A 144,179-nucleotide genomic window follows, 5' to 3' on the forward strand; every position below is an offset into this window, starting at 1 on the left:
CAATTCCGGGAATAACATGTATAGAATGTTTGTACGTTTGGGAAGCTTGCCAGGTGCCCTTGGCCTGGATTGGCAGCTGTCGTGGACAGGATGCTGGGCTCGATGGACCTTTGGTCTTTTCCCAGTGTGGCATTACTTAGGTACTTATGTACTTAAGGCACACTAAGGCCACCTTTGGCCGCAGCTTTGTAAAAGGGTCCCTAGGTGATGTACAAATAAAATATAATTTTATAAACAGTGGCCAACCTCCAACCCCAAATAATTGCAATTTAGCATATGGAGTGTGCAGAATAAAATCAAATAGCTTTAATTAAACAGTACTAATTACAACTCCAGTCTTTTATGAATTACAGAATAACGATAAAGCAGAAAATCAGAATTTAGTTTACTTTGTTCTACTCTCTTTCTTTTTCTTTTTTTTTGTTTAGATTTTAATTGCTGTAGTTATTGTGGACTGTTTTAGAGTTCTCTGTCTTTTGTACTTCTTGAATATATGGTTTGTCTTATTGAAATGTTGGTGTTCTTTTGTATAAGTTTTTTTAGTTTGTACATCGCCTTGGCCTGCTGAAAAGTAAAGGCAGTATAGAAAGTTCCAGTAAACTATAAACCATAATAGAAAAATTGTTCACCATGATAGTTTTTTTCCCCACTTTATTGAAATACAATGAAAACAAATATACTGGAAACTTCCAGAGATATATGACTGACCACATATAAAAAAGGCTGTCCGATCACTAGACAAACTAGGTGTCCACTGTCCACCTAGGGTGGGAGTATATAAGGGGAAGACAATTTAACAGGAGAGCAGCATTTCCTCTTCCTTTCCCCACCCCCTAGTATCTCTCCCTTCTTTCCTGCCCCACTGTCACTGCTCTAATGCTTCCCGGACACAGGCTGATGTTGCAGGCAGACTCAGTGCTGGAACAGGACCTTTAATCGTATACCCATGCAGAAATGCTGCCATATCCCAATCTGCTCCTGATAGGAAATCCTGTGTTGGAATGGGGTAGGTTGTGGCAGTGCTTGAGCATGGGCCTATGCCTGTGTTTAAAGGCTGATGTGGGGCAATGCTGAGGTGGGGTGGGGGTGTGCGCTAATGTGTGTGTGTGGGGGGGGGGGGATACTGATGCAGAAAGAGGGGGGTGCCTAAGCAAAACTTGACTCTGGGTGCCACAGTCCTTTGAGCCTGTGCTGCATCTTGGGTAGCAGAGGGGAGACTGAAACTCAACTTTAGGAGGTGATGTCAGCAAACCCACTATTCTTGGAATCAGATTTTCTTTTGGAGATGGGGGAGGAGGAGGGGGAAGATTTGATTCCTTGTTGTGAATGTGAATATATATTTACAAAAACTACAGTATTGTTACAAATGGTTATGGTAACTCACAATTATCTGGAGAATGGCAGAATTTTGTATCGGATTGGTTGTTATAAATAAAAGTACACAAAAAAATATATACAATACAAAGAATACTTCCTAATAGGATTACAGCTATTTTCAGTACTACAACTCTGTTAATTATCCCGAAACCCTTCTGTCAACAGTGACTTTTATGAGATTACAAAAGCTCTACCGCAATTATAAAAACACACAGATGCTTTTTTTTTTCTACAATGCATGCATATTTTCTCTAAAATCACAAGTCAAACTCTCTCAAAGGTTTGGAATATTCCTCCTTTTCACATCAGGACCTGCATTATTCAGTAAGAAGTAATTTACAAGTTTCAAATACAGATAGGCAAATGCCTGCCTTCTCCTAACTAATGATAGGGTAAGTAACTCTAAATGAAAAAAAAGTTCTGTGACACAGTCTCTAAGGGCCATTTTACTAAGCTGCGGTAAAAGGAGCCCTGTGCTAGTGGTGGTGGCCATTTTTGCCACGTGCCAATTCCCATTTACCACAGCAGGTGAAAGTAACCAAAAATGAAATGGTCGTGCGGTAAATTTGCACTTGCTGTGCGACCATTCCGGGGGGGGGGGGGGCACTTACCGCCACCCATAGAGGTGACGGTAAGGGCTTTCATGCTAACCCAGCCCCCCTGCAGAAATATTTTTTCAATATTTCCACTAGCATCGTAAATGCCACTCACTGGGGGTGGAATTACTGCTGACACCCGCGTTGTGCCTGCGGTAGTTCCAGGTTGCCATATGTCAACCCTTTAGGAAAAAGGCCACTAAACTTGTTTAAAGCTGTCTCATTGGGTAACCAATATTTTAGGACTTTAATCTACATTTTCACCTATGTTTACTAAGCGGTGCATTTTTAACCCGCATAAATAGCTTATGCACGTTAAATGCTAACGTGCCTTAAATTTACAGACACATTAAAAATGCTAATGCCCCATGGAGGGGCATTTTTGAAAGGGATGTCCAACTTTTGATGAGGACGTCCTCGGAAAACATCCCCATCCAGGGGCGAGGAAACCCGTATTTTTGAAACAAGATGGACGTCTATCTTTCGTTTCGATAATACAGTCAGGGACGCCCAAATCCTGAAATTTGGTCGTCCTTAGAGATGGTCGTCCTAGACTTGGTTGTTTCTGATTTTCGGTGATAATGGAAACCAAGGACGTCCATCTCAGAAACGACTAAATGCAAGCCATTTGGTTGTGGGAGGAGCCAGCATTTGTAGTGCAGTGGTCCCCCTCACATGCCAGGACACCAACCGGGCAGCCTAGGGGTCACTGCAATGGACTTCATAAATTGCTCCCAGGTACATAGCTCCCTTACCTTGTGTGCTGAGCCCCCCAAAATCCCCATAAAACCCACTTGTTTCTTTCGATTATGGGTCGAGGACGCCCTAGTGTTAGGCACGCCCAATTCCCGCCTTCGCTACGCCTCCGATACGCCCCCTTGAACTTTGGCCATCTCTGCGACAGAAAGCAGTTGGGGACGACCAAAATCGGGTTTTGATTATACCGATTTGGACGACCTTGTGAGAAGGACGCCCATCTTCTGATTTGTGTAGAAAGACGGGCTTCCTTCTCTTTCGAAAATGAGCCTATTAGTAAACATATCCCTTTGATTGGTAAGTTCTCTAATGTTCCAAGGTTTTATTTTCTGAAAGTTGCATCACCTGACTGAAAGTGAACTTCAGCAGGTTTGTTATTCTGTTTTTTTTTCCAGTTTCTATAGTTTGTACACTTTCTTGTTAGGAATAACAAAAAAAAAATGAGAGCAAAGCCCTTGGGATGAGAGATGAAGGTCTCTTGTTCCTCCTTAACATGCAAAACAGTTCCTATATAAATGGCCAAACACAATTCAAAATGCAAGTGTAACACACATAGACAAGGATATATATATATTTTTAATATGAGCTTTTTAAATATGTTATTCAATCAGGCAAAGAGAGAATACAATTCAACACTTTTGATAAACAATACTGTCACTCCATTTAAACATGTGAAAGATCTGTTCCTTGTATCTAATTTTCATTCAGTAAAAACCTATAAAATTGTATTTATTTATTTATTTATTTATTAGGATTTATTGTTTGTTTCCTGAGCTTGAAGGACTAACATCTCCAAGTTTCACCCTGAGCTGTATTTAGGGATATGCACAGAAAACATTTATGGTTTTTTTCAATATTTCTTCTCATTTGCCCCATTCAGTCATTTCATTTATTTTGTGTTCCAAATTATTTATTTTGGTCCGTTTATTTCATTTGCACTAAATCAACAAAGGAAGCAGTTCTTATTTTTCCCCTATTTTTAGCATTGGGGTTGTCCATCCAAGCTTTATGAAGTTTGCAGATAGGTATCAGAGACACCCAAAGGTTGTGGGGGAAAGTGCCACACAGAGTGGCATGAACACCCATTGGCATAATGAGAGGGAAAAAGTGGCCAACATTGGCATGAGCAGCACAAGACTCTGGAAGAGGATCAAAGCAGCACCAACAGTAGCATAAACACTATAAAGCACCAGGAGAGGGGCAAAGCAGCACTAAGAGTGGCATGAACAGCCCACAGGACCAAAGAGGGGAAAAGTAGAATAAAAAGTGGCATGAATAGACCAAGACAGTAAAGGAGGGGCAAAGTAATGCTTAAAATGGCACGGATACCTCGAGGCACTGTAAGAATAGCAAAGCATCATCAACAGCAGCATGTGTAGTTGCCAACATGACTACAAAATACTGAGTGGAGAGAAATGGATAGAGGTGAATCGCTTGTTTACTCGTTCCAAAAATCTAGGACTAGGGGGCTTGCAATGCAGCTACTATGTAGTAAATTTAAAACAAACCAGAGAAAATATTTCTTTACTCAATGTGTAATTAAACTCTGGAATTCATTGCCAGAGAATTTGGTAAAAACAGTTAGCTTATCAGGGTTTTAAAAAGATTTGACTACTTTCCTAAAAGAAAAGTTTAAAAGCCATTATTAGGATGGACTTGAGAAAATCCACTACTTATTTGTAGCATAAGCACCATAAAATCTGGTTTTCTGTTCTGGGATCTTGCAGGTACTTGTGACCTGGATTGGCCCCTGTTGGAAACAGGATACTGGGCTTGATGGACTTTCAGTCTGTCCCAGTATGCCAACGCTTATGTTCTTATGTTCTTTTAATTATACCGTGACAGACAGACAAATAGAACTCTTTCCTTTAATACTGTTTTAAGCCTTTTTGACTTTCCCTGGACCCTGAGGAGCAAGGTGCTTCAGAAACTATTTCTACCCTGTCTGAAATCTTTCAGACAAGTAACTACAAAATGGTAGTTATTGCAGCTTCTGTTTATGTAACCCTTTAGGACAAGCCTGGATTGGCCGATTGAAAACCTATGTGCAAGGTATTGGATGAGCTTTTTTCCCAATCCCCAGTGGCTACAGGCTGTCTGGGATGAAAAGTAAATTTGCAGCACTTCTGTTTCCCCATAGACTTGAACAAGATGCAAAACAAAACAAATGTTTTATTGCTGCCTTTATTTTGCTTTGTTTGAAAAAAAAAAAAAAGAAATGAAATGAAACTGCTTATTCATTGTGGAGTTCTTATTTCATGCGTAAACCAAACATACACCTAGATTCATTTTTTTTTTTTGCTCAGATAAAAGATTTGGCCTCGAAGGATTTTCTTGATAAATTCTAAAAGTGTACACAAGAATGAAAAGGGAGGAACTGCTGAACATTTCTATGTTTCTAACCAGAGCAGCTTGCAAATGCTGTCTTTATTAGCACAGCAAAGAGGCATTTATGTAAAGCTAATGCTAGAAATCACATAACATGGTTACTCTTCCTATGGCGCATTTGCGTCAGTTCAAAAGAGCTGCCAGATTTCCATCTGTTCCCAATACAGCTTCAGCCACAAAGATGATTGTTGTGACAATCACACTGAGTTAGTCTTTCAAATAAAACTTGTTAAGAACTACTGCCCTCCAGCCTCCACCCACTGGAGTTAACGGCATGAAATAGCACTTTTAACTAGTATTTATTTTCTTAGGCGTTCCTTACTTGTGCAGCTGCAGGAACACTGGCCTTTGATTTTAGATAATTTCATTAGAATGTGAGTTTACAGTTCTTGAAAGTGAAGGTGCATATGAAATGCCTGACAGAAATTTCTCACATTGAGGTTCTGTGTACTTTGCCTTTCCAGTGTTTTGCTCACCTATTTCACAAGCTACTAAGTCTTAGAATTCCAGTTGATCTCCACATGTCCCCTATAGTTTTATGTGCCATGTGTGTTGACATGGCAGGCATAGGGACATTCTCAACATGGCTGCTAGAGGGAGAGAGCCACATTTGGCTTGACCAAAGGAGAGACAGCACAAAAATGTGCAGAATCTGGGAAAAGCTAGCGAGATATTTCAACAAGACAACCTCTTACTTCTGAGAGATAAGTGCTAACAGGGGACAAATAGGAACTAGGCCAGAGGTCCATGGCAAACAGCCAGATGTGTCTAAGAATGTGTCCATGATATAAAAAGATCTACAAGGAAGTGATGGGCAGGTGACCCACAGAAAATCCACTCTCAGTTATGACAAAAGGATCTTATTGGGGTTGGTGAAAGTAAATTGAGTGCAGCGGAGGCTGTAATAGAACAAGTTTCAAAGGTCCCAGGTGCACTCACATTCCCAAACAGATTATTCCCTTCACTCATTACTTATAAATATGTGCTTAGATCTGACAGTACATGTACCTTTTAGTGAAAGGGGAGGCCACGTACCTAAGGAGGTGCACTATGATGTCATCCATATGTCTGGCCCACTAGCCATTACTAGAAAGCTCACTCAATACTATGTTCTTTAAAACAGTGCACTGTCCCTAAGGCTTATAGGAGAGAAAGAGAAGGCTGAAAGAGTGGGAGTGGAAAACAGGTCCTGAATTTGCATGGGCACTCCTAATAAATGCCAATTGCCTGTCCCGAATGGTTGCGTCTTTGAAGATGCAAGAGAGAGTAGGTGAAGGGAGGAGCTGATCCACTCCTAGGAAGGGGACATGTGAAAGAGGCAATTCAGAGGCTCCACAAAAGGCACAGCTGCCAACCTATATCCTGCATTTCAACACCTCCTTCCCTTGCCTCCAAGTAGGACTCATAGTCTGAGACCACATAAGATATCATCAGGTAGAAAGAGATAAGATGTGTTTTTGGCATAGGGGTTAGGGCTGTGTTCTCTGAATGCAGGGTTGTGCGTAGACGCTTATGCGGCTTAGTAAAAGGGCCCCTTAACCCTCCATTTCCCCACATACAAAATAAATTCCTGTATTTAACATGTAAACTACTTTGAATGTAACCACAGAAAGGCGGTATATCAAAAGACATTTCCTTTCCCTTTTAAAAGAGCATTTACCCATGTAAAGCATGTTTCACACATAGAAAATGTTTTATGCAATTAAACATGAGTATACATGCTTAATGCCTGCAGACAAGACTGTGCATTTTTTTTTTCACATGATCTTCCGTTCTGAATTAGTGGCATTTCACTGGAAGTTCCAAACACCCTTCCAGGGACTTTTGTAAAGACTTGATGTGATTAAATTAATTCACCCAAACCAATGGTACTTTACTGCTAGAACTACAAGTATTTCCATTTTTTTCCCCAGAAAAAAAAGAATCTATAGTATTGGGTTCTCAGAGGATTTCATGTTTAAAGCTTGAGAGCACTAAAAGATCCTGTAATCACAGTTTGGAGAACTGTTTATTTAATTTTAAAGATAACTTGCCTCACCATGTTAGCTTTTTCAAGCTCTCACAACACTAGTTGCTATTATCTGTGAATAAAATGTGCTTGGTTCTACTCATGGATAAAAATGATTAGTAGGTATCATATGGATAGTACTTCTCTAATTATTATATCGTGCAAAGCTTAACGATAGCCTTACTTTCTTCAGCTGTAAAATAAACAGAGACTATTTTACAACAGAGTTGTGATATACGAAGAGCACAAAGGTTATTTACTGTGGGACTAATATTTAGCAAGTTAGCAACCAAAAAATCTCTCCAGATCACTTTAGGTACAAAATAAAAGTACCTGTATATAATATGTAAACCACTTTGAATGTAGTTGCAAAAACCACAGAAAGGCAGTATATCAAATCCCATTGGCATAATGAGAGGGAAAAAGCAGGAGACAGGAGTTAACAAATAAGTTAGATTTACTATAGTGCACTATTGCATAGCATGAGCTAATGCTGTTAATTCACATTTTTAGGGAATAGGTTCCAATATATCAAATGGAACATGTGGTAAATAATGTGCTTTAATGCGTGTTAGAATGCACACACAAAACAGCACACTTTTGTAAATCTAGGTGTTTGGCTCAATATAAATTGATAAATTTATCCAGATAAAGTTTTTTTGAATCTGGACTTTCAAAAGGCATTTGACAAAGTACCTCATGAAAGACTCCAGAGGAAATTGGAGAGTCATGGGATACTAGGTAGTGTTCTGTTGTGGATTAAAAACTGGTTAAAAGATAGAAAACAGGAAGTAGGGTATTCTCGAGAAGGATAGATAGTGGGGTATGGACCCCATTCTGGCAGACCATACCCCCAGGGGGTAGAGGTCGTATCTTAAATATGTGATCAGATGAGTGGACAATATACTACAAGAGGTGGATTAAAGCATTTACACTGGGGGGGAAGGGTATGGGGAGGAGATGGTGGGGGAGTTAATGTAAAAGTCGTCACTAGGTTTCGTTTGGGTTTAGAATACATCAGGGTCCCAAGGAACTGAGAATTAACCTTAAAAGGTCCTGCACTGTGGAAAGATATGTGACGTAAAGCAACATAATCAGAACTGAGAATTAAATGTCTGTAGATTACGGATAGTAAAATATCAATGCATGACCTGGGACCAATGTGTATAGTGTTGTAACTTTTGTTAAAACTAATAAACAAATTTGAAAATAAATAAATAAATGATCTAGCAATGGGAGTAACTAGTGAGGTAATTAAATTTGCTGACGACACAAAGTTATTCAAAGTTGTTAAATCGCAAGAAGATTGTGAAAAATTACAAGAGGACCTTATGAGGCTAGGAGACTGGGCATCCAAATGGCAGATGACGTTTAATGTGAGCAAATGCAAAGTGATGCATGTGGGAAAGAGGAACCCAAACTATAGTTACATAATGCAAGGTTCCACATTAGGAGTCACCGACCAGGAAAGGCATCTAGGTGTCATTGTTGATGATACGTTGAAACTCTCTGCTCAGTGTGCGGCGGCGGCGGTGGCTAAGAAAACAAAAAGAATGTTAAGTATTATTAGGAAAGGAATGGAAAACAAAAATGTGGATGTTATAATGCCTTTGTATCACTCCATGGTGCGACCAGACATCAAATATTGTGTGTAATTCTGGTCACCACATCTCAAAAAAGATATATTAGAATTAGAAAAGGTACAGAGAAGGATGTCTAAATCACTATTTTTTAAACCCATTTTATAGATGTTTTTCTATGTTGTTCATCTGCAGTGCATCCAAATCTCAAGAGGGCATATCAGGGGCATGTTAAGAGCAGGATTTGGGCATGCCTAACACTTCAACGTTTTTCTACCTAATGGAACAAAACAAAAATGTCCAGGGCTAAAAGATGGATGTTTTGCCCTAGACCTGTTTTAAAAACAACTAACCCACAAAAAGTGCTCTAAATGACCAGATGACCACTGGAGGAATAAAGGAATGACACCCACTTACTCCCCCAGTGGTCACTGATCCTCTTCCACCTACCCCCCTCCCCAAAGATGTGAATGAAACAGTACATACCAACCTCTATGACAGCTTTAGATGTTATGGCCAGTCCTATTTGAGCAGCAAGCATAGGAACATAAGAATAGCCATACTGGGTCAGACCACTGGTCTATCTAGCCCAGTAGCCTGTTTCCAACAGTGGCCAATCCAGGTCATAAGTACCCGGCAGAAACCCAAATAGTAGCAACATTCGATGCTACCAATCCCAGGGCAAGCAGTGGCTTCCCCCAAGTCCATCTCAGTAACAGACTATAGACTTTTCCTCCAGTAACTTGTCCAAACCTTTTTTAAACCCAGATATGCTAACCACTGTTAGTATATCCTCCGCAAAGAGTTCCAGAACTTAACTATTTGTTGAGTGAAAAGATATTTCTTCCTATTTGTTTTGAAAGTATTTTTCCTCCAATTTGTTTTTGAAAGTATTTCCATGCAACTTCATGAATGCCCCTTAGTGTCAGCCCCCCCAAAAAATCCACCAAAGCCCCGCTGTACCCACATATAGGTGACACCTGCAGCCATAAGGGCTATTGTACTGGTGTATAGTTGGGTAAAGCAAGTTTGTGGTGGGTTTTGGAGGGCTCACACTTTCAATATAAGGGGGCAAGGGTGAGATGTGTACCTAAGACCTTTTATGTGAAGTTCACTGCAGTGTCCCCTAGGATGTCCCACTGCTCTGCTGAGATGTCTATGTGGCCAGTCTGTTAGGAGTGCTGGCTCCTTCTACATCCCAATGGCTTGATTTGTGCATTTTCACTTGAACGGTTGTTTTTTTTTTTTTTTTTAATGGTCCAAAAAGCTAGAGGCACTAAGTACAAAACATCCAGGAAATGGCCATTTTTGAAACAAAGATAGACTTTTTCAGGCCCGAAAATGGCCATGTTCAGCACTTGATTTTTGGACATTTTCAGCATAACATCCAAAGCTGGATTTAGACATCATATCGAAAATGCCCCTCCATGTTATTACAATCAAATTTTTTAAAGGCCAAAATACTGAAGAAAACGTGTTTATTTTCCAGTGTAATCCACTTTGCAGAAAAGAATAATGGGATAGTTATCAAGCTGTGTTAGGATACCAACCCACATTATTTGTCCACTACAGTGTGTTCCCGAGCTGTAATCCTCATTGCAGAGCCCTAACATAGCATTATTTAGATTACTCTGCATTACATACTAATGAGATGCAAAACCTGCAAATGAATGTAAGACAGCCCATTTCTATGCAAAAATTATAACGCTGCTTGTGCTAAACACCAGGTGCATACCAGTAGCTATGTCCTACCCACTTGAATTTGTGTCTGTTTCTACTGCCTTTCCAAATCTGAAAATACAATGTATGGTGCAGATAAATCCCAAATGTCCATTTTCTCCCTTCCTTGGCAAAATCTACTTCCTGAGACCAAAATATATGTTGTTGCAGTAATGCTATAATTCAGAAAAGTAGAACATGCCCATTAACTTATATATGGCTACATATCACTATGCTCAGTCTTCCAACCCTTGCACATAGGAGGAAATTCTATAACTGGTGCCCCTGTTTAGGAACCCTGATGCCTCAGGGTGAAACCTATACTATAAAGGCATCTGGGCACCCAGATGCTGTTACAGAATACTAGTGTAATCTAGCATCGAGACAACTAAAACGGTATGTGCTTAGTGGGGGCAATAGAAGAAAGGATATCAGAGAGAGGTCAGAATGGAACCAGGCTACTTGTTCAGAGTAGGGAGGGGAATCTGAAGGAGGAGTATATTTGGACAGTCTAGTAGCCTCTTTAATGGCTATAGGGGAAAGGGGTGGACTGAACCAGTCTGAGATATAGAGAAATTTGGAATTTAAGAAGAAAGCGGTCAGACCAGGGAAGGGGGTGGGGAGAATTATTGGGGGTAAAAGAACAGAAAGTAGAACAGAAAACCAGGTCAAGAATATTAATACGAATGGGTGTGGAGAATTTGATGTTTGAGAATAACCAATGTTCTCCAATAAGGAAAAGAGGTCAGCAAAGAAGTCTGGCGATGGGAGATTGAAGTCACTGAGGAGTAGTAGGGGGGAATAGGTAATAATGAGTTTGTTAATGAAGGCAGAAAGCTCTTCAAGGGAAAGTTCAGAAGGGGGAGGGGTGATAGATAAGAGCTAGATAGAAAGTGAGAGTGGGGATGGAGAAACAAACTACTCCAGCATCAAAGAGGGAAGGGAGATCTTTTTTTTGTTACATTTGTACCCCGCACTTTCCCCACTCATGGCAGGCTCAATGCAGCTTACATGGGGCAATGGAGGGTTAAGTGAATTGCTCAGAGTCACAAGGAGCTGCCTGTGCCTGAAGTGGGAATCAAACTCAGTTCCTCAGGACCAAAGTCCACCACCCTAACCACTAGGCCACTCCTCCACTCCATTGCACAACTGAAAATCTGAAAGTGATAGAGGAAGAAGAAAGCAATGCCGTCACTCTGATGGGAAGGGAGGGAAAAATGTATGAAGCCATAGTTGGCAGGGGAAGCTTCGAGGTGAAGTCACCTGGCCAAAGCCAGGATTGAGTTATGCAAAAAATGGAAAGTTGATGAGACAAGAGGTCTTTTTGTCTAAGGGAACGGGAGTTTAAAAGGCCAATAGTGGCAAGCGAGGAAGAAGAGGTGTTGGTGGCAGAGCATGCAGGTAGTAGACAAATATAAATTAACTGTCAGGAGTCATTATTAAATGTACCTCTTGAAGAATAAGGTGGTTGTCAGCATCCCCAGACAGATGGAATGTTTTGTAACATGAGGCGGGATGAACATAAAAAAGCCTGGAGAACGAGTAATGCAAATAGAAGCCAAGAGCAGTAGGTGGAAATGCCTCCGGAGATGCCCCAGAAGGCACCCCAAGGAGCACAGTTTTTAACAGCAGGAGGGGAGGTAAAATTGGAAAAGTGTAATATGACTGGCAAAACCAGAGAGAGAGAGAGACATAGAGCAAACAGAGTTAGAGATAGTAGAGACAGCATTAAAAAGTTACAGTCTGGGGTATATGTCTAAACTTGGCATAGATACCCTGTATATGTATTTGTTGAACCCAATATGTTTATAGTAAAATATACATACATTAAAGAATTTTATAATCTACCTGCTTAAGTACGGATTCTGTCCATCCTGCACCCAAAATATGGCTCTTTGCACACCCACTATGGGGCCCTTTTGCTAAAGTTTAATATGCACTAAGCTTTAGTAAAACAGCCCCTATGAAACTTCTGTAGAAATTATTGTCATAGTCAATCTTTTATAAGAAATCATATATGTGCATAAGTGGCCACAAATGTCCATAAATGACTATCACGCTTATTTTCGAAAGAGAAGGACGCCCATCTTTCGACACAAATCGGGAGATGGGTGTCCTTCTCGCAAGGTCATTCAAAGCGGCATAATCGAAAGCCGATTATTTGACACCCTCGACTGCTTTCCGTCGCGGGGACGATCAAAGTTCAAGGGGGCATGTCGGCAAGGCAGTGAAGGCGGGGCTGGGGCGTGATTAGGAGATGGTCGTCCTCGGCCGATAATAGAAAAAAGAAGGGCGTCCCTGACGAGCACTTGGCTGACTTTACTTGGTCCATTTTTTTTTTCACTACCAAGCCTCAAAAAGGTGCCTGAACTGACCAGATGAGCACCGGAGGGAATCGGGGATGACCTCCCTTACTCCCCCAGTGATCACTAACCCCCTCCCACCATAAAAAACAAGTTTAAAAATACTTTGCCAGCCTCTATGCCAGCCTCAAATGCCATGCTCAGGTCCATCGCAGCAATATACAGGCCCCTGGAGCAGTTGTAGTGGGTGCAGTGTACTTCAGGCAGGCGGACTTGGGTGACTTTGGGGGGGCTTAGCACTCAAGGTAAGGGAGCTATGCACCTGGGAGCAATTTGTGAAGTCCACTGCAGTGCCCCCTAGGGTGCCCAGGTGGTGTCCTGGCATGTGAGGGGGACCAGTGCACTACAAATGCTGCCTCCTCCCACGACCAAAGGGCTTGGATTGGACCATTTTTAAGATAGACGTCTTTGGTTTCCATTATCGCCGAAAACCGAGGACGGCCATCTCTAAGGTCGACCTAAATGTCAAGATTTGGGCGTCCCCAACCGTATCATTGAAACGAAAGATGGACGTCCATCTTGTTTCGATAATAAGCGTTGCCCCGCCCCATCACAGCACCTTCCTTAGAGTTGGGCGCCCTTACAGATGGTCATCCCCATTTGAAAATGCCCCTCTAAGGGGGTCCTTTTACTAAGGTGCACTAACAGATGTAACGCATGCTAACAAATTAGTGTGCATTAAGTACCATGCAGCCCATAGGTATAGACTGGGCTGTGTGGCATTTAGCATGCTAATAGTTAGCACATACTAAATCCATTAGCACACCTTAGGAAAAGGACCCCTAAAATACCAGCATTTGCCACATTCCTAGCACCTGAAACTAGGTGACCCCCTTACAAATGTATTCCCTAAATTCAAATAAATATTAATCTATGCATTGCAGAGGTCAGAAAATCTGGTCCCTGATATTGCAAACCCTTTGCCTACTACACATGAATGCAACTCACCTTGAGTTACTAATAAAAGGCATATGCTAAATCTAAATAAAAATCAATTACCTCATGGCAAATAGCTATCCTGAACAAGCTAATAACCAACAGCGTTGCTGCAAGGATAGCTGGAAGAGATGCAAGACTAGTGGAGAGGACAGTCATGCTGCTGCTGACCCATGACTGCCAGCACAGGCCTCATATCTTCAAATGATTTTGAAAAGCATTTCCTTTTCAGTTTTAAAGCCATTTGAGGTGAATCATTTAATAAGGCAGGCATATATTAGAAACATAATTTGGAAATACATTTCAATTTTCAAACTAATTTAAAAGAACATTAAACAAGGGCTGTAGTAAATACAGTCATGGGAATGGTCTATTACTAAATTGATTTCCTATGTACTCATAAACTTTGGTACACTTTGAAGGCCTTAGTGAGCATATAAAAAATAGGAAAGAGCACAAGCAAGTAAGATAAAAAGCATAAGGCAGACCAAAAATGAATTTGAAAGGTATTTTGCCATACAGAGAAAAACTAATTGCATGTTTTTTTTATCAATAGAAATCAAACAAAATAAAACATGGAAAAGAAAATAAGATGATACCTTTTTTATTGGACATAACTTAATACATTTCTTGATTAGCTTTCGAAGGTTGCCCTTCTTCGTCAGATCGGAAATAAGCAAATGTGCTAGCTGACAGTGTATATAAGTGAAACATTCAAGCATTATTATGACAGTCTGACAGGGTGGGAGGATGGGGATGGGTTGGAGGTATGCATGGGGACATCAAAGCATATCATTGATATTCTAACAGGATGGGTGTGGATAGGTGAGGGGTGGGGTGATCAACAGAGACATACAGCTTTATGGTTTATAATGGGCTAGGAACCCCAGGTCCTTGTTAAGTCCTTCTGTTGGGTGTTAAATATTCAATCATTCTGACTTCAAAGGTCTTATGTTCTTGTATGGTTTTAAAGTTACCTTTCAGGATTCTCACTGTGAAGTCACTGGTATAGTGTCCTGGTTCTGTGAAGTGCTGTCCCACCGTGGTGGGGGCCCTACTGGCTGGATTGTTCATGTGATGTCTATGTAAATTGAATCTTGTCTTAAGCATCTGGCCTGTTTCTCCAATATAGCATCCTTCGTTACATTTTTACACTGAATGATATATACCACATTGAAAGATGAGCAAGTGAAAGATCCCTTTATGTTGAATATCTTTCCTTTGTGGGTACTGTGGGGTCCTGTGAAATATTTTGGCATAGTTTGCAACTGGATAAATTACAGGGACGTGTGCCCTTCTGTTCCTTTTCAGTCTGTGATGGAAGTTTACTTCTGATTAGCTTGTGTTTAAGTTGGGTGGTTGTCGGAAGGCCAGTACTGGTGGGGATGGGAATATCTCTTTCAGTAATTCATCCTCCTGGAGTATAGGTTGTAGATCTCTTATGATTTTCCTCAGTTTTTCCAGCTCTGGATTGTATGTCACTACAAGGGGAATTCTGTCTGTGGATTTTTTTCTCCTTGTACTGTAGCAGATTCTCCCTGGGTGTTTTGAGGGAGGAGGCAATATTCTTGGAGATTATTTTGGGGTTGTAGCCTTTCTGTTTGAAGGATGCACTCAGGCTTTTAAGGTGTCTGTCTCTGTCCCCTGGGTCAGAGCAGATACGGTGGTATCTTGTGGCTTGGCTGTAAATGATGGATCTTTTTGTATGTGAAGGATGGAAGCTGGAGTTGTGGAGGTAGCTGCATCTGTCTGTGGGTTTCTTGTATATAGATGTTTGTATACAGCCATCACTGATTGAGACCGTGGTGTCCAAAAATTGACTTTTTCTGGGGAGTAGTCAATTTTGAATCTGATTGTAGGATGGTATGTATTGAAGGCAGAATAAAATTGTTCAGAGTTTCTTTACCCTCCGTCCAAATCATAAAAATGTCATCGATGTACCGTAGTATTTTAGAGGTTGGTCTGGTGTGTATTCAGAAATGTCTCTTCCAGCTCAGCCATAAAAATGTTGGCATATTGGGGTGCTGTCCTTGTGAGGGAGTCAGTTTTTACTTGTCCACATTAAATTTCATCTACCATTTAGATAGTGAATTTCCATGTGGAAAATGAACCTTATTAACTCATGTTGTATAGATACTGTCACCCCTTACTGGTGGGATGGTATTGGAATCCAGCTGAGCTGGTCCAGTAAGAGATGAAGAACCAGGAGGACTTTTCCTGAGACAGGCTCCAGGGATTCTTATACATCCCAAATAGCATCTTAGTATCACCTTCCTGTAATAATCTTGAAAGACAGCAGTCCAAAACATCCACTACAAAAAAAAAAAAAGAAAAAAACCCGCAGGACAAGAAATAATATTCAGCTAATGGTGGCCAATGGTTTTTAAGCTGTTGATAGCCAAGGGTAGAACTGACTGTCAAGAAGCACCTAGCCACCCGCCTGGGGTTACCCTTCGGACGCTTAGAGGGTCTATTCCCAGCACAGCTCAGGGACGCCTGCACCTGCCACTTGTGCTCTGCACTAGCATCCTCCTCCCGCCGACTGGGTCACAACTGCCTCTGGGTGAATCTCCTGTTCTCAAATTATCCCCAGGGATTTCTAGGTTATTAGAGGCCACACTGCCAGTGATCCCACAGTTCCCAGAAAGTACTCACAGACCCAACACATATAAACCACCAGGATTCTTGATCAATCCAGAGCCAATAAACTGAAAATCACCTGTAAGTTAACTGGGCACCGGCCGATATTCAGACTGGTGCCCAGTTAACTATGCAGATAAGTTAGGACAACGTTTTGTTGTCCTAACTTATCTGCTTAATTAGTTGGGACTGAATATTGCTGCTAACCAGTTAAGTTCAGGCTCTGTCCGAACTCTGCCCCTCCATTTCTAGACAGTGAAGAGGCGATTAATGCTGATATTCAGTCCAAACTGCAGTGCCACCCCTTGCTCATCGCTGGGCTGCAGTAAAAGTCACAAACTGTTCCCTTCTACTTGCCTTTTCCTTGCAATACAAAAAAAAAATGTTCAGGAGGAAAACATTTTAAATTCTGGCAAAAGCTTGTTCATCAGTACAGAAAACTACTCAAAACAACTCCTCTTATAAATCGTCTGCCTTTCCCAGGCTTAGGCAAGGGCAAACGAGAAAGGCCACTACTCTATTATCAGGTCTGACTTGTTTCCTCTCCAACGGCCTTCCGAGTCAAAATAACTGACCATCAAAACAATCAAAATAACAGCAGAAATAGTTTGCAACCAGCTCATCCCTCTATTGGAGCGACTCTGACCATTTCTTCCTAGGAGGCATGCTCAGTACTCTCACAGGTTACTTCCATATTTTCTGTTTTTTTGAGGGAAGCTCTTGTCTCTCTTTCTACTCTGAGAAAATGTTTTTCTCCTTCCCTCATATGCTTACCCTTGAGCCTGCCCCTTACCTGCTATGGTACCTTCCTGCTCTTCAATTAGGTGCTCATGTCAGAGACTACACCTCCCATGATTCTGAGGGCCTCCCAGAGAGACCTAGCAGTCCCCAAGGCACTTGACTCGTTCTCCCTTCAGTCTCAGCTCAAGAATCCTCCTGCCTCTTCTCTCAGGTGTTTTAATGTATTATTTTTCTGCATTATGATCCCTGCTTCTCCCTGAGCCATGGTGTATTGGTAGTGTTCTTCATTTTTGGCTCCCATTCCAAACAAAGCTTCTAGGATTTGGGGGGGTAGCACAGTTCTCCTGCTCCTCTTCCCCCCCCCCCCCGACTGGGACTGCCCCATTTCTGAAGTTTCCCTGCAGCTGCCTCCTCCCTCCCCCCTAAAGATTCCGGCATTCCTTTCCTCTGGCTCCTTCCTTCCCCATGTCTGGCTGCTTCTTCTTTGGGTAGGTAGGCTTTCCCTAATTCTCTGACTCTCTTCTGCGACTAAGAAGTTGACAATATTTCACAGGTACCTTGAGAGGAAATAAGCTGCCCTCACCCATTCACCATGCTGTGACCAGTTCTGTTGGTCACAATTATGCTCACTGATAATATGGCATAAGCATACCAAGAATAGTATGTCCTGAAGACATAGTTTAGGGGGAGCAGAGATAGAATCGTAATGTACAGGTATATACAAATTTTATAAAACACGCAAGTACAGGACTTGAAGTGGTTCAGAGAGAAGCGATAAAAATGGTATAGGGTTTGTGTCCCCAGACGTATGAGGAAAGACTCGAGGACCTGAACATGTATACCCTGGAGGAAAGGAGAGACAGGGGTGATATGATACAGTCATTCAAATATTGGAAAGGATCCTTTAGGTTACAGGGGGGGGCAGACTCAGGAATAGTGTCAGGAAGTACTTTTTCACAGAGAGGGTGGTAGATACCTGGAATGCCCTCTTACGGAATGTGGTGAAGATGAAAATGGCAACGGAATTCAAAAATGTGTGGGATAAACACAAAGGAATCCTGAATAGAAGGCATGAACCAAGCAAGTGTAGTGGTGATTAGATGGATCCCAGTGCAGATCTTTGAGACCAGGGGCGTAGCCAGACCTCAAAGTGGGGGGGGGGGGGGGGCCAGAGGCCAAAGTGGGGGGCACAGTTTGTCCTGCCTCCCCACTGCTCCCCCCCTCTGCAAGGCCACACATCAGAGTTCCAGACCCCATCACTCCCTCCTTTCTCAGAGTTCCAGACCCAATCCCTCCCTCCCACCCTCCTTCCTCAGAGTTCCAGACCCCCTTCCCTCCCTCCGAGTACCAGACCCCCCCTCCAAGTTCCAGACCCCCTCCTTCCTCCCTCCTTCCGTCCCTCCGAGTACCAGACTCCTTTCCGAGTTCCAGGCCCCCTCCCTCCCTCCAACTCGAGTTCCAGCCAGACCTCTTCTCCCACTCCCACAACAGTCCTTCGCCTGCCCCTCACCTTCCTGCAAGCCGCCCATAACTTAAAAGTCATCTTACCGTGGGCCCGGCGGCAGCAGTAGTGAAAGGCGAGTACGAGCAGGCTCGGCGACTTGGCACTAAGTTACGCCTGCCTTCCCTTCTCGTTGCTCTCAGCTTTGCCTCTGGTCCCGCCTCATTCCTGTTTCCACAAGGGCGGGACCAGAGGCAGAGCTGAAAGCAATGAGAAGGGAAGGCAAACTGAAGTGCCAAGCCTGCTCGTGCTCTCCTTTCACTACTACTGCTGCTGCCGGGATCCCGGTAAGATGACTTTTAAGTTATGGGCGCATGCAGGAAGGCGAGGGGCAGGCGAAGGACTGTTGTGGGAGTGGGAGAAGAGGTTGGGTCAGTGGACTGGCTCCTGGGGAACTTCCGTTTCCGGCAGGGAAATATTGGGGGTGCTCGAGCACCCACAGCACCCACGGAGTCAGCACCAATGACGCCATATACCTTGGCTGGTGGGGGCACCAAATCCCTGCCAGCTGAAGTGTTTCTCCAGTGCTGCTTTCCTTCCATTGCCTGCCCTTCTTCCTCTCATGTTGCGCATACTCAATTTTAATGCGCATGCTCGATTTTAAGTGTCGCACATGCTCAGTTTCATTATAACCGAACATGCAAGTGATTGAGAGGAAGGCAAGGCAGGCAATGTAAGGAGAGCAGCGATGGAGAAATGCTCAGCTGCCGTGGGTTAAGGACCTTTGCCAGCCAAACCAGGGGCTCTGGATCCATTTGGGGGAGGCCCAGGCCCCTGTGCCCCCTTAGCTACGCCATTGTTGGGACACTCAATTATTTATCTCTCTATTTTGAGAAAAGTGACGTTTAACACTATCCTTTGTTTCTTATCTTTTAACCAGTTACCAATCTACCATAGAGCAGTGATTCTCGTAGCCATACAATTTTAGAGCAATTCTATAAGAATGCATTTGTCTGGAGTCTGTTCTGTAAAGGAAAATAGACACCTACCTTCCTTTATAGAATGCTAACATAGCAGCACAAATACATATTTTAATGTAGTCATGACCATTTAAGCCAGCCATAGAGCTGGAGTAAATGCTTGTGCCTAGATTGTTAAACAACATGAAAATTCTAGTATTCCACAAGTTACAAAGCATAACAATGTGCCCCGGCCATGCTCCATCAACACTCTGCCCAAGTATATAACCCATCTTCAAACTATGCACCATAGCATTTAAGTGCCATCTTTAGGTTAGTGTGTAGTTGGAATATTGTCAATTAAACATATTTTTATTTATTTATTATTACATTTATATCCCACATTTTCCCACTGATCGCAGGCTCAAAGTGGCTTACAAAGTCTGTAGTGCAAGCTGCATATATGCTGGTATTCCAGTCATTTACATCAGTTCTTGGTGTCTAAATCATGGCTTTTCTCTTTATAGAATTACCTCCAATGTTTGTGTGGGGACTGGATGGGCTTGCTTTATGGGTCAGCAATTCTAAATTCTTTTTAGATCAATAGAATTTGAAAAGAGTGGTCACAATAACCACTCCCAATTTTTGGTCGACAACCACCCACATCACTAAAATACCCACATCACTAAAACACCCACATCACTAAAACACCACTTCTTGGTACAATTGTTAGCAATCTGACCGGAGATTGGAGAAGTATAGAGAATCATTTGTGCTTTCACAAATTAATTTAACTTGTTGGGCAGACTTGATGAACCGTACAGGTCTTTTTCCGCTGGCATTGACTATGTTACTATGTTCACCCACAGAAGTAATCCATCCAGAGCAAAGATAGGGTAAACTAGCATAGAGAACCCTCTACTGCTACTGAAAGAAAGTACCTGTATGTAATATGTAAACTGCTTTGGTGGTACCCATGGAAAGGCGGGAGATCAAATCCATGACCTCCATAACCTCCCATGACCCTTTACCACATAAAGGTAATGCATCAATAATAATAATAATAATAATACTAGATCTATAGATAAAGGGAAGTTGTTGGCTTTTAGTGTTATCTATCTGGCTGCTTTTACGGGTTTCATGAGTAACAAATTCACTAAAAGCCATTAAAGAAATATACTGTGATGTCATCTGGGAAGACCATGTTTTGGTTCATGGTTTTTATTGTTACTATTAATTATTCTAAAATGTATGTTTTGCCAGCTAAACTAGTGTTTGTAAATTAGATGTTTACAGTTGTTAACCCCTCAGATATACCAGGGAAAGAACAGTATATCGAGTAATAAATTCAAATGGAAATCTAAATTTTAAAATGACAGTTTAGTACTATCAACTTACTATTGATTTGTTGCAAGCTCACATTATATTATTTTAGTGAATCGATTAATTTTCTTCAAGTGAAAAGTTTCATTTAGCTGTGTATCATAGCTTATACTTCTAGATTTAATTTTTGCAAGCAAGGTGTAGGCAAAATTGTTTTCTGAAGAGAGAGCAGCACAAACACTGAGGTTAGAGATTTCTTAGTAAATCTGATATAGTTCACAAAGCTGGTCTTAACTCTACAGATATAATTAATAAATAGGCTGGCCTTTGTGTAAGTTAACACTAATGCATTTCTTTTGTATGCTAGGAAGGGGAACGTTTTGCCCCAGCCTGCTTGACATTGATTTATAAACAACTCATTTTAAATTGAGACAGGGCAGTATTTGATCTCAGCAGGGGATAAGGGTGGTTATTATTAGCCACTACAGAAAATGATTTCTCAACTTGTACATCAAACAGGTTGTTTTTTGTTTTGCTGGAAAGATCCTGTCTGGTGTCATTGTGACTCTAGACATATGGTGGTAATAAGGATCATTATACCTAATATGTCATGTATTGGTTCCAAAAACATAACATTAACCAATGGTAGCAATCTTTCCACAGGCAAATGATCAGCTATTCATCCAGGCAAACAATTCAGTTTATCAACCTGTCACAAATTATAGCTGATATGAAACAAAGCTTTTTGTTCTTTCAGATATATGTCTTGCTTGTGGGCCTAACTATCAACCTTAATCATATACCACTCCTCTTAAGTCTCTGCTCAGGAACTGAAAATAAATGTATATAAAGTTAAGCAGTTATCATGGCTCTTCCAGGACCTGCACATATCATAACATTAAGCCTACCTTTGGGAAATAGCTTTGTTGAGTCAGTCAAAATGAGAAGATTCAAATTGTGTGATCTATAGATCCTTGGCTAGTGCACTTTAATTCTGTTAGTAGAAGAAACCAGACTGTGTGCTGGAATGTCCCTTGTACCCCAGAAAACTCTTCACTAGGAAAGAGTATATCCCCAGATTCTATAAAGTGCGACTTGAGTTGTGTGCAGAAATCAGGTTGAATTCTGATTATTTTAACAAGCCAATGAGCGCCAATAATTGCCACTTAACAAGCAATTATTAACACTAATTGGTATTAATTAGAATTTATGTGCACAACTTTCTAAGGGCCCTGTTTACTAAGGCGCATTAGCGTTTTTAATGTGCCTACAACTAGCACGTGTGCTAACCATGTAGGCACCTATACAGTTAAGGCGTACATTTCGTTAATGCACATTAAAAACACTAACGCGCCTATAACACGGCTTAGTAAACAGGGCCCTAAGTGTATTCTGTAAAGTGATGCATGTAAATCTAAGATGCAGATTGAAAATGGGGCGTGGCCATGGGTGTGTTGTGGGCATGTCTAAAAACTATGTGTGCTGTCACAGAATACACCTGCTCCATGCCTAACTTAAGTGTAAGTATTTACACCAAATTTTACTTGGCGTAAATGCCCGTGACTACATTTAGTTGTGCGGATGGGCGCTAGGTGTATTCTATAAACCTCGCCTAAGTTTAGGCATTCTTTATAAAATATGCCTAGGCATATTTTTTTCAGCACTGATTTTTAAGGTGCTATATAGAGAATCTAGTCCATAGTGTAATAATCCCAAAGAATGCCTTCCTTTTTCTGCTATGGGAAAGTAATGTCTAGAGGACACCTTCCAGGTATGTAATACTGCTCTTGGGAAAGAATGAGGGTTTATTCTGGATTCCATGAGGCAGAGAACAAGCCAGCTGGAAGGAGGAAAGAAGGTCCAGTTCAGATGGGATCCTCTCTGCTCTACTGATCTCAGAATGAGAGGGGAAGGAAGGGTAAAGAAGGTGGGTAAGTGCTTTTGAAGGTAGAGAACTGTATTGCCTACTCCTCCTTCCAAGACAATGCAGTAGATTATCCTGAACTAAGATAATATCTCTCTTGTACCACTATTATTATCTCTACTGAGGATAAGAAATCGATATTCTGTAAGATTAGCTATAGTACGCTCCTTTAAAACACTAGAAACCATATCTAATACCAGTTAAGGGTAGATTCAAGAAGCATTCATCACATTTTCTGTGAAGTGCTTCCTTTGGATAGCTTCTAGTTGATAAAGGTTCATGAAGACAGACATTCAGAGTTTTAAAGCAAATCACACCCCTTTCTATTATATATAATTTTTTTAAAACAAATGCTTATACTGCATTACAACCAACAATTAACTATAATATTCAGGTCTTAACTTATTCTGCCTGCTCTCATAAAGAAAGTATAGCTTTTGAAAGCTTATAACACATATATAAATTTACCAGTAAAAGCTATCACTTGCAGCTTATCAGGTTTACGATGGCTGATTCCTTAGCAGAATATGTGCATATGATTCAGGAGGAGATGCTTTTGAAAACAGTAGATATATATATATATTTTTTTTTTAATTTCTGCATTTGTACCCCACATTTTCCAACTTGTACTTTCCAATCAAGTTGTCGGTTTAGTGTGGCTTAGAGTTTACTTCTGTTACACATGTTCAGTTTACACATGTTGCATTGCATTTGGGTTAAAAAGGTAGTAGTGACCTTTCACAGTACAGAGAAATTCTTTCATTTAAAAAAATGCTTGTAATGCAACTCCCTTCCCTGCTGCTGCCAGTTTGTTTCCTTGATGACCATGCCAGGATGATGATGGGAATAGGATGGTTAGTGGGGAACTATTTATTGTTATGAAAGCAATTTCCCGGATTTTGGGATAAGACACTAAATAATTTTACTGTGCTGCCTGATTTTTTTTAAACATGCTACCAAGTTAAAATGTTGATCAAAGACTTAGCCACTGAGCTAATTATATGCAGACGATACAGGAATACAAGTACAAGGACTTGTTAGCATGGAAAGACCCCCATGGCTCTTTACAATATCTCCCACCTCTGAACCAGATTTCAGATGAAGACTTTTCTCTCTCTCTCTCACTCCTCCTCCCCTGCTTTAAATGACTTTGGTTGTTTATTTTTTAACTTTCTGCAATTGTTTATTTTGACAGTCACTTAGCAGCCCTGTTATAATGTGTCAGTGTCTGCCTTGTGCCTGCAGGCACATGCTATCCTAATCCACAAATTCTAAGATGTACAGTAGGTTCCTATTGTTTCTATGGAATTCAAGACCAGGGAAAAGGAAATTGATATGAAATATGAATAAGAGGAGAAAAAAATCCAGTTACAAGTGATTGTCTTGTGAATATCTGTGTTATTTTCACTGTGACACACACTGTGCGTATACTAGATTGCATTACTATGAGCTCTCTTCTCTGTTACTGACAGTCAAATTGCACAGTGTTAGGAATGGTCACTATTCCCAAAACATAATTAAAATCAAAATAACACAATGTAAGGGAGTGAGTGGAACAGTAGCAGGTTTCCCTAAGAATACTCCCTTACTGGTGTTGAAATTAAACCACCTAACAGCAGGTGGCGCTAACCTGCTGAGTCAGAGGGGCAGGGTTCAGGCAGGAAAGTGGTTAAATGGCCTGGGGAAGAATAGATAAGGGAGACCCCGAGGGAAGAGGTCTCCAGGACAGAGACCCCGAAGAGGTCTCCTAGAGGGAGGTCCTGAATGAAGGAATCCTCCCAAGGTGTTTGGGCTACAGTCCCAGGGAAGTGAGGAGTGATCCTGGCTCGGAGGGTTGCTCCCGGTTTTACGAAGTAAGGGCCCTGCTCTGGCATCAGTATGCGTTCTTGATGCGCCGAGGCCCCCTTTTACCATAGGGGAAGCCCTTACCACCACCCATTGAGGTGGTGGTAAGGGCTCCAATGCTAACCTGGTGGTAACCGGGCAGTAAGCAGCACTGTCCGATTACCGCAGGGTACACACCAGAAATGACGACGTGCTGGGGTTGGGAAGTACTGCCGGGACGCTACGGTAGCCCGGCATTACTCCTTTTTAGCGAGCAGTAAGCACACATTGGGCTTACTACCGCTATGTAAAAGTGGCCCTAGGTGCTCAGGAATTGTATGAAAAGAAACAGAAGACTGCAAAGGCAGGGCCGTGCCTAGGGTCCCTGGTGCCCCCCTGCAGACTATCGGTTGGCGCCCCCCCCCCCCCCCCGTCCAGCAGAGCAGGAACAGAAGGGAGCAGGCAAGTAAGCTGACCTCAGGAAAAATTGCACTGTATGTATCCCTCATTGATAAGTCTCTGACTCTAAAGTTTAGCAATTTCATTAAAGCAAAATGTATTTTCACATATCACATCCTATCCAAGGAGAATGTTTTATATATGTCACCCGTCTGTGGTAAAACTTCACACAGTATCAAAATACCTCTAATATGTAGTCGTGCCAGCCGAGGAAACTAACTGTGCTCAGCTCACAAGAGACAGAGTGAACATAAAATAAACTTCATCCTTAAAAGATAATATCGGATGAATGCATGAAGGTGAATATGAATTCCTGTGAATGGAATCAATTTGATTTACAATAAATCCAGATACTACTCCCTCATATATATAACAAAAAATTATTTAAGTGGAATGGAATTATTTGACTGTACTGGTAAACAGAAAGAAATACTCTATTGCATTCTAATCTCCTTTGCACCAAAGGATATAATTCAGATCAAACATTTATCTCTGATCAACTATCTCAGATCAAATATTTATTTCAGATCAAATATTAAGGTTTCCTTGCTTACATTCACTTAAATCTACCTAGCCTTTATATAGCTTATAGGATTTAAACACTCTTAAACTGAAATTCACCCTTTTCTATTCTTCATAAACTTCAAGTAATCCTGAAATATTCAGATCCTTTTCTCACTAGAGAAACTTCAATCGCCACCAATCTCTTTTCACTTATATCTTCTCATTTACCACAATCAGGCACTCTTTTATAACTTCAGTCAACAAACACAGGAAGTCACAGCTGGATGTCTCTCTTGGCAAAGGACAGCTCTCACTCTGTTCACTTCCCGGGCAGATTTCTTAACAGAAGCTGATCATCCAATCAGAGAGCTCTATTTGAATGCAGATTAACATACAGACACTCATGGGAATGTTTAGTGAAAAACACCGGACTAATTTGCATATGATTTAAACAAATCTGAGCATATGACAACCAAGTACAGACTCCCAGCACCTGAATTCTGCAATTAGATTTAAGGCAAATACTTTTAAAACTTATTTTTAGCACTTTTAAAATTTCAGGTTCTCTTTAATTTGAATGCTGTTTCAAGCTCTGAAACTCACCCTGACTGAGGAGCTAGCCCCAAACTGAACCATAAATAGCAATCTGGTTGTATTCTCATGTAACTTGAAGAGCGTGCCTGCCTCAATTAATACTGTTCCTATGCATTAAAAGGGGAGGGCAGCGGAGATAGGAGAATTACAAGTTCAGGTGAAAGATTTTGCAAGTGAGCAGACGCAGGGCAGTGGCGCCCCTCGAAGGCAAGCGCTTACCTAGCTTACTGCATCAGCACGGCCCTGTGCAAAGGTAAAAGAGTGCCTTTATTTATCTGTGAAGACTCAGGTCCTTAGTGTCCTTGCTGGAGACAGGCCTGGATTTATGTGTGAGTAACTTGAACTGTGCTGAGGAAGCCTGACAAGATAGAACTATTGAGAGAGGAGGAAATAATAGTCAATGTGTTTGTTGCACAAAGACCAAAGAGTAGGGTGGGTTGGCTCTTCCAAAAGACCCGAGGGGAGACACAGTGATTCTTGTATGTTGTTTATTAAAAAACCTATCTAAATATACCCTTGTTATCAATGTGAACAATATACTTTTCTTGTACAATTGCAGGAACCAAGTCTGATTTCCAAGGAACTATTTCTCAGTCACAACTGATACCATTGGTATATTTAGATAGGTTCTACTCAATTGATGGTATACTGATCCTAAATGTTGTAGTTGTGAAACAATTTTTGGATCTATCAAACATGACTGAGAAATAGTTTCATGTCCTTGAATGGCTTGCAATCTAATACCTAAGGGAACAGAGGCCACAAGAAACTGCAGTGGGATTTGAAGTGGGTGACTCCTGTTCTCAGCCAACTATTCTAACCATTAGACTACTCCTTCACTTCTCATATTGCTTATTATAAGTAAGAGAAATATAGAATAAACAGAACCTAGTTTTAATTTGGACACAGTTATATTTTATCATAAAGCCATGATATTCACATCATATTTTTTTGTATATATATACAAATGCATAATCTGGAAAATGCTTTAATTCATTGAGGGGTCCTTTTAATAAGCTGCAGTAAAAGGGGGCCTGCACTAGCTCAGTACATGTTTTTGATATGCGCTGAGGCTCCCTTTAACCGCACCGGGTAAAAGGCTGACCTTTTCTGGAAAAAATGGCTGTGCGGTAAATGAACCACTTGCTGTGCAGCCATTTTGGTGGAAGCATTACCACCACCCATTGAGGTGGCAGTAAAGGCTCCTGCGCTAACCCGCTGGTAACCGGGCAGCACACAGCACTGCCCGATTACTATGGGGAAATGGCACACACTGGGGGTGGGAACTACCGCCAGGCTCCTGCGGTAGCCTGGCAATAGTTCCAGGTTGCCACGTGCCAACCCTTTAGTAAAAGGACCCCTTACATAGTAACATAGTAAGTGATGGCAGATAAAGACCTGAACGGTCCATCCATTCTGCCCAGTCACATTCATTATCAATTGAAGATTAAATCAACAATGAATGTGAGGAGTCCTTTTACTAAGCTGCAGTGAGAAAAGACTTTAGTGAACTCTTACATTGGTCTTTCTCATGTGCTTAGGCCATTTTTTCTCTGGTCATGAGAAAGGGCTATTTTTCAATGTATGGCTATGCGCGAATGTTAACATTAGCCTGTGGCCATTTACAAAATTACTGCTGGAGCATTTGCTGCTTGACAACGGGTTTGCCATACAGCAATCCAGAACTACCTCTGGTCCAGCGCAGGACCCGGCAGTAGTTCCACCCTCAGTGAGCAGCATTTCCAGTACTAGTGAAAATATTTGAAAAATATTTCTGCAGGGGGTTACTGCCAGGTTAGCGCAAGAGGCCTTACCTCCACCTCAGTGGGTGGCGGCAAGTGCTTTCTCCGAAATGGCTGCACAGGAAGTGTGAACTTGCCATACAGTCATTTCCTGTTTTGGACTTTTTACCCGCTGCAGTAAAAGGGGCCCTGGTGTGTGGCAAAAATGGCCGTCGCAGGGCCCCTTTCACCGCAGCTTAGTAAAAGGGCCCTTTAATGCAGAATTCATGGTTTCCTTTACTGTGAAAACAATATTCTGCTTGAATGTTGGTTTTGGAACAACTAGGCAAATGTGTTATTAACACTAAGTAAAGAAAAATTATGTACCAGTAGTGTTGACTTCACAAGAAAAATCATGCTGTGCTGACATGCTACTGCCATCATTAATGTGCATAACATTGTTTAAAAGGGTGACTTGACAACCAAAGATACTAACTGCAGAGCAAGGATGGCAACAGTGATGTATCCAGAGCTACAAAAGTGCATGGATTATTTTCTATTTATTCCCTCATTTCTTGTGTGTTTCAAGGTTTCATATCACTTTGAATAATCAACAGTAGCAATTACTCATCAAAAGGCAATACAGAAGCAATTAGGTAAATCAGCAGGTATCAGAAAAAGGTATGTGATATTGTGTAATCAGTATGAAGGTTTTAAGACTCAACAACTCTTTAAATAGAATTACTTTGAAATCTGTAATGTTTCTTTTCCAATTATGTTACGTTACAGTATGGTAGAAATTTTAAATGTTAGAGGACTATGCTAAGGAAAGACAAATCTAATCAACTTGCTGGCACTGTGGCCCAACCAGGCACACTAGTTGTGTTGCTTTAGATTACATTGGATATGATAGTCCAAAGCCAAATAAAAAGCAGGAACCTGGATTGTGCTGTTATTATAGGTTTTTGAAGCATCTTGCGGTCAACCTTTATCACCAACACCTACTATTAAAGTTATACTTTCTGTTCCATGCTAATCCACCCCTTCCCCCCCCCCCCCCCCCCCCACACACACCCTCCTGTGGAAGAGCTTTTCTGACATCCATTTCCTGATGTGTTCATTTTCCTTCTCTTCAGCTTCATTTCATGTCCTCTAATTCTATAGCCTCTCCCTTTTTGGGAAAGGTCTGTATATTCATTAATATCTTTCAAATATTTAGATATCTGTATCACATCTTCCCTGTGGCCTCCTGTCCTCCTTTGCAGACCTCATTTTGATTGCTTTCCTTTGAATGGCTTTATGGGGCCCTTTTACAAAGACGTACCAAAAAGCGGCCTGCAGTAGTGTGGGCAAGTGTATTGGATGCGTGCTGGATCATTTCTCCACCATAATGGACGTAAGGCAAAATGAAAACCAGCACATGTCTATTTATGGCCTGAGCCCTTAACGCCACCCATTGACTTAGCGGTAAGGGCTCACGCGTTACCCGTGCAGTAATCATCCAGCGCATGCCAACTGCCAATTACCACCAGGCAGGGGCGTAGCCAGACTTTGATGGGAGGGGGGTCCAGAGCTCTAGGTGAGGAGGCACATTTTAGCCCCCCCCCCCGGTACCGCCAACCCCCCCACCGCCATTTTGACCCCCACCCACCACCACTACCATCTTTGAGCCCCCTCGGCTCCAACCCTTTTGACCCCCCCTTCCCACCACCACCAACCCTCCCCCACTGCCGCCATTGCCGTCGGGTACCTTTGCTGGTGGGGGTTCCCAACACCCCTCCAGCCGAAGCCCTCTTCTCCGGCGCGGCCACGTTGCTGATCTGCAAGGCTTCTGTTTCTGTGAGTCTGACGTCCTGCACGTACAGAAACAGAAGCCTTGCGTGGGGGGGGGGGCAGGGCCAAATCTACGGGGCCCATGCCCCCGTGGCCCCACTTAGCTACGCCCCTGCCACCAGGAAAGCCCACACGGTAGAAAATATAAAATTATTTTCTACTGTGTGTTTTCGACGTGCACCAAATTCAGAATTGCTGCCCGGGACACGCATTAGCCTGACAGTAATGCTGATTTGGCATGCACTGGACATGCTTAGGCCCTTATGCGCCTTTGTAAAAGGGCCTCTGAGTATTTTATAACAAATATAGAACCAACTCCTTAAATGTAAACAAGACTCTAATCCTAGAAAAGTGTTTAAGAGGGAAAAGTTTTGTGGGAGTAGAGGAGATTTCAGTATAGGCTGCACCTGCAGCAGAGCTTTTAGTCTCAATGAAACAAGCCAGCTGTTGCCTCACATGACCGCTCTGTACATCACGAGTCTCCTATATTAACTCCAGTGTTTTAAAACACATCTATATATATAAAAGGCAAGACCAACGTTCTATGAAGCCTCCAGCCGGAAGTGTGAAGCGCCAGAGATATCCGTTTTCCCCATGAGTGAAGGAAAACAGCACAGCACAAAATCCCTCTCTCTGTAACAGTGAAGGACTCAGAGGGGGAGGGGAGAGAGATGCCCTCACTCTCTCTGTAACACAGAACAGCAGGAAACTTAACACTGAAGGACTGGACTCCAAGGGGGGAGGGGGAGGGAGAGAGGGCAGAGGGCAGAGACACCCACCCACATGCACACTCTGAAGAAAACCTTGCTAGCCCCCGTTTCATTTGCATCAGAAACGGGGCTTTTTTACTAGTTTTTAATAAATTTTATAGTTTCTGATATTAGGGTATCCCTCAATAACTATCCAATGTAACTCTCTTCAAGAGTCTCTAATAAACAAAATAAGAAGACTTTTGTGAAATGAATTCTTTGCAAGAGAAATAGTGCAATTCTTAAGCAGTCCAGGCCCAAGCACCTCCAAAGTACACCATAATAACAGCCAATACTTATCTTGATTCTAAGGCTGTATAAAGATGTCCAACAGAGATCTTTGTTTTAGAAACTCCTTCGTCAGGGATGTAGGGTGCTAATCTTAGAAAACTGCAAAACAGTCATCTCTTGGTCTTCTGCATTTCTACTATTCCGTACATGTGGCAGCGCTTCTGAAATAAACTTCTGTTAACGTGATGACGTAAGTGAAAATCAAACAACTTTATTATTTCCCCTTAAATTGTAGCATTCCATTCGATAAAGTCTTTCAAGCCCTGGGGTGTCACTGTGTTCTATCTATATATATTTGAAATTGTTCTATTAAGGCCCAAAATGCTGGCCTATCAACCTGATAACCTGAAGATACTTGCTCAATAATGAGCCATTTCATTTGAGTAAAATTATATCCGTGTTCCAAACAATGAAATGGAGCTGTAAGTATCCGAGTGTTGAGTCTGTTGCGATACTCATTAAAAAGCTGCCTGTCTTGTGGTACGTCTCACATAAAGTTTTAAACATGAGCAAATAATTACATAAATCACAAATGCAGAACCATAATTGGTACTAGCCCGTAATTTATATTGTTTCAAAGTAAGAGTATATTGCCACACAGAACATTGTAATGACATAGGACAGGCTTTACAACCTCCACATGGATTATGTCCAAAAGCTTTGGTAACAGTAGAAGATTGCACAGTGATGGCAGATGATGCTACATGATTAGCCAAATTTTTCCCACGACAGTAGGCTATGCAAGGTCTTGATGACGAGTAAGAATATGCCAGTGGGAATAAATGCTCTGGACAATAGCAGCAGCTTTATTTGAATGAGATAACACGCATATGTGTTTGTTCATAGGATCCTTTTCAGTATGAGGTAATAAAAGATTGGGGTTGGCATAACATGCCTGGTGATACACCTGCTTAATAACTCGTTGAGGATCTCTCTGCAGGAAACGTTGTTCCAAAATCCAAGCTTGATGATTGAAGTCTTCCAGAGTACTGCATATTTATCTAATGCGCAAGACTTGACCGTACTCCTTAAACGTCATGGATGACAACTTGTGTAGGCTAGATAATTATTTGTTTCCATAGGTTTCCTAAAAATAGTAGTCTGTAGTTTAGCATCCACTCTATATACAGTCGTATCCAAAAATGAAATTTTTGTTTGGTCATAAGACATGGTAAACTGTAAATAATCATTTAAAGAATTAATCCAAGTCAAAAAATATTGTAGATGTTGCTCAGTGGATGTCCACATGAAAAAAATGTCATCAATAAAGCACATCCAGTATTTAACTGGAGCAAATCTGTCTGCTGAAAAAAGATGTCTCTGTTCGAAGTCAGCTACATATACGTTCGCTATGCTAGGAGCTGCCGCAGTGCCCATAGCAACTCCTTGTTTTTGGATATAATATAGCTGATTAAATATAAAATAATTGTGATCCAAAATTAACTCAGTCAGGGCTACCAAAAACTGAGAAGTAATTCTTTCCTGATATACTGCAGATCCCAAAGTTTGATGTACAATATCGATTGCAGCCTGCTGGGGAATACTTCTATATAAAGTTTTTATGTCAAGAGTGACTAAGGGATCTGTAGCTTGTAAATCTTGGATTCCTCTAATGTTTTTGAAGAACTGAGTAGTATCACAAATGTAAGATCTAGTTTGAACCACAAAAAGTTTCAAAAAGTGGTCCAAAACCTTTGAAAAGGGTTCCAAGGCAGTGCCTCGGAGACAGACAATAGGTATCCCTGGTGGAACATGAGTCGCTTTATGAATCTTAGGAACCATATAAAGTTTCACGATACTAAGATGAGTTACTTTCAAAAATGTCACCTCAGCTTTTGTTAGTTGTCCCTAACAGTATGTTAAATCCATGTCTTTGGCAGGATATGGCCTCCAAAACTGTATCCAGCACAGCACTGCAAGTGAAGTCTTGCGTCCATCCCCCCAGGGTGCAGCACGACACCCCGACTGGTGCAATGACACCCCCCTCCCCGGCGCATCAGGCCTCCCCTTGGCGCAATGATCTCCCCCCCCCCCCCCCCCCGGGTGCATTCTTGGCTGCTGGAGGGTGCAGAGAGCAGCCGCGCACCTGTCGGCTCCACTGGCTCCCTGCTCCCTCTGCTCCGGAACAGGAAGTAACCTGTTCAGGGGCAAAGGGAGCAGGGAACCAGTGGAGCCGACAGGGGCGTGGCTGCTCTCTACATCATCCAGCAGCATGCACCCAGGGCGGACCACCCCCAGCGCCCCTCCCTTGCTACACCACTGCGTACATACAAAAATTACCACATGATGCCTTAGCGTGCTCTGCAGTATGCTCTTTTTTGCTGTGGTAAGCATGCATTAGTGCTTACCACAGCTTAGTAAAAGGACCCCTTTACATCCTTAGCCATTTTTTTCTTCTGCATATGCTTTTCCCTGATTTTTTTCTTTGTCTCTTGGCTTTTTTGTGTTTCTCTTTTTGTATTTTTTGAACACCACCCCTTTTGCCTGTATTTTTGGAGCCTCTTTTTTAGCATGCACAGATGGCAAAACGTTTGATAAAATATGTGGAGAAATTGACATTTATGAGCTGTTTACATGTGGCAGAGGCATGCACTTTAGAATAGTAAATGTCTAAAATATAAACAGGTCAAAATGGGTATATAAACGTTTATGTACCAGCGCTGTTATGAAATAAAAACATAGATGTTGATGTGGTGAAATATAAACGTTTATATCATCCACTTTAGGGACATACATTTGTATTTTTCCTAAAGCTGTCAGAAAGCCTGATATCCCTTGCCAGTTTGACTTTCGGGGGGGGGGGGGGCAGGGGGCAGAGAATCAACTACTGGGATAGTAAGGGAACGATCTCTCCTGAACCCTCCTTTGGACATAGATGTGCATTCCTCTTCTGAAATGCAGAATACACATTTACTGCTCAATACTCAGCCCATGACAGTCAGCATTTTCCATAGTCAGGGCCAGATTAAGTCCAACAGATGCCCTAAGCACAGCTCAAAAATGGTGCCCCTCAGCCCTTCCATTAAGACTCAATATGTGCAGAGAAATATCATTATTGTATGAAAGAAAACATAATATATATTTATAATGATTAGAAAAAAAAACTGAAATTCATGTTGGACAATGGGTGTGCCAGATGGCAGTGAAAGAGTCAAGGGCATGATAGCTAGGGGGAAAAATCTAGAGAGATGGTATAAGTGTTTGCAAGTACAGTATGTATGATTGCATGTATTTTATAAAATACATGTGTAAATAATTACTTCACCTGGACTCCACCCAAACCTATCCCCCTGAACATGCCTATTTCAAAGTTGTGTACAGTAGATCTCAGATTCCATATATGGTGCTTAAAGTTGGGCACGGTTCCGTGCATGCAACTCAATTGTCTAACAAGCTGTTAGCCATCAATAATTAGATGGTAACAGCCAATTACTGACATGAATTGGCACCAGTTAGGATTTGCATGCTTATCTGGTTTATCTGGCTGTATAACACTGGGTGTCTAAATCCCATAGCATATGCAACCCAAAAGTGGGTGGGACCATGGGAAGGGCATGGGTGGGGCATGGGCATTCCAAAAGGTTGTGCACAGTGTTATAGAATAATGAGTCTCTGCGCCCAGCCAGGGTGCCGGGATTTACACCAGGTTTCAACAGGCATAAGTTTGGCGCCCAGAGCTGGGCATGAGAACCGACGCTAAGCACTTAGCACCAATCTTTTCTTGCACCATTTCTAAGTGCCATTTATAGAAATTCCCCCAGGTGCCTAATTGCACCTACATGTACTTTTATATGTGGGGTAACTGCTTCAGGAAGCAGGTGAAAGAGTGGCTCTTCAACTAGGTCTTTCTGATCTCTTTTGCAACTCTCTTTAACTAGTCCCTTATTTTCTTACTCCTGTTATTCTATCTTATCTATCTATATCTTCCCACCTTTGCTTACACCCTATGCTGTCTATTAAAATGCTTTATTGTGTATTGTGTTGGCATTATAATATAGCATACCATGCTGTACTTTGTATTGTTGTTTGAATATTTTTACTGCTGTAATTATCTATTGCTTCTGTTTGACTTATTCTTGTTGTGAAATCCTTCAAAAAGGTGGTAAATAAATCCTAATTAATAAATAAACTATGTAAAAGGCCTTTTACACGCACACACTGGTAAATAAGTATGACAAATCCTTTATAAAATGGCTCCCATATTGTCCTATTTATTTTTCAGGAATTATTATTTCTGTTTTAGAACAACGTGAATACTGCACAGGCCAATTATTTAAATTTGTGCATTGTCCCCTTGGGTCTTGCACCTTTGCTGTCCCTCAGTGGAGGAATCCTGAATCCAGGACTTCAGTGAGTTGGATAATATTCAACAGTAGTCGAAGGTGGTACTTGCCTTGTTTCAGAGAATGCTCTGGATAAAGAAGGTTACATGTATGTAATTATTTTATTCAATAAAATACATTTGTACTGAAACTTAACAAAAATCCCTATTGTGACCTCAAATGCATGCTAAATTTCCAGAAGATTCTGTCTTTATCTAATGGAAGCTGTACTGACTTATGGCATCGTAATCATGATTTCTAAATGCTTATGTTACTGAAGTGGCAAAGTTTAGGTTTCTCATTATACAACAGAACTGCTGCATAGAAGCCCAGTCTCCCCCACCCCTAAAATAAAACCCCAAACAACAAATGGTCCACCAGCTGCCAATTTTAATTAACTTTTCTTTGTGCGATTTAATCTATATTTAATTCTTGGGAAAATGAAATATGTTGGGTATCCACCACTTTATTGCCATGACAATGAGAATAATATGAAATCAAAACACTTTAAGTCTGTATTTACTCATCAGATTCTAGAGAAATCACCTAACATAGTCCAAATATATGTTCACATTCAGAAAAATCCTAGCCTGACTCTTTCTTTCAACTGCTAGGGACAAATGATGGAAAGAGTTTGGAACAGCTGCCACTTCAAAGAGAAGCCAGCTATGAGTATCCACCATGCATGTTAACTGATCTAGAAATATCCACCAAAGGTCAACAAACTGAGGACTTAATTGGGAAATGGGATTACAAGAGCTACAAAATACAGTAAATCAATTTTGACTGTCCAACACCCTTCAGACATAAGTGATGCAATATCATTCACCACTTGGTGTTTTTTTTAACCAAAGTTTAAGAGTTTTAGTTTGGAATGGATTGAGATGTTCTGCTCCAGACAAGCCCACACATGAAAAGACTTGAAGCTCCCTTCTGATTTAACATGTACTCCTAAAGTAAATCAAGCTTCAATAGTCCTTTTATATCCTAGCTCTAATCTTATATAGCATTTGAATACAGGCAGGAGCATAATTGAAAAATAAAGGATGTGACAAATGTTGAATTAGCTAGTACGTTTAACAGGATCCTTATAGCCCATCAAAATTTAAGAAAATCCAGTTTTTCATTTGGAGCTCTTTAAATTATTTATTGATTTAATATAACAACCAGGCAAACATTATAAGGGTCTATGTTAAACAACCCCCATAATTTGTTGGTGTTCATGGGTGTAATTTTATAACAAGATGTTGATGTTGGAAAAGTCCATAAGTCCATAAATAAATAACCATTCTGGGACAAACCAAAGGTTCAGGAAGCCCAGCATCCTGTTTCCAAAAGTGGCCAAGTCAGGTCACAAGTACTAGGCAAAGAGTAAAATCGATTTCTTGTTGCTTATGCTAGGAAAAGGCAGTAGGTTTTCCCAAGGCTACCATAATATGGTTTATGGATTTTTTTTTTAAAGAATTTGTCCAAATCTGTTTTAATCCCTGCTTCACTAATGGCTTTTACTTCATTGTCTAGTAACGATTTCCAGAGTTTAATTATATGTTGACCAAAGAAATACTTTCTCCAATTTAGTCATCTCTTCTCCAAGCTGAAGAGTCCTAGCCTCTTGAGCCTTTCCTCATAGGTGACTTGTTCTGTCCCTATTATAATTTAGTTGCCCTTCTCTGTACCTTTTGTAATTCCACTATATCTTTTTATTAGATGCTTCTTTTATCCTATTTTATAAAGATAATATAGGTACTTTTGAGGGCTATTCTATAACAGGGCACCACCTAGTAGGCAGCCCAATGCAGCATGGGGGGAGTGACTACTCTCTAATGTTATTATAGAATACTAGCGTAAACATGCACTGACATACTTAAATTAAGGTGTGAAACCCAGAAAGAGCTGAACATAAGAATCCCACCTGTAAAACTCCTGAAGCAGGCCTTTTGGGTTGAAACGTGGTGCCATGCCAAGTCCTTTATCCAACAGCTTAGTGGTTGATGTTACAGCCACAAATGGACTTTTTAAATGTGCTATATGTTTGTTTGAGCCTTCTTCTGTTTCCCACTTTTTGTTTTTTCATAAATTAAGGCATGACCATTTATGCTGGGGCAATGGCAGACATCAATGGTTGCGCCTAAGTATGCCATGTATCACATGGTAGCTTATAGTATTCTGTACATCACTTGTGTAAGTTGGCACCTCTCATACTCCTCCCAGGTGTATACTCCATGAAGTTATACGCTACCTTCTAGATTAGTATATAGTGCACTTAATGCACAGAAAGGCAACACATGCGTATAACTCACAAGGCGTACCTAACTGCATGAACCCAGTTATAGAACTGCCTTTATAAAATTTATGCTTGCTCTGAAGATCTAAATGTGCACATGTACTCTAAGCATGCACTCACTTATTTTATAAAATAAACATGTACACCACAACTCTATCCCTTCTCCATTCAGATTATACCTCTGGGTATGCTTACATGCAGCACACATACAGTGGGGGAAATAAGTATTTGATCCCTTGCTGATTTTGTAAGTGTGCCCACTGACAAAGACATGAGCAGCCCATAATTGAAGGGTAGGTTATTGGTAACAGTGAGAGATAGCACATCACAAATTAAATCCGGAAAATCACATTGTGGAAAGTATATGAATTTATTTGCATTCTGCAGAGGGAAATAAGTATTTGATCCCCCACCAATCAGTAAGAGATCTGGCCCCTACAGACCAGGTAGATGCTCCAAATCAACTCGTTACCTGCATGACAGACAGCTGTCGGCAATGGTCACCTGTATGAAAGACACCTGTCCACAGACTCAGTGAATCAGTCAGACTCTAACCTCTACAAAATGGCCAAGAGCAAGGAGCTGTCTAAGGATGTCAGGGACAAGATCATACACCTGCACAAGGCTGGAATGGGCTACAAAACCATCAGTAAGACGCTGGGCGAGAAGGAGACAACTGTTGGTGCCATAGTAAGAAAATGGAAGAAGTACAAAATGACTGTCAATCGACAAAGATCTGGGGCTCCACGCAAAATCTCACCTCGTGGGGTATCCTTGATCATGAGGAAGGTTAGAAATCAGCCTACAACTACAAGGGGGGAACTTGTCAATGATCTCAAGGCAGCTGGGACCACTGTCACCACGAAAACCATTGGTAACACATTACGACATAACGGATTGCAATCCTGCAGTGCCCGCAAGGTCCCCCTGCTCCGGAAGGCACATGTGACGGCCCGTCTGAAGTTTGCCAGTGAACACCTGGATGATGCCGAGAGTGATTGGGAGAAGGTGCTGTGGTCAGATGAGACAAAAATTGAGCTCTTTGGCATGAACTCAACTCGCCGTGTTTGGAGGAAGAGAAATGCTGCCTATGACCCAAAGAACACCGTCCCCACTGTCAAGCATGGAGGTGGAAATGTTATGTTTTGGGGGTGTTTCTCTGCTAAGGGCACAGGACTACTTCACCGCATCAATGGGAGAATGGATGGGGCCATGTACCGTACAATTCTGAGTGACAACCTCCTTCCCTCCGCCAGGGCCTTAAAAATGGGTCGTGGCTGGGTCTTCCAGCACGCCAATGACCCAAAACATACAGCCAAGGCAACAAAGGAGTGGCTCAGGAAGAAGCACATTAGGGTCATGGAGTGGCCTAGCCAGTCACCAGACCTTAATCCCATTGAAAACTTATGGAGGGAGCTGAAGCTGCGAGTTGCCAAGCGACAGCCCAGAACTCTTAATGATTTAGAGATGATCTGCAAAGAGGAGTGGACCAAAATTCCTCCTGACATGTGTGCAAACCTCATCATCAACTACAGAAGACGTCTGACCGCTGTGCTTGCCAACAAGGGTTTTGCCACCAAGTATTAGGTCTTGTTTGCCAGAGGGATCAAATACTTATTTCCCTCTGCAGAATGCAAATAAATTCATATACTTTCCACAATGTGATTTTCCGGATTTAATTTGTGATGTGCTATCTCTCACTGTTACCAATAACCTACCCTTCAATTATGGGCTGCTCATGTCTTTGTCAGTGGGCACACTTACAAAATCAGCAAGGGATCAAATACTTATTTCCCCCACTGTATAAGTACACGATGCAGCTCCTTGAATACACTTATAAGGCTTCACAATTTCACAAAATACATTTTCAGCCTGTAAAAAGGCTTAGACATGGAGATTGCTAACTCCCAGGTGTGCAGATTTACAGATCCTATAATGTTTCATTATTAAACAGTGCATAATTTGACTGCAGGGGATCACAAATGAGAGATATAAAGCTGTCCCCTGAACTTTCAGTTACCCAAGTTCTTTCCCATCTAGAGCCCAATTTACTAAGCCACGTTATAGGTACGTTAACATTTTTAACGTGTGTTAACTGTGTACATGCCTACAATATCCCTATAGGTACCTACACAGCGCGCGCATTAATTGTAGGCACGTTAAAAATGCAAATGCACCTTAGTAAACAGGGCCCTTAGACTGTTGGGTTACTAGCAGATTGTATATAAGAATAAAATTCTACTCTTCTTATGGTTTCCTTTAAAATTTCTCATTGTGAAAAATAGCAGGTTCACCACAGGCTGATAACTCTTATATCAGTTATATCTCTGTGACCCAAGTGTCACAAACAGTCCCATGTCTGGGCAGACAGCTTAGGGCACAATCCAGCTTATTTTCGAAGGAGATCACCGGCCATCTTTCGACAAAAATCGGGAGATGGCCGGCGATCTCCTGAACCCAGCCAAATCGGTATAATCGAAAGCCGATTTTGGCCGGTGCCAACTGCTTTCCGTCGCGGAGCTGGCCAAACTTCAATGGGGCGTGTCGGTAGGGTAGCGAAGGTGGGACGGGGGCAGGACGGGGGCGTGGTACGAGATGGCCGGCTTCGCCCGATAATGGAAAAAAGAAAGCCGGCCTTGACGAGCATTTCGACGGCTTCACTTGGTCCCTTTTTTTTCAGGACCAAGCTTCAAAAAGGTGCCCCAACTAACCAAATGACCACCAGAGGGAATCGGGGATGACCTCCCCATACTCCCCCAGTGGTCACCAACCCCCTCCCACCCAAAAAAAAAAAAAAATATATATTTTTTTGCCAGCCTGAAATGTCATACCCAGCTCCTTGACAGCACTATGCAGGTCCATGGAGCAGGTTTTGTGGGTGCAGTGCACTTCAGGCAGGTGGACCCAGGCCCATCCTCCCCTACCTGTTACACTTGTGGTGGTAAATGGGAGCCCTCCAACCCCCCCAAAACCCACTGTACCCACATGTAGGTGCCCCCCTTCACCCATAAGGGCTATGGTAGTGGTGTAGAGTTGTAGGTAGTGGGCTTTGGAGTGGTTTTGGGGGGCTCAGCACACAAGGTAAGGGAGGTATGCACCTGGGAGCAATTTTTGAAGTCCACTGCAGTGGCCCCTAGGGTGCCCAGTTGGTGTCCTGGCATGTCAGGGGGACCAGTGCAGTACAAATACTAGCCCCTCCCACAACCAAATGCCTTGGATTTGGCCGGGTTTGAGATAGCCGGCATCGGTTTCCATTATTGGCAAAAACTGATGCCGGCCATCTCAAACCCAGCCATCTCTGACATTTGGCCGGCCCGAAACGTATTTTTGAAACAAAAGATGGCCGGCCATCTTTTTCGATAATATGGTTCGGGACTGCTCTTTGCGGCGCTGGCCATATAGATGGCCGACCATCTATTTGGCCGGTGCCGTTCGATTTTGCCCCTCAATGTCTTTATTTGCCCTCATTTTCTTTAGATAGTGGTGCAGCTTCTGCTTTTATGCCTTTCAGGGGCGGAACTGCCATGTAGGTAATATAAAGGGATAATCATTAATGATTTTTCAAGCTGGATATCCTGATGGGATGTTCCTAGAGTAGGAGCTAAGTGGGTTTCTGTAGTTTAACACTCCAGTTTTGGAGAAAAAATGTCTTTTCATGATCCTTTTTTTCTGTCAGCTTGCAGTAAACAGTCTAAGGGGTCCATTTACTAAGGTGCACTGAAAAATGGCCTGCGATAGTGTAGATGCATGTTTTGGGCGCGCGCAGAATTATTTTTCAGCGCACCTACAAAAAATGCCTTTTTAAAATTTTTGCTAAAAATGGACGTGCGGCAAAATGAAAATTGCCACGTATCCATTTTGGGTCTAAGACCTTACTGCCAGCCATTGACCTAGTGGTAAAGTTTCACACGGTAACCGGGTGGTAATGACCTAAGTGGCATTTGGTGCGTATCCAATATGCGCAGCAGAAAATAAAAATTATTTTTCGGCCGCGCGTATCGGCCACATGCCAAAATTGAAATTACCAGAAAAGCCATGCGGTGCCCATGTGGTAACTCTCATTTTGATATGTATTGGGTGCATGTAGATGCTTACGCAGCTTAGTAAAAGGGCCCCTAAGACTTGTCAAGGCAGGGCCATGTACACCACCCAGGTCTCACAACAAAAAGAAAAGGAGAAACCCAAATTATCAGAGAAGGGTGGCATGAAAGCAGTTTAAGGTCAAGATGGTGAATGAACTACTGAGCCTGCTTTTAAGGCATTGCTGCATTTGCTGGAGGCGGGGAAACCCGTATTATCGAAACAAGATGGGCGTCCATCTTTCGTTTCGATAATACGATTGGAGACGCCCAAATCTTGAAATTTAGGTCATCCTTACAGATGGTCGTCCCTAGACTTGGTCGTTTCTGATTTTCGGCGATAATGGAAACCAAGGATACCCATCTCAGAAATGACCAAATTCAAGCCATTTGGTCATAGGAGGAGCCAGCATTCGCAGTGCACTGGTCCCCCTGACATGCCAGGACACCAACCGGGCACACTAGGGGGCACTGCAGTGGACTTCAGACATTGCTCCCAGGTACATAGCTCCTTTACCTTGTGTGCTGAGCCCCCCAAAACCCACTACCCACAACTGTACACCACTACCATAGCCCTTACCGGTGAAGGGGGGCACCTAGATGTGGGTACAGTGGGTTTGGGGTGGGTTTTGGAGGGCTCACATTTACCACCACAAGTGAAACAGGTGGGGGGTGGGCGGGCCTGGATCTGCCTGCCTGAAGTGCACTGCACCCACTAAAATTGCTACAGGGACCTGCATACTGCTGCGATGGACCTAAGTATAACATTTGAGGCTGGCATAGAGGCTGGCACAAAATATTTTTTAAAAAATTTTTTGAGGGTGGGAGGGGGTTAGTGACCACTGGGGGAGTATGGGGAGGTCATCCCCGATTCCCTCCGGTGGTCATGTGGTCAGTTTGGGCACCTTTTTGTGGCTTGGTCGTAAGAAAAACAGGAACAGGTAAAGTCATCCAAATGCTCATCAGGGACGCCCCTTTTTTTTCCATTATGGGTCGAGGACGCTCATGTGTTAGGCACGCCCAAGTCCCGCCTTCGCTATGCCTCTGACACACCCCTGTGAACTTTGGTCGTCCCCGCGACGGAAAGCTGTTGGCGACGCCCAAAATTGGCTTTCGATTATGCTGATTTGGGCGACCGTGTGAGAAGGATGCCCATCTTCCAATTTGTGTCAAAAGATGGGCATCCTTCTCTTTTCGAAAATAAGCTTGATAGTGTCGCATGTCAGGCCATTTCCTCTTTTACTTCATGTGCTGCCTAGAGTCAGTGTCATGCTTTGTACCGCGCTATTCAGACTATGACAACCTGGACCTGGAGACAGGAGGTGGAGGCAGTGTGATGAGCAGGGTAAACAGCAGAATGCAAGAAATGATATATCAGGCAACTGTTATTTCAATACAGATACTTCAGCCCTCTGGCTAAAGGGAGATATGATAGAGGTCTATAAAATAATGAGTGGAGTGGAATGGGTAGACATGAATTGCTTGTGTACTCTTTCCAAAAATACTAGGACTAGGTGGCATGCAATGAAGCTACAAAGTAATACATTTAAAATGAAACAGAGAAAAAGTTTCTTCACTCAACGTGTAATTAAACTCTGGAATTTGTTGCCAGAAAATGTAGTAAAAGCAGTTAGCTTAGTGGGGTTTAAAAAAAAGGTTTGGATGGCTTCCTAAAGTCCATAGACCATTATTAAAATGGACTTGGGGAAAATCCACTCTTATTTCTAGGATAAGCAGCATAAAATGTATTGTATTTTTTGGGATCTTGCCAGTTACTTGTGACCTGGATTGACCACTGTTGGAAAACAGGATGCTGGGCTTGATGGACCTTCGGTCTGTCCCAACATGAAAATACTTATGTACTTATGCAAGGGTTCATTTCACCCAAATTTGGGGCTAAGAAAAGTTTAAAACTGAAAAATATTTCCTGACTTGGAAAAGAAAAATGTTTGTACATCTTGTGCTAAAATATGCTATCCAGGGGGTAGGTGTAATTTTCAAATACTGTACAAATTGAATTTCTACAGGGCTTTAGGCTGGCCCCACTTGTGAAGTCCACAATACATTATCACCCTCCTTTTAATCTCTCATCATTATCCATTTTTGGAATGTTTCCAATGGATGACATCATGCACATCTGGAAAAGGAGCATGCTTAGACTCTGATATCATCGTGGGGAAATAGAATGCAGTCAAAAATAGATGTTAACACTTTTTGTTAACCTTTTTAAAGAACTTTAAGAACAGAAAATGGAATTTCAAGTCCATTGATGCAATCACAGCAAACCCAGGACTGCCTTAGCTCGTGCCATTTGACATAGAGATATATGAGTGCCTCACTGAAGAGGTATCTCTCATTTCTTACCATCTATTTCTTGAACTCATTATATGATTTAATATTTGACTTGTTAACATGAATAATGTAAAATAAGATGCCATATATGCATATAGGAGGTAATTTTGTAAAGGACTTTTCGTGCATTAAAGCTGTGTTATGTGTCTAGAAGGGTTTCTATAATTTTACCTCAAGGGTTACACATGAAAATGTATGCACAGTGACAAGAAGGAATACACTTATATGCACTCCACATACAGGTGTAGTCAGGGGTGGAGTTTGGGCAGAAAATGAGTAACGATTTACACTGTATTTTCTACAATATCTGCTGGATTCTATATAGAGTGCCCAGAGATCCACACCAAAATCCAGGCTTATTCTATAACAATGTGCATAACTTAATCGGCTTAACAAGCTAATCAGCATTGAAAACAACTCTTAACAGCAAAAATGCGTACTAATTGGCAATAATTAGAATTTACACGCACAACTCGCTAAGCGTGTTCTGTAATGAAGTGTGCCTAAATTCTAATGCATGTATTTCAAAAGGGGGCATGGCTGTGGGCGGGGAAATGGGCATTCTGTGGGTGTTCCCAAATGTATGTGCATAGTTATATAATATGGCCCAGTGTGCGTAAATCTATGCGCAGGGGTTTATGCCATGTTTTCGTTGGTGTAAATGGAGGCACATAGTTTTAGATGCTCGGATATCAACTAAGAGTATTCTATATACCGCACCAATATCTAGGCAACGCTCATAGAATAGGCTTAAGCGGAAGTGTTTAATATGCTGATTTTTTAGATACCTTATGTAGAATCTGGCCCTATATGCATGCTGTAGGCATTAACATTTATATTTGAATAACAATTTAACTACCTGGTTAAATCACTTCTGACTGCCTAAGTAGTGATATTCATACAACCACCTAAATATTTGTGGTTTCAGTCTAGGTGGAATTTCTGCCTGTATATCCTTAGTGCTTTATAAAGACACATAGGTATTATGCATTTTTATAAAATAAGCTAAAATAGGTGCATATCCAGCTCATTTTCGAAAGAGAAGGGTGCCCATCTTCTGACACAAATCGGGAGATGGGCGTCCTTCTCTTAGGGCCGGCCAAATCGTCATAATGGAAAGCTGATTTTGGCCGCCCTCAACTGCTTTCTGTCGCAGGGATGCCCAAAGTTCAAGGGGGCATGTCGCCAGCGTACCGAAGGCGGGACGGGGGCGTGGTTAAGAGATGGCTGTCCTCGGCCAATAATGGAAAATAGAAGGGCGTCCCTGACGAGCATTTGGCCGACTTTACTTGGTCCCTTTTGTTTCACGACCAAGCCTCGAAAAGGTGCCCAAACTGGCCAGATGACCACCGGAGGGAATCAGGATGACCTCCCCTTACTCCCTCAGTGGTCACCAACCCCCTCCCACCCAGAAAAAACAATTGCCAGCCTGAAATGTCATACCCAGCTCCATGACAGCAGTATGCAGGTCCCTGGAGCAGTTTTTAGTGGGTGCAGTGCACATCAGACAGGTGGACCCAGGCCCATCCCCCCCACCTGTTACACTTGTGGTGGTAAATGTGAGCCCTCCAAAACCCACCCGAAACCCAGTGTACCCACATGTAGGTGCCCCCCTTCATCCCTAAGGGCTATGGTAGTGGTGTAGAGTTGTGGGTAGTGGGTTTGGGGGGCTCTGCACACAAGGTAAGGGAGCTATGCAGCTGGGAGCAATTTGTGATGACCACTGCAGTGCCCCCTAGGGTGCTCGGTTGGTGACCTGGCATATGAGGGGGACCAGTGCCCTATGAATGCTGGCTCCTCCCATGACCAAAAGCCTTGAATTTGGTCGTTTTTGAGATGGGCATTCTCAGTTTGCATTATAGGCGAAAACCGAGGCCGCCCATCTCTAAGGTCGGTGATCTCAACATTTAGGTCAACCTAAATGTTGAGATTTGGCCGTCCTCGACCGCATCATCGAACCGAAAGATGGACACCCACCTTGTTTTGATTATATGGGTTGCCCCGCCCCTTTACGGAGCCATCCTTAGAGATGGGCGCCCTTATAGATGGGTGCCCCATTCGATTATGTCCCTCCACTTGACCTTATCGATCGATAAAATTACCTCCAAAATAACTGTATATTTGAGAACTGATGGCGTGTTTCTGTCAGCATAATTATGGCAGTGGTTATAAAGGGGTGAGGCTCTATCATATGTTATTTGTTATACAATGTATGTACTTTGCATACACTAGGGGGCCCTTTTAGTAAGGTGTGTTAGGCACTAATGCATATCTAACACAGTAAAAATGGCCTAACATAAGATGCTCTATAGCATTCTGTGTTAGTTTCACCATCTACGTGCACTAAGGGCTTTACCCTATAAAGGTTATGCTCCTAAATTTACACTCCTAAATATATGCTCCTAAATTACAAGCATACTCTATGCTTGAAAATAGATTATGCACATAATTTAGGAGCATAAATTTTAGAAGCGTACATTTAGGAGCATAACCTTTATAGAATAAGGCCCTAAGCGCACAGTATTTATTTTTTTTACAATTTTTTTGAGAGAGGATGCATTAACCAAGATGTTGCAAAAGGGAGTCTGCGCTGGTGTTGGCGTGTGTTTTTGTGTTGGTGTGAAATTGACTATTTTAGATGGTGTAAAAAAATATATAGGATGTAGAAGTACACAATTGTGAGATCTATTAACCAATGCTTCCACAAGCTGAAAATGCACTCTGGATAAATTTTATAGTCAAAGGAAAAATGGCCTCACAGAGCTCCTAGATCAACATAACCTAATAGAGCTTAAACGGACTTCAATTTGGTCCTCTGTTCATCATTGGCCAAAAAACCCCCTTTGTTATAAAGACGGGTAGCTAGTTGTCTCTATCGCTCTTATTGCAATCAAGTTAGAATTTATCTAGATTTTAAACAACACTGGCTACACGCAATATAGTTAATGCAAACTGAAAGAAAACTTATCTTTCAATCATGTAACGCTACCGGCACGTTGTAACCTCTAGTACTGGAGCAGGTTTCTTCTCCCCCTCACCACTAGCCGACGATGGCCAGCGTTTCGTGCCACTGCTTCAGGATCTAAGTGATGGGCTTTTGCTGACTTCTACGTGCCTTCCTAGCCAGGTGCTAGATGGTGCACATCAGGCTTTGTAAAGAACGAAGTATGAAGACTCCGTTATTGCAGCAGATAAGAAGCATCCCAAGATAAGGTATCTTTCAAAGATATCACCATAACAGGGAAGATAGAGTATCCTGATAGTGAGGTTGCAAAAGAGATTGTAGTAGATCGGGTATCTTTAAATAACAATAAAAATCAGACAAAAGATTGCCAATTAATACTGTCAAGTACTAAGCATGATGTACTTAGGAACAACAAACATAGTTTGAAATGTCTATATGCGAATGCCAGGAGCCTAAGAAATAAGATGGGGGAGTTGGAATATATTGCACTAAATGAAAAATTAGATATAATAGGCATCTCTGAGACCTGGTGGAAGGAGGATAACCAGTGGGACACTGTCATACCGGGGTACAAATTATATCGTAGTGATAGGGTGAATCGGATTGGTGGAGGGGTAGCATTGTATATTAACGAGAGCCTTGAATCAAATAGATTGAAAATTCTGCAGGAAACAAAACACTCCTTGGAATCACTGTGGATTGAAATTCCATGTGCAAAGGGGAAAAGGATAGTGATAGGAGTGTACTACCGTCCGCCTGGCCAGGACGAACAGACGGATGCGGAAATGTTAAAGGAAATCAGGGACGCAAACAAACTGGGCAACACAATAATAATGGGGGATTTCAATTACCCGCATATAGACTGGGTTAATGTAACATCTGTACACGCAAGGGACATAGGATTTCTTGATGAAATCAAGGACAGCTTCATGGAACAGCTAGTTCAGGAGCCGACAAGAGAAGGAAAAATACTAGACTTAGTCCTTAGTGGTGCTCATGATCTAGTGCAGGGGGTAACGATACGAGGGCCGCTTGATAACAGTGATCATAATATGATCGGTTTTGATATTGGCATTGAAGGAAGTGAAACTAGGAAATCAAGTACGCTAGCGTTTAACTATAGAAAAGGTGATTACGACAAAATGAGAAAAATGGTGAAAAAAAGACTGAAAGGAGCAGCTCGCAGAGTAAAAAACTTGCATCAGGCGTGGATGCTGTTTAAAAACACCATCCTGGAGGTTCAGGACAAATATATTCCACGTATTAGAAAAAAGGGAAAAAAGACTAAACGTCAGCCGGCGTGGCTAAACAGTAAGATAAAGGAAATCATTAGAGCCAAAAAACAATCCTTCAGAAAGTGGAGAAGAGAACCAACTGAAAGTAACAGGATAGATCATAAGGAATGCCAAGCCAAATGCAAAGCGGAGATAAGGAGGGCAAAAAAGGACTTTGAGAAGAAATTAGCGTTGGAAGCAAAAATACATAGTAAAAATATTTTTAGATACATTAAAAGCAGGAAACCGGCCAAAGAGTCGGTTGGGCCGCTGGACGAAAATGGTGTTAAAGGGGCGATCAAGGAGGACAAAGCCGTAGCGGAGAAATTAAATGAATTCTTTGCTTCGGTCTTCACCAAGGAGGATTTGGGGGGGACACCGGTGCCGGAAAGAATATTTGAAGCGGGGGAGTCGGAGAAACTAAACAAATTCTCTGTAACCTTGGAGGATGTAATGGGTCAGTTCAGCAAGCTGAAGAGTAGTAAATCACCGGGACCTGATGGTATTCATCCCAGAGTATTAATAGAACTAAAAAATGAACTTGCGGAGCTACTGTTAGAAATATGCAATCTGTCCCTAAAATCGAGTGTAGTACCGGAAGACTGGAGGGTAGCCAATGTTACTCCGATTTTTAAGAAGGGTTCCAGAGGAGATCCGGGAAATTATAGACCGGTGAGTCTGACGTCGGTGCCGGGCAAGATGGTGGAGGCTATTATTAAGAATAAAATTGCAGAGCATATACAAAAACATGGACTGATGAGACAAAGTCAGCACGGATTTAGTGAAGGGAAGTCTTGCCTCACCAATCTAATGCATTTTTTTGAGGGGGTAAGCAAACATGTGGACAATGGGGAGCCGGTTGATATTGTATATCTGGATTTTCAGAAGGCGTTTGACAAAGTGCCGCACGAAAGACTCCTGAAGAAATTGCAGAGTCATGGAATCGGAGGTAGGGTATTATTATGGATTAAGAACTGGTTGAAAGATAGGAAGCAGAGAGTAGGATTGCGTGGCCAGTATTCTCAGTGGAGGAGGGTAGTTAGTGGGGTCCCGCAGGGGTCTGTGCTGGGTCCGTTGCTTTTTAATGTATTTATAAATGACCTAGAGATGGGAATAACTAGTGAGGTAATTAAATTCGCCGATGACACAAAATTATTCAGGGTCGTCAAGTCGCAGGAGGAATGTGAACAATTACAGGAGGACCTTGCGAGACTGGGAGAATGGGCGTGCAAGTGGCAGATGAAGTTCAATGTTGACAAGTGCAAAGTGATGCATGTGGGTAAGAGGAACCCAAATTATAGCTACGTCTTGCAAGGTTCCGCGTTAGGAGTTAAGGATCAAGAAAGGGATCTGGGTGTCGTCGTCGATGATACGCTGAAACCTTCTGCTCAGTGTGCTGCTGCGGCTAGGAAAGCGAATAGAATGTTGGGTGTTATTAGGAAGGGTATGGAGTCCAGGTGTGCGGATGTTATAATGCCGTTGTATCGCTCCATGGTGCGACTGCACCTGGAGTATTGTGTTCAGTACTGGTCTCCGTATCTCAAAAAAGATATAGTAGAATTGGAAAAGGTACAGCGAAGGGCGACGAAAATGATAGTGGGGATGGGACGACTTTCCTATGAAGAGAGGCTGAGAAGGCTAGGGCTTTTCAGCTTGGAGAAGAGACGGCTGAGGGGAGATATGATAGAAGTGTATAAAATAATGAGTGGAATGGATCGGGTGGATGTGAAGCGACTGTTCACGCTATCCAAAAATACTAGGACTAGAGGGCATGAGTTGAAGCTACAGTGTGGTAAATTTAAAACGAATCGGAGAAAATTTTTCTTCACCCAATGTGTAATTAGACTCTGGAATTCGTTGCCGGAGAACGTGGTATGGGCGGTTAGCTTGACGGAGTTTAAAAAGGGGTTAGATAGATTCCTAAAGGACAAGTCCATAGACCGCTATTAAATGGACTTGGAAAAATTCCGCATTTTTAGGTATAACTTGTCTGGAATGTTTTTACGTTTGGGGAGCGTGCCAGGTGCTCTTGACCTGGATTGGCCACTGTCGGTGACAGGATGCTGGGCTAGATGGACCTTTGGTCTTTCCCAGTATGGCACTACTTATGTACTTATGTACTTATGACTTGAAAGATAAAGAATGGGAGAAATGTTGGTTTCAAGTCAGTTCTGAAGTCCCACACTTTTTCAGTATCTACACATGTAGTATCAGTCTAGTCCTTTATTAACTGTTAAAACTGTAAGGTCGTTTTTGCAGACACTAGCAGATGGCTGCCAATTCAAAATCCCTGGAAGTAGTGTGACATCAAGTTGGCTGTTGCAAATGAAATAATTAAGCTGCATCTACTGAAAATCATCTATTGTTTGCAGACAAAATTCTTTCTGAAGCAAAGAAAATGACTTCATTTACCTTGGTGGAGGAACTCCAGTACTTGAAGGACCAAATCCCTCTGTTTTTCCACTCTCCAGTTCACAAGGGCATTTGCTATCTTAAATGTTGGATAACCCAATATAGACATATATACAGTGAGGGTTTCCAAGAAAAGTTTGCGCCATTTTATGAATTGCTTTGCAAGTGGTACTGTTGCTCTCAAGATCAACCGCCAGTTAATAGTCCTAGAAGCACACATTCTGGAAACACAAAGGATTTTTTTGTAGTATATGGTAGTTTATATATGCAAAATGTGCTTTATAAAATAACCCACATAATACTTTAGGCCAGTGCTTTCCAAACCTGGTCCTGGAGGCAGGGCCGTGCCTAGGGTCTCTGGCGCCCCCCTGCAGACTATCAGTTGGCGCCCCCCCCCCCCCCCCCCCCCCGGTGAAAATGATCGCTCACCACTTGCCACACTGACAGGAATTGTCAGCAATATTCTTAGAAACAAATTGCTATACATTGCAAAATAAGATAGCAGATGTAAATTCTCAAAGTGGACATATTCCAAACGCTAAAATGAAAATAAAATGATTTTTTTCTACCTTTGTTGTCTGGTGACTTTCTTTTTCCGATCATGCTGGCCCAGTATCTGAGTCTGCTGCTATCTGTCCTCTTAACTCCATTTCCAGGGCTAATTTATTTCTTTACTTTCCTCCTTTCTTCTTCATTTCTTGCTCTATATCCATTTCCAGCAATTTCTTCTCTCTCCCTGGGTCCTGCCCTCCCATCCATGTCCATTCTTGTCCCTCTCTGCCCTTCCCTCCTCCATCCATAGCTAGCAATCCTCCTCTCTCCCCTCCCCTCCATTTCCAGCAATTTGTCCTCTCCCTGGGCCCCCATGTCCATCCTTGTCCCTCTCTGCCCTTCCCTCCTCCATCCATAGCCAGCAATCCTTGCCTCCTCTCTCCCCTCCCCTCCCCTCCATTTCCAGCAAATTGTCCTCTCCCTGGGCCCCCATGTCCATCCTTGTCCCTCTCTGCCCTTCCCTGCTGCATCCATAGCTAGCAATCCTCCTCTCTCCCCTCCACTTCCAGCAATTTGTCCTCTCCCTGGGCCCTGCTGCTGCCCTCCCATCCATGCCTGCCATAGGCGGTCGGTGGCCCAACTGTTTGGGGAGGCTAAAGGGGGCGGGGTTAGGGGTGGGCCAGGGGCGGAGCTTACCTCCATAAGTGTTTGACAACACACAGAAAAAGAATAAGTAAAAATAAAAGTCACAGTTAATACCTTTTATTAAATTTAGATATTAGATATGTATCATATGTCAAAGAATAAAGTGGTTGCTCAAAGCATATACTAAACACAATCGCTCAACTGCAAAACACTATGCACAACTTTGTGCAAAAACACACTCAGAACCTTACTGTACCATAAATATTACACTGGGAAGACCCTAATACACCAATATACCACCATACGGAACATGCAGACCGTCAACAATATGAAACAAGGGATCATAATATCATGATACGTGTAGAGCCAAAAAACACCCTTTTAGGGTGGCTAGTGTTCACAATGAGCTCCTTTTATTAACGACCATGTGTAGATCCTTCAAGAGGTAGTGTGTCATGATTTACGCTGTACACCCTTTCTGGTGTTTTGGTGCCAACTTAGTAAGGCCAACACACAATCTCTCCACTGCAAAACACTATATACAAACTTGTGCAAAACACACTCATAGCCTTACCAAACCATAACAGCACTAATTCCAAGGACAGAACGAGCTACAACCTTTATGTGTGGAAAGGCAGCACTATAATTACACCGGGCTCTAAAACACCAGTACACAACCTAGTGAAACCAAAATAAAACAAAAAGGGCTGCAAATACTTCACGCTAGCAGAATACTGCATCTTGATCACACATGAAAAACACATGGCTTAACAGATATGAAGGCAAAATACAAGAAGTCAGACTCAGCATGCAGCAATACTAGAAACATTGAAACTTACATGCAAAATATCACAGATGTACATTTCCAAAAGCTGACATATTCCAATTAATAAATTTTGAATAAAAAATGTTTTCTACCTTTGCTGTCAGAGCATTTAGTTTTTCTATTAGCTTTGGTCCCAGTGTCTTCTTTCCATTTGATATTTTTTTCTCTCATCATGTCCACCATCTTTCTGTGTCCTTATGCGTCCTGTCTACCACCCTATCCTTTCTCCAGTTTCAACATCTGCCCTCAAAGTGTTCCAATCCAGCCTTTAAATTCAGCAATTTCCCCTCCATCCATATAAAGCATTTCTCCTCACTCCCCTCCATCCATATAAAGCATTTCTCCTCACTCCCCTCCATCCATGTGCATCTACAACCTTTGTCTTCTCTTCCCTCCATCCATGTCCAGCATTTCTCCTCTCTCCCTTCCACTCCATCCGTGTGCATCTCCTTCCTTTATCTTTCCTTCCCTCCATCCTTGTCCAACATTTCTCCTCTCTTCCCTGCCCTCCACTCCATCCATGTCCAGCATTTCTCCTCTCTTCCCTCCCCTCCATCCATGTGCATCTCCTTCCTGACGTCCCTCCCCTCCATCCATCCATGTCCAACAACTCTCCATTCTCCCCTTCCCTCTCCTCCATCCATCCACCCATATCCTGCAAATTTCCTCTCTCCCCTGTCCCCATTCATCCATCCATGTCCAGAATTCTCCTCTCTCCCTTGCCCTCCCCTCCATCCATCCATCCATGTCCAGGAACTCTCCGTTCTCCCCTGCCCTCTCCTCCATCCATCTCCAGAAAATTTCCTCTCTCCCCTGTCCCCATTCATCCATCCATCCATAGTAACATAGTAGATGACGGCAGAAAAAGACCTGCATGGTCCATCTAGTCTGCCCAAGATATGAGTTTATCTTGAATTTGTACCTGTCTTTTTCAGGGCACAGACCGTATAAGTCTGCCCAGCAGTATTTCCCGCCTCCCAACCACCAGTCCCGTCTCCCATCACCGGCTCTGGTACAGACCGTATAAGTCTGCCCTCCCCTATCCTAGCCTCCCAACCACCAACCCCTCTTCCCCCCACCTGCTCCGCAACCCAATTTCAGCTAAGCTTCTGAGGATCCATTTCTGCTGCACAGGATTCCTTTATGCATATCCCACGCATGTTTGAATTCCGTTACCGTTTTCATCTCCACCACCTCCCACGGGAGGGCATTCCAAGCGTCCACCACCCTCTCCGTGAAAAAATACTTCCTGACATCTTTTTTTTTTTTTTAATTATTTTATTTATAAGTTTTAACAAATTATTACAAGAACACTTGGTTCCTGACATCTTTTTTGAGTCTGCCCCCCTTCAATCTCATTTCATGTCCTCTTGTTCTACCGCCTTCCCATCTCAGGATCCCATCTTCCCATCTCCCATCATCCATGTCCAGAATTCTCCTCTCTCCCTTGCCCTCCCCTCCATCCATGTCCAGGAACTCTCCGTTCTCCCCTGCCCTCTCCTCCATCTATCTCCAGATAATTTCCTCTCTCCCCTGTCCCCTCGATCTATGCCCAGCAATTCTCCTCTCTTCCCTGCCCTCCCCTCCATCCATGTCAGCAATTCTCTCCCCTGCTCTGCCCTCTCCCCTCCTGTCCAGCGATTTCTTCTCTCTCCCTGCCCTGCATCCATACATGGCCAACAATTCTCCTCTCCCCTGCCCTCCCCCCTACATGTGGCAGGCTGCAGCGTTTTTGCGAGGCAGCTCTGGCTCTCCCTCCTTCCTTCCTTGGTTCCCGCTCTGGGCTGGCTCCCCGATCGGCGGCAGCCCCCCCCGCGTGTTTTAACCTTTACTCTCCGACGTGGGAGCGATGTCAATCAATGAAGAACGTAGAACAGACTCGCTTCCAGCTTCTCTCTTCACACAGTGTCCCGCCCTCGCGGGAACAGGAAGTGCATAATCGCTGACGCTGAAGGCGGGACACTGTGAAGAGAGAAGTTGGAAGCGAGTCTGTTCTACGTTCTTCATTGATTGACATCGCTCCCACGTCGGAGAGTAAAGGTTAAAACACGCGGGGGGGGCTGCCGCCGATCGGGGAGCCAGAGCGGGAACCAAGTAAGGAAGGAGGGAGAGCCCGAGCTGCCTCACAAAAGCGCTACGCTTGTGAGGGCAGCAGGGAAGTCCACGATTGGGCCAGGGCGAGGGTAAGCACCGCGGCGGCGCCCTCCAGAGGTGGGCGCCCCCCTGCGGCGCTTACCTCGCTTACCGCATCGGCACGGCCCTGCCTGGAGGCACCTCAGCCAGTCAGGTTTTCAGGATACCCACAATGAATATTCATGAGGAAGATTTGTATGCACTGCCTCCACTGCATGCAAATCTCTCTCATGAATATTCATTATGGGTAATCTGAAAACTTGACTGGCTGGGGTGCCTCCAGGACCAGGTTTGGGAACCACCGCTTTAGGCTATAAAGTTCACTGGAAGGAATATTAGCATGCCATTCAATTCACCTTTCCCTTGCAAGATAATATCTTAAATGGATAGTAGGCACTCTTACTATTTCTAAATAGAACATTATAAAAGGGTGGTTTTTTTTTGAGGACCATCATAAAACTTGCTCCAGTTATAATTTATATCTCTGAGTATTTGCCATAAAGAGTATTTTAGATATTTAGAGAGTATAGGCCCGATATTCAGCCGGTAGTGGGCAGTGCGTTTGCTGTCCGCCGCCTCAATGCCGGGCCATATCTGGCAATTGGCATTGAATATCTGGATTTATTTTGGCTTCTAAAAAGTTAACCAACTATGCCAATGTTCATCGTTATCTGGTTAACGTCTTAGGGGTCCTTTTACTAAACTGTGATAAAAAGTGGCCTGCAGTAGTGGGGGCATGTGTACTGGGCACGTGCCAGGCCAGTTTTTACCGCATCTATAAAAAAATTGGGTTTTTTTTTAATGGGATGGGAAAAGGGCCTGCGGTAAAAATGAAACCAGTGCGCACCCAAAACTAGCTTGAGCTCTTAATGCCACCCATTGATCTTGTGGTAAAGGCTCATGTGCTACACATGCAGTGACCGGTTGGAGCACACCAAGTGCCAATTACCGCCGGAACCGGCATGCGTAGGAAGAAATAAATTAATAATTCATCCAGGTGTTATGGGCACGTACCAAATCTGAAATTACTGCCAGGAGGGCGTGCTGGCCTGGTGGTAGTCTCATTTTGGTGCACGCTGCGCACGCACAGAGCCTACTGTGGCTTAGTAAAAGGGCCCCTTAGTGGTCAAAGATAGACCTGCTATTTAGGCGACATATTTTGACCACTCATCATAGCTGGTTAGGTGCTGAATATCCGCACTTATCTGGCTAGCCACTATCCAGGATATTCAGCGGGAGATAAGCAGTTATCTCCTGCTGAATATCCACGGTTAGGCACAAAGGGGGTCTTTTACTAAAGATTAGCTCAAGTTACCTGCAGCAGAACCCATAGGAATAAAATGGGCCCTGCTGGAGATAACTCAAGCTAATTTTTGTAAAAGACCACCTTAAACCCTATTTAAACATCCAGGAGCTGTTTCTGGCTCGTTAAATAGTTTTGACTATTAGGGGGTATGTACTTGCATCAAAAATAAAGGAGTATCTTTCATGACCACCCTACATGATCATGTTTCTTTTAAAACTTCACCAGGGTAGTGGTACCTGAAGAACTCAGTGTAACATCTCACACAGACCTCTCCCGCAGCACCTCAAAACTCAAGTGGACCACACTCTCTTCAAGAAGTTGTTGAAGACCTACTTCTTTGCCAAGACCTACTCCTCACTTTATACCGCTGACTGATGCACCCTCCCTGACCCTTACTCTGCTAGTTCACCCTATTAGTTGCTTTTACCCCTGCTTACTCCTTGTATACTTTTCTAAGTTTCCTATTTTGTAATTTTATTTAACGTTTTGTAAGCCACATTGTGCCTGCATGAGTGGGAAAATGTGGGATATAAGTGAACAATACATACATACATAAATAAATAAATATTAAAAATATATGTAATTATGGCAAATGCTCAGAGATATAAATTATGACTGGAGCAAGCCCTCTGATGGTCCTCAAAAAACTTTTAAAGTATTCTATTTAGAAACTAGGAAAAAATGCCCGTTTTTGAAAGCAATGAAACGGGCGCTAGCAAGGTTTTTCCTCAGAGTGTGTATGTGTGAGACAGTGTGCGTGAGAGTGACTGTATGAGAGAGAGTGAATGTGCGAGTGTGGCGGGCTTGGAGGGGGTTCAGCGTTGGTGGGGGGTAGGGTGATACAGAGATAGAGCGTGAGTGTGCATCTATCCATGTCCTGCATCAGAGAGTGTGTGTGTGGGGGGAAAGGGGGAGATTGACAGAGGGGGGGAGGGGGCGGGTGTGTGACAGATCATGTGTGTCACATAGAGATGGTGTGTGTGTGTGAATGTGAGAGAGTGTGTTGCGAAGTGGTGGGTAGGGGGGAGTATCTGTGTGTGTGTGACTGCATCCTGCCAAGTAATAGCTGCTGTCCCCCAAATTGCCAATGTGGTTTACCATTCTGTACTTCCTGTGTGCAGAACCCCGGGTCCAGAGAGAGTGTTTGTGAAAGTGAGTTCAGTGTGTGTGTATGTTGTGTGTGGGTTTTGGTTTTTTGTGGTTTGCTTTACCTGTTGTGTAGCATGTGGTGTCCTTTTGTCTTCCCTCAGTACAATGTAGGGCCAGGTGTGACGTTGGTGTTTGCAGCTGCAGCAGAATGCCCTTTCAGGCCCTCTGTGCCACAGCTGCAGTGTAGTGGTAGTTGTGCTGGAACGTCGTACAGAGAAGGCTGCAGTTGGGAGTAGCGTCGGTCCCAGGCTGCTTGAGGCAGGCTGTTTGGGAGACGGCAGCTGTCGTGGGCAGGAGGATCGGGTTGCGTCAGTGCGAGTTGGTGGGGGGAGGGGTGATAGAGGCTGGAGGTGCATTTGGGGAGCGAGAAGCAGCCTTGCCCTGGGGGTGTGGAGATCGCTATATGTAAGTGAGAACACAGAGGTGTTGAACAGTAGGTGCTGGGTGGGTCCCTGCTCCCGATTCGCTGGCAGACATCGTTTGCCGGCCATAGCTGTCACCCACCTCATTTTCTCCGATGGACATTCTCAGGTGGCGGTCGCTGATGGTGGTGCCGCCGCTGAACCTGTAACAATGTACGCAGATCGGCCGTGACGTCATCACGGTCGATGCGAGGGCGTGACCGACAGACATGGTGAGTAGAGAGGCTTCACCACCATGAAGTTACAAACCCTTCACAGAAGTGGGTGGAGCTTGGGGGCTTCATTCGAACGTTGGGGTTGCGAATTATGTCTGGATGGGGCGTGGCTGGGGGCGTGGCTGAGGGTGGGTGCATGAGTGAGAGTGAGTGGTGCTGACAGGCTACAACAGTACAGGGCTTCAGTGTTTCCCTCCCACACTGTGAGCTTCAGAATTGGAGGTGAGAATTATTTATATAGATAGTAAGAGTGCCTACTATCCATTTAAGATTTTATGTCACAGGGGAAAGGTGAATTGAATTATAAAATTACCCAGCAGTAGAAGTATGAGTGATGACAAGAACATGCATAGTTGTATGCAACTTTGGTAAAGCCTGTTCAGGGACAGAGTATGGGTAGAGCACAAGCAGATTTGCAATGTATTTACATACTTTAGAAAACCCTTGTTTGCATGTACTGTATATGCGAACATTTACACTTGCTCATGAGCAGGTGTAAATATTCACAGCCTCACTGCAACCACAATTTCTGCAGCATTTCAAGAGTAATTTTACAATGACACATGGCGGGGCATTTTTGATATGACGTCTAAGTCCAACTTTGGACTTTTCCTCAAAACGTCCAAAATTCAAGTGGGGAATATGGCTATTTTTTAGAGGTTTTGTGCTCAAAATGTTTATCTTTTTAGTCCATTTTCAAAAAAAAAAAAGAAATGTCCAAGTGCAAAACGTAGTCATTCTAATGTAGAAGGGGCCAGCATGTTTAGTAGACTGGTCCCTAGACATCCCAGGAGAGCAGTGAGGCACCTTAGGGGGCACTGCAATGGACTTCATATAAATGCTCCCAGGTACACATCTCACCAATGCTCCCTTATCTTGTCTGCTGAGCCTTCCAAAAACCCACTTCCCCCGACTGTACACCACAACAATAGCTCTTATGGGTAAAGGGGGCACCTATTTGTGAGTACAATAGGTTTCTGGTGAGTTTGGGAGGGCTCACAGTTTCCACCACAAGTGTAACAGGTAAGGGGAGATATAGGCTTGTCTACATTGCACTACACCCAACACTAGACTACTCCAGGGATCTGCATGTTGCTGTAATAGACCTGGCTGGCATTTATATCTGAAGCTATCATAGAGGCTGGTAAGTAATATTTTTAATCACATTTTTGGGGGGGTGGGAGGTAGCTACAGGACTACTGGGGGAATAAGGGGGGTCATCCTTGATTCCCTCTAGTGATCATCTGGTCATTTAGGTACCTTATTGTGTCTTATGCGTTCTAAAAACAGGTCTAGACCAAAACATTGACATTTCAGCCCTAGACGTTGACATGCCCCCTTTTGATTTGAATGAACTGCAAATGAATTGCATAGATAAGTCTGCAAAACATTCAAATGCTGCTTTATGCAACTTTTTAGATGTTTTTCTCTTTCAAAAATGAGCCCCGTGGAGGGGCATAATCGAACGGTGCCAGCCATCTACATGGGCGGCCATCTGTATGGCCGATGCCGCAAAGAGTGGTCCCGAACCTTATTATCGAAAAAGATGGCCGGCCATCTTTCATTTCGAAAATACAGTTCGGGCCGGCCAAATGTCAGAGATGGCCGAGTTTGAGATGGCCGGCATCAGTTTTCGCCGATAATGGAAACCGATGCCGGCCATCTCAAACCTGGCCAAATCCAAGGCATTTGGTCATGGGAGGGGCCAGCATTTGTAGTGCACTGGTCCCCCTCACATGCCAGGACACCAACCGGGCACCCTAAGGGGCACTGCAGTGGACTTCAAAAATTGCTCCCAGGTGCATACCTCCCTTACCTTGTGTGCTGAGCCCCCTCAAATCTCCCCAAAACCTACTCCCCACAACTGTACACCACTACCATAGCCCTAAGGGATGAAGGGGGGCACCTACATGTGGGTTGGGGGGGGGGGGTTGGAAAGCTCACATTTACCACCACAAGTGTAACAGGTAGGGGGGATGGGCCTCGATCCACCTGCCTGAAGTGCACTGCACCCACTAAAAGCTGCTCCAGGGACCTGCATACTGCTGTGATGGAGCTGGGTATGACATTTGAGGCTGGCATAGAGACTGGCAAAAAAATGTTTTTGTTTATTTTTTGGGTGGGAGAGGGTTGGTGACCACTGGGGTAGTAAGGGGAGGTGATCCCTCATTCCCTCCAGTGGTCATCTGGTCAGTTGGGGCACCTTTTTGAGGCTTGGTCATGAACGAAAAGGGATTAAGTAAAGTCGGCCAAATGCTCATCAGGGCCGGGTTTCTTTTTTCCATTATTGGGCGAAGCCGGCCATCTCTTAAGCACGCCCCGTCCCGCCTTCTGTACCCTGCCGACACGCCCCCTTGAAGTTTGGCCGGCTCCGCGACGGACTGCAGTTGAGGCCGGCCAAAATCGGCTTTCGATTATGCCGATTTCGCTGGACTTGAGAGATGGCCGGCCATCTCCCGATTTGTGTCGGAAGATGGCCGGCCTTCTCTTTCAAAAATAAGCAGGATAGGCACCTATGTCTCTTTATAAAATAGGCTTCAAATATGTACCTAATCAACCTCTCAATCTAGGCAACCTGTTATAAAATTACTCTCAATAAAAGAATATCACATCAAGACAAGATTGTTCTTCCTGCTACCTGGGTCTATCTCAAGGCTGGTGTTAGGGGGTGGCAACCAGGGCAACTGCCCTGGGCTCCCATGCCACAGGGGGCCCAAAGCCTGCCTCAAGTCCAATAAGTCATAGCCTAATTTGGGACCTCCTCCTCCTCAGTTTTTGCCTTGGTTTCCTTTATATCTAACATCAGCTCTGGTCTGTGGTCTCTCAGATCAGCCATCCAGAGTAATAGTATATACTGAAGTCTGAGATGTTCATAACTCCTAAATACTTACTATTCTTTATTTTCTGGATGGCAATTCTGGGCACCTTACTTGCTGTGGAAATAGAACAAGCAGTGTACAGCTTCACCCCAGTGGCTATGAGTAGGGACAGCAAGAAAAATAATCCCCACCCATCTCTTTTGAAGCAGTGGTCCACTCAACATTAACAAAATATTTTCCACTGGAATTTTAATTGGTCTCAGCTAGATTTTTATGTTCTTCTTATTGAAATTATGCTTGAAAATAATTGTGATAAGAGAAAAACATGACTGTTCTTAATGACGTGTTACTGGAATTAGGTTGAGGAAAGGGAAGTGGAAGAAAAATGAGGTCATAGATCAGCTGGTGGAAGAGAATCCAGGCAACAGGACTCAAAGGTGATCACTCTTCATTAAGGTGGTTCAATTTATCTTACTGAGAACCTGCTATTTATCTTGGAGGGATTTTGGATTTAGGTCATACCTTTTTCAGTTGTAACTCAAGGTGAGTTATATTTCAAGTATAGCGGACATTTTCTTGTCTTTGGAGAGCTTATAATCAGTTTGTACCTGAGGCAATGGTGAGTTAAATGACTTGTCCAAGATCACAAGGAGCCACAGTGGGATTGAACCCAATACGTAATTAAACTCTGGAATTCGTTGCCGGAGAACGTGGTGAAGGCAGTTAGCTTGTCAGAGTTTAAAAGGGGGTTAGACGGGTTCCTAAAGGACAAGTCCATAAACCGCTACTAAATGGACTTTGGAAAAATCCACAATTCCGGGAATAACATGTATAGAATGTTTGTACGTTTGGGAAGCTTGCCAGGTGCCCTTGGCCTGGATTGGCCGCTGTCGTGGACAGGTTGCTGGGCTCGATGGACCCTTGGTCTTTTCCCAGTGTGGCATTACTTATGTACTTATGTTCCCCTAGATCTCAGCCTACTGCTCTAATAGTTGGCATCTTGCCAACTGTCAAGTATGGGGAGGGATCTATTATGCTCTAAGGTTGTGCAGCAACCACTGGCACAAGAATATTGTACAGGTAGAAGGAAAAATAGATTCAACTAAATATCAACAGATCTTAGAAGCTAATGGCCAAAACGTATTCTTCTACTCTGTTGTGCTCTCCCTTCCTAGCCCCATTCCCCTTTCTCTGGACCTTGTAGGACCTGTAGCATCCTGCAACTGTACTCTATCTTCGTTTCCTTTATGCGACAATGTATTTCTTTTCCTGTTTTTAAGATTATGTAGTTTGCGAACTGCTTTGATGGTATGCCAAGTAGCACTAAATCAAGACCTGATTAAACTGTAAACTGTAAATTTGTTGACGGTTTATACCTCCCCCCCATCTCCCCAGCAGTCCAATTCAAAATTGAGCTAGCGCAGTGTTAAAAGCCCTGAAGAAGTCAAGAAAACAGAAATAAGTTCTTTTCTATTTACTGTTGCTCCTCCCACCTTCCTATATGTATTGGTTAAATCCTCTCAGGAGAATCAGAGTTGAAGGAGGCAGGAGAAACAATAAAATATGCAATGTCCAGATCCTTCAAGTACATTTATCTTGATATGTTAATATAATATGAAATGTCAGTGGATATCTGTACAGAAACTTTGCCAATTAACTTGTGTTGCTTTTCTGGGTTATTATCTATACTACAGAGATGTTTGTAATAAGGTCCTCATTTCACATGTTTTCTGTCTTGCTTTATTAGTCAGCCTCTATTATTTAACTGAAAGAATACTGGTATTTGAAAATAGGATGATCTGTGCATTTATCTATGAGCTTCTTATTTAAATATTTATGTTCTTTTCTTTACGATATCTTTGTTAACTGCAACAAATATTACCTCATTTATTTCTACGTGCTGGTGATAGCAGAGCCATAGCGAGGGGAGCTGACACCCGGGGCGGGTCGCCGCTGCGCACCCCCCCCCCTGGGGTGCAGCACGGCGCACCTCCTCCCGCTGGAGCGCATACCCCCCCCCGTAACGCATACCTCCCCCCCCGGAGCGCATACCTGCGGCAAGGGACGGGCGGGAGGGCCTATCCGCCCCGACTGCACGTTGCTGGGGTGTGTCGGCTCCGCGCTGATTCACTGCTCTCTCTGTCCCGGAACAGGAAGTAACCTGTTCCGGGGCAGAGAGGGCAGTGCACCAGCGCGGAGCCGACACCCCCCAGCGGCGTGCACCCGGGGCGGACCACTCCCCTCCGCCCCTTCCTACGCCACTGGATGATAGTAATTGCTCAGAATGTCGTCATTAGTGGAAGATGAAACAGAGATGCAGGTTTTGCTTGATCTTGGCATGTTTATTTTGCAATGTCAGGTTCAATCTCAGCCAACATTTACAGCCTTTACTCTTTAATGAAATACTGTACCACCATTTAGATGGCCAAGAATAAACACAGCAAGTTGAAATGGAAGATTGTAGCAGCAACCAAGACAGATTGCCATCTCACCAGCTTAAAAATTGAAATTTCCTCCTGTGGTTAAACTTGCTTACTACCATGTCTGCTAGCTGTACAAAAGGACCCATAGAGCAGCCTGTCTGTCAGTGAGAGATGGTCGTCTCTGACTCTAACATTAAATTCAACAAAAACTTTTTATTTTTTTGAAATCACAAGGGTAGTGTATGATTGCTGCTTTTGTGGTAAGATAAATATGCAGGTATTAAGAACACACATTATAAGTTTGCAGATTTTCCTGTATTTTATTGAAGTCAAAAACAACAAACATTTGGATTCTTTTTCTTCTTTCTCTGCAGTAAAATTAAATATATTTTTAATTTAATTAAAAAAAATTTTTTTTTTTGCTGTTGCACCCAGTTTGCTGAGACTTCCCTAATTTTCAAGGGTAAGAACCAGAACTAATTTCTCAGTGACTGTAGCAGGTCTGCATTGCTAGTCTCTGAAGCATTACAAGACCTCAGAGGCGGTCATTTAATAAAAATGAAGAGGGGACAAGCAGCTGGACTAGTAATTACAGCCCACTGCCAGTTACTGTAGAAAACCAGGCCAAACTAAGTAAATGATGCATTCAGATCTCTTCCGTGCACAATGGTAATCCATTTGAATACTTCATTTTAGGACCATTGTTTGTCAGAAGACATTACAGATTTTTATGAATAGACTTGTATTTAAAAGAAAATTAGAAAACATGCACAGAGAATTTGCTTTCACTGCTTTAGGCCATTTCATCCTGTAGTAGACTACATCTGTGTATACCAATGCCTGAAATCCTGATACAGTGAGAAATAGAACAAGAGTCTGAATAGTAAATAATTTCACGAGTTTGCAGTTTTATACTGTTAAGAGAGTAGGGTGGGGATTTGAGATACATCAACAGATGTTCCATCATATTCTCATATTTTCCAAATGGATAACTAGCAGGCTAGCAGCTGCTAACATACTGAGTCAGAATAATGCAAACTCCGTTGACCTAGATTATGGCTAATTTTTTTTTTTTTTTAAGTACAACTTGGGTCTGATTCAGTATTTAATTTTAACACAGTCTGCTCTGTTTTACATATAAAAATTACTTTGTTCTTAGTGAGGGTAATTTTATAATTAAAAAAAGAAATACTAGGTCAGCAAGGAGAGTATGCCAATCCTCTGTCTTCTCCCCCCACGTGGGCCACCCAGACCTTTCTTTATGTCCTCCCCTTGCCTCCCTACCTTGTCGTCAGGACAGTGACTATAGCAGGATCAAATACTTGGTGGCAGCCTCCTCATTTGGCTGTTATCCTCCATCTCTGCACTGCAAGCATTTTTGAAACTTGCTGGCTGGGCTAAAGCACATCCTAGCTAGCCGTCCTAATCTTGTGACATCAGCATACAAGAAGTGTCTGCTAGTGAGCTTTAAAAATGCTTGCAGTATCTTAAGTATGTGGCATCTTCCCCCAGTCCCCTGAGCCTTGAACTAAGGCAAATTCATGAATAGTAAATTTGCTGCAGTTCAAAAAGGTTCCAGGTCAGCAATCCCAGCAAAATTTAGCAGATAATCAACACTGCTTTTAGAATGCTTGCTAATATACATATGTCTTCCTTCATGGTCACAGCTTCAGACTGACAGTTTGAAAAAGTTGTATGCAACCTCCTTCATTCATAGGTATCATAAAGGAAGGTAAGAATGAATGTCTGCATCCACTACACATCTGATTGCCCACCTCCTCCTTTGCTTCCAGCATTCCATGGCAGGGTAAAAGGGCAAGGCCGGTGTTAGGGGTAAACAGGGCAGTTGCCCCGGGCCCCTCAGCTCCAGGGAGCCTCTGCGGTCTGCCACCTCTTCCCATTCTTGCCACCCCTATCCAAGGTCTCTCTCCCTGTCCTGTCTTCCTTACATTGCATTTTTGTTGAAGAGGGGTGGGTAGGCAGTATGGCAGTAATTCTTATACATTGCCTACGTCTGCCCCGGTGCTGTTTCTCTGTCACATTCCTCCCAGGTTGAAAAGACTTCAAGAGATTCAAAGAAAAGAGATAAAAATGGTATGGGGTTTGCATCACAAGACATATGAAAAGTGACTTGACAACCTGAAGATATATACCATGAAGGAAAGGAGAGATAGGGATAATATGAAATACACATTCAAATACTTGAAAGGTATTAATATACAAACAAACCTTTTCCAGAGATGGGAAGGTGGTAGAATTAGAGGACATGAATTGAGATTGCAGGGGGCCAACTCAGCAATAACATCAGGAGTACTTTTTCACAGAGAAGGTGGTAGATACCTGGAATGCCCTCCTACGAGAGGTGGTGATGAAAACAGTAATGGAATTCAAACATGCATGGGTAAGCACAAAGGAATCCTATATGAAAAGAGAATGGAACCAAACAAATGTAAACAATCAAACTTAGCAGTGCTTAGTTGGCAATTAGGAAGCCAGGCCAGTGCTGGGCAGGCTTCTACGGTCTATGCTCCGATTATAACATGGCAGATCTGGATGGGCTGGAGCGGGACTTTGATGGCAGCTCCAGTAGATGGAGAACAAGTCCAGTGTTGGGAAGACTTCTATGGTCTATGCTCTAAAAATGGCAAAGACAAATCAAGATCAAGCATGCATATGTAATATCACATCATACTATATGCTATGAGTTAATTTTGTTGGGCAGACTGGATGGACCGTACAGGTCTTTATCTGCTGTCATCTACAATGTCATATATTTTACCACAAATTGGATTATTTTAGCACACGGTCTCATTGCACGAAATGGGATCCTTTGCTAAAATAACCCATCTTAATGGTAGCCCACATTGATAACACTTGGGGGGGGGGGGGGTCATGTTAGGGGGCACGTCATGGGTGGAGAATGGGTGTGGAAGGTGTTCTGTGGTTAGCAAACAGCAAATAACCAACCTACCAACTAATGCAGAGTTACCATGGGACCACTTACCACCTTCTAAACAGGAGGTGCTAAGCTCCGGATTCTATATAGCGTGCCTAGAGTTATGCGTGATTCTGCGTGTAAATCTAGGCGTATTTTATAACTACATGCATAGATTAATTGTTTTAACAAACTGTTAAGCGTTAACAGCTCTTAAGCAATAACGAGCACTAATTGGCAAAAATTAGAATTTACACACGTACATTGCTAAGCGTATTCTGTAATGTACTGCTCCTAAATTATAACATGCATAGGTAAAAAAGGGCATGATTGGGGCATGGAAATAGGCATTTTGTGGGTGTTCCAAAATCTACGTGCATTGTTATAAAATATGGGCCAGTACACATAAATCTATGCACAGGGATTTACATCATCTTTTCGTTGGCGCAAATGGGTACGCGTATATTCAGTCGCATTAACTATACCTAAGCCTATTCTAAATACCACATGTAAATCTATGTGCAGTATTTAGAATACGTTTAGGCGTAATTGCCTAGCGGGCATTAATTTTAGGCGCCATATGTAGAATCAGGCCCTAAATGCTTCTGCATTAACCAGGAGCTGGTACTATTGGTAATGAGAATGTTAATGTATGGCCTGCAATAGAAAATACCGAGACCGCTGCCAATAGGTGCCATATTAAATTTGCAGCTACCACACAGTAAAGTCCTTCATTAAGCCACAGTATCTGCAAATTTTACCGTGGTTAGTAAAAGGGCCTCACAGTATTCTTTCACCAATCATTAAAGTAATGATTTCTATATTTGTTCAGCCAAGTCCTATCTGGACAGTAGACTTTTTGAGTGACTGGTATGAGAAACTGCAAAGGCGAGAGCATCTGCAGATACAGGCCCCCACTCACCTGCTTCCCACATGGCCTTAGAAAAGTAGAAGAGAGAAGGCCTTTATTCACCCTGTACTCTGGATCCTTCATAAAAGATGAACCCAAGTGTTACATCTATTTATTTCATTTTCTTTTCCGTATGATCTCTAAGGGGGTGATAAGGAGAGTTGATGGCATGGATGGGCAGATGGGATAGGCCATATAGTCTTTATCTGCCTACATTTTTCTATATTTCTATGTTTCTATGATACCTGTATAATGAGCAACCTAATTTGTGCAGTAAGTATGCACTTACGATATACTGTACGAGTTTTCTAGGGTAACGTATGTAATATTTTCCTCGTTTAAAAATTACCATATAGAAAGTACTTGCACACTCAAACAACTTCTTCTATTTTCATGCATATGTACACATTTTAAAAGATATGCACATACGTTCAAACCCCATACCAACTCAGACCCTGAGAATGCTTATATAAAGGTCATGTAAACTTAGATGTATACACAATGTATGTGCCTACATTGTAGGTGTATGCACCCTGGTCAGTTTAAGAAAAGACAATTTCTACTCATAAAACATATTTTTGTTATGTTTTTTTTTTAACCAGGAAAACTGTGTTTTAAAAATGATTCCCTGCAAAGTTTTTGCATAATAAAGTAATTTAGTGTGTGCTAAATAGACAGTAACATTATTCTCAGTGTCACTGCCATATTGAATAAACAGACATTATACCTTGAATTGTATCCCTCACACTTCCAAGCCAGCCCCCCCCCCCCCCACATTTCCCAGAAGCCCTCATCTAAAGTGCATAATGTTATTTCCCTCTTTTCCAGGCACAGATCCCTGAGAAATGTCCAAAATTCACTTGCATTCTTTTTCCAAAATATTGCCCTAGCCCAAAAGGTCAAAATAAGGCCCCTTCCCTTCAGTATTCTATTTTGCTATCCTGGATCCCTCGTACACTATACCTGAAGCCAAATAGACTGTCAGGATAGATGTGGGGATCCCAGTGCAGAGTCAGAAGCTTAAAAGCTTCTCTGCTGGAGAAGGGCTCCATAAACTGTCGCTCTAGCAGGTGACATCACCAACAAGTGTGCCTGTATTGCCCCGCTTGTCCATGAAGAAATGACATTCATAAATTATCTTTTTAGAATATCGACTAGCTGAAAAGTGCTCACCATGATTTGACGGTGCATACTTTGCCAGTGGGCGTGCGCATGGGTGGAACACACAGACATAAGCATACATTAAAGAATGATATCATTCATGTGTGTACATGCTAAAATCTAGGTGTGACCATAGACCTGGTGTAAGTTGTCATGCCTTAATATATGCATGTTTTGACCATTTGTGCTACAAAAACATGAACGTTGCCATACTGGGACAGACTGAAGGTCCATCAAGCCCAGAATCCTGTTTCCAACAATGGCCAATCCAAGTCACAAGTACTTGGTAAGATCCCAGAGAAGCAGAATAGATTTTATACTGCTTATCCTAATAATAATAATAAAACAACTGTATTTCTAATCCGCTATATCTGAAATATTCTCAGTGCAGAACAAAGGTGCATACAAAGTAAAATATAACATTACAAATCAAACAATAGAAAATAAAGTAAATCACTCAACATTAATACAGGATCATTCATTACCAAAAAGCAGAACAGTATCATTAATCTAATAACCTATATGCTTGGATAACCATATTGCGTTTTAGTTCTTTCTTAAACTGAGCAATAGTCTGCACAAAGCGAAGCTCAACAGATAGAACGTTCCACAACTTAGGGCCCTTAGCATGAAAAATTCAAGATCTATACTCTTCCAAATGAACTTCAAGTAGCTGTTTTTGGGAAGATGTCAGAGAGCATAGAGGTTGATAACATCTTAGAGTGGAACTAAGTGTCGGGGAGTCAGAACCATTCAATACTTTAAAAACCAAAACCAAAAATTTAAATTCAATATGGAACTTCATAGGAAGCCAATGAAGAGACTTCAAAATGAGAGTAATATGATCATGACGTGACCTCGCTTGCTATAGAGCTCTGAGCAACTTGTAAAGCTCTCAGTGAACTACTCGCATTGCCTATAAAAAGGCCATTGCAGTAGTCCATCAGAGGACAGACTACTGATTGAACAACCTATCAATAAGCAGTGAATCTTTCCAAGTCCATCTTAATAATGGCTTATGGGCTTTTCTTTTAGGAAATTATCCAAACTTTTTAAAAATCCTGTTAAGCTAACAAGTTTAATTACATGTTGACTGAAGGAATATTTTCTCTGAAGTGTTTTAAATTTACTACTTAGTAGCTTCATTGTGTGCCTCCTGATATTCAGCCCCATGATAACCAGTCAGAGATGAACAGGTCAGTTAGGCAACGAAATATCCATGCCCAATCTGGAATCCTCCAGGGTGTTGGTCCCTCTCTACTCAAGAATCCTTACTCAGCAAGGCTTCAAAAGTAAGAGAACAACTTACCCTCATTCACCCTGTTGTTTTTCTTCTGGCCAGATCGAAACTTGTCACTATGTGGTGGGCATTGAGCAAATAGGATCCCTGGGTCAGCCAATATCATTTTGAATGATGGCAACAGCAGTGTGAAGCAACTTGCAATCAGTCCTTCTCCTAAAGAAGACAACTACTGCAAGAGTAGTTAACTAGTAAACTACTTAAATGACATTTTAATTTGCCTTAAAATCAATTGCACAACCATTGCACTTATGAAGAAATGTATTTAGCTTTTAAAAACGGAGTTGATACATTCTCAGGAAATCACTAATTAACTAATGCTAAATACTTTATGATTACTGTGCTTTATGTTTAAAGTCTCAGTATTCTCTATGCCACTTCAGTTTATACTGCAGAAAAAACAGTTTCTCAAAGTTATGGTCACTAAGAGAGCATCGTCATGGCACTAAAATTTGTCCTGAGCAACTAAATAACCGTTCTACTGCTGTACTGCTGGGGGAAGTGCAGCATTGAACTTGATAAAAGCTTTTGCCAGTTTTGGAAATGCAAACAAGCTCTCTGTGGAAGTGTCTGAACATTCCAGGTAATGCTCAACCTCTTCCTTTGTTCCAGACTGGGCTGCTGGAAGGTTGTTCTTTGCAGTAGACAGAAAATCAAAGAAGTCTTCACCTCTAGTAGCAGTCTTTTCCTTGGTAGCTGACTGAAACTCCTGCACAAATGAAAGTGGAACTACACCACTAGCTCTGACTTCAGTCTCTGTTCCAGCCACAGCACAAATCTGCGTATCATTTTTGCTCTGGTAGATATACTTCGGAATAAGCATTGTTGCAATATGGTAGTCATCATCTTCATAAACTGGACCAAACCTTGAAGCAATTCCTTTGGTCAGAGCTATGATTAGTGGCTGCATTGTCTTATCCAAGTTGACATCATTGTCCAAACCCTGCAATTTTGACTGAATTCCCATTATCGTGGAGATTAAGGACTAGATTCTATATATCATGCCTAAAAAACCAGCACCAAAACAAAATACGGCTAGGTATAATCTATAAAGTACATCAAATTTAGATGTACTTTATAGAATAAGCCTAAATTTCTGCACAGTTTATAAAATATGATGAGCGCCTGTCTGAGTCACTAAATTTAGTCATGGGTGTAAATACTGCCACCTAAATTACACATGGACCGAGTATATTCTATAACAATGTGCATAGATTTTAGAAATACCCATGACCTGACCATTCCACACCCATGGCTACACCCCCTTTTCAACTATGTGACATAGAATTTACGTGCATCTCGTTATAGAATATGCTTAGACAGTTCTGCGTGTAAATTGTAATGCCAATTAATGTCAATAATTGCTTGTTAAGTGGCAATTATTGGTGATGTTTCAGTTGTTAGGTAATTACATTGCACACGCAAATCCAGAATACAACTGGATTTGCACATGTAACTTAAGTCACGCTATAGAATCCGAGGGTAAATGTCCAATTTAGCAGTCATTTTCAGCTTGCAAAATATCAGTTGGGGCTGACAATAGCTTCATGAAGCATGATGTATTTCCTCAGGAACACCATCTCAGTATCAGTCATCAGTTCTAGTCCTATTTTTTGTTGGCATTCTTGTGTCTTTTCCAGTCCAATTGTAACCAGTCGACTGATGGCTAAGTAATCTGAAACCTACCTTTTGCAGGTTGGATTGAAAAACATCTGCATGTTTGGTTCTCTGACTGCATTGCTAAGAAGTTGTACTTTCCACATGGATCTGTCAAACATTCTCTTGTAGTGCAAATAGTTTTGTACTTCACGGCAGTCAACTGATGCTACAAGATTGAGTGTGTGATTGGCACATCTCTTGTGCTTGTGAAACCAGTTGGAGTCAATGTCATCAGCACATGTATCATCTTCAACTGCATCAAGCAGCAGAGATCCGACATCAGCAGCTTCGACCACCTCTGACTTGGAAAGTGATTGGCTGTTGGACTCTGTTGAGCATGAACTGCCATTCTCTTCATTGCCACCAACGCAAATGTCGTTCAGAAGATGCAAGGTTTTCGTAATATTTGATGCATTGTCAGTAACATAGCAGTTACATAGAATTCTGCAAACAGTTCAGCCATCATTTGAGCAAACTTCTCCCCAGTGTGCTAATGATTAAACTTTCGAACAGCCAAAACATGGGTATGGCGCAATAGTGTCACTTTGATTATGTAATGAACTGTCTTTCCAAAAAACTGCATGTCACGCCCCTCACCTGTTTTCCATGGTCTTCAGCAGCATGCAATGCCAAGAAAAATCTGTTTTACTTCTTGGAAACCTGCACTTCTTTTATAGTCCTGCAAGAGGGCATTGGCTGATGTCATCAGTTCCAGTCTGGTGGCATATAAGGAAATTCCTGACTCCCAGTCAGTGCCTTTGTAATGGATTGCTTTGCCTTGTCTTTTGTGAGTTCCTTCAGATCAGTTCCTGCCCTTTTTCCAGTTCAGTTCCTGCCTTGTCTCCAGCCTTGATTCCTGCCTTGTCTCCAGCCTAGGTTCCTGTTCAGTTCCACCCTTCTCTCCAGAGTGGCTCCCAGGCCCAGACTCTGTCAGGCCTGCCTCCCAAGAGCTCTTTTCAGAGCTGCTTCCAGGTCTTCATCCTGTCAGGCCTGCCCCCAAGAGCCCTTTCAAGAGCTATTATCTAGCCTAGCCTTCACTGAGGGTTGTGACTCGCCTGCCACCAGTTGAGGCCTGCCTAGCCTTCGGGTTGGGTAGGCAGCTTAACCTGACTGCAGCCCAAGGGATCACTAACCCTGAGCCATGACACTGCACTTGTGGCTGCTCCAAAGATCTGCTGTTACACAAATATATTCCTCCTGTTATAATTCTGTAATAAGCAAGTTCTTGTGAATGTCGTACAGTTCATTTAAGCTTTGTGTTAGATTGTGTCTACTTGAAAGTTGGACAGCAGGCATACATCTGAGATTACTTCATTCAACTGTTACAAGCAGCATCATACCTTTGGCAATCATCAACAAGACTTCATGATCAAACTGGTTCTGTGAAATAATTCCTTGTCTGGGCATAGAGCTGTCGAGTGGAACTTGGATAAATTTTTTTGCTGGTGGTTCTGATTGCTTGGATTGATCACCTCCTTCAGCACTCCGCTTCTTGCCGTTCATTGTTGCTACTGTTGACAGCATGGCATTGAACCGTGAATGATGACTAGGATGTTGTTCCTGTTTTAATGCAATGTTTTGCACATAAGTTAATTTGTAGAAGTTAGACTAAGGGGCTCATTTTCAAAAAGAAAAATGTCCAAAAAGTGGCACAAAGCAGCAGATGGACATTTTTCTTGCAAAAACATCCAGATTGATATTTTTTTTTAATAAACATTATTAAGATGTTTTTCTATGCAGTTCATCTGCAGTCTGTATAAATCACAAGGGGGCATGTTGTGGTGGGATTTGGGCATTCCCACAACTTGGATATTTTTCTGCCATAATGAACAAAGCAAAAACATCTAGAGCTAAAAGATAGATGTTGTGGTCTGGACTTGCTTCAATCATATAAAAAGGTGGCCTAAATAACCAGATTACCACTGGAGAGATTAAGGCATGACACCCCCCCCCCTTACTCCTCCAGTGGTCACTGATCCCCTCCTACCCCCCCCCCCCCCCCGTAATGAAACAGTACATACCAGACTCTATGACAGGTCCCTGGAGTAGATAAGTGGTCAGTGCAGTACACTGTAGAGAACCCAGGCCCATATCCCACTCTTAACTGTTACAATTGTGGTGGAAAGTGTGAGCCCTCCAAAATCCACCAAACCCCTACTGTACCCACATATAGGTTATACCTGCAGCCATATGGGCTATTGTAGTGGTGTACAGTTAGGTGCAGTAGGTTTTTTGTGGGTTTTAAAGGGCTCAGCAGACAATACAGGGGATAACAGTGAGATGTATACCTGGGACATTTTATGTGAAGTCCACTGAAGCACCCCCTAGGGTGCCCTGGGATATCTGTGTGGCCAGTCTACTAAGACTGCTGTCCTCCCCATATGTCCCAAAGGCTTGTTTTTGTGTTTTTTGAAAATGGTCACAAAAGAAAAATGTACCGAGCACAAAATGTCTAAAAATGTCTGGGAAATGGCCATTTTCAAAACAAAAAGAAATAAGATTTTCAGGTTCAAAAATTGCCATGCTCACCACTTGATTTTTGGACATTTTCAGCAAAATGACCAAAGTTGGATTTATTTTCAAATGATCACTATGCTTATCTCTGCTGCGCTTTGCAGACACATTTGGCGTCTTTTTCAAGACTTCTATTATATGCCATCTTTTGTATTGTCAAAAAGAATCAGAGGAATAGATTTCAGCAGTAGCACAGATCAAGCCCAGAGACATCAGAAGAGTTTTGGACACGAGCTATTGGATCTCATACAGCGGACAGCTGTTCCAAATCCTAGGTCTCTTATACTATTATCAATCATTTGCCTCTGGAGCGCTGACTATTAAATACCTTTCCATTTATTAAACTAATGTCAAAATAAATTCACAAATTAAGCTATAAAACTATGACCACTTAGCTTAAGGCACTTGCATGGAAACAGCGCTGAAAGTTGGAAAGCTCCCGACACCTACTGCTGTTCCAGGCATTTTGGTCTATGAGACCTGCTTTGGAGGATCATAATTTGGTCACTATAAATGAACAATGAACATATGCACAAGTTAAAAACCACTTCTTATTAAGCTACTGCTAATCACAACCAATAATATATCATTGCAATTGCTATAATGTACAAAAACCTTACCAAAGTTTGTATTCATTCTCGCCTATGTCAAGCCTAACCTGGCAGCGGCTATGGACCGGCAATTCAAATGCCGGTACTGAAATAAAAAATGTCACTATGACTTTTATGCTTCGTATACTTATGCTAATTAGCCATGTGGAGATACCCACTGCATGTATAAACACAAAAAAAGAAGAAAGAAATGAGAAGAGAAAGAAAATATTGAAAAAGAAAAAAATTCCTCATAAATATAAAATAAATATCTACAAAACAAAAAACTCAAAAAAAATTTTGTCAAAAAAAAAAAGAACATCAAAAATCTGAAATTCTGTTTAAGCCACCGGGTGTTAAAGTGGCCAAATGCTGAATCCAACAGTGCTCTTTATATCGTAAATGAGCATCTAAATCTCCACCCAGAGGGGACTGTTGTACCCTCTCCATCACCACACACTGCAGCATTCAAAAGAATGCTGGCACTGTATGCAATGTTACACCAGAGAAGCGGCCCTGTTTTGACATTTTAATCTGCTTTTATGTTCCAACAATCTAGTTTTAATAGTTTGTATAGTTTTACCCAGGTATTCCAAGCCACATGGGCACCAAACTGCATACACCACTTGAGTTGACAAACAAGATGTGTGTGTTTGAAGATTAACTGAGCGTGCATTTAACACTACAGTTGAACCCAAGAAGGAAATGACCCCGTTTTATTTATTTATTTATTTATTGCATTTGTATCCCACATTTTCCCACCTCTTTGCAGGCTCAATATTACAGTTGTGTCACATAGTTCAATGTTTTTGGGCAAGTATGATGGAACCAAAAGATCTTTCAAAATTTTCCCCCTTCAAAATGCAAAAAAGGTGGGGGAGGGGAAGATAAACCTGAATGAATACTTAACACAGGCCAATATTTCAACACTGTTCAACGAACTTGATCTACACCCGATGAATAAGGAAGTACACAGGTCACTCGGTCCATCGAGTCAGACTTGGCAGGTAACAAAAGATGTACTTGTGGTTTCAATCTAAAGGCAGGTGCAGAAGTCAATACTATTACCCACTTCTGACCATCCCAACTGCCCAGAAAATCATCCATACCATCTCCTTCAAGTCTCCTAGGCCCCCTAGACATGCTTAGTACCCTTCCATGAATACTTCTGGATATCCCTGACACCCTATAGAACCCCACATCCTCCAGAACCCCCCTCCCAGTTCTTATATGGTGTCTAGTGGGGGCAGGAATGATCCTCAGTCGTTTCTGCTCCACCAGGTGCCCAGGTTTAAAATGTCTGCTTTGAACCCCTAGCAGCATTTTTATGGTATTACCTCTAGGGTCTGAGCTGCCAAATAAGGGTTTCTTGGCCATTGATAGCCTTTAAGGACTGAAAGTGATGCCAAAGGCTCTAGGACCTCCTCCCTCTATTGTATAGGCAGCTGTAGATATTTGGAGCAGGACCTGACAAATATGCACGGCTTTCTCATCCCCACTTTCAGCCAAAAGTTCAATCCATCTTCACCCCTCTCTGAGATACACTGTCCACTTCTTGTGAGAATGGCAGCCAGATCTCCTTCCACTTAGATGTTCCTTACCCCATGTGGTGTCCTACTCTACACCTGCAGTCTTGCAGCATGGCATTGGCAAAACTGTTCTTTTTATCTGGGTTTGCAGATGCATCATAGACCTGCCAGGGAGAGTTCTCACTGCCATTCCAGAAAACAGACACCACTGGTAAATTCATCGGGAGCTACATCATCATATGTTCCCTGATGGCAGTCTGTCAAAGGAGGGTAATTACTAAGAGTTGGAGAAAAGTTCCCTCATACTGCCCTTCCTCTTCCCTATCCAAACATTAACAAAACAAAAGATTAATCAAAGATGGTTAACTAGACAGACCTTCCCTCCCACTCCCCAGAGCAAAAAAGTAAGTGTTCTTCCATACCACCATCTTGTTTGCCATTCTGGAAATTAAGGGGGCAATATTCAGCCCACAGTGGTCAGCATTTTTGTAAATGCTGACTGTTGAGGATTGAATTACTCCATGCTGGGCCTAATCTGGGTACCCGTACTGAATATTTGGGTTTTTAGTGGAAGTCAGAAGTTATTCAGATACTCCTCATATTCAGTGCTGTACCTGGATGACTAACTGGGCCTAGTTAGGCCAGCATTTTATGCGCTCTTAATTTATCAAAGTAACAACATTGAATATCTGTGATGCCCAGACAACTTCTGGGTCCACCCTAACTCTGCCCCAGAACTACCTTGACTCTAACCAGAGAGTGTTACAGTGGTCAGAGTAGATATTCAGCAGGACTCTTCAGTTAAGTTTCTGACCTGGACATCATGGTTTAATTGGGTAGGAGACTCTCCTGCCCAGTTAAACCATGATGAATATCTATCTCTAAATCAGTGATTCCCAAACCTGGTCCTGGAGGCACCCAAGCCAGTCAAGTTTTCAGGATATCCACAATGAATATACTTGAGAGAAATTTGCATGCACTGCATGCAAATATCTCTCATGAATATTCATTGTGGATAGCCTGAAAAAAACTTGACTGGCTGGGGTGCCTCCAGGACCAGGTTTGGGAACCACTGCTCTAAATCTTTACCTCATGAGTGAAATAAAAATCACCAATTAAAGGAAGTAAAATAATATACAGGAAGTAATTACAAACTGTATGTTGGTCATCACCACATATTTGCATGGAAAGTGCACTAAAGTCAGTTCACCTTTTATGCTTTTCCTTTAGTTTATATATCTTGCATGCTAATATATATTTACATGGAAAGTCATTTCAACACACAAAAAATGTGTTCACAACCCAATGTAAAGTAGTACCGTAGAGCATGGACCTCAAGCACCAATATAGCTTTACAGTAGCCTAGTGGTTAATACAGTGAACTTTGATCCTGCAGAACTGAGTTCAATTCCCACTACAGCTCTTTGTGACTCTGGGTAGACACTTAACCCTCCATTTCCCCTGGTACAAAATAAGTACCCGAATATATGTAAACCACTTTGAATGTAGTTGCAAAAAACCTCAGAAAGGCTGTATATCAAGTCCCATTTCCCTTTCCCTTTACAGTTTGCTTCACAATAGCATTGTTTTAAAGCTGTATCATGGAGCTAAAGTGTTAATGGATAAATGGAAAAATTAAAGACAATAGACCTCCTGCCATTTGAAATAACCTGAAGTATTTCTAAAATGGTGATGCATTACAGTATGCTCTAAACTGGAAGTCTTTTCAAATTCCACTAAAAATAACAGTTAAGATATTTGGGCTGCCAAGGCAATGACATACATCTTTATCCATAAGTAATTAGAGACCCTGCAGCATAGCAAGTGCATGTCTTCTGATAACATCAAAATGGAACATTTACTTCATGTACAGTTTCTCATAAACTTGTTTCTAACCATATGAAACATGACAGTTCTAAATGGTAATTTGCCATATAAGTGGACAGCTGGATTTATAGCTGGTTTCTTCAAAGGTAATTTTATACCCTCAACAGGCAACTTCAAAGTTGTTTTCATTACAGGTTTCTTGACAGCATACTTTTGGTATCTAGCTAATTTTTTTTTTTATAACCTTTCAAAGTGTTTTATCATACTTTTTAAACATACAATTTAAATTTGTAATTTTGGTCCATTTGGCTTTTCTATCCCTTTCAGTTTGGGAAGATAACGAAATGACTAATACCTCTATATGGAAGGTTAACAATACTATGAATTCCAACACTTTTTTTATTCTTCCTAGCTATTCTTCTGACAATACGTTTTCTGCCAAAATCTCTAGCAAGTGTGGTGTACCTCAAGAATCCATCCTTGCTCCAACGGTATATTATTTAATCTTTTTCTCTCACCTCTGATCACTCTAATTCAATCCTGCAGCTGCAGTCCCTATTATGCAGACAGTATTCAGATTGTATATATCTTGGATTCTAACTCTACTGATCTCACCCCACCTACTTCTTGTTTAAATCAAGTCTTCAATATGGTTACAAGATCATAAATTGTTTCTCAGTTTTTCTAAAAGTGAATCTGTTTATATTCCAGACCCTTTCTATCCAATTCCAAATCCACCCATGTCTGTAGGCCATACATTGGAGGAGTGGCCTAGTGGTTAGGGTGGTGGACTTTGGTCCTGAGGAACTGAGTTCAATTCCCACTTCAGGCACAGGCAGCTCCTGACTCTGGGCAAGTCACTTAACCCTCCATTGCCCCATGTAAGCTGCATTGAGCCTGCCATGAGTGGGAAAGTGCAGGGTACAAATGTAACAAAAAATATATATATTTGGATTCAGTCAGAATATTAGGTGTTCTTTTTGATCATAAAGTAACATTCAAGTCTCACATTGACAAAGTTTTATGATCTTTTTTTGCTTGCTTGTCAGCGCATTTGTTCTGTCAGATTGTACCTACCTGCCTCGTGCATTCATATGTTTTTATTATCATTAGTTATTTCACATCTGGAACTCACTGTTCTCTGGTCTTCCTCTTTCCTCTTTCAAACGTTTACAGTTCATACAGTTCATTCTGTTTGTAGGCCCAGATTTACATCAAAATGTGAGGAATTTGACCTTGGTTCAGCTTCAGTAGGATATTGTATTTACAAAATTGCGAAAACTAGATGTTGGGTAAGATTGTAGGGCCACCGTTGCCAAATTTAGGGGCCTTTTTACTAAGCAGCACCAAAAAAATGGCCTGTGCTATCCCCAGCATGGGTCTTTCCCGCATACTAAGACCACTTTTAGCTCTGACGGGAAGTGGCCAATTTTTCTATTTCTACAATAACGATCACGCACTAATTTTCCCATTAGTGCATGGCCATTAAAGCGTGAACACTTACTGACATCTATTTTGAAGGTGGTAAGAGCTCATGCGCTAACCACATGCTAATTGATTAGCGCATGTCAATGTAGCTGTGCTAACTGATTAGCGCAGAACACGCCTACCCTCTGCCCACAGACCCGCCCTGAGCGCTAAAAAATAAAAACTATTGTTTAGCACATGGGTAGTGAGTGTACATGTAAAAACTATTGCAGGCTACCTGAGAACACACCACAGGAGTGCATTGTAACCTGCAGTAAGCACATATTAAAACTTACTGCAGCATAGTAAAAAAGAACCGTAAGTAATTTCCTCTTTGGGTATGAGCCCCAAAAAAGAGCCTGGAAAGTTCACACTAATTCATACTCTATCAAGAGGATAGAGTATTAACTCATTCATTGATCTGGCTCTTTGTTCTGTGCAATACGCATCATTTGATTCAGTGGTGGATCTTTTACGCTTGGTTGGGTTAAGTTTATTAATGGTGAAGGCCGAGATAGAATCTGCATTTTGTTTACTTCCAGTGCAGTCTATGCCTTGTTTTGAAAAGTTTATGACAGTTTTTCATTGGTCGGTAGGCCAAGTGACATGTTCTGATTTTATGATTCATTATGTAAATGATTTTCTTTTTGTTGGCCTAGCAGAGTGCATGAGGTTAGTGACTATTTTTCTAGAGATAGCTGCAAAGTTTGGGATATCATTAGTATTGGATAAGTCTGAAAATCCTTCTACAAAGTTGACCTATTTGAATATTGAATTGGATTCTGAGTAAATGCAATTTTGTTTACCCTAGGAAAAGCTTATGGAATTAACATAAGCAATCAATTTGTTTGCTGTGAGATCGAAAATGAGATTGAGAGATGTGCAGACTTTACTAGGATTATTTAATTTTGCATGCTGGATGATACCAATGTATGTGTGTTAGGATTTACACGCACATCATTATAGAACACAATATGCATGTACATCCTAATTATTGCCAATTAGTGCTGATAATTGGTTGTTATCCAATTATCAGTGCTGATTGGCTTATTAAGTTACATGCTTTAAATTGGGCATCATATATAGAATCTGGCTTTATGTGAGTTAAGTGGATAATACAGAATAGCAGAATTCTTGCAGTTGTACCATTATTGTAAACATTTACACATGTAACTGACATGTTTTTGTGAGCTTCTAGGTTATAGAATTACTCCTGTACATATAGCAGCAATGTTGGTTGCTACTTGTATGTTAAAAGCCATATGGATTGCAACTGAATATTGCCAATGCGTCGCCCTTGCTCTTCCCAACACTATATAGATAGTGTTAGCGCGGTCTTGTAGAATTTTCAGTGGTATTATCTGCAGAGTGCTGCTAAAAATTCATGGCTAGGGCTCTTATTCATTTAACTGCTGCCACTAGATGCATAAGTATTTTTGTATATCTGCTCCTTTCTTTTATAATTTCCCATCTGTGAACAGATAAATATTGTCCATATACATCGATACACAGCCAAAATTCATCTAACTACTAGAAAGGTGGCAAAATTCCAGGACTGGGATAAAAATTATACAAATAACTAAGATACTAGGCTGCTATCTGGATTACTTTATTCATTTAGACAGACTATAAATAGCAGTCCTAACTTTAATAACTAATTGATTTACATTTAGGATGGAATACTTAAGGTGTAGTTTTCAACATGGGCTACTGTTCAGATGTGCTATTTTACCACTAACTCATTCCACATATCCCATTTTATGTAATGAGGCCTAGTTACTAATAACTGGGATTAACAATAAAATAACATGTCTCTGATGGTAGCCCACTTTGATAACTATGCCCCTTAGTGGTCTGGCTGAATATTCATTTAAAGATATCAAGATAATTTATGCAGATAAAATTAAGCAGAAGTCGTCCTGCTGAATTCTGACCTCGATATTTGTTGAAACAACATGAAAATTGTGTGTACTTTTCCCAATAGTGCACATATGTGTGTACCGTTGCACATGCACAAATACACATACTATCAGGAAAGACTGTATACACTTCTGAAATTGTGCACAGTTTTCAAACAAGATGCACAAGCTTTGTGAATAGTGTGCAGTTTTTCAAAAGGATGCACACTTTTGTTGAAGCATTCACACTCCTTCCAAAACTGTGCTCACCCTTCCAAAGAGTGCACACTATTAATGATGTTGCTTCTATAACAAAACAACAAAAGGAAAAAAATGAACACAATGAAAATTCCCATAAAGGGACACAGAAAATGAAACGACATGAGCATTTTGGGACTGCAAACCTCTAATAGGCACTATAAATGCTAGGGCTTCCTCAGAAAATGCTGAGTATATAAAACTGAATTGACTGCTAATAGTCATTAGTCTTAGGGCCCCTTTTACTAAGCCATGTAGGTGCCTACACATGCCCAATGCATGCTAAATTGGAGTTACCGCCCGGTTACCATGTGGCCCTTGCGGTAATCTCAATTTTGGCACGTGTCCAGATCTAACAGCGGAAGATTAGTGGAGGACTTGTATCTTCAATGAGGACACACTGATAATACATTCTTGGAGCGTTATGCTTTTCATCCTATGAACTTTGTTTGACTGGTTTGGTCATTTTGGACCTTGGACAATATAAGGAGAACTGATTGTGGTTGGACTTAATTGGAATTCTGGGGTGGATTTTGTATAGGTGGATGAATTGGTGGGGTTGTTAGAAATATGTGAGATTTGAAGTGTTTGTATGAATGATGTTTCTTAATACATATTTTCTAATAAGCAGATTAAGTGGTAAACAAGTTAGTTTGATATTTGTGTATTGAATACAAAGTAACTAATTGGACTGAAATTTAACCCTTGTATTTATATTAGATGAATATTCTTTGTGGATATCTTGAAAACCTGACTGGCTGGGGTGCCTCTAGGAGCAGGTTTGGGAACCACTGACATGGTGATTTAAATTTTGTTGAAAATCCTTGATGTTTCTAATATTTTCCTTTAAAAAAAAAATCAAAATAATATTTCCAATATTTGCTAGGTGTATTTGAACTTTTAGTTGGTTTTATCGATTATTTCATCATATTGTTCTATCTTGGCTGCTATAGTGGAACAGGTCCCATAAAATTATCATATTTGTTTTCCCCACCCCCCCAACCCCATCGCCCCAGACTTTTGAAAATTCATCCAATCGATTAATTAATTAGTTTTCTTGGGCCCTATATTCAGACTGAGGGAGGTAGGCCTGCATAAGGGCCGCGATCGGTACCGACCCTTGATATTCAATGATTCGGTGGCCGGCATTGAATATCCGGGTTTTATGGCTGGCTCAAATTAACTGGCTAAGGGGTCCTTTTACTAAGGTGCGTTGAAAAATGGGCGGCTCTAGTGTAGGCGCATGTTTTGGATGCGGGCAGATCCATTTTTCAGCGCACCTGTAAAAAGGTCTTTTTAAAATTTTGACTGACAATGGATGTGTGGCAAAATGAAAATTGATGCACATCCATTTTGGGTCTGAGACCTTACCACCACCAATTAACAGCAGTAAGGTCTCACACGTTAACTGGGCGGTAATGGTCTACGTGCATCAAATGCCTTTTACCCGGTCATACTGAAAATAGAACAACCAACAAAATGTAGTAATGGGTAAATCTACAGCTATGTTGATAATTCTTTACAAAGAAAAGTAAGGTTAGCATGGGATCTACTAAACTTTCACGCCCACTCACCAGGAAGAAATGGTTCAGCTTTAATCTCCTTTTCTATTACTTGTACAGAGACAGTTATGATGCAACTATCTGCAAAGCACTCCATATATTTATATGCTCAAGAACTGGCCATTAGATAGAATTACCCATTTTTTATAATATAATCTGTTTCCAATTAGCACACTCTCCATTAGTAGGTTCTTAAAGAAGTTCTTTTTTGAATCCCCTTGTCAGAAATACGTAAACCACTTTAGATAATTAGTTTGAAAGACCAAGAGCTCAGGTTTTGGCGTACAGCCAATAGCATGCAAAAACAAATCATGAAAACAATAACGGAGGGATTTTTCAAAATGAATCATTTTTGCAGCTTTACTGGATGCTCTAAGAGGCTGAAGCTTCATAAACCTCGAATGTTATTTCTGCAGAACATAATGTAACGGCATCTAGAGGATGTGCACACAACAACTGTTTCAGTTTGGAGCAATTTGTCTTTTCCCATAATGTTCATTGTTTGCTTTGGTTTCACATGTTTTAATAAAGAATGGGGTCAATATTCAAAAGGATATAACCGGGCAGGAGAGGCTTGTGCCTGGCTCAATCCTGCCAAGCTGGCCATGCTCGGATAGTCAGTGGAACTTAACTAGATAGTACCATTGTACATCCCCTCTGACCACCAAAGTACTAACTTGATGTAAATTCTCATGCCTAAATTAGGCGCGTATCTCCTGTATTCAGTGCCGGGCCATATCTGAGCACTGGGACTGAAAATCTGGGCCTAATTGACATGGCAGTGGCCACCAGAGCTTATGTGGGTCCTGACTGATATTCAGCCAGGGCCCGCGTAAGACAGTTTGTCCTGGCTGAATATCGGCCAGGACCTGCATAAAAATATTGTTTCCCTTTGATCCCTTCTCCTACCCCCCCCCCCCCCCACCAATGAGCTCCATAGTTCTCCTAACCATGAGGTTCATAGTCCTTCTCCTAACCCACCCCTGATGAGACACAATCTCCTCACTCCCTGCAGATCCATACCACCTCAAATCCCCCCCACCCCACCCCTCAACTCAGAATAGGTTCCCCTGGCCTACCTGAAATCCCTGGTGATCCAGTGGATCGATGGGGCCAGAAGCAAACTTCACTCACTTCTACCTCTAGCAGCTGCCTTTACAAAATGGCTACTGTGACCTCTACAGGCAGCCTCACAGTTCTTCAGTAGATTATAGAATTAGGAGGATATTGTCTAGTTTATGACCAATGTTGCTGATTATTAATGATTATTGTAAACTGACTTGACGTGCTTCTTAAGAGGTGGTATTGCAAGTTTGTGAATAAACTATTATCCTGCTACTAGTGCTGCTCCACTCTTTTCTCAACAAATTATTCATCCTTAAAAAGAAATCTTATGTATCTGATATTTGACCTGTATACTCAATCTCCCACACCTTCTTTAACTTTTCCTAGATGACTAGTAGGCCCCTTCTATATTTCCTCCAGGCCACCATGGAATACAGTCGAAGGGCTGGGCAAGCACCTGCTCCCAACATCACAACGGACAGCATCAACAGTTGGGACACCCCTACCACCACTATCAGTTCAAGAAGCAGCTGACCCATTTAGCCTTTCTCCCCCCCACATCCCCCCTCACCCACTTCCTTGGCTCCTTTGCTCCTTAGGTCTTCCCTCAGTTTTGTACCTAGGAAATAAAGATGGGAATCAGGAGGCAAAAGGGCTAGAGAAATAGATTAGTTTCTAGACTAGTGGACTAAGAACTATGGAAGCCAGAGTTCAAATCCCACTTACACCCCTTGAGCTCTTGAGGAAGTCAGTTAATCCTCTATTGCATAGATTTTAAATCCTCTGGAGAGAAAACATTACCCACTGTGCCTGAATGTAACGTAACTCACCTTGAACTACTACTGAAAATGCATTAGCTCCATCTAAAGTAATAATGAAAAGGTGGAAGAGTTGCTGCATCCTCTGCTAGAACTCAGGGCCTTGCAGGGATTTTGCACTGGCTACTACTCTGGAGCCATAAGGGCAGCCTGGTGGGGGATCTCAGGGCAATGTTTTGACTGGGTGCCCACATTAACGTGTCCCCTGCAGCATAAATGTACAGAGAACATGCAGTTATGTACTTAAGTGTGCACTTCTACAGGGCACCTACACACTATTCTGTAATAGCATAGCAGGTAAAAACAAGAGGAGTGAACACATGGGTGGAGTATGAGTGTGCAATTTGCCGGGCTCCCACTTTCGAATATAACTTACAGAATACTATAAGTTACACAAGTCCCTGTCACATTTAGACACTTACAGTTATGCCAGGTATGTGTCTGGTATCATTTCAGGTATATAAATGTAAAGCACATTGATAATGGGTTATGCTAGTACTCTGTGACAGAATTTGGACACCCAGATGCCATTATCAAATAGGCTCTCAGCATGCATCTGGGTGCCTACATGGAGGTGACCACTTATATAATTGCCCCCTAAGAGGATAATTCTACAAATAGGCATCTGCTTTTAGGTGCTTCAAGCCAATTCTATAAAGGCATCAGGGTGCCTGGATAATGTTATAGAATACTAGTGCAATCCTGTATCGGGCCATTTAAAATCTAGGCACCCAACGTGACACCTGCCATAGATCTGATGTACCTGCAGGTGCCTAAATGCAGCAAGGGTACATGGACCTTACAGTATTCTGTAAGCGGCGTGTATTAGTGGCAGCGTCACTCATGCTTCACCCTTACGAATGCCCCCTTGCATTTATGTGCACCCTTACAGAATAGCATTTAGCCGTTTTACTGCCACTTACACATGTAAGTATTCACTGTTCCACAAAAGTGCAAGTATTCTGCACATTAACATGCACAACTGGTGCTTAAATGTGAGTGTGCCGTCATAGAATTCTCCTTCACATGGATACCTGAGGCAATAAAAGTTAGTGATTTTCCAAAATTAGCAAGGAATGTTAGTAGTAAGAACAGGATTTGAACTCTGGTTTCCCTAGCCCACTTCCTGTGTTTTTTGAAAAATCTTTGACATTTTACCAGATTTATCAAATTCTTTGGCAAATTAGCATTAAACAATTTCAGGCACATCCTCCCTATAGGTACCTTTTGGAACAGGTTAGAGTTTCATGACAACCTCCATTGTTCTTTAGTGGGGAAAATGAGATTCTCAAGATGCCAGCAAGTTATAAGACAAGGAGTCAGCTTCAGCCCATCAATAAACAGAGACACATTCTACAACATGATGGTAATTTTGTACTTGGGTATAAGGCCTACCAAATATGGTGATTGTTGCTCATGCTACTTGGCTTCTTCCAGCTGAGTCATTCTTGGGTAAGAGATTCCCCTATTCCCAGGGACTGGATCCTTGGCCTACATTCAGAGCTTCCCTGACTACAGACTACAGGGGTTCTCTCAAAACTCCCTTTATCCTGGGAAAACTGTTCCCTCTAAGCTGAGCAGGAGTCCACCAACTGCTTTGCTGCCAGTAGGGAATGGTGTACAATATTATGTTTTCAGTTGCTAGGGACAGGCAGGATCCTTGGAATCCTACAGAACTTGCCTCTCATTCACTATTGAGATTGTGATAGTGAAACAGCACCCCCCACTAGCAGGATTGTCTGTGGAGGACTCCCAAACAGTGCTGGGAAAGATGTGCTGATTGAAACTGAGTAAAGTCTTTTATCTTGGGTTTATTTGCATGCTGCCTTCCATGTTTGTTACTATCACCTCAACTACAAATGCCACAGCTGGGCCACAGGTAACCATAGTTCTAGGGTACAAAAACCTTTGGGAAAAATGTGTCTGCAGATCAGTTTTGACCTACAGGCCATAGTTAGAGGATCCTGCCATTGTTGAAGCTTCATACATGGTGCTATTATTCACGGTTAGAAGAAAGCAAAGAAAGCAGAGAATGAAATGAAAAATAAAACACAAATAATAAAACAAAATATCCAGATATAGCAAAAAAGGATAGAAAATTACTTCTTTTTTAATATAAAATACTGTAAGTTACACTGGTAGTTACTAAGCTGTATCAAAATATTAGTTTATCACAATACAATTTACTACGCAAGTCACTAACCTGCAGTACCTCAGTATTGCAGGTTAGTAATTCACTTAGGCCCTTTTACATAGTCACAGGAGGGCTAACGCGTGGATACCATGAGTCAAATTGGCACTACTGCTGGGGTAGCACATGCACCCAGTGGTAATTCAGAGTTTTGCACACATCGAATCCTGCGGCAAAAAATATTTTTCTATTTTTTACCATAGGGGGCATTCCCGGCAGTAATCGGTAGTGCGGTCACATTGGTGTGTGCTGTATGGCTACCATATGGGTAGCGTGAGCCCTTACTACTAAGTCAATGGCTAGTGATAAGGGCTCAGGCCATAAATAGGAGCATGCTAATTTTAATTTTTGAGCACGCCAATTTCCCAGCGCATTAAAAAATGGTTTTTTTCCTAATTGCGGTAAAAAGTGGCCCAGTGCATGTCCAAAAGACATGCCCACACTACCACAGGCCACTTTTTAATGCAGCTTTGTAAAAGGACCCCCCATAGTAAATTTTATTTTACATTACATAAACAATGATCAAAACCATATTTGATTAGCTCCAAAACTAGTCACGTGTAACTTTAAATAAAACTGGGAAAACAATTGTTCCTGGGGACTCTTCTGCCCTAAACAAGTTGACACAGAGAGATTATCCTCCCACAATAACAACTTGGTTCTAGACTGTCTAATGTTCTCCAACACAAATGTTCTTCAAGCTGGATAACAAAATCCTATTGTTGACCGTACAAAAGGCAGCAATAAGATCCAGTGGTGTAAGAAGTGGTGAGCTTCCTTGTCTATCTATAACCCACTTTGATAAGAATTTGAAGAGAGGTAGAACAAGTTTAAATAAATAAATAAACCAAGGTCATCTACAAGTGCTACCAGAGTGATCCCAGTACTAAAATCCACTTGGAATCAAGACTAGTAAATATCCAGGTAATGAGTCCTAGATTTAAAAAAAAATATTAGGTTGAGCTGCCTCTACCCTTACCAAAATTTTAGGAAAGGAGGTTGGAAATCAGTCTGTAATTTGCTAGTACACTGGCATCAAGTGATGGGCTTTTGTACAATGGCTTAAAGAAACACTACATAAATGCAGCCGGGAAAGAAAATGATCTCAGTGTTAATTACTGCAACCAATATACTCCCCAAAACAGCTGCCAGAAGCTTAGTTCTTAGATTCACTAAGTTGTCAGTGTTCTAATGTGGAAAGCCCTCCTTAATAGTGAATTGACCCCATTAAATGAAATCAGCAGTAAATAATACAGGCTTTAATGCATTAAATGATAACGGAACTCAGAGAATAATCTTAAGAATTAGCTGGGAATGGACCCATGATACATCTGCTTTAACTAGTGTTCTATTGGCCTCTTCACCTCTCGCTTAGACTATTGCAACTTGCTTCTTACAGGTCTCCCACTTACCCATCTCTCTCCTCTTCAATCTGTTCAAAATTCTGCTGCACGACTAATATTCCAACAGGGTTGTTATGCTCATATTAACCCTCTCCTCAAGTCACTTCACTGGCTTCCTATCCGTTTCCGCATACAGTTCAAACTCCTCTTATTGACCTATAAGTGCATAAGTACATTCCTCCCCAGGAACTCTGCTCACTGGGTAAATCTCTCTTATCTGCACCCTTCTCCTCCACTGCTAACTCCAGACTCCGTTCCTTTTATCTTGCTGCACCATATGCCTGGAATAGACTTCATGAGCTGGTACGTCAAGCTCCATCTCTGGCCGTCTTCAAATCTAAGCTAAATGTCCACCTTTTTGATGCTGCTTTTAATGCCTAACCCTTATTCACTTTGTTCAGAACCTTATTTTATCATCTTCACTTTAATATTCCCTTATCTCTTGTTTGTTCTGTCTGCCTGTCCTAATTAGATTGTAAGCTCTGTCAAGCAGGGACTGTCTCTTCATGTTCAAGTGTACAGCGCTGCGTACGTCTAGTAGCGCTTTAGAAATGATAAGTAGTAGTAGTGGATATATATATTTTTTGTGTTGTAAATAGTTATTTGATTCTCCATTGATGTGACCCTATACACTTAAATATATTCCTTTTTTTATAAACAGCATATATTACTGTGATTGTGCATTGTTTGTGTGCAAATTTGAAGTTAGAGAAAAATTATTCTGAAAATGTGATCTAATATTAACAGAGACGAGATAAAGAAGGCTGTATCTCAAGAGGCCGATATTCAGATCATGGGAGTCAGCGCTAAAACAGGATATTCAATGCCGGACCATTTTCAGTGACCTTATTGAGGGGCCCTTTTACTAAGGCGTGTAGGCGCCTATGCGTGTCCAGTGCACATCAAATTGGAATTACTGCCCTGCTACTGCGTGCCCCAGGTGGTAATTCAATTTTTGACATGCGTCCAAATCATGCGGGAGAAATTTTCTGCCACGTGAAGCTTACCTGACAGTAATCGGCAGTGTAGGTGTGCTGATGATCACCGCCCTGTTAATGCTTGAGACCTTACTGCTAAGTCAATGGAAGGTGACACGCGCTGGTTTTAATTTTGCTGCACATCCTTTTTCGCCCGCCCCCCCCCCCCCCAAAAGGCATTTTTTGCAGGCGTGCTGAAAAATGAACCTGCACGCGTCCAAAATACATGCCTACACCAGCGCAGGCCATTTTTCAGCACGCCTTAGTAAAAGGACCCCTGAAAATCCAGTTTAATTTTGACTGGTTTGACTTTTCACCAGCCAAGCCAACATTCAGCACTGGCCGGTCAAAGCCAAACAGGCCAAAGACAGGACTGCCTTACACACGGTCAAACATGGCCGCTATAGTTAAGTGGCGATGTGCCAAAAATCGGCAGATAGCCAGTTATATCGCCCGATATAACTGGCTATCTGCTAGCCACTAACCTGCAATGAGACAATGGCCGGCCATGTCCTGCTAAAAATCGACAGATACCCAGCTATGTGCCTTTAACTGGCCAGGTGCAGATCGTGGTCAGTTAAATGCTTTTGAATATGGGGGGGAGAGTGTTTAATCCAACCATTGTCAAAAATGCTTTATATCATCATTGAAAACATTGTAGTTTTGTACTGGAGGAAATTTTCCACCTGACTGAGTTATGGTCGTCTCAGTGACTTACAAACCAGCAAAGTCTTTCTTAATAAAATGCAAAACATAAAAAACATTGACACTAGTCATGACTTCCATTAGCTCTTCACATCTGCTGTTAACCCAAACCACATGGCTTCAAACATAATCCTTTGTTTTATATTTGCATGTAAGAATATGGTTTAATTTTTTTTCTTTCTTTGTTTCTGCATCAAGTAATTCTTTGAATGTGTGTGGCTGTTGGAGTCAAAGATGGTGTTTTTCACAACAGTTTCTACAAAACATCTCATGGTTCTCTGTACTCCAATTTTATTTTGCAGTCTATTTGACAATTAGATTATCTTTTAGGACCACAAAGAGTTTGTTTGGGATTAAGAGCCTTTGAAAAAAAATGTTAGCATTTTTTAACTACTTAGGATCTATTCACCCATTTTTAAACTTGAAAGATGTCTAAAACAAAATGCTTTATGGGCAGGCCGGTGAATAAAATAATCACCATTCAAAGCCAAAGCATAAGCTATTTAGGAGACTGAGACATCCTTTTACTAAGCTGTGGTAAAAAGTGGCCTGTGGTAGGGCGAGCGCATCTTTTGGGTGTGCTAGGCCAATTCTTACTGTGTCTAGGAAAAAGGCCCTTTTTTTAAGGGGTCGGAAAATGGACATGCGCTAAAGACCAGCGCACATCCATTTTTGGCCTGAAACCTTACTGCCACCCGTTGATCTAGCGGTAAGGTCTCAAGCGCTACCTGTGCGGTAAGCGTGCAGCACGCACCAACTGCTGTTTACCGCTGGATAACGGCCCCCAGTAGAAAATAGAGAATTATTTTCTACCATGGGATTCGGTGTGTACCAAATTCAGAATCACCACCCGGCTCACGCGCTAATCGGCCTTTAGACAGCCTAGTAAAAGGGCCAATGAGAGAAACATTTTCATATGACATCCGATTTTGGATGTTTTACAAAAAAAACGTCCAAAAATCCAGTGCCAAACATGGTTATTTTCAAACCAGAAAATCTATCTTTTGGTTTGAAAATCACCCTATTTTAGATGTTTTTGGGCTCAGTGCGTCTTTCTTTAAAGGTCATTTTCAAAGTAAAACTTCCAAGGGAAGACTACACAAAAACAGGCCATTGGGCTGTCTGGGGGGCCAGCAGTCCTACTAGACTGGCTACACAAACATCCCAGCAGAGCACTGGGGCAGCCGAGAGGGCACTGCAATGAACTTCATATAAAAGGTCCCAGGTATACACCAAATCATAATCCCTATATATTGTATAGTGAACCCTCCAGGAATAGCAAAAAATGTACTGTACCCAACTGTACTACTACTACTACTACTATTTAGCATTTCTATAGCGCTACAAGGCATACGCAGCGCTGCACAAACATAGAAGAAAGACAGTCCCTGCTCAAAGACCTTACAATCTAATAGACACCACTACAATTGTCGTTATGCCTACAGGTGTCACATATATGTGGGTTCAGTAGGTATTTTGTATTTTATAGGGTGCTTACTCTTTCCACCACACATGTACTAGTTAGAGTGGGGTATGGGCCTGGGTCTACAGTCCACTGCACCAACCACTAGACTACTCTAAGCAGAGCCGCTGAGAGGGGGTGGCAGGGGAGGGGAAAACTTCCCCAGGCCTGGGCCTCCAAGAGGGGCCTGGCGCTAGAGTCTCTCTCTCTCTCCTGCTTCCCAACAGGATCAGGAGAGAGAAAACTCCAGTGCCAGACGCCCCCTTGGAGGCTGAGGAGGATCCGGAGCTTCCTCCAGTACTGTTGTTCTGCCATTGCTGAGTGGCTGCTTTTCTTCTCAGGCGCACATGCTTGGTTTTGAAACCGAGCATACCCTGAGAGGAAAAGCAGCCACAGCAGCAGGCAGTCAGTGCTGGAGGAAGAAGACGTCTTCTGCTGGTAGCGCCTGGGATCCCCACCAGCCAAGGTATTTCATCATCAGCAGAAATCGGGGGAGGGCAGCAGCGATTAGAGGGGGGAAGGCAGCGGATGACAATTTTACGGGGCGGCCCTGCCCCGGGCCCAGTTCAATCTCTCAGCGGCCCTAAGGACCTGCTTGCTGTTCTAAGAGGAATATCTGCAGCTGTCATAGAGCCTGGTATGTACTGTCACCTTCACCTCTTAGCGGGATAGAAGAGAGTCAGTAACCACTGGGAAATTAAGAGAGGTCATTTGGGTGCCTTTTCGACACGCATTCATTATTAAAACTGGTCTAGCTAAAAACGTTCTATTTTTTGCCCTGGACATTTTTACAATGTTCCAATATTACAGAAAAATGTCCAAATCATAAGCCCACCCTAGTCCCTCCAAAATCATGCCTCCAGCATGCCCCTTTAAGATTTAGATGAACTGCATAGAAAAACATCTTAAAAACGAGTTTTGTAAATAGCGATATGGATGGTTTTGCAAAAAAAAAAAAAAAAAAAAGTCTATCTGCTCCTTTGTGCCATTTTTGGACCTTTTTCTGACTTGAAAATGAACTCCTGAATGGGGTAAAATTGTATAAGGTAAGGATAGTTTTCAAAGGGATCTAGGAAAATGAGTAATGAGTTAGTGGGTTAAATCAGTCCTTTTGATAACTGACAGGACTGAGTAGCTAATTTTAGCCATCCAGTTTCACGATACAGCTAAATTTAGCCACAGTAAAAATAAACTTTCTAGGTTTGGGGTTAGGTCAGGGACACAGTTATCCATATATTTTGAGGATAATTTTATAATAGGTCACCTAAGTGGTAAATCCAAAAAGACACCTATTTGAGGCTATCCTGTAAGGACACATGCATCTATGTGTCCTTATAAAATGGCTTCACAGGGGAGATCCAAAATGGTGGCAGCTGCATTTGTTTACATATCAAAGCACCAATACTTTCTTGTCAGTTAGGCATAGAAATGGAAGTATTTTATAACTCCATGCCTAAATCTTGAGAACGCCCATGACCCACCCATACCAATTAGTAATTGCTATCATCAATTTAGACAATTAATGAGCATATCTGCAATCCGCATCCAAAATTGTACGCTTAACTTTGTGCGACCTATACAGAATTTGGAGAATGATACTACTCATATAAGTGCAACTTATTTGCTGGCTTTAGCCAAGCACATAGGCAGAAATATTCAGCTTTAGAGGACCTGCTTCAAATATCCAAAAAAAATGTAGGTAGAATTTTTTGTTTACTCCCATGCAAGCTATTAAGGGATGATATTTTCAATGTGGGCTACTGTTAAGACATGTTATTTTACCACTAACTAGTGCGATTTTAGCACAGATCCCATTTTATGAATTGAGACCTAGTTGCTAATAATCGGGGTTAAGAGTAAAATAATACCTCTTAACGGTAGTCCACGTTGATAATTCCACCCCCCTCTCCACACACACACATGCAATGTGTTTGACTTATATTCCTGTTAATATTGCAGATGACGTTAAAAAGTGTTTTCCAAGGGATGTCATGGTCAGATCTATAAAGGCAATCCCCCCGATACTCAGCACTATTTAACCAGCCAGGAATGGCTCCTTGCTGGTTAAATAATGTTTAGCCAGCTAACTGCTAATATTCAACCAGTGATAGCTGGTTATCTCTGCTGAAAATTCACAGTTAGTGCATACCCATGGATTCTATATATGGCGCTTTGAGTTGCGCATGCAAATTTTGGCATGCACCCAATTTGCACACACAACTTAATTGAATAATGAGCTAAATAGCACAGATAATTGGCATTCTAACAAGCAAGTATTAGTGCTAATTGGATTTAATTAGCAGTTACATGTGTAAATTTAGGCACCAGATCCCTGCCTAAATTTTACATGTGAGTCCGAAAAGGAGGCCCAGAAATGGGAGGATCCAACAGGAAAACAGAAAGGTGGAGCAGAACCCTCACGTAAACAAAAGCAATGGACAAAAAAGTGAAGACAGCTCAAAGAGGATATCAGGAAGTCTTTAATATAAACAGCTTAAAAATGACTCAACACGGCCGTGTTTCGGCACTAAGGCCTGCATCAGGGGTCAATTGGATCTCTTGTGTTGTGGCTGGTTGGCTTAACCAAGAGAGATGTAGTTGTGTGCCTTCCATAAAAAGATGAGTTTTACCGCTACGGTGTTCTGCAGCCCAGAGTTTTTTTCATTTTACGTAAGACACACAGCTACGCTTACCATCAAATTCTCCTGGACAAACCTGTCTATGTGGACACTCGAATATGCCTCCCTCAAATGGGCTCATTTTCCCACAAAACTGCAATCCGCATTTAATCCTATTGGTGTTTCTGTGCTCTATGCACAGAGGGCATGGGGTTTTCATGCCAATATTGATACTATTCTGCCACTCTATTAGTGTTTTTCATTGTTCCTGCCAATTTTGGTGTTGCCATACCCTTCCCTCAGTGCTTTGGAATCTCTATGCCACTATTGGTGCTACTTGACCCGTCTCCTGGTGCTTTGGGGTCTTTCTGTCAATGTTGATTCCTCATTGCCCCTCTCCCTGTGTCTTGTGCTCTTTATTCCATTTCTGTGCTCCTTTGTCTCTATAATAATGGCTTGCATTCGTTATGCCACCATTCATAGCCTTTTCCTATCTTTTTGTTTTGTAGGGTCTTCATGCCATTCTTAAAGTCTTGGGTTGCTGTTGCCTCTATGACAGATTTCTGCCAGTAGGTTTTGATGGAAAATGGATGGAAACTCCCACTGTTAGATTCCAAAATTGCTTTCCCCATTCACTTTAATGCAGAAATGTACTGATCTATAGTTGTGCCCTGTGTGACTCATCCATTGGTACTCTTACCCCACTTGCTTCATCACTGCCAATGAGAGAAGACAATGGACTGGGAGTAATTTTTGCACTTCTCTGTATTTGCACTATGTGGCCACATTACTCCTTGGTACGGCGCTGCTTTAACATATCCAAACAATCCATGTGATCTGAATGATTCAGCAACCAATGGTGAACGGAACGGTGAATGACCCAAAAACGAACTGAATCAAAACCTTTTTGCTATGCACAACCCTAGTGTATATGGAAATGATTACAACTGGCAGTTGCTTCATACTTCGATAGCTGATGTCTAATTGGCTTTGGTTTCTTTGCTCCGTATTCTGGATTGAAGTGAATTATAACAATGAATAAGACATGTCTTGCATTTCATATTAATCTGGAAACCTATAGGATAATACTTGTGGAATTCCACATGTTCTTGGCATTTTGTACACATGAAATTCTATGATATTTAAAGCATTACTTAGGAAGGCTGTGGAGAGGATTACAATTACTGTTACTATGGAAATATAATAAAATGACTTCAGATAGTCATTGACTAAACTTCTTTCCTAGTGAAAAAATGAGTGCAAAAAAGTTACCATGTGCTGAAAATGAAACCATATAAAAGACGTGAAGAGAATGACATATTAATAGCATTAGCTCAAAGAAAATGGAATATATACAGTATTTTAAATAATATCACACTAGTTTTTATGTTTAACTTGTAGAACAAGCATTTTACTTACATAAAGGAAATTTGATTATTGAAAGAGAATGGAAAACTGTACTTGCAAAAGAGCCCATTCCAGCTGAATCAGGAATAAATAATGCATCATTAGGACAAATCAAAAGAATTAACAAAGTCTGAATTTTTTCTCCATTATTCCCCCATCTCAGGGGTAGGCAAGCATGGTCCTCGAGGACCATGACCCAGTCAGGTTTTCAAGATTTCCACAATGAATATGCATGATATTGATTTGCATACAACAGAAGAGTAAATGAAAATCAATCTCATACATATTCATTGTAGAAATCTTGTATGTGTGACTGGGTTGTGATACACCTATCTCATATACTCCCCCTCAAAAAACAAGGAAATGCTTCTGGATTAGTAATAAAGGAATTAACGTATGGACCATCAGTAAAGAGACCGTGCTCGCATTAATATGCAGAATGTTTGCAATAATGTATAGTTTTTAAAACTCTATAAGATGCAATCATTGATCCTTTTCAATACTACTTCAGTACTTCATAACCATTTCAAAACAATATTCCAAACAAACCTTCAGTCACGTGAATCTTTAACATAACTGTAATGATTTAACTCTTATCTTAAGTTGACTTAGTTTTCAATACAGATGCTTCACTCTCAACACAGGTGCTCCACAGAGATGCTCCAACCTGATCATTTTTCAGGACAGCAATCCTATTTCAGGGGGCCATCATCGATTTGGTTGGTCCACAATTATATAGTCCTCATTCAAACTTCCTTGTTACTGCATGTAGATGAAAATGGCATCAGGGCGTCTTAAGTAAGAAATCACATGATCACACACACCTGGGTATGCATGCATGTATACCTTTAGGCATATAAGTACCAGCCATAGAGCTGGTTTAAATGCACACACCTGGATTCGAGAGATATACACATAACAAGATATTCTATGTGTGCACCTCACCCACATCTGACCAGTGTCCACTCATGTGACTGCCCACCTGCAAAGATACACACGTACTCAAAGAATAGTGCATATTCAGATTATAGTCATTTCCATATGTAAGTAATAACATATGCAATGAAATGGGTGGAATTTTTATTTGTATGTGCCACCTAAATCTGCCCAATATTTAAAACCATTTAACCAGCCAGGAATAGCTCCTGGCTGGTTAATTGGCACTTAACCAGCTATCTGGCAATATTCAGCAGGAGATCGCCAGTTATATTCTGCTGAATATTGACGGTTAACACTTAGCGGATAAATCTGGTTATATCACAAGATAGAAGAGGCTATCCGCTAATACTCAGGCCACTGAAATAGCAGGTATATCTTTGGTTGGTTTAAACTTAACTGGCCAGCACTGAATACGGCTTGGCAGGTTATGTTTCAATTGGCCATAAATAAACCAGATATTCAATGCCGATCACCACAAACAGCCCGGCATTGAATACCCGGGCTCAGCACTGACCTCGGGAATTAGCCAAGCGGACTTCTGTGGTCTGAATATTGGGCCCTGGGCTCATATAGAATTACCTCATCCATTGAACATCTATTCCCAAATATGGATGTATATCACAATTCTGCCCCAGCTCCATCCAAACTCTGCACCTGGCAACACCTATGCACAGACTCCCAAATTCTATATATATAGTGCCTTAAGTTGTACATACTGTGGGCGTGGCCATGAGCATGGAATGGGCTGGTCATCATGGGCATTTTAAAAAACTACATGCACTATTATGGAATACACCCGATCTGCACCTAACTTAGCCACAAGTATTTAGGCCTGGTTTTAAGTGGCTTAAATGGGTGCGCCTACATTTTGATCACAAGAATGGAGCGTGAGCATATTCTATAAACGATGCCTAACTTTAGGTGTAGTTTATAGAATCATGCTAACCACATGATTTTTCAGCGCTGATTTTTAAGGTGCTATTTATAGAATTTGGCCTAGATTGTATAAAAGTATTCTCTCCATGCATCTACTTTTTACAGGTTTATACACCTGTGCAGTTTTCTAAAAGCCCTGCTTAACATGCAGAAAATACTTTCTTAAAGTTATCCCCACTGAGGGTAACTATATACTGGATAGGATAGGAAAGGATGTGTACACTGGGAAAAAGGGTTGCCTAAATGTACACCTGTACTTTATAAACTGCATGGAAAGGATCACACAGTTTATAAAATATGAGTATATCTGCCCTCATAATACACATGTGTTTTCCAAAAGTATATACATAGAAATGTACACATGTACATTTGTGCATATGTATTTCAGAACTAGTGCTTTCAGCAAGAATCACAAAGAGACAGTGTAGCATAAGCCGTAGTTACTGCTTTCTGCCATTTTCATTGTTTTCTGGCAATACATTTTACACAGCATGGAAACATTCCCTCCTCCCCAAACCACTCAAGTTCCTAGAGAAAACAGATGAAGGCCAAGAATGAGCTTAACAACTAGAACCTTGGATTTCCGTTCACCTCAGACTAATTACCAATAAATTACTTGAATTCAGGCCACTTGAGGAGTGGAGTGAATTCAGGCCACTTGAGGAGTGGCCTAGTGGTTAGGGTGGTGGACTTTGGTCCTCAGGAACTGAGTTCAAGTCCCACCACAGGCAGCTCCTTGTGACTCTGGGCAAGTCACTTAACCCTCCATTGCCTGCTGCATTGAGCCTGCCATGAGTGGGAAAGCACGGGGTACAAATGTAATAAAAATAAATTGGATCCATTTTTAGAAACAGTTCACTGGGCTTGATAGACCTTGTTCTGACTCTGTATGGCAGTTCTTATGTAGATGGCCTGAAGAAAGCCCAGCCTTTGTCCTGGGATTTGATGCCAGTGTGGTAAAACATGGACTGGGCCATACCTCAATGGTCCTTCCTGTTCCTCAGCTTATGCTTGGTAAGAGAATGGCATTGGGCAGTCAGAACCATAGGAGTCAACTCTCTAGATGCAGTGGATGCTTGAGCACCCCCAATATTGCTCAAACTCTTTGACTGTGTCCAGGGAAGGCTAATTTCCATTGGGTTTAGTACCCCAACCATTTTGATAAATTGGCTCCTTTGGTCAGAACATGTGGTCAAGCCAACCAACATTTAAGCAAGTAGGCCTGAAAAACTGCCTCCTGTAGAATTGGCATGCCTATGGCCAGAAATAGGTCCAGCAAACTGTGGTATCAGACAGCAAATGGCTTACAGAACATAGGTGTAGTCAAAGGTTCTATCCTGTCACATAAAATACTGGAAAAAGTCTGGCCTCATAGTTTTGAGACATATGTACCATTAGCCATTTCAGGGAGGAACCAAAAATATTGCATGTAAATGACACAGGATTGCAAAGTTGACAGTACATATTGGTGTTTCACCATACTAAAGATCCTTCTTACTTGTAGTCCATCTTGAAGCTTTAATCATCACTGGAGCTTCCTGGCTTCTAGTGCTCAATAGAAGATATCATTGAAAAGGACATTTGAGAGGGAGGCCTAAATGCTCTAGGTAGCAGGTGAAAATCTCACATCGATCTATTAGGACACAGACATTCATTCCCGTTCTGAAAAAAAGAAAGAGAGGTTATTTTTTTAGGCCTGTCCTAGTCATGCTCACAATATACCCAGACAACATCCCGTTGCCATTTGTGCATTCTTCGGTTTTAGATGTACAGTATCCTGGATTTGTAAATTCGGAACTTAGGGAATAGGTATCAAAGTGGGCTACCGTTAAGGCATGTTTTTTTTACCATGCTATTTTACCACAGGTTACACTTTATGTAGTTTCTAATAACTGGGGTTAACAGTAAAATATTCAAAATAAACATTTAAATGCCAGTTTATGCTCTTCTAAAATGGAAATAGCACTTCTAAAAATAAACATCATAGCCTAAGCTTTTAAAATTATACATGGATTTTCAAAGCTGGCACTTGTACGACAAAAAGTGCAGATGAAAATAAAGATAACTATAATCAAGCTCAGCGAGACTTTTTTTTTTTAGCTCAAAGGCAGAAAATCCTAAAGAAAAATGTTTGCATCTGAACTTCTTTGTATTATTTTCAAAGCTGATACTCAGCCAAACAGTAGATGCATCCACTTGTTAATTCTACATTCGATGATTAATAAACAGCTTAGTTCTCATACACATAAGATACACTAGTAATAACTGCAAAGTTGTAGAAGTTTTAAAAAAGCTTTTGGATTACGTAGTTGTTTCACTGTAAGTCTGTGGTGTTAACATATTTATCTCATTTAGGAATTTGCAAGAAGCTGAAGAAACTGATGACAGTCGGTAGTTAGAATTTGGTTTGCATGAACTCATACTAAAATGTCTATCATACAGTAGTTTAAAGCATTTATTTCTTGTCTGGTTTTCTGAATGAGGCTTTTCGGTTGTTTGCATAGTAACATGAGCTGAGAACAAGCCTGAATATCCAAATATACAGGCCAAAGGAGGATGAGACTGGCAACTGGGGTGAAAGCAGGTGGAAGACAATGAAAGAGAGGAGAAAGGATACTCAGCCTCCGTTTTGGACCTTCCGACATTTAAAGGTGGTGGTTGTGTAGCGGTGACCCGGTGCTGCAGTTTTTGGAAGTGAAGATGAAGTGAGAATGCCGTTTTTAGAACAGGATACATCTCCACAGACAGAACATAGCATTTAGCTAAGTCAGTTAGAGAAAGAAATAAAACCTCTCAAAAGAAATGTGCAAAGAAAGGAAGCATTTCTAAATCCTTTAACTATCACTTGAAGAAATGCTTTTCCAGTACTAAAGATTACATCAGCATTTAACTTTCAGGAGTTCAGTCTTGTGGAAATACAGTGTTTCCCTGCTTCAAGAGTACTTTTATTTGATCATTTCAACTTTAGCTATTGCAGAACAATAGAACATATGGAATTTAGAGTCATTGCTATAGTACGTCATTGTACACTTGAAATGTGGAGGAGGAGGAACAGCAACAGCCACAGATGCCAAAACACTCTGCTGGTGGTAGAGCAAAGAAATGGGGGCTTCTCTGATAACATCTGTGTGTTTCAATGAAGTCAGAATACCCCCAGATGTCCATGTGCAGATACCCTAGCATCTGCTTTGTCTTATTGTTATAATTAGCTATTTCTGTTCCACATTTCAGAAAAGCATGTCTAAAACATAGCCAAACCTCTAAACCTACCACCCTGTTATTTCCATTCTTTGTATGACTATTAGAATCTGCTTTTCACCGGTAAATTAGAAGTCCGCCTACTTAGTTCTGCCTTTTAGATTTTAAACGAGATGTTTTTGTGTTGTTGACGCCCTTCACCAAAACAACAATTGATTTTTCCAAACATCATCTTCTCTCAGACCTATCAGCTGGGATTTGACATGCTGGGGAGTAAATATTTACTCTCTTCTCTTTCTCCTTCAGACTTCTGGCATGCTTATTCTATGTCTCTGTCTGGTCTTCTGCAGTGGTTCTGTTTCTCCTCTTCTCCTTTTAATGGATTTTTTCTTTAAACCTGATTCCCATATTTGTACTTTTCACATAGGGGTCCTTTTACTAAGCCACGTAAACATCTATGCGCACCCAACCTGCGCCAAAATGGAGTTACCCGCCCGGCTACCGCGTGGCTCTTGTGGTAATTTCATTTTTTGTGCACGTCCGGGCTATTGTAGGGGTGTGCAGTGGTGTGCAGTTGGGGGTAGTTGGTTTTCAGTGGGTTTTGGAGGGCTCAGCAGACAAGATAAGGGAGCAACAGTGAGATGTATGTCTGGGGTTTGGGGGGGGAGTGGCCAAGATGGTGGCAACTTGAGTGCAGCATTCCATGTTCTTTGTCCTATTGCTAAGTTTCTTATGGGTAAGAGGAAGAGGAAAATGAGGGTTTCTCCCTCAGAGCCCACACAACCCCTTCCTCCTGGACTGATGGATGAATTTGTAACTGACAGAGGTCTTCAGGCAGAAGGAGCTGAGGTACGTGAGCTTCTGAGTGTTGCTACAGAGGAGGTGACCCAGATGCATGCCTTGGCCGATCAGATCTCTCTCAGTCCTACTGATCGCATACCACCATAGCACCTTGGGTCCTCCCCTGGAGAAAGTGCAAGACCTGCCCAATCATCTGCCGAAAAGCTGGTTGTTGTACAGGACCAAGGAGAATCCATTTCAGGCTCTCTCACACAGAAGATCGTGCTATGCACACCGGCAGAGGGGGAGGAAATATCAGCTATTCCTCTTGCAGTCTCTTTGCCAATCTGGCCGGTCCCTCGAGTTCCAGTCTGGGCATAGAACCGGGTACGTTTGAGTTTTGTCTTCAGCGTCCTGAGCAGTTTTCCCTTGAGGCATTATGGGAAGTGATATTATAACTGGGACAGGCTTTGTTTGTATCATTGAATACATTTGGAGTTAAAATACAAGCACAAGAAGATAACTTTCAACAACTTGAAGGGAAAGTCACTGCTATCAAAGCTGAAATTGAGGGTTCTAAGGTACAGATATCTTCAATAAAATAGGTATAAAATGTATTGATGAAAGATAACACTAATTTAAGGTGTAAAATTGAGACATTGGAACATCAGGCTAAGGCCTTAAATCTTCAGGTTATTAACTTCCAAGGCTGCCATTAAAATCACCTCAAGAAGTATTTATCAACTATTTGACTGAAATTTTGAAACTACAGAAAGTTTCTTTCCCACCCATGATGCAAATATATTACATGTCTTCAATTAAGAAGAAGGTGGTTAGTGAAAACAATCTGATAGGGTGCAGCGGCTTTAAATGTATCATAATTTTGGAAATGTCTGAGTCAGAATTAAATGATCTCATTACGCTGTTGGTGACTTTTGCCTTGAAAACTGATAGAGATCTGTTTTGCATCTTTTCTTTAAGTATGAGGAAGTTTCGTTTATGGACACCAAAATAAGAATTTATCCAGACGTTGTGAGGGAGACTCCGAAGCATAGAAGAGACTTTTTATTGATGAGACCTGCAGTTCTTCAGTGAGGAGCGCTTTTCTTTTTAAAATTTCCTTAGAAATATATTGTTAAATACAGTTCTATCAAGTATGCTTTTTTTTCCTATCCTGTTCAGCTATCTAGTTTCCTGGCAGCCAATAGGAAGGTTGGTTCAGCTTAGTGCAGACCATCTTTAGATTTGATTTATATCTTGGCTTAAATATTACTGGAGAATTAAACTGCACTCATCTACCTTGTCCTTTTTTGTTCTTTCAGGGGGCCCTTTTACAAAGGTGTGGGAGGGCTAACACACAGGTAGCGTGCACCAGAAGCAGAGCCAGGTTGATGGTGCGGGGGGAGCAAAAGCGGCGCGAGAGCGGACGTCCGCCGGCACCAGTGCACATTTTCAATGCAACACAGCGAGAAAAAAATAGGCAGAACTCCGTTTGGGGGAGCGGCCGCTCCCCTGGTGCCCCACCTAGCTACGCCATTGGCGCACCCAAGCGGTACTACTACTAGCACATGCATCCAGCGGTAATTCTGATTTTGGCATGTGCCGAATCTCACAATAGAAAATAATTTTCTATTTTTTACCATGGGGGCGGTAAAGGGCAGAGTGGCCATATTGGTGCTCACTGCATGGTTACGGCATAGATAGCATATGAGCCCTTACTGCCAGGGCAATGGGTGGTGGTAAGGGCTCAGGTTGTTAATAGGCACTCGCTAGTTTTAATATTAGCGCAGGTCCATTTCCCAGACCATTAAAAAATTGCCTTTTTCCAGACACAGTAAAAAGTGGCCCAGCGCACGCCTAAAAGATGCACCCACACTACTGTAGGCCACTTTTTACCACGCCTTTGTGAAAGGACTCCTCAATTAGGTATTTCCTTAGCTAAAGTGATTGACTTCATTCCCCATATATGGTGGAATTTAGTTGTTAAATCCTTATATATTCTGGTTAATTTTCCTGTACAATTTTTTTCTATTTTTACTTTATATGTATGGATTTAATCACATTTCTGTACAAGTGGGTTTTGCTTGGTCATTTATGTTTGCTTTCATAATTATACAGCAATTAAAAAAAAAAGATGTGTACCTGGGAGCATGTATATGAAGTCCACAGCAGTGGCCCTTAGGGTGCCTCCATTGTTCTTCTGGGATGTCTAGGGGACCAATCTACTAAAAATGCTGGCCCCTACTACATCCCGATGTCTTGAATTTCTTCACATGTACATTTTATTTTTTCGAAAATGGCCTGAAAAGATAAACGCACGGAGCACAAAAAATTTACAAATAGTATTTTCAAAAGAAAAAAAGAGAGATGTTTTACGGTTTTGAAAACTGTCATGTTTTCTATTTGGATTTGGGACATTTAGTGCAAAACATCCAAAGTCTGACTTGGACTTCATATTAAAAATGTCCCTCTCAGTCACCTAGCAGAGAAGGGAAGGGAAGGGAAATGATATACTGCCTTTCAGTGGTTTTTGCAACTACATTCAAAGCAACTTACATAGTATATACAGATACTTATTTGTACCTGGGGCAATGGAGGGTTAAGTGACTTTCCCAGAGTCACATGAAGCTGCAGTGGGATTTGAACCCACTTCTCCAAGATTAAGGTCTGCTGCACTAACTACTAGGCTACTCCTTCACTCCTAAATAGAGTGCATAGACTTTATTTCATTTTTTTAATCATTAGTTTTTCATTTCTTTTGTTATTTTTTGATTCGTTTATTTAAAATACAAACAGGGAAACAAAAATATTTTAAAACAATGAAAAAAAATGTTGAGGCCAGGGGTGTTCCCTCCTTCCACCACAGAAACAACAAAAAACACCTTGGATATCTCCTCATCTCACCTTCCCATCTTGTAAGCCACTCACAGCTGTGGGCTGAGTTAACCCTTGATATTCAATGTTGGGGCATGTCCAGCCTCCGGCACTGAATATTCATGTTAGTGCAGCTGTCCTAACTTTATCCACTCACTTAACCAATTAGCGGACTGAATATTGTCACCTACCAGTTACAGTAAGTGCAGGCAGTGGTGTAGCCACAGGTGGGCTTGGGTGGGCTCAGGCCCACCCAACAGTAGCACATGTTTAGTGGTAACTGGTGGGAATCCCAAGCTCCGCCAGCTGAAGATTTTCCCCTGATGGTAAAGAAAACGCTACTCTCCATGACACTGGCACCTGCGCATGCTCAGTTTCATTGTTGCCAGGGTTGCGGTCTTCCCGCAACACTGGGCGGGTTTTCTTTGAGCAGCTGCGGCAAAATTTCGGCAGCTGCGGGGTGCGGGTTTGGGCTCTTCTCCTATGGCCGCTGTGTGCTTTTTTCCGGGGCTTCTATTGGTCCAATTTGGTCCAATAGAAGCTTTTCCAGGGCTTCTATTGGTCCAATTTGGTCCAATAAAAGCTTTCCCGGGGCTTCTATTGGTCCGATGTGGTCCAATAGAAGCTTTTGAGGGGCGTGGTCGACGTCAGGGGCGGGGTTAACGACATCAGGGTGACATCAGGGGGCGGGGCTGGTGATGTGAGAGGCGGGGCTGGTGATGTGGAAGGCGGGGCTGGTGACGTGGGAGGCGGGGTTTGACATTGGGCTGGTTTTGGGCTGGTTTAGGGCTGATTTTGGGCGGGGAAAATTTTTCCCATCTCGCAACCTTGCTCAGTTTTCAGTGCTTGCCTGCTGCCAAGGTGGAAAGAAGCATTTTCCCACCAGCTTAGATAACATTTTTTTTTTGGGGGGGGGGGGGGGGGGAGAACACTTGGTGCCCACCCAATTCTTGCCTAGGCCCACCCAAAATCTGTTGTCTGGCTACGCTCCTGACAGGTTCTGCCTCTGGACAAATCCTAACCTAGGGCCTCTTTTACCAAACTGTGGTAAAAAGTGGCCTTAGCATGTCCTTCCATGGGTCATTCCCACACTGAAGTAAAATAGTCAATTTTTCTATTTGTAGTAGTATTAGCCACACACTAATTTTCACATTAGCTTATGAGCCCCTTCCACCACCTATTTTGTAAGCAGAAAGGGTTCATGTATTAAACTATGCACTAATCTGTTAGGGACCCTTTTACTAAGGGGTTGCTATGCAACAACGGGCTTGCCGCACAGCAACCCGGAACTACCACCGGCCCAGCGCAGCCTCTGGCGAAAGTTCCACCTTGAGCACATGCCATTTATGGGGCAACAAAAAAGTTTTACCACGGCACTAACCCGGCGGTAATTGGCCCGGTTACTACCGGGTTACCACAGGAGCCTTTACCGCACATTTTAACACAGGACTGTCAATTGCAATAAGCCCAGATTTAACTTGGTACTTTTTACGTTTTTTTTAAATTTTGCAGGTCATGTGCTAAAGTTGCCATTAGCACTCAGTATTGCAAACATTAATGCGGGAGCACTTGCCACCTCCTATTTACGATGTGCTAATTGCTCCCATGTTAACTCTGCTTTATCCAGTTAGCACATGCAGGAATTTGCACTCTCCACCCATGACACGCCCCCTCCAAAAATACTTATAGAGAAAATGCTGGTTATTCCATGCAAGCAGGGAAATTACCGTAAAACAGTAACACATTCTGAGGCAGCCTGTTAGCATGTGCTAATCATGTATTAAGGTCTTAATGCCCTTTAGTAAAAGGACCTCTTTATAACTTAATTGCCTTTCTGTGCACACACATTTGCATTTTTAATATATTTTTTTTTATATAGGTTGAGATAGTTGATATTTGTAGATGTGTTTGGACTTCTAGCCTTTTTTATTTGGTTTTCTCTTTTTGATAGGAAAAATTATTTTGTTTTTTGTTTTTTTCTTCCCTTTGAAATTTTTATTTGTTTATTTGTTTATTTATTTATTTGTGATTCTATGATGTGGAGGGTTCATTTTCAAAAGAAATGTCTAAATCAGAATTTGGACGTTTTACAAAGAAGTCCAAACTCCGAACAGGAAAGAGGTCATTTTCAAAAAAGATGGATGTCTATCTTTTGTGTTCGAAAATACTATGGACGTCCTGTGATTTGGACGGCCTTTTTTTGGTCCATTTTCGAAAAGAAGACGTCCAAATGCAGGACGTGGTTTAATGGTTAGTGCAGCAGGCTTTGATCCTGGCAACATGGGTTCAATTCCCACTGCTGCTCCTTGTGACTTTGGGCAAGTCAAATGCACAAGGGGCATTTTTGGATATGACATCTATGTCTGAATTTGGAAATTTTTTGTAAAATGTCCAAAATCAGAACAGGAAAGGTCACTTTCTACAAAAAAAAAAATCTATCTTACGATTAAAGTTCTATCGGAGACTGCTCTAAAACAGATTCAAACTAGTGAATCCCAAGCGACCGAGGTTAGAAGAATGTCGGAAAAAATTGAGAAACTTGATCTTGTGGGACAAACTTTAATTAAAGATAAAAACTTCACCTTGAGACTCTTGGAATATTTGGAGAATTACTCAAAGAGACTGACTTTGCGTTTTATAAATTTTCCTAGGTCCCCTATGGTGGTGCCAACCCAAATGATCAGAAAGTATTTAATGGAGATTCTGGGAATGCCGGAAAATTCCTTGCCACCTATAACTAGAGCTTATTATATACAAACGGATGTGAAATCATCTGAAAATCAACAGCAACAAGGTGCAATGGATCTTACGGCATTTCTTGAGTCCTCTTTGGAGGTCATAACTCAAAGAACTACACTTTTGGTGACATTTGCGTTGGAAATAGATAGAGATGCAGTCCTTAAACTTTCCCTCAGACATTTGGATTCTCTGTTTTTGGGATCAAAGGTTAGGGTATTCCCTGATTTGGCTAGGGATACTCAACAAAGGCGTAGAAAAGGTTTGACTCTACGTCCTAGAATAATAGCAATAGGTGCAGATTTTGTTTTGAGATACCCATGTATATGTAGAATAAAATTTCAATCTAGGCAATACCAATTCTTTGATCCAAAACAGTTGGAGGAATTTCTGTTAAGCAGAGAAGAGGTAAATGTAAAAGTCTAGTCACACATGCACCGCTGTAAGGCAGCTTGGAGTCAGTCACTCGAGACTTAACTTGCTCCTTTGATTTACTTATTTGGTGATTATGCTTTATATTTAAGTATTTGAAATTTTCTACAAATCTTGGATCATTACCTTAATTTGGGATCGATAGTAGAATATATTAGTGTGACTGTTAGAATATTTTCTTTTGTTTACAAATTGCTGTTATGTGTATTATCACTCATAAGGATTTATTATGTTTGATAAAAGTATATAAATAAAAATAAAAAAAAATCTATCTTTTCCTTTTGAAAATGATGTTTGGAAAAATGTTTTGTGATTTGGATGTTTTATGTTTTGGTCCGTTTTCAAACAAATACATCCAAATGCAAAACGTACAAAACACACAAGAAAATCCACGATAAAATGAAACCATTCACATGTTTTAAGTGTGGTAAAAGCTTTGGTTGTAATGTAAATCTCAAAGAGCATCAGAAAGTCCACACGGGAGAGAAATCATTTGCATGTATAGAGTCTGGTAAAAGCTTTGGTCAGAAGGTAAACTTCACAATGCACCAAAGAATACACACAGGAGTGAAACCATTTACATGTCCTGAGTGTGGTAAAAGCTTTGGTTGGAAAGAAAGCCCCAGCATCGCTGCAAGGCAGCCACTACCATGGCTTTGTAAACAGGGGGGGTTAGCTAATACCCATTCAAGCATCTTGCGTAAAAAATTATAATTCAATCACTTTCATAATAACTCATGTGTTCACTTACCTCATGATTACAATAGGGGATTAGGGTAAACAAGAGACCAGGAAATGCTGAGGGGTATGAATAAAGAGAGGGTAGTATAATACACTGTAGATCCTAATGGCAATAATCATACCATAATGTGCATCTTTTCTCATTAAAATTACTGAACAGGGAGATGTTTGTTAAAAATGCAATTTATAGTTTGATTTACATTTTCTCAATAAATTGCATTCTGTTCAGTGTCATGTTTCTCTATACACCTAGGAATGATATGCTTTGAGGGTATACTAAAATGCCATCCCACATGTTATTCTTCTGTTCTTTGTCTAATTGGTTTTCAGATTTCATATAGTAATTGACAAAAGTAGCTGCTAAAACATCAATACTTCCATTTTCGATAGTGCAAAAACTTGTAGATTCTATATTAGATATGTTAAAAAAAGTTTAATAGACAAGTTGTAGTTCATTAGATTAAATTGATACAGCCATGACTAGCTTTAGAAAGTGATCATTATGAAGCTAGCCACAGATGCATTGGATTTGGTTTTTAGATTTAATGGCTCGCCTTGACCCAATCTGAGCTCAAGATGAGTTACAATCAGGAAAAGGTATGAACTAAATCCAAAAAATCCAATAGGAATGTGGCAGATTTATTTATGTCCACTGTGGTCCCCAGAGGAATCCAAAAATTTCTAGCTGTGAGAAAGGCAAGGGCTGTGGTGTCCTGGCATGGCATGTCTCCTCCAAAAGGCAGGCGCTAAGCCTGAGATGGCATAGATGGAGAACAGTCTCCTTGTCAAACCTAAAACTCTGCAGGCATTTCTTCTCAGACAAATCCAGGATCATGATCTTGGCCTGTGGACTCAGTGCATAGGGTACCCCCTCCTCCTCTCTTGCTCTTCTCTCTTCCAAGCCAGAGCACACATGAACCACTCTTACACACCATTCATTGTAGGTAGCCTAGGCCTTTTTTAAATTTTTGCCGAAAATGGACATGTGGCAAAATCAAAATTGCCACTCGTCCATTTCGGGTCTGAGACCTTACCGGCAGCCATGGACCTAGTGGTAAAGACTCATGCGGTAACCGGGGGATAATGACCTATGCGCAAAAAATGCCACTTGGCGCACATCTGATATGCTCATCCGAAAAGAAAACTTATTTTTTGGATGCGCGTATCAGATGCACGTCAAAAATGAAATTACCACAAGAGCCACGCGGTAGTCAGGGCACCTATATATGGGTACAGTGGGTTTCTGATGAGTTTTGGTGGGCTCACAGTTTCTACCACAAGTGTAACAGGTAGGGGGAGGTATGGGCCCGGGCCCACCTTTCTACAGTGCACTGCACCGACCAGTACACTACTCCAGGGACCTGCATGCTGCTCTAATAGACTTGGCTATAATATCTGAGGCTATCATAGATGCTGGTAAATACTATTTTTATTCACATATTTTGGTGGACCAAAGCATTTAGATTTTCGCCCTAGACATTTTCGTTTTGTTACATTATGGCTGTAAAATGTCCACATGTTAGGCACACCCTAAACCTACCCTAATCCCACCTTTGAAATGCACCTGACATGTCCCCTTTGATTTGGATGCACTACAGATGAATTGTATAGAGGTTTGCAAAACAGGGTTTGAAATTTCCGATTTGGAAGTTTTGAGAAGATTTTCATCCTAATGCTGCTTTATGATACTTTTTAAATGTTTTTCCTCTTTCAAAAATGAGTTCCTGAATGTGACAACCCATTTTGCATAGGAGTTCTGTGGAATGGCCAGCTTGGGACTTTCATACAGGACCATGCCAAGCGCTTTGTGGGGATGGGGCACAAAGGAAATGGGGGTATAAAAATTGCTTCCTGTCCATTGTCTCCCCTGCAGTGGCCATGGAGCAATGAGTGGGGTGGGGGCACTAGGGAACGTGTTACACCTGGCATGATTCCAGCTTGACACACTTCTATATTCACGTTTCCTTGGTATTTTATAAAAGGTTCTGCTGAATACAGAGGGCCAAATATTCAGTCAGCGGCGGGCAGCGTATTTGCTGTCCACCGCTGGCATTAAACTCAGATATTCAATGCCAGATGATATCCGTATCCGATATTCATCACTAACTAGTTAACTTTTTAGCAGTCAACGATAGGCCTGCTATTTGATCAACCTATTTTGACTGCTCAACATAGCCGCTAACCGGGATATTCAGCGGGAGATAACCGGTTATCTCTTGCTGAATATCCACGGTTAGACACTTAAATACTATTTAACCAGCCAGGAATCACTCCTGGCCGGTTAAATAGTTTTGAATATCAGATGGAGAATCTTTTATAAAACATGTATGAAATTGGAAACTATACATATAATTGGCATTTACAACAGGAGCATCAATTTTGCAAAAATATACTTGCAGAAAAGGAGCGGTATCACTCAACAGCTGATTATTTCATAACCTATATGTATAAGCATGAGAGAAATTTGCAAAGAATGGAGGCTATGCATGTAAATCTATCTCATGAATATTCATGAGGCTACCCTGAAAACCTTACTGGATGGGGCATCCTCTAGCAAAGGTTTGGGAGCCACTGATCTATGAGATGACTTCAATATAAAGTCAGACAATTGACACTGTGATTAATTTCTAACTTTTAATGTTTCATTGTTGTGTTATAATGCATAGGTGCATTACATAGGCTGCAGGAGTAGTAAGTTTATCCAGTGTGGTTGTTTGGCTGCAGTAAAAGGAGAATATACTGGACTGTTTAGGAACTTGAATGTACAATGAATTAGGTATTTTAAGACCGGAGGATGGCTTACTATAGTGGTTTACTTTCATTACAGATACCAGCAGAAGCACGAGGTCGGTTTCCTTGACAAAGCTGAAAAGGCAAAACGGGACCCTGTCAGATTAATAAGATAAGTGCTTTATGCTTGAACATCAAGTTATACATGAATAAATAACAATTGTATAACATAATGAAAAAATGTTAATTGTATACACCAAAAAGGAGGGGTTTTTAGTCAATGAAGAATTCACCCCGTGAGTCAGATCACAATAAATTTTGACCGGGGCTACAGAGGCTTTTTCCTCCATTATACACAAACAATAACTACCATGTCGTTTGCAACCACTGTCTGGACATTAAGAAATACTTGTATCAAATATTGTGGTTGAGCCCTATTTTGGAGTGATAGTATAAGTTAGACATTTTTTTTTAAATAGAAGTAAAAAAATAAAAATACATATGGAACGCTGCATTTTAAAATTAAGAAGTTGGACAAAAGCCTTGCAGATTCTTGTTACAGGTTTGGCATTAAGCCTCTAAAAATACTTATGGTCAACCTCTGCTACTGAATCATTTAATGTAGGTTTATGTAAGCCTGCTACGTAAATGTGGAAACTGCTGCAAGTTTTCATTGACCTTGATGGGAATGCTTTCAGCATGCTCCAGTTGCAGACCTCCTGTCAGATTCTATTACTTCAACCTCAGATTTGTGTAAAAATTATTTTTGTTTATAGATCATGTTGCAAGGTCCAGTTTCTATATTTTCTTGAAATATTACTGTAAAGGTGTTAAATGCCCATTTCTGATTCATTCTGTTGGTGGCTAAGTACATAAAATTATGGTACACATCATACTGTTTAGCCATAATTTGATTAGTGCTATATTTGCAGTACAAGTATATTTTGGTACTCATTTTCAGAGCAGATACACTTCTTAAAATGCCTTTAAAAATGTCCATCTGCTAAAAACATCCAAATGCTGATTTTGGAAAGTCAGAATTTGGACGTTTCATACTGCAGTTCATCCAAATAGCAAGAGGGCGTGTTTTGGGCTGGACTAGGGAGGGCCCAAAAGCAGGATGTTCAACAGAGATTTACCTGAATGGGTGGCGGTAAATGTGCCCTGCCCGCATGGCCACTTGGTAAGAGTTATCTTACTGCGTGGCCATTTGGGGGGGGGGGGGGGGATTTTACCGGCTGCGGTAAAAAGGGCCCTGGAACACAGGAAACGGTCCCCTCCACTAGCGCAGGGTCCCTTTTCCCGCAGCTTAGTAAAAGGACCCCTGAGTTTCCTGAGGGAATAAAAAGATTTCTTTACAACAGCCTGAATTATAATGGGATAGACTGAAGGTCCATCAAACCCAGCATCTTGTTTCCAACAGTGGTCAATCCAAGTTACAAGTACCTGGCAAGATCCCAAAGCAGGAGTCAAAAAGTAGCAAGGCAGATGGTCCGCCAAATCCAATATGGAAGATAAAACAAGGCAGACCTTGCAAAAATCACAGTTTTTATTAATAAATTAAAAGCTCCCAGAAATTTAACATAAAATGCCCGCCATGGCCATGTTTTGCCAGTATAAAATGGCTGTATCAGGGGCAATGGTTCACCCAAGTTACTGTATGTTAAATTTCTGGGAGCTCTCAACTGTGATTTTTACAAGTCTGTCTTGTTTTAAGATCCCAAAACAATACATTTTATGTTGCAGTGCTTATCCTAGAAATAAGCAATGGATTTTCCCCAAGTCCATGTTAATAATGTATTTTAATTGTTTGATGGAAATTGAGGTCATTAGTAGGTCCAATGTACAGACACTTTTTTTCTCTATTCAACTTTAGTTGGTGAACCATATTCTATTCCTCTATTAAGCTTATATAAATTTAGATAAGGGACATAGAAAATGGCTCACTGAACATTACAGCCCTCCCCCAGTCCTACCTTAAAGGGACCTGATGGTCTATGGTCTCTGCAGAGGCAGAAAAGAATCCCATTCTTACCTGCCTGCTGCCGCTATGCTGCATGGCAGTTCCAGCGCCACCGTATTTTAAAAATGGCTGCTGAGACCCATGAGACTACCGTGGTAAGTTTTGGCAGCCATTTAAAAAAACATAGCGGCGGTGCCACCGGGCACAATAACAATAGCAGGCAGGAAAGAATGAGATTCTTTTCTGCCCCTGAAGAAGCCACTAGACTACCAGGGCCCTTCAAGGTAGAATCGGGGAGGGCAGCGCAATGATGGGGCGGCAGTGGAGCGGTGGGGCAGCGGGCAGTGGCTGGGGGGGGTGCCCAATTACCTTTACTGTCCAGGGGTCTCAACCACTATCAGTCAGCCCCTGGTGGTGAGAGCAGGATCTGAATACTCTTCAGTATGGTGAACAGTGAAGGGAAACATCCTTGTGCTTCTCTGTATCCATTATTAAAGATATTTTTATGGATGCAGATTGTCCTTCATAAAATTAAAGGGACCAGATCAGTACCAGTTGTATAAATGGCAGGCCTAAATCTATCTGTTCATTGCTATCAAAAGAATATAGACTGCTGATCCAGAAGGATTTAAGCCTGTGTCCTTGTGCAGGCTTTAACTTGGAGACTTTTGTGTGCCTTCTAAAGATGCATGGAAGGACTGCTTTAAATTCAGATGGACAGAGGTGAGATGAAAGGTTTGGGATTTGTCTAGTTGTGAATTCAACATCAGGAAAAAGGAGAAGGTAGATGATTGTGCAGACTTTTTTAACAGAACTTTGTACAGGCAAGTGAAGTATCAGGACCTGAGCCACAGAATAGGACTCTCCCTTGATCCAGCTGTCTGGCTACCCAGTCAAAGAAGTTAATCAGATTTGTCTGACAAGAAATACCTCTAGTAAACCCATGCTGCCTTGGTCCTGCACTCCATTGGATTCCAGAAAGCTCACTATCATCTATTTTAGAAGCATTTTTATTAATTTACTCACCACAGAGGTCAGACTAACTTCCTCCTTATCTTTGCTTTTGTGGAGAGGGACTACATCTGCCCTTCTCTAGTCCTCTGGGAGCACTCTAGACTCTAAAGCAGGGGCGTAGCCAGATAGTGGATTTTGGATGGGCCTAGACAAGAAGTGGGTGGGCACCAAGTCTCCCCCCCCCCCCCCCCCCCGTTATCTTAAAAAAAAATCTCAGCTGGCAGGAAAATGCTGCTCTCCACCTCAGCAGTCTGCAGCAGGCATGCACTGAAAACTGAATATGCGCAGCTTAGGAAGTTCAGACTGCTGAAGTGGAGAGCAGCATTTTTGGCACCAACAGCGGGAGGTCTTCAGCTGGTAGAGCTTGGGATCCCCACCAGCTACTGCTAAGGGTGTGCTGCTGTTGGGTGGGCTTGAGCCCTAAGTTGGTGGGCCCTGGCCCACCCAGGCCCATCTGTGGCTACGCCACTGCTCTAAAGCGTTGAAATGTTCAGACAGCAGAGCTGCTAGAACTTCCCTAAGTTCTTTCAGAACCCTCGGATGTATCCCTCCTTATGAACAGTCTTCTAAAATTGTTCAAGGTCTACAACACTTCCATTCTTATTTATGTTTATCATCTGTGGTCCTACTCCCGGCACTTCATCTGTGAACCTAAAACAGAAATATTTGTTAAGCAATTCTATTTTATCCTTATCGGCTTCTACATATTACTCCCCCTTTACATTTAGACCTCAGAATGCCACTTTTGCATTCCCTCCTATCATTAACATATCTACAAAAAATGCTCAGTGACAAACCCAGAGTACAAGACAGGCTGGAGAAAATGGACTCATAAGATGGAGACGGGAGCTAGATATAAAATGTTGAAAAATGTGACGAAAGATGTTGAGAAGAGAAAGGTGATGAAAAAAGAAGAAGGGGGAAGAGATGCATAGAGTCTCATGCAATAAACTTAAGTCTGCATGTTACAGTCCATATGTTTCAGTGAATTGGAGATTTATAAACCATAAAGCTGTATGTCTCTGTTGATCACCCTCCCCTCACCTATCCACACCCATCCTGTTAGAATATCAATGATATGCTTTGATGTCCCCATGCATACCTCCGACCCACCCCCCTCCTCCCACCCTGTCAGACTGTCATAGTAATGCTTGAATGTTTTCACTTATATACACTGTCAGCTAGCACATTTGCTTATTTCCGATCTGAGGAAGAAGGGCAACCTTCGAAAGCTAATCAAGAAATGTATTATGTCCAATAAAAAAGGTATCATCTTATTTTCTTTTCCATGTTTTATTTTGTTTGATTTCTATTGATAAAATAAAGAAAAAAGTGAACATGGGATGTAAAAATAGGAGATTATGTGGAAAGACCTTATTGTGAACATTGAAGAGTCCTGTAGTCTCTATAAAAACAACTACATCTAAGTCATCTTCCAATATGAAGGCTAGAAGCCCTGGGATTTTGTTGCTTATACAGCAAACATTTATATTCATTTATTTTCCAGTGATTTTGAGTTATTCTGTTTATATTCTATATAGCCTTGTGCCTGGTTTCCACCTGCACTTTGTTGCAGATGAGTGAGTTACTGAGATGGTTTGTTGGACTATTTTTCCCACTGTCATCTTGCTTGTGCTAGGGATAACATCTTAGGTTCCTGCGTTGTGACCTGTCCCCCACTGTGTAGTTTAAATACCTGGTAACTTACTGCCCTAATTTCTCACTTAGAACCCTTCCTTTTGCCACAGAAAGATGTAGGCTATACACGGAACAAAGTATACATCTCTAGGCTCCTCTCAAATTCTGTGAATCTTTCCAAAACCCTATTTCAAGTCTTGAACTACTTTACCCCCCTCTCTGTCCCCCCTTCTGGCATGCATTTACTTCCAGATGCAGAGGATTTTACTCACTTCTGCAAGGCCAAGAATACTTAACTTTGTACTGCATGGCCTCACTCTCCCCTTCTACAAGATACCTCATCTGACTCTGCTGTTTCCCGTCATGATACAGATCCATTTTCATACTCTACCTTGTGTACTCTTAGATTCATCACTCATCTTTTTAGCCCCAAATTCATGCTGGAATATGATCACCTTTTCTCATCCTGTGTGAGATCAGAATGCTGAAAGCCCATCTCTCTGTCAAGGATCTCAAAATCATTATCCTTGCACTCATTATTTCAAAACTCAATTATTATAATGCTCTTTACAGTGCTCTCCTGGGTGGGTAGGAGGGAGGATCTTCATTTCCTACAGCTCATTCAAAGCACTGCAGACAATCTTAGGGCACTCGCAAATTTGATCACCTCTTACCTCTGCTACTAGCAGCCTCCTGTCTCTAGTGTATCAAGGTCTGCTCACAGATCAACCAGGATACCTTGAGGGGCATAATTGAACGAAAACGCCTATCTCCATGGGCGTTTATCTCCGAGAACGGGTCCGTGAAGGGGCGGACCGAACCGTATTTTGGGAAAAAATAGACGCCCATGTTTTATTCAACAATGTGTGAGCTGGGCATTTTTGTTTTTCAGCGATAATGGAAAATGAAAGCGCCCAGCTCAAAAACGAATAAATCCAAGACATTTATTCGTGGGAGGGGCCAGGAGTCGTAGTGCACTGGTCCCCCTCACATGCCAGGACATCAACCGGGCACCCTAGGGGGCACTTTTACAAAACCAAAAAAACAGGTAAAAGAGCTCCCAGGTGCATAGCACCCTTCCCTTGTGTGTTGAGCCCCCCAAATCCCCCTCAAAACCCACTGCCCACAAGTCTACACCATTACTATAGCCCTAAGGGGTGAAGGGGGGCACCTACATGTGGGTACAGTGGGTTTGGGGGGGTTGGACGACTAATAAGCATTAAGCAGCACAATTGTAACAGGTAGGGGGGATGGGCCTGGGTCCACCTGCCTGAAGTCCACTGCACCCCCCTAACAACTCCTCCAGTGACCTGCATACTGCTGCCAGGGAGGTGGGTATGACATTTGAGGGTGAAAATAAAAAGTTGTGAAACATTTTTTTGTGGTGGGAGGGGGTTAGTGACCACTGGGGGAGTCAGGGGAGGTCATCCCCGATTCCCTCCAGTGGTCATCTGGTCATTTAGGGCACTTTTTGGGGCCTTATTCGTGAAAAAACAGGGTCCAGGAAAAGTGTCCTAAATTCTAGCTAAAAACGCATACTTTTTTCCCATTATCAGTGAAATGCGCCCATCTTTGTTTGGCAGATAACCACGCCCCAGTTCCGCCTTCGCCACACCTCTGACACGCCCCCATCAACTTTGTCCGCATCCGCGACGGAGTGCAGTTGAAAACGTCCAAAAATCGACTTTCGATTATACCGCTTTATTCGTTTTTGTGAGATAAACGTCCATCTCCCGATTTAGGTCGGAACTTGGGCGTTTTTCTCGTTCGATTATAAGCAGGCTTGTGTACGGTCTTATCTCCTATCTTCCCAGTCAGAAATGTTGATCCTCAGAAGTTTAACCTCTTTCTATTCTCTCATATGTATTTACCACAATTCAGCGTTTCCATCAATCCTATTCTGTGCCATTTAACACAGTCCACATCACAATGATGGAGTATTTTAACATGCATTTCCCAAAGTTCTGCATCCACTATCTCACTGTGTGCATTTTTACAATATCTCTGAATGTCCTTTGCAGACACCTCATGGCCAAGCTTCCCTTGATATTATGCTGCTAATGTTTCTGACTGCAGCAGCCTCTTCTGATATCTGCTCAGTTCATACCATTGGGGAAACAGAGCTTCTAACCTGGCAGAGCCACCGTACCTTCTTCCCATTTTCTGTTTACTCCTAATACCCCCTCCACGTCAGGGTTCCCACATAGCATCATAGTTGTAGGTAAGCACAGAAAAAATACAATCCCACATCCTAACAAAAATTCACAATCAACCAACAAACATATCACATCAAAACACAACTTAAAATACTAGGAATCATTCTCACTGGACAATCAAATTTCAGCAGTAACATCAAAATGCTTCAGAACACTATGGAAACTGAGAAGAATAAGAGACTATTTCCCTAGACGATCTTTCTGAATATTGGTCCAATCAATGATACTATCACAACTAGACTACTACAATGCAGCATACGTAGGGTGCAAGGAAAGCACACTAAAATCGCTGCAAACAGTCCAAAACACAGCAGCAACACTGATTTTCAAGAAATCAAAATACGAAAGAGCAGCCCCACTGCTTGAAACACTAAATTGGCTACCAGTCAAGGCAAGAATATTTTTCAAAGCGAGCACCCTAATCTTCAAGATACTAGTTGAAATGGCACCCGAATATATGCTTAGCACGATTGAACTATCCTCAAGAAATGCCAGCCCAGTAAACAGAAACTACCTACTCCTACATCTACCCAATTGCAAAATCACCATCTACAAAACTATCTACACGGCAGGATTTAGCTACCAGGGCTCCAAATGTTGGAACTCGATACCAAAAACCATAAGAAGCATCAGAAATCTCCTCCAATTCAGCAAAGAAATGAAAACTTACCTCTTCAAAATATTCTACCGCTAATCACAAAATATTGTCGCCTTCCTTTCAAATCTACTTTTTAAAAAACTAAATGAATAAACATCAACAAAACTCTACAGCTGAACACAAAAACTACCATTACCTTTTCCTCTTCAAATCTCTTCAAAAGCTTTATGAATAACCAGATGAACTATAGATGCCCTCACCACATTGCACAACACTTTTGTAACTCCACCAAAATGTAAATTGTAAGCCACTTTGAACCAAATTTTGTTTTGGGATAATAGTGGGATACAAGAATGCATAAATAAATAAATAAGGGGATGCCTATCTTTGAGCATTAAGTTGTGCCAGTTTTCTAAAGGTAATTATGCACCTACTTTTCCTTTGAAAATTGCCCCTCACATTTACATCTGCTATTTATTAGGTGCATATTTCCCTGCTTATTTTGCATGCATAAAAGTATATTCTATAAAGAATGCACATGGTAACATAGTAGATGACGGCAGAAAAAGACCTGCACGGTCCATCCAGTCTGCCCAACAAGATGAACTCATATGTGCTACTTTTTGTGTATACCTTACCTTGATTTGTATCTGCCATTTTCAGGGCACAGACCGTTGAAGTCTTGCCCAGCACTAGTCCCGCCTCCCAACCACCATCCCCGCCTCCCCCCACTGGCTCTGCCACCCAATCTCGGCTAAGCTTCTGAGGATCCATTTCTTCTGAACAGGATTCCTTTATGTTTATCCCACGCATGTTTGAATTCCGTTACCGTTTTCATCTCCACCGCCTCCTGCGGGAGGGCATTCCCTAACCCAACCCCTTAGGTTAGTTCTGCTCAGGTCAGATAGGCTGGTGGTATGTGCATAAGCTTATACACATGTATTCAGGGCAGTGGCGTTCCTAGGGGGGCGCCCCCCCCCAGGTGCAGCACCCCCCCGATGCAGCGCAGACCCCCCCCCGGTTGCAGCACCCCCCCCCCCCCCGATGCAGCGCAGAATCCCCCCCGGGTGCACGCCACTGGGGGGGGGTGCCGCAGTGCACGCCTGCTCAGAGTTCCCTGACTTCACGCGTTCGCTGGAGCTCCCTCTGACCTGGAACAGGAAGTAACCTGTTCCAGGGCAGGGGGAGCTGCAGCGAACGCACGAAGTCAGCGAACTCAGAGCAGGTGCGTGCCGCGGCACCCCCCAGCGGCGTGCACCTGGGGTGGACCGCCGCCACCGCCCCCCCCCCCTTGGTACGCCACTGATTCAGGGCAACTTAGAAAAAAATTGCCTTTTAAACTTGAATAATGGTTGTGCCATAGAAACATAGAAAACAACACTGTTCTCAGTTCTGGTTTTTAGGTCATTTCTATTTCAAGTGTAAGAAGTAAAATAAAATGTCAGTAAAAAAGTGGGCATGCAAATGACATATGTATGCCTCAAAGCAATACAATTTAATACACAAGATATCCAACCTGGTTCTGACCATCCATATTAAAAAAAAAAGATTTTAAACAGCAAAATATCTCATCTAAATTTAGATCAAAAGTGTTAACATAAATAAAAGAACTGAGCAATTAAACAGCAACTAGCATCTTAACATCTGAAATAGCAAAAAGCCTAGTTTCAAAAATACACTTGCAGGCACATCAGTCAATCAACTAAGGGTGCCACTGAAAAAAGATCTGAATATCTCAGTCACAACAAAGACAACTATTTTCAGAAAGTGTTCTGCAGACGTACATTCTGTTTGTGGCTAGAGCCCTGCCCTAAAAAGAGATACAGACTGGGTTTGGAGAGGGTCCAGAATAAGAAGCAAAGTGAACTCTGTGGCCTAACCCTCCAAGTGAGCCTGAGAAATGAAAGCAAATTCGAGATTTAAGTCCACCACAGCTGTCAGGGGAGGTTTGAGGTATATGGGTTGCACAACTGAGCCCTTAAATAAACTTGTTTGGGTTAGTGAAAGGAAAATACACAATGTTTACTTTATTCTTTACAGAAAGGCAACTTATTTAGTGGAACCTCTTGGAAAAACAACTAGCATCGTTTTCTAACTTCTGAACAGTATCTCCACTGCACCGTGATCATGAAAACTTCTGGCATTTATCTTTGCAGCTGCTGGTGCCTGGGGAGAGATGTCTGTTTGGTATGAATCTCTCTCTTTTTTTAACGCAGTTACTAGAATTAAAAACAGCTATGGCATTATGTCCCTTTCCCAATGTGGTTGTACACAATTTAGAGGCAAATGAAGGTAACTTAATTCACCCAGTGTCAGATTAGTATAGATTCTGAATTAGAATTCTGGAATTTATGAAACACAGTGTTAGATTCCAATATCTAGATCAGTGTATCTCAAATATTTTGTTCACATGGACCAGCAAATTGGCTGAGAAACTCTTTGTGGATAGGTACCCCTCTCCCCCGCTAGCCATCTGTTCCCTAATCACCTTAAAAATACCTGAGCTAGCAGGAATCCCAAGCCCTGCCAGCTGAAGACCTCTCCCCAATAGCACCAAAAACGCTACTCTCCACCTCAACAGTCTGCAGCAGCTCCCTGAGCAGCCAACACTGGCACATATTAGGGTCAGGAAGATTGCCGCAATATAACTAGGCATGCCTCTGATGTACAGTCAAATATAAATAAATAAATAAATAAATAAATAAATAAATAAATATAGACACATAGAAAAATGTAGACCAGCAGGCTTATTTTCGAAAGAGAAGGATGCCCATCTTTCGACACAAATCGCAAGATGGGCGCCCTTCTCACACAGTCACCCAAATCGGCATAATTGAAAGCTGATTTAGGGCGTCCTCAACTGCTTTCTGTCGCAGGGATGGCCAAAGTTCACGGGGGCGTGTCGGAGGCGTAGCAAAGGTGGGACTGTGGCGTGCCTAACACATGGGCATCCTCGACTGATAATGGAAAAAAGAAGGGCGTCCCTGACGAACACTTGGACGACTTTACCTGGTCCTTTTTTTCTTACGACAAAGCCACAAAATTGTGCCCTAAATGACCAGATGACCACCGGAGGGAATCAGGGATAACCTCCCCTTACTCCCCCAGTGGTCACTAAACCCCTCCCACCCTCAAAAAAAATTAAAAAAAAAATATTTTTCCAGCCTCAGATATCTTACCCAGCTCCATGACAGGTCCCTGGAGCAGTTTTAGTGGGTGCAATGCACTTCAGGCAGGCGGACCCAGGCCCATCCCCCCCCCCCCACCTGTTACACTTGTGGTGGTAAATGTGAGCCCTTCAAAACCCACCACAAACCCACTGTACCCACATCTAGGTGCCCCCCTTCACCCCTTAGGGCTATGGTAGTGGTGTACAATTGTGGGGAGTGGGTTTGGGGGGGGTTGGGGGCTCAGCACACAAGGTAAGGGAGCTATGCACCTGGAAGCAATTTCTGAAGTCCACTGCAGTGCCCCCTAGGGTGCCCGGTTGGTGTCCTGGCATGTCAGGGGGACCAGTGCACTACAAATGCTGGCTCCTTCCACGACCAAATGGCTTAGATTTGGTCATTTCTGAGATGGGCGTCCTTGGTTTCCATTATCGCCGAAAATCTGGGATGACCATATTTAAGGTTGACCTAAATTTCGCGATTTGGGCATCCCCGACCGTATTATCGAAACAAAAGATGGACGCCCATCTTGTTTTGATAATATGGGTTTCCCCGCCCCTTCGTCAGGATGTCCTTCGAGGACATCCTCAGGAAAACTTGGGCACCCCTTTTGATTATGCCCCTCCATATGGCCTATCCGATCTGCCTATCTATGCCATCTACCCTCCCTATCACTCCCTTAGAGATCCTATATACTTGTCTTATGCTCTCTCAAATTCAGATACTGTTTTTGTCTCCACCACTTCCACCGGGAGGCCATTCCATGAATTCATCACCTTTTCACCTTCATCCTATGCCCCATCGTTCCAGAGCTTCCTTTCAAAAGAGACATGCCTCCTGTGCATTTATGCCACTTAGGTATTTAAATGTCTCTATCATATCTCCCCTCTCCCACCTTTCTTCTAATGTATACATATCATTTTCAATTTCCCGAGAACATATACATCAATATATAGAAAAAATATATAAAAAGTGGAAGTGCTGAGAAAACCCTTGTGACCTATTAGTGAACAAATTTTCACATCTTGGGGACACTGTTATCTATCATCACACTTCCTCATAATTTAATGTCAGTCCATATCAGTCCATAAGTATTCAATGATGTTCAAATGAATAAAAAAAACTTCTTTCCACAATCAGCTTTTGTAAGTTCAAAAGAAAGAACACTTATCTGATATTTTCAAGCTGTTTATCCTTCTGCAATGTAATAGAGACAGTGCCTTATAATCTCCAATAACCCCTGTCCTATTAGTGAACAAACTCTCACATCTTGTTTTCTGAGAAAATTCACTTTTTATATATTTTTTATATATCGATGTATGTGGAGTTCTTGGGAAATTGAGAATAGTACATGATCTAATATATCCCAAGTTTTATTTTGGGTTGAATTGGATTTCTATGATCCCATTGATGTTAATTTGAAAGTATACATATTGAGATCTTTAAGTCTGTCCCCATATGCTTTATGATAAAGACCACTGTCTATTTTAGTAGCCACTCTCTGGACTGACTCCATCCCGTTTATATCTTTTTGAAGGTGCGGTCTCCAGAGTTGTACACAACATTCTACATGAGGTCTCACCAGAGTCTTATACAGGGGCATCATCACCTCCTTTTTTCTACTGGCCATTCCTCTCACTATACACCCAAGCATCCTTCTAGATTTCACTGTCACCATTTCTACCTGTTTGGCCACCTTAAGATCATCACATATGATCATGCCCTAAGTCTCGCTCCTCTTTTGTGCATAAAAGTTCTTCACCCCCTCAACTGTACTGTTCCCTCATATTTTTGCAACCCTTTTGGACGTCCTGAACTGCCCCCACCCCCCACAGGGACAGCCAAATTTGCTACTTAAAATCCAAATAAATAAAGGGGTTGTTAGAGGCATAACAAAGGCATGGATGTTCTTCTCACAGAAACAACCACATTTTGGACTTAACAGAGGCACAGCAAAGGCGCCTAATACTTGGACGTCCTTCACCCATACTCAAAAAAAAAAAGACGTCCCTGACGAGCACTTGGACGTTTTCACCTGGACTTGTGTTTTTTTAAGGTTGTAGACGGCTATTATACATGCAGCTTGTCTGCATGTATAAAACCATATTTGGCATGCGCAGAGCAGCCACGCATAACACGTGGCTGCTCTGCACTGGCTTCCCCTCCTTAGGAAGGAAATCGTGTGCAAATGAGCTAACAGCAAGCAGTTCATTTGCATTCGATTTCCTTCATGCATGCCCGTTCCTTTCTGAATTGCTAAAAGATCTGTAAGGGAAGGGCTTTTTCTGTTCAGTTAGTGCATCAGTTAGTCCACTGTAGTGCCCCCTAGGGTGCCGGGTTGGTGTCCTGGCATGTCAGAGGGACCAGTGCACTACGAATGCTGGCTCCTCCCACAACCAAATGAGTTGGATTTGGTCATTTTTGAGATGGGCGTCCTCAGTTTCAATTATCGCCGAAAACCGGGGATGACCATCTCTAAGGTCGACCTAAATGTTGAGATTTGGGTTTCAACCGACCGTATTATCGAAACGAAAGATGGCTGCCCATCTTGTTTCGATAATACGGGTTTCCCTGCCCCTTTAAGGAGCCATCCTGTGATGACGGCCCCAGGAAAACTTGGGCACCCCGTTCGATTATGCCCCTCCACGTGATCCAAATGCTTATGTAGACCACCACACAATTCATTCACGTGAAGTTCATTTCTCCAGAAATCTCTTGCTGAGTCTGTTCTCCCCCAATGGAGGGTCTAGGTGGCACATAAATCACCTGTAGTAAGACTTTTGGTGGTATTTTAAGCACTTCCTTGAAGTATTTCAACGACATTTCCATTGGGGGGATCAGAGGTGACTTGGGGAAGTTCAAAGTTCTTAACTTATTTTTTTCTCTTGTGATTCTCCAAATTTTCAATCTTCCGGTGTAAAGATAGCTTATCTTTAAACAAACTATGTCCTAGTCCAACTTTCCTCCTGGTGGTATATTCATCTATCATCTGGGATTGTTCCACAATTGCCCAGAAACAATACAATTTTTCACCAGATTTCTTAGAAAAGTTATTTAATGGAGAGTTGAGAGTTTGTATTGCATCCCAGAGTGACTCAAGCATCACTACAGCTGATCTTGAAGTTTCCTTCACATCAAATTCAGGAAGGTTCCTTTTATTTATTTATTTATTTATTGCATTTGTATCCCACATTTTCCCACCTCTTTGCGGGTTCAGTGTGGCTTACAATATGAGTTGAATGTTGGAAATACAATTTGTTACAGACAGTTATGGATTACATTGTGCAGGGTTAAGCGAAACAATTGAGGTGTCGTTAAGGAATGTAATAATGGAGCATAGGCATTGTAACTTTGGAAGGAAACAATGGGAGCTTAGAGGGCGATAAAAAGGCATGAAGGCGTATGGTATATATCTTTCTGTGAGTAAAGGTCTGAGTGATGTGATAATACGGGAATGGGAGTTCAGAGGTGAATGTATGATGCATTAGTGAACAGTAAGTGTGGACTTTATGTGTTTTGTTTCTTTCCGTAAATTTTTTCGAAAAGATGGGTCTTCAATAATCTGCGGAAGGAAGCTTGCTCATTGGTTGTTCTTAGGTTGCGCGGCAGTGTATTCCAAAACTGCGTGCTCATGTGAGAAAAGGTTGACACGTGTAGCGCTTTGTATTTCATGCCTTTGCTATTGGGGAAGTGGAGGTTGAGGAAGGTTCGGGATGATCTTTTGGCATTTCTGGGTGGTAAGTCTATCAACTCAGACATGTAGGCTGGGGCTTCGCCGTGAATGATTTTGTGGACTAATGTGCATACTTTAAAAGTGACGCGTTCCTTGAGTGGAAGCCAGTGCAGTTTCTCTCTTAATGGTTTTTTGCCCCCCCCCCCCCCCCCCCCAGCAATAGTTCTTTCACTCACAGTTTGTCCAACAGACTTCTTAAGCACATGGGGGGTGATGCTGCAGGGGGACCCTCCAACAGATCAAGCCCTGCAAAACTACCTGCAAGGAATCTTCCTGGTTGCTGAGGAGCTGCTGTCTCAAGAGGGCTCAAGGAAACCCCAGCCATACTGCTGTTGGCTGGTAGACAGAGCCAAGGGTAATTCCGGTTCAGTTGCTGACAGGGCTCTGAACTGCTCCAGCATTCTCTGACAAAGTGGGGTTGGGGGTAATGCAGGCAGCAGAGGGACATGCCCTGGTTTTCCCCTTCCTCTTGCACATTCACAAGCTAAAGGAACACTCCATTTGGCAGCAGAAAAATGGAGGTAAGTCAGAGTTACCATGGGTGCGTCTTACTCAGATACCATCTTGGCTGCACCCTAGATGACATATTTGCATCTAGAATGCATTTTAACCCCACTTGAAGTACACCCCCAAAATTCTATAAAGTTGTGTGACCAACTTTATGCTTAGTGCACAAAGATCTGCAAGCAATTTATAGTTACATGCCTAACTTAATGTTTTAATGAGATACTAATTGAATGTAATAACCAATAATTGCCATTTGTTGGTGTTAATTGGCACTATGTAGCTCTAGTTGGCAATTAGGCACATAACTGATCTTAGTTGGTATTCTATAAACTGGATATGCACTTTCTACAGTGCACAGTTGCAAGGGGGCGTGACCATGGGTGGGTCCGGGGTATGCGTAGGAGTTGCGTGTGTGGGTTATAGAATACTATCAGCTATGTACCTGACTACCTACAGTTAGGAGTGAGCTCTTACACCAGCCTTTTGGGTGGTGTAAGTGCTTGCACCTAAAGTTAGGTGTGGAACTGAAAGACTTACGCTATTATTTTATAATGGTAGTTCCACATGGAACTGCCATTATAGAATTTGCACTTAGTGCACATCATCCCAGTGCCTAGACTTTGGTTCCCTTTCTTGAATTTACCCCATAGTGTCTAGGCCCATGAGTAGCTTTTACCATAGAAAGGTAACTTTTAGCCTGCCCAATTTACCTACCCAGATAAATATCTATTTACCTGGTTAAATGGCTTTAAAAACGATCCTCCTGAGGGCCTGCAACTTGAACTTACACAAAGATAATTTTTTAAATAATTTTGATAGATGTACCACAAGTTTACATCTGCCACCAATTAACATCTGCCAGATGCTGCCCTTTTCCCCATTTTTATACAAGTATTTAATGTTTTACTTGCCTGAAGGGTTTTCCCTTACGTGAGGGCTTTGCTTGCCCAACACCATCAATCGTAGATCAAAGCTTTCCACAGACTGGAAAACCTACTGAGGAGGGCTTTAAACTAGGGCTGTCAGAGATGGGTAGATAAAATCTTCAGGTACGTAAAACATTAAAAGTTTGTATAGAGATGGAAATACACAGCAACATCTGGATAGCTATGTATACTGTCTATAGAAAGGTAAACACAGGTGCAGATCTAGATGGAATCGTGCAAGAAGCTGACTTGGCATTAATGGTTGTCATGGAGATGTGGTACACATAGATATACCGGGCTATAAAAGGACAGGGTAGAAAGAAGAAATGGCAGTGTGTATCTAGATAGATAGATAGATAGATAGATAGATAGATAGATAGATAGATAGATAGATAGATAGAGCCACAGAGTGGCAGGGTTTATAAAGGAAGGAAAAGACACTATAGGCTACATTCTATATATGGTGCCTGAAAAATCCGCATGGAAATAAATTAAGCCTAGGTATATTCTTTAAAGTACACTTACATTTTATAGAATGGACTTAAATTTCCATGTGGTATATAGAATACATTGAGCAGTTTGCCACGTGATCAAATTTGGTTGAGTTCATTCAGGCCACATTTTACTTGGTGTAAATCCTGACACCTAAATTAGGAGCAGATTGAGTGTATTCTATAATAATGCGCATAGATTTTAGAAATACCTATGCCCTGCCCATGGTCACACTCCCTTTTCAACTATGCAGCTTAGAATTTAGGTGCACCATGTTATGGAATACACTTAGCAAGTTGAGCAATAAGTTTCAATTAATGCCAATTAGTGCTGATAATTGCTTGTTAACATTCAATTGACAGTGCTGATTATAGAATACGCTTCGGTTTCTGGGCAGATTTTCAGGTGCCATATGTAGAATCAGGGGGTATGGGGTAATTCTATAAAGAAGTTGTCAAGATTCAGGGGCCCTTTTACTAAAGTTTAGGGTACAGTAATGAATATTAACTTGCACTAAATGCCACGTTACCCATAGGTATAAAATAGGACATGCAGCATTTAGCAACCAATCCGCTCAAGCACACAGCAATTTCAATCAACCCTCAAACATAAACATTCCAGTATGAAAATTAAACACCCCTTGAAGCAGATTATTGGCAAAGCATAGGCCTTCAGTGGATTTAGATTCTGAAGACATTTTGAAAATTAAGCCTAATAAATAATGTTTGAAAAATTTCTACTTATATTTGACTAAGTAATATTTTAGTTGTGAATATAGCAGATATTATATTGGAAGTTTGAAAGACCAATGATGTGGAGAACCTGTAACCTGGAAGATACACTGAGCCAAATTGACAAATGAAAGAGTAGTAAATCACCAGGACCTGATGGTATACACCCTGAAAAAACTCAAATATGAAATTGCAGATCTGCTGTTAATGATCTGTAACCTGTCGTTAAAATCATCCATAGTACCTTAAGATTTGAGGGTGGCCAATGTAATGCCTATTTTTAGAAAGGGATTCAGGGTGATCCAGGAAATTACAGACTAGTAAGCCTGACGACAGTGCTGGGCAAAATAGTGAAAACTAGTATAAAGAATAAAATCACTGAACACAATAGACAAACATGATTTAATGGGACATAGTCAACATGGATTTGGCCAAGAGAAGTCTTTTCTCACCAATTTACTTCATTTCTTTGAATGCATGAATAAACATGTGGATAAAGGTGAGCCAGTTGATGTGGAGGGGCATTATCGAACGGGGCGCCAAAGTTTTCATGAGGGCGTCCTCGCAGGGCGTCCCCGTGAAGGGGCGGGGAAACCCATATTATCGAAACAAGATGGGCATCCATCTTTCATTTCAATAATACGGTCGGGGACGCCCAAATCTCAACATTTAGGTCAACCTTAGAGATGGTTGACCTTAGAGATTGTCGTCCCCGGTTTTCGGCAATAATGGAAACCGAGGATGCCTATCTCAGAAATGACCAAATCCAAGCCATTTGGTCATGGGAGGAACCAGCATTCGTAGTGCACTGGTCCCCCTGACATGCCAGTACACCAACCGGGCACCCTAGGGGGCACTGCAGTGGACTTCAGAAATTGCTCCCAGGTGCATAGCTCCCTTACCTTGTGTGCTAAGCCCCTAAAACCCAGTCCCCACAACTGTACACCACTACCATAGTCCTAAGGGGTGAAGGGGGGCACCTAGATGTGGGTACAGTGGGTTTCTGGTGGGTTTTGAAGGGCTCACATTTACAACCACAAGTGTAAAAGGTAGGTAGTGATGGGCCTGGTTTTGCCTGCCTGAAGGCCTGGGTCCGCCTGCCTGAAGTGCACTGCACCCAATAAAACTGCTCCAGGGACCTGCATGCTGCTGTCAGGGAGCTGGGTATGACATTTGAGGCTGGCATAGAGGCTGGCAAAAAATATTTTTAAAGTTTTTTTAGGGTGGGAGGGGGTTAGTGACCACTGAGGGAGTAAAGGAAGGTCATCCCCGATTCCCTCTGGTGGTCATCTGGTTAGTTCAGGCACCTTTTTGAGGTTTGGTCGCAAGAAAAAATGGACCAAGTAAAGTCGGTCAAGTGCTCATCAGGGACGCCCTTCTTTTTTCCATTATTGGCTAAGGATGCCCATGTGTTAAGTATGCCCCAGTCCCACCTTCACTATGCTTCTGACACGCCCCTGGAAACTTTTATCGTCCCCGCGACAGAAAGCAGTTGTGGGCGCCCAAAATCAGCTTTCGATTATGCCGATTTGGGCGACCCTGAGAGAAGGACGCCCATCTCCCGATTTATGTCGAAAGATGGGCGCCCTTCTCTTTCGAAAATAAGCCTGATTATCCTGATAGTGTATCTAGATTTTCAGAAATTTGACAAAGTCCCTCATGAAACCAATGGGATAGGAGACAATGTTCTGTTGTGGATTAGGAATTGGCTGATGGATAGAAAACAGAGGTTAAAGTTAAATGGCCAATTCTCTCAGTGGAGGAAAGTGAATAATGGAGTGTCCCAGGGATCTTACTGGAACTGGTACTAATTAACATATTTATTAATGATCTGGAAATTGGGAATGATGAGTGAGGTGATTAAATTTGCAGACAACATGAAACTATTCGAAATTGTTAAAACGCATGTGGATTGCAAAAAATTGCAGGAAGACTGGGTATCCAAATGGCAGATGAGATTTAATGTGGACAAGTGCAAAGTGATGCACATTGGAATGAATAATCCAAATCATAGTTGTGCAATGCTAGGAGTCAACACCCAAGAAAAAGATCGAAGTGTCATTGTGGACAATATGCTGAAATCTTCTGTCCAATGTGTGGCTGCGGCCCAAAATGCAAACAGAGTGCTTGGAATCAGTGGCGTAGCAAGGGCGGGGTGGTGGAGGCGGTCCTCCCTTGGTGTCAGCGGGTGGGGGGGTGCTCCGCTCCCGCTGCTCCCACCCTGTCCTGCCTTTAAAAAAATTTTTTTCGAAGCGCCGGAGCGGCAGGCAGCGCGTCTGCCCTGCTAGTAAAAAGCTCCTCAACGTCGTCGTCAGGCCTTCCCACATTGAGTCCCGCCCTCCTCTGAGGTAACTTCCTATTACCGCGAGGGCGGGCGGGACTCAATGTGGGAAAGCCCGACGACAACGTCGAGGAGCTTTTTACTAGCAGGGCAGACCCAAGGTGCTGCCTGCCGCTCTGGCGCTTCAAAATAAATTTTTTAAAGGCAGGACAGGGTGGGAGCAGGAGAACGGAGCTGGTAGGTGTGTTGGGTCGGGTGGGAGGGGGGACTCAGAGGGGTACTCAAAGAGGAGAAGGGGATTGGGGAGGGAGCCCAGATGGGTGCCCAGAGGGAAGAAGGGGATTGGGGAGGGTGGGGGAGCCCAGATGGGTGCCCAGAGGGGAGAAGGGGATTGGGGAGGGTGGGAGAGCCCAGATGGGTGCCCAGAGAGGAGAAGGGGATTGGGGAGGGTGGGGGAGCCCAGATGGGTGCCCAGAGGGAAGAAGGGGATTGGGGAGGGTGGGGGAGCCCAGATGGGTGCCCGAAGGGGATTGGGGAGGGTGGGGGAGCCCAGATGGGTGCCCAGAGGGGAGAAGGGGATTGGGGAGGGTGGGGGAGCCCAGATGGGTGCCCAAAGGGGATTGGGGAGGGTGGGGGAGCCAAGATGGGTGCCCGAAGGGGATTGGGGAGGGTGGGGAAGCCCAGATGGGTGCCCAGAGGGGAGAAGGGGATTGGAGAGGGTGGGGGAGCCCAGATGGGTGCTCAGAGGGGAGAAGGGGATTGGGGAAGGTGGGGGAGCCCAGAGGGGTGCCCAGAGGGGAGAAGGGGATTGGGGAGGGTGGGGAAGACCAGAGGGGTACCCAGAGGGGAGAAGGGAATTGGGGAGGGTGGGGACAGACCCTGGATGGAAGGGGGGAGCATGAGAGAGAGCAGACCCTAGATGGATGGGAGAGGGAGGGCAGACGGATTGAAGGGGCAGAGAGAAAGGGCAGATGGTAGGTGGAAGGGTTAGAGAGAAAGAGGGTAGACTGGGGCAAATGGTGGATGGAAGGGGCAGAGATAGAGGGCAGATGTGGATGGAAGGGAGGGAGAGAGAGAGAGGGCAGATGTTGATGGAAGGGACAGAGAGATGGCAGACTGGGGCAGATGGTGGATGGAAGGGGCAGAAATAGAGGGCGGATGTGGATGGAAGGGAGAGAGAGGGCAGACAGTGGATGGAAGGGGCAGAGAGAGAGGGCAGACAGTGGGTGGAAGGGACATTAGAGAGGGCAGACACTGGATGGCAGAGAGAGAGCGAAGACAGATGCTGGATGTAAGGAAGACAGTGAAAAGAAGATGAGAAAAGCAGAAACCAGAGACAACAAACTGTAAATATATATTTTTATTATTTTGCTTTAGGATATAGTATTGTAGCTGTGTTAATGTTTATAAATAGAACATGTAAATAAGGTAATCTTTTTATTGGACTAATTTTAATACATTTTGACTTAACTTTCAGAGAACAAAACCCCCTTCCTCAGGTCAGGATAGGATACTGTAACAGCACTATACTGTATTGACCTGAGGAAGGAGATTTTGGCCTCTGGAAGCTAAATGTATTAGTCCAATAAAATGGTATTATTTTATTTTCTGTATTTGTTTTATTTCTATTTGTTAATTTGTAAAGTGGTGATTGGTATTTGTTAGTTTTTTCAAATTTACATCTGCTGTCTTTATATTTTGCACAGTACTAGGGGACATTTTCTGTTTCTGTGGTGTTGCATTGTAAGCAGAGTCTGGCATCGGGGGTTCAGTTTAATTTTTGTCTAAATAGAAAGTTTATGATTACTTATTCTATAGTGGATTAGGGTGTATCTGTGTTTGTGAAAAAGACATGGCTTTCAATTGGCATTGACTGTGCAGGATCGACGATCTGTACTATTCTGTCTGGTTTTGTTTTACAATAGGTGAATTGATGTTCTAGTGCTCACTGTAGTGTTTAAGATGCTTTCCTTTTCCTTGTGTGACCTGTAGAAATTACTGCTTATGGTATGGTAGAATTGCTCTGAGTGTTTTGTATTCTCGGTATGCCTAGTACTGGATTTAGGGGGGGGGGGGTTAAAAAATGACCGGCCCCGGGTGTCAACTACCCTAGCTACGCCACTGCTTGGAATTATTATTAGGAAATAGATAAAAAATAAGACAAAGAGTATTTTAATGCCTCTGTATCACTCCATGGTGTGACCACACTTTGAATATTGTGTGGAAAGATATAGCAGAATTAGAAAAGGTTCAAAGAAGGGTGACCAAAATGATTAAGGGATGGAACTTCTCTCATATAAGGAAATGCTTCAGCTTGGAAAAGAGACGGCTGAGGGGGGTATGACAGAGGTCTACAAAATACTGAGTGGTGAACAACAGGTAAACATAAATTGATTTCTTGCTCTTTTAAAAAGTACAAAGACTAAGGGACACTCAAGGAAGATACATGGTACTACTTTTAAAAAGAAACAGGAGGACATTTTTTTTCAATCAACGAATAGTTAAGCTCTGGAACTCATTGCTAGAGGATGGGTTACCAATGGTTAGTATGTCTGGGTTTAAAAAAGGTTTGGACAAGTTCCTAGAGGAAAATTCCATAGAGGGGCATAATCGAACGCGAACGCCCATCTCCATGGGCATCTATGTCCGAAAACGGGTACGTGAAGAAGCGGGACAGACCGTATTTTCAAAACAAATGGGCGTCCATCTTTTGTTTTGAAAATACGGTTTGGACGGACCAAATGCCATGGATTTGGTCCTTTCTGAGCTGGGCGTTTTTTGTTTTTTTTTGCGATAATGGAAAATAAAAATGTCCAGCTCAGAAACGTCCTAATCCAAGCCATTTGGTCGTGGGAGGACAAATGTTCAACACTGCCATAGCTCTTAGGGGTGAAGGTGGCAACTACATGTGGGTACAGTGGGTTTCAGAGGCCTCCCATTTACCACCACAAGTGTTACAGGTGGGGGGGGGGATGGGCCTGGGTCTGCCTGCCTGAAGTGCACTGCAGTACTCACTAAAACTCCTCCAGGGACAGGACTTGTTGCTGCTGTATAACCTTGGCACACCAGTTGACACCTGAAGACTAATCTCGCTGAAAACATCCTTTGTTTGAATAAGCACCTTTACTCACAGTTAACTGCAGATCAGAGGTTGTGCCCCACTGGCAACGAGTCTCGCTGGTACTGAGATTAGCAGTAGGTCCGAGCTGGCAGAATGGTGTACAATGCCCTCTTTCAGCAACATTCAAGGTAAGAACTAAGTGCTATAACGTGGCTAACACATGAACAGGATCTAAAACTGGTTTACAAAAATGGCCACTACCTCATGGACTACCAGAAACAAACCAGGGCACACTCTGACCCAGTAAGCAGAGGGAAAAGCACCATGGGAGTATAGCCTACCAACTACCAACATCGTGAGCATTTAACACAAGCTAGTGGAATCACGGAGCCCAATACCCTACACCCACCACAATGCATTGCTGATGTGACTCTGCAGTGCCCTTAACAGAAAAGGTGTCACACTCACCTGAGACCCACATCACAACCAGGGAAAGGCTGTCAGAGGATAGAACACATTCTGCTGTCATGGAGGTGGGTACAGAATTTGAGGCTCGCATACAGGCTGGCAAAAAAAGTTTGTAAAGTGTTTTTTTTTTTTGGTGGGAGGGGGTTAGTGACCACTGGGGGAGTCAGGGCAGGTGATCCCTGATTCCCTCCAGTAGTCATCTGGTCAGTTGGGGCACTTTTTTGGGACTTGTTCGTGAAAAAAAAGGGTCCAAAAAAAGTGACCCAAAATCTTTTTTTTTTTTATTATCTGCTAAAGACGCCCATCTCTCCTCGGCTGATAACCACTCCCCCAGTCCCGCCTTCACCACGCCTCCGACACCCCCCCGTCAACTTTATTCGTTCCTGCGATGGAGTGCAGTTGAAGACGCCCAAAATCAGCTTTCGATTATACCGATTTGGGCACCCGCGAGAGAAAGACTTCCATCTCCCGATTTAGGTCGGAATATGGGCGTTTTTCTCTTTCGATTATAAGGTGGATAGTCTGCTAATGAGATAGACATGGAGAAAACCACTGCTTGTCCCTGGGATCAGTAGCATGAATCTTGCTACTATCTAGAACTCTCAGGTACTTGTGACCTGAATTGGCCACTGTTGGAAGCAGAATACTGGGCTAGATGGATCATTGATCTGACCCAGTATGGTTATAACATGAATCAAAGGGGGATGGGATTTGAAATACTGCTTTTCTGTGGTTATAATCAAAGCAGTTTACATATTATATGTGGGTACTTATTTTGTGCCTGGGCTACTGCAAGGTTAAGTGACTTGCCCATATTCACAATGGGCTGGAGTGGGAATCAAACCCAGTTCCCCGGGTTCTTAAGGAACTGCACTAACCATTAGGCTAGTCCTCCATTATAAAGTGGCTATACTGTGTGTGGATAGCTTTTCATGTGCATAGATAACCATTGCAGTGCATATTCATCAGTAAAGGTGGCTGAAAACAAGGTGTGTACTGCCATTATGTTTTGCTTCTGGGTGTGGAACCTCTGCTGCATTGTTACATCCACACTACATAGCTGCTTCTATTGGAGGCAAATCATAAATGAGGACAGTGGCTGCCAGGAAATAATGCAATTTCTCCCATCAGGGACGTGATCTCCTGGCAATGCTAGTAATGACCAATGAGAACCATTCCGTCAGCAATGCACGGGGACAAAGCCTACCTCCAACACCACAAAGACATGCCCTCATCTCAGAAGATGCATCACAATCCCCCCCCCCTCCCCGCTGAACTACGCCACCAGCAAACAGACTCCGCATCTCCATCTGCTGCCGGACATCTCCTCACAGCATCCCCTATGCACTTCCAAGTAGAAGGGTGCGACAGACTTTTGGTCATCCTGACTCGGAGTTCTCTGAGTTCAAGAGCTTCTAAGAATTGTATCTTGAACGATGCAATGTCATGAACAGCTGACGTAGGGAGCCGGCTGATGCACTGCCATGGTTAGCTGATACAATCCTATCCAGAGATCATGAAAACCAGAGATCACAGTTACCTATATAATATAAAAAGCAGACATCTCTAGCTGGAAAAGGGCTGCTTCATCTTCTTGCCTCTCCAGACTCATCAACTGATCTTCCAGGACTATACCAAGCCTTCCAGAGGTGAACTCTGCCTTCCAACCAGTGGCGTAACCAAGGGTGGGCTGGGGTGGGCCCAGGCCCACCCACTTTAGGTTCAGGCCCACCAAGTAGCAGCACACCTATAATGTGGCTGGCAGGGACCCCAAGCCCCACCACCCAAAAACTCCCAACAACTGTTTGCTGCTGGTGAAAATTTGCTATTTAAAAGGTATATGGGGGAGAGGGGATGTTTGAAAGACCATATGGCATGCAGGCAAGAGAGGGAGAAACCAAATCACTTGTAGGACAAGGCGGAGTTCTGCCCACCCACCTTGGGTCCAGTCCCACCCAAACTTGGGTGTCTGGCTACGCCCCTGCTTCCAACAGGATCAGCCATGTTTCTTCAGATGTTCTTCAAGGGACACTGGAAACCCACACAAGTTATATGGTCAAACTTTGTCTTTTAAGAAGGGACAGACTAGGCAGCAACCTATAGGCTAACTGTGTATTTGTATTGGTTAAATATGGTCAACATTGAGTCTTTCATATCAAAGAACTTTATTTCTGAACATTTCTGATGTCATTTACATTCTAATTACCTTCATTTTTCTTCCAATGTTTACTTGCTTGTAAATGAATAAAGCAGTTTTTATTTTTATAATATTTGGGCCTTGTGTGGCTTGTCAGTGTATCCTGGGATCTAAGGTCTCAGGCCTGCTAGGGGAATAGTGGTAATAACCCAGTGTGCTTAATAACTAAACTATAATGCAAGTCTGCACATCCCATATTACGCTATCCTGTCAGAAAGGCAGTTTATATACCTGCAATATAATTCTGGGAACATGTTTGTGTCATAAGCTTCAAGATCCAAGTGGCATCCATTTACTCACATACATGCCTAGCTACAATGTAGGACTACTATAATGCATTCATACAGCAAGCTATGACTGTACATGTATTATTTCATCCTTTTGAGCTGCAGTGGAATCTGCTATCGGTTACATTGCCAGCTATCTTCTCACAACCAGGCATACATGGGAAGGGTGTCTTTTTATCTCATACAAAGGCAGTGCTTGTCATGAGAAGAACAAGCACTGCTGAGACAGTATCCAGGGCCAACAGCCATCCTTCTCCAACCTATTGCCTTACACAGGTGCAAGGGCCCCATCATATCTACCACTATTCCTTAACATTGTGTCAGTTCCTTACAGCCAGTGTATCACCACCCTGACAGTCTATACTTACCACATAAAGACAGAGCATTTCTGCTACCATGACAATCTTGTTGGTTTTACAACCATGAGAATATTCCAGGCTGTGGCATACACTAAACAGTGCTGTACATAGCAGCCGACTCTGTGGGTGCTGTGGGTGCTTGGGCACCCCCAATATAGAGAATATTCATTGAATGTGTCCAGGGAGGGGTTATTTCCACTGGGCTTAGCACCCCCAATCATTTTGAAACGTTGGCTCCTATATAAGTCACCTGAACTGATGTATGGTTTGGGGTTTTTTTCCCCTTCAAGCTGCCAGTGAGAATGAAGCAAAAGAGGCTTGGAAGGTGGAGAAAAAGGGAGGATGAGGAAGATGATTCAGAGGGGGAAGAGGAAGAGGTGCCAGAGAAGGAAAAGGAAGAGAAGGCAGAGGCAGAGGAGCAAGAGGAGGACATTCAAGATATGCAGGCCACCGGAGGAGGGACTGTCTGTATTCCTACATTCACTGGGAAATGAACTGGAGAGAGCTGACTATTTAAATTATAGTTATGCTGATATCACTGTCTTAATTCCATTAGGCTCCTTATTGCATGCAGAAATACTTAACATCCAGAGGTGTATTGCGTTATTAAAAAATGGATGCTACAGCAAAAGTTAAAACCAAACACTGAAAAAAACAAAGTTCCTATTGGTAGATAATAATTGTGATCCTAATTTGTCTTTTATAATTGATGAACATAAATATGAGCTTTCACCAGTTATCAAAATCTTAGCAATACTTATGGATTGATCTTTGACATTCGAGTTGCAGATCAATAGCCTGGTTAAGAAACTTTTTGTCTAATGAGGAAACTTTGTTGTATACAAAAACTTTTTACACCGGAACAATTTAGATTACTGATGCAGGCATTATTGCTTTCACAAGTTGATTATTGCAATATCGTTTATACAGTCTGTATAAAGCAAATGTTGAAAAAATTGCAATCGATTCAAAATACTGTTGTCTGTCTGATTTTTTTGGCTTAAGAAAAATGAAAGTATCTAACATTGCTATGTATTCTTGCATTGGCTTCCTATTGAAGCCAGGCTACAATTTAAGTTTTTTTTGTATTTTTTATGAAACATTGTTTGGATTGGCTCCATTTTATACATTTAATCATTTTAGGTTTATAAATCATTTTAGAATACGTACAGAGAGCACTTATAATCCATTTGGTTTCCTTCATTACAAGGCAAAAGAAGAACACAAATTCAGGAAGCTTCATTTGCCTTCAAAGCACCAAGTTTAGGAAAGTACATATGTAAAGCTCTACGGATTTCCATTAATTATCAGGAATTCAGAAAGAGGATCAACACTATTCTGTTTCAGAAATATGTATTGTATAAGCATTATAAATAAATTGCAAGGGCTATGTTGTGCCAGGGGACAACTAGGAACTGACTCCCCACTTATCACAACTGCCATACTATCCAGAGCAGGTATGCCATGTTACTTGAAATATGGTCAGTGCCAATTAATGATTAGTTTTTACTTATATAGTTGTGCATTTCAATTTTAACGTGATGGTTTTTATTATGTAATTCCAAGTTATTTTGCTGGTTTCTTTGATTGTGATCTGCTTAGAACTGAGGAGGTTCAAGCGGAATACAAATTCTGATGTTATGCTACAGGGCTTGAGGCACAGCCATTCCAAACCCCTCCAATGCCTCTTCTTGAAGTAATGTTGCAGGAGCAGGAGACTGAGGACATGGACATGAACACACTGGGAAGCCTGTCAGGCCTAGAGGTTCAGGGCCTACAATGCTTCTCTTTGAGACTGTGCTACAGGAAGGGGTCAATCCAATGGGCAGGTACTGGGTCCAGATATACTTCCATTTTAGATAACATCATTGCAGGACAGAGTAAGACGATCTTCCAACACAATCTGCTCCACTTCCGAAGCCAAGTGCCCACAGTCCTGTAGGCTGGTACTGGTTTGCTTCTCTCCTAAAGTACATCTTTTTATTATAGAAACATCTTATTCAGATAGTAGTTTCAATTAAAATGAAATGTTTATATTGAGTGGTTTTTGTATGGTGCTTTTGTATATGCAAAACCCAAAGATCATGGGAATATTGCTGAATGAAAGGTTGATTTTGTTTATATATATCATTACATAGTTACATAGTAGATGATGGCAGATAACGACCTGTACGGTCCATGCAGTCTGCCCAACAAGATAAACTCATATGTGCTACTTTATATGTATACCTGACCTTGATTTATCCTTGCCATTTTCGGGGCATAGACTTGCCCTGCCTCCCAACCACCGGTGCTGCCACCCAATCTCTGCTAAGCTTCTGAGGATCCATTCCTTCTGAATAGGATTCCTTTATGTTTATCCCATGCATTTTTGAATTCCGTTACAGTTTTCATCTCCCATGGGAGGGTATTTCAAGTATCAAGCCAATCCAGTCACTCCCACTCCTTCCCCCCAAATGACTTGGTACTACAAATGGCACCATCCAAACTGAGGTCAGCATCATTTTGATTATCTTCCATAGAATAACCTAGTGGCAGCCTCTTTTTCTGGTCTGCTGATGTGATTTTGTTGTATGGCAGATATTCAAAATGGTGGCAGCTTCAGTAGTGGCATATGGATTACTGAGACAGAAGGATAGAAATCACTGGGATTCCCACATTCCTGTGAGGAGTTTACTGGCTTATAGATGGAGTAAGAGGGTAAAAAGATCTAGAGAGCAGGTATAAATAGTGAGCGAATGTAATAGGTTTTTCTTGTATTTGTTTCTCTGGGGGAGAGGGTGCTAAATGATTTTGAAAAGTAAAATAAATATGAAGAAATGTTCATTCATTTTTCTTCTGTTTCATTTTAAAAATGAAATAAAATGAAAGCACAGTCCTAATGATCATTCAACCAGAAAAATGAAAAATAAAATAAAATAGGAAAAAGCAAGAGATAAGAACTAATAAAGAAGAAAATATAACAAATAACTGCAAATGAAGATCACATGGCCTATCCAGTCTTCCTATCCATATCAACTACTAATCTCTATTATCACTCCATCTCCTTTTGAAATCTTCTCTGCTTGTCCCATGCTGTCTTGACTTCAGATACAGTTCTCGTATCCAGTCTCCATCACTTCCACTAGGAGGCCATTCCGTGCATCTACCACCTTTTCTGTAAAGAAGTATTTCCTTAGATTACTCATAAGTCAGTCTCCTTTCATCTTTATCCTCTGTCCACTCGTTCCAGAACTTCTTTTCAATTGAAAGTGGCCTTCATCCTGTATATTTATATAAGATAAAAAGGTAAAATAAAAACAAACAGAGGATGTGAAATCCTGTTGAGTATGATGAATAAGAACCAGAGATAGCTAAAGTGAGAAAGACAGCAAGCAAGAAAGAGAGAACAAGAGATAAGAGAATAAAGTAAGAGAAGAAGGGAGAAAGGATGCAAGATGGAAATTAAATGAAATGAAAATCAGAAAATAAGACAGAGAAAGAGGACAATTGGAGTACAGGAAACTACAGAGAAAACCTTATACTTTATCATTCTACTTTCTTCTCCTTGAAGTAACCTAATTTGCAATGATGCCATATTACTTACATATAGAAATATGCATGAGAATGGTTCTCAATGGGCTCATAAAATCTCAAAACAATTGGATCATTAACTGAAAACATACTGAAAAGCTGTAATGCAGAATTACATAAAATGTTACTAGGTATAGAATGAGAGCTCTTCTTAAGAAGATTCCACTAATTAAAATTAAGCAAATTGTTATTTAACAAGCACTGTATTATATTGTAAAGGTCATTATTCCGCAAAGATCTGATCAAGGCACGACAATTTGTTCCAGCTGTCTTTTTCTTTGCATCATCTTCAAAGTTCAGTCATTTCCCTTAACCAAAAGCAGAATGCAAAATATACTGTACATTACAGCTAGATAAACACTTGCCTCCCAAAGACTTCTTGCATTGCCTCAAGAACATTATGCAGAATTATTCTTTCTGTCTCATAGCCGAGTTCTCCGTGGCCTGAAAAATATAAAATAAGCTTTTTAAATTTGACTGTGTGAAGCTCAAACACTTCGAAAGAAACACAAAGGGACTGAATAGGCAACTTGGTTTCCCTGCCCATGAATATTACCTGATATATGGTAACAAACTGCCCATCTTTATATTTTCCCCATCCCTATAATGGATACGGACTTCACAGCTTGAGACACGGAAAGAGTTTGAGAGGAAAACTGAGCAATCAAAAGGCAGATCTGATGAGGAGATACCATGGCTAACCAAATTTCTTCCAACCATTATTGTTCTAAGCTCTGCAGGCTGAATAGCATAGCTGCAATATTCAGCATTCATTCACATCTTGCGGTAATTTCCTGAATCAGCCCCACCCACCACCCCTGGCACCTTTTGTACCATTCCTTCAACATTGTGCACCTGAACGGATCAGATTGCCCAAAGACTCATTGTCCAAAGGTGTGTCACTCTCTGGCTGGCTCATCCCGGCAGGGCCATCCCTTAGAGTCTGTGAAGCCATGGATGGAAAAAAGACTGCTTCATGAACAGAATTAAAGGCTTTGACTGTTTCGGCATGGCAGAAATATTAGCAAAAGAAAAAGAAACAAGAAATATCTCAGCCATTAGCTATCAGTGTGACTACCTAATCCACGATCTTGTGGTACCTTTACAAATCTACATGTGCAAGGGAGCAGCTGTAAATCCCTACATTATTATAGTACAACATATATGCATATTCCCTCTCTGAAATGGGAAATACATGGATAGATTTTGGTTCTGACCAAGCCCCACCCAAACCATACCCCTAGCAATCTACCTGTAGTGCAGTTATAGTAGTGAGTTCCTAATCAAGAATGTTCCATTGTGTCATAGTGGAAGTGCTCACTTTCCAGTATGTTTCCTCTTTGGTTGTCTTACCCAGTCATACAGATTTATTGGTCTGAAATTATTTCCTGGGTATTTAATATTGCACATTTTTGATTGTTTTTAAATCCTCCACAGAGTGGAAAAGTAGGATAATTATTACAGCAGCAAGCTGAGAACAATGAGAACCCAGTTCAAATTCCACCATAGCTCCTTGTGTCCTTGGGCAAGTCAGTTAATCTTCCATTGTTTCAGATACAAACTCAGGGGTCCTTTTACAAAGGCACATTGAAAAGTGTCTTGCGGTAGTGTAGGCGTGGGTAGTGTAGGCAAGGGGGAGCGCAGAATCATTTTTCAGTGCGCCACTTTTTTCCCCCGAAAATGGACATGCGGCAAAATCAAAATTGCTGCGCATCCATTTTGGGTCTCTGACCTTACCGCCAGCCATAGAATTTGGGCGGTAAGGACTTACGCACATGAGATGCCACTTGGCGTGTGTCCACTATGTGTGGCTTAGAAAAAGGGGCCCTCAATGCTGTAAGCCCTCCAAGGACAGAAAAATACCTATTGTAACCTGAATATGCACTGGTTTAATAGCTTGCAGGTGGTATAACAACCTTTTATTATTAGGCCTTAACCTTGCTCAGTACATACTTGGGGTTTATAGAGTTAAGCAAGTGGTGGCTCATTTACTGCAATCACACAGCATATAATTGCATACTATTGCAATTCTCCTAATGTCTTCCAGGCTTTATATGCATGTAATATTTTCACTTAAAAAATGTTTTTATTATAAAGAGTGATTACCCTGATGTTTTGCTTACTTGGAAATTTTTTCAAAACATGATGGTGTACTTTCCTTTATTAAGACTGATATGTCATGATTCTATTGTGATAGGTATTGAACATTTTTTAATTATAGTTTAAGATGGCGTCAGAGTAAGAGGTTGAGTCCCGAGACCCTCCAAGACTCTGAACCCAAAGCCAAGGATTTACATCCTTACCCACCCAACTCGAGTGCTGAGACCACAGACGATCACATGCCGTGGTGTACAGGAAGCATCGCCTTGACACAGTCAGGCTTGGGGAGCGGGGAAGACCAGGCGAGCGAGCCCACACCTCCACGTGGCAGATGCAACGGACCGGTGAACCTGGTGAGCGTGGCGCCACCGCTGCAACTGAGCAAGCAAAATGACTCTCACGAGGCAGGAACGATGGACCGGTGAGCAGGATGGACGCCACCGCTGCGACGGATTAAACAAAATGGCTGGGATAATGACACGACCGCAAGACGCGGCGGACGGCGACCCCTGAGAGCTGATGCGCTGTTACCAAGCACTCTCGGAAGATTGGGCCCTGCAGCGTTAACATCTCCCCTCGTGGCTGAGGCGGAGACCCAGCCAGAACAACTAGACAGAGAGAGGAAGAGAATTGCCGCTCCAAGAGAACAACCAACCAGAACACTACCGGAAACGGAACAACAACTCTGTGGGACTCAGGCAGAGAACTGCACTACATCGGGACCCAACACCTGAATGGGAGTAGCTTGCTCCAGGAACCAAAAGACACACCCAATAACATAGCAGGGCAGCAGAAGAACAAGAACCCAGGGCAGTCACTCACAAGAGGAGAGAGCAGGAAAGATCGGACCACAACAACAGCATCGCTTCTAAAACAACACTGCCTGCAGCCGGTCATCATCTGCTTTGGCCCAAGTCTGTAAGTAAACCTTTTTGAATCTGAAATCAATGAACAAGGTCTCATAGACTAAACACCATACAAAACTACATTAAACAAAATCTCTCCAACACAGCACAAATTGTTCAGGAATGTTTTGTTAACCAGACAAAACAAGAAAGTGCCAGAAGAAAATTTATCAGCACAACTTTTAAAAGGCCCTACTACACCCAGATAGTCACAGTACCACTCTTGCACACAACCACACATAAATCCTCACAAACACACATTCTTACAGTCACAAACACTCAAAAAAAAATTCCCTCAGTGCAGTCTACATCAAACCTGGCTGGAACCAGGCTGCAGTAAATCCGCACCCTCGATCTCTGCGGAGTCCGCAGGTAAAAACTCAACCAAAGACACTCACTGCAATTCTAAAGGACTCAAAATCAACACCATAAAGCTACTCTTAGAAATGTACTCACTAACATTGATCCAAGCAATAATAGCCACACTACGTGACGAAAATAACATCATACCCCTACTACACAACCAATTCCGGTCAATCATACACACCAACCACCACCAAACTGACAACAGAGCCTATAATGGAAAATCATCACTCTATGATCAAACCGTACAACAGGCAAAAAAAGGACCAAACAAATCCAAATCAATAAATAAATGACAACTAATAAAAGTCCTCACAAGCTCAAACACAGAAGAACCATACCACACAATTAAATTGGGCTACATTAATGCCAGATCCACAGTAAACAAAACAGAAACACTAACTGATTGGATCACAACAGAAGCCCTTGAAACATGGATTCACGACCAAAATGATCCCATAATCCTCGACCTATGCCCCCTAGAATACAAAATCTCACACTAGATGTCACGATTGTGACTTTTTCTTGGTTTGTGCTCCTCTCGCCCTCTGGTGGCCAAAACAGGTGGCTGTCATAGACTTTCCAGACTCTCTTTTCAGTCTGGTCCAGATATTGTAGTTTTCCAGTCTTGCTTGGAAGTTTGGCAGCTAGCTTCACCCTTAGCTGCCTTGAGATTGCTGCAGCTGAGCCTCAGCTGCTGATGGGCTTATTAGCCACCTGGAAACTTTCTGCTTTGCCTTTGCAACGCCAAAGGTCCAGGTTGGTGTTTGTGCTTAGTGCACTTCTGCCTTGTCTTGCTTAGCCTTGGTTCTTAGTTAGTGTCCCTAGTCTGTATTCCTTGCCTGTTTGAGTCTCCTTAATCCTGTCTTGAATCCAGTCCTGATTGCTCCTTCCCTGTCTGCTTTTGGCTTCCTTTCCCTTCTGGTTATGAACCTTGTGTTTGTTTCCTGCCTGTTTGAGACCTGTACCTTGAACCCTGTTCTAGCCAAGCTTGTGTTTGTTTCCTGCCTGTTTGAGATCCTATATCCCGTACCCTGTCTAGTCAAGTTTGTCTTGATCCACTCCGTCCAGTAAGTCCTGCCGGCTGCCTGCACCTAAGGGCTCAACCCCTAGGGAACGGCGGTCAAGCGCAGG

The sequence above is a fragment of the Microcaecilia unicolor genome, chromosome 4 (genome assembly GCF_901765095.1).
Source record: "Microcaecilia unicolor chromosome 4, aMicUni1.1, whole genome shotgun sequence".
In the NCBI taxonomy this organism is placed as follows: domain Eukaryota; kingdom Metazoa; phylum Chordata; class Amphibia; order Gymnophiona; family Siphonopidae; genus Microcaecilia; species Microcaecilia unicolor.